This window comes from Leguminivora glycinivorella, unplaced genomic scaffold (assembly GCF_023078275.1).
Source record: "Leguminivora glycinivorella isolate SPB_JAAS2020 unplaced genomic scaffold, LegGlyc_1.1 Scaffold3, whole genome shotgun sequence".
Classification (NCBI taxonomy): Eukaryota; Metazoa; Arthropoda; class Insecta; order Lepidoptera; family Tortricidae; genus Leguminivora; species Leguminivora glycinivorella.
Window position 1 is genome coordinate 1,166,879 of NW_025952828.1, and position 124,129 is coordinate 1,291,007.

General features: G+C 37.5%; 1 protein-coding gene across 1 annotated transcript; it reads right to left on the minus strand.

Annotated features, from left to right (window-relative positions):
- Window positions 1-17,613: 17,613 nt before the first annotated feature.
- On the minus strand, window positions 17,614-104,911 carry LOC125242008 (centaurin-gamma-1A-like). The gene is made up of 2 exons (XM_048150707.1): window positions 104,469-104,911; window positions 17,614-17,684 (listed from the first exon to the last, which is right to left on the minus strand). The coding sequence occupies exons 1-2, from the start codon at window positions 104,662-104,664 to the stop codon at window positions 17,614-17,616; spliced, it is 267 nt and encodes an 88-aa protein (XP_048006664.1). The 5' UTR covers window positions 104,665-104,911.
- Window positions 104,912-124,129: the final 19,218 nt, after the last annotated feature.

The following is a 124,129-nucleotide window of genomic DNA, read 5'->3' on the forward strand; positions in this document are numbered from 1 at the left end:
AATAAGCGCGTTCTTAAACACACAGTCTAAGCTCGTGTAGGCGAACGCCTACCGTGCTTGTATGAGATAAGACACGTCGACTGGGGCCCATTGCTCAAAACTGAAGTTACAAGTGGAACTCTCTTTTCAACTTTTCATAATTATTAGACATTGACTACCACTTGTAAATTGTAACTTGTAGCTTCGAGAAATGGGACCCAGGGGCCCGTTTCTCGAAAAGTACAAGCCTTGTGTTACAAGTGTGTTTCCATGACAACCCATACGATTTGACAGTTCGCGCACTTGTCATACAAGGCTTATACCTTTCGAGAAACAGGCCCCTGGTCGCGTTCTCGACAGGCGGTAACTGTGAAGTAACCGAGAGCAGGTGGGCGGCACTTTCAACGGGAAGCAGAAAGTGGCCATACTGTACGATAGTACTCTTTATTATACTGGCTCTGATTTTTGAAGTTCGAATTTCAAATGTTGTGTGTTTAAATATGGAACGCTCGTTGAAAAGTTTGTCTTCGGTTCGGAAGTTTGGCGAGCATATTAAAAGTTACGAGGGCTGTTCAGTAAATATTGGGATTCAATTTGGGTTGGCCATTTGGAAATATCAGTTGAGAGTTGTTTATGTTTTCATGACATCAAATGAATATCAATTTGCATTCAGTTTGACAATTTTGTACTTTAGCAATCATTACTTAGGCACCTAAGAGAGCGTGCGACTTTTAATCCAGAGGTCGCGAGTTGGAACCCCGGCTCGTACCAACGAGTTTTTCGGAACTTATGTGCGAAATGACATTTGGTACTTGCCAGTCGCTTTTAGGTGAAGGAAAACATCGTGAAGAAACCGTACTAATTACCTTACAATAATAAGGCCTAGTTACCCTTCGGGTTAGAAGATCATATGGCAGTGGCTATCGTAAAATGACTACGTCAAATCTTGGGATTGGTTGTCAAAAACGGACCCCAGGCTCCCATGAACCGTGGCAAAATGCCGGGATAACGCAAGGAGGATGATAACTTAAAGCCTCCGCTACACATGCGCGTATTGAGAGCGTAGGTGGAGCGTCAGCGGAGCGTCAGTGGAGCGCATTGCACCCAGCGGACGCCGGCGGGAACTAACGAGCGCGGATTGCAAGCGGAATGCGCTCGGATTGCGAGCGGAACGCCAGCGTTCGTCCAGCGCACCGCTATCATTGCGCTCCGCTGACGCTCGGCTAACGCTACGCTATCAAAATGCTTTAAGCACTGGTCGCACCGCGAGCTAGTAAGCTATGAGCTATCGGCTATAAAAATGAACAAAAGATAATCACTCCCGTGCAAATAAAAGAGACACGGCGATGTTTATAGTTACTCGCCCAGCGGTGAGCTTTTAAAAATCCGTGTCTCTTTTATTTGCACGGGGTGCGTATATTTTATTCATTTTTATAGCCGATAGCTCATATCTTACTAGCTCGCGGTGGGACCAGTGCCTTATGTGTGGCGGAGGCTTTAGGTAGCTATGTAGTTATGTACTTCAGTCCTTCTGTGCTGTAACTTCTATCGTAAATTCAAATTTTGTTAAATTCTCCTTCAAGACTCAAGTTCCTTTAGTTATTTCCTACCTAAAGCCTCCGCCACACATAAAGCGTTTTGATAGCGTAGCGTTAGATAGCGGTGCGCCGGACGAATGCTGGCGTTCCGCTCGCAATCCGCGCGCATTCCACTCGCAATCCGCGCTCGTTCGTTCCTGCCGGCGTTCGCTGGGTGCAATGCAATCGTTCTTCCGGCCCACCGCTATCATTCCGTTCCGGACCGCTAACTTAACGCTCCTACGCTCTCAAAACGCGCATGTGTGGCCGAGCTTTAATACAATTTTCACAAACTTGTACCTAAATAAGATGTTAAAAAGCTAATTTGAACACCGTTATTCAACCTTCGCGAACTTCCATACAGCCTTGTTACAAGCGAGTAAAGTACACAATTTATGAGCATATTTCTGAAGTTGGCAGTGTCACGGTATTAAATATATATGCGGACAAAGTGCCAAAATTATGTATACACGACTTTAATTCTTACACGTTAAGGTTGTGGTTACATATTTTTGGCACTTTGTTCGCATCTATGTTTATGAAAACGAGACGAGCGGATGCATTTTTAATTTTCTCGTTATCAAGTTTGCCCCCGTCAGTGGCTGACGACAATATAACTTGGTTTAAGAATGTAGGGGAATGTAAGGCGAAATAAGTGTGTATTAAGATTTTTGTAGAAACTCAAACTATGTGTATAATATATGAACACGTGTAAAATACTCATGAGTCATGTGATTCAAGAATATTCTTTAAAGATGCCACGGATCGGATATCGGTAACTATCCGGTATCTGGCCTATCCACCCACTTTTTACGATCCGGCCGAACATATCCAGCCGGAGCCGAAGTTTTTTTTCAAATATTATGTTAAATAAAAAAAGACGTACTAGTATTTTGTTTATCCTACCGACTGTGCCAGTACACACAATGAATAACAATGACATCAATCGAACACGTCCCGTCCCTCAAAGATTGCGACTTCAAATGATACATGGTTTAATGATTATACAGCGTGTGTATTCCATACGGGCGAATATCTTAAAGAGGATTAGTATTAAACCTGAGGACCCTAACTACATGTTTTATTTTTAATAGATGAGATTTTTTTTTTCATACATAAAAATTCAGCATGCAATGTATTATTTCCACATCAATTAGCGTACCTACCTAAACGTCAGTACGACATGACATTTATGTTATGTCAAATTAATTGGATGATGTACATTGCTGCTGTGCCAGATTTCAAAAATTAATTATTCTGAATTAATAACACATTTTAACAAAATGATTATCCTATACGATTCGTATGATTTTATTTATTTTATTTTACACAAAGAAAATTACACAGTATGATAGTAAATAAAACTAAAGCACCGTGAATTTTAAATAAACATTACAACAAGTAACACAAAATAAAATATTAAACAGCAAAATTAAACATAACACACTCAATATACTAAATAACAGATGAAGGCCTAGCATCCAATCTCACACAAAACCTCAGACAAAATCTCACACAAAATCTCACACAATGATCAGATACCATAACTGGATAAATTATTCGGCCGTATGGAATCCACACGCTGTAGATATAAATTGTCAAATATTGAACGCACACAACATAATTATAATCTCATACGCTTCGCTGCAACAACACTTTGAGTGCGAACTTGTTTCACCATGAGACCAACATCGGGATATACATATAAGATAAATTTTATGTAAATATCGTGCGTTTCCCTAGCGCCACTACAACTACGAGCAAGCAGAGGGCAATCGTATACAGGGTGCCCGGTAATTAATGGACAACCTTTTAACCACCAAGAGGGCACCTTATACTGGTCCAGAAAATCGACTTTAAGGTCGAAGTTTAAGTTTAAGTCGCCTGGTTTTCGAGATTTACACTCTTTCTAAAATTTTAATACTACCTAAAATTTTAAGTGTGAAAATCTTGAAAACCATGCGACTTTTCCAAAACCTTAATGTCGATTTTCTGGACCAGTATATAAGGTGCCCTCTTGGTGGTTAAAAGGTTGTCCATTAATTACCGGGCACCCGGTATATCTTTTTTTTTATACTACGTCGGTGGCAAACAATCGTACGGCCCGCCTGATGGAAAGCGGTCACCGTAACCTATGGACGCCTGCAACTCAAAGAGTGTCATGCGCGTTGCCACCCCATTGGAAACTTGTACATTCATTTTTGCTGTGTTAAATACACAGTAAAAAAGAGTGTACAAGTTCCAAGGAGGGTTCGGGTTGCCGACGACTCAGTACAATAAACAGTACTAATTAGTTCCGTAGCGTAGGTCCTCCCGTCGTCAGCACACCGCACCCACGTTGAGCTCTCTTCGTATATCTCTTCGTCACGGGAGCGACGATCTTTTGTTCGTTCGATACCTCATACATTATTCTTTATTGGTGGGACCAGTTGCCTCAGATATGCTTATGCTTTTCTTATAACCCCATGTGTTAAAATTTAGCCACCTGGCATTGAAAAGTACGCTCTCAAATTATGCTTATCTCACACCAGCTCATAGCACAAGTGAAATATTCAATAGAGTGCTGCAACGTTGCCTGGCAACGAGCCAAGGCTTCTGAGCCGTGAAACTAGATATGGTAATAATTGTTTAGGAATTTATGACTTTAGTTTGTGTCTGATTGTGGTATTATTGTATTTATTGGTATTGTGTTTTTTTGTTTCTATGTAGAATAAGTCATCATGCTAGTTGCGTTATTTGCCCGGCATTTGCCACGGCTCATGCCGCTTTTGACAATTCATCCCAAGACTTGGCGTAGTCACTAGTTTTAAGCCTCCGCCACACATAAAGCGTTTTGATAGCGTAGCGTTAGCGGAACGTCAGCGGAGCGCAATTATAGCGGTGCGCCGGCGGAACGCTGGCGTTCCGCTCGCAATCCGCGCTAGTTAGCTCCCGCCGGCGTCCGCTGGGCGCACCGCCTGCGTTCGTCTGGCGTACCGCTATCGTTGCACTCCGCTGACGCTCCGCAACCGCTCCGCCTATGCTATCAAAACGCGCATGTATAGCCGAGCTTTTACGAAATACTGCCATCTGACCGTGCCTTCAATTCTAGGATAACATTTGTAATAGCCTGTCCCGTTAAACCGAAACATTTAGGAGACCTTTACATTTGCGGATGTACTAAACTAAATACCAGCCGCTGACCTTTCGGGTACGAATATAGCCTAATTATAAGAGGGGGTGTTATAGATCACCTGGGTCCTATTATTATGCGTGTAGACTTATTTAAAGACTAGTCTTTTCCCGCGTTTTGTTTCAGGTTCGTCGTATTCCTGTTTCGTCGTATTTCAGTTTCGTCGGATTCCTGATTCGTCGGATTCCTGATTCGTCGTATCGCTGTTTCGTTGACGACGGCTGCTTCTTTGTTTACCAAATTTGTAATTCTAAAAAACCGGCCAAGAGCGTGTTGGGCCACGCTCAGTGTAGGGTTCCGTAGTGTTACGTATTTTTTTCAAAAACTACCTACTGAACCTATCAAGATCAAAATAATTTTACTAGAAAGTCTTTATATAGTTCTACTTTTGTGATTTTTTTCATATTTTTTAAACATAATTATGGTTCAAAAGTTACAGGGGGTGGACACACATTTTTTTTCCTTTAGTAGCGATTATTTCCGAAAATATTAATATTATCAAAAAACTATTATAATAAACCCTTATTCATTTTTAAATACCTATCCAACAATATATAACACGTTGGGGTTGGAATGAAAAAAAAAAACAGTCCCCACTTTACATGTAGGGGGGTACCCTAACAAAACATTTTTTGCAATTTTTATTTTACCACTTTGTTGGCGTGATTGATATACATATTGGTATCAAATTTCAGCTTTCTAGTGCTAACGGTCACTGAGATTATCCGCGGACAGACGGACGGACGGGCAGACAGACATGGCGAAACTATAAGGGTTCCTAGTTGACTACGGAACCCTAAAAAACGAGGTATAAGATAATTCAAAATTACATAAAATCTTCAGAAATACTAGGAGATAAGTTGAATATAAAATGAGCGGTACAACAAGCCACTAATTACTGACTGACAGCTGTCACTGTCAAATGTGACAATAAGATACCATCAAGCTGTTACCTGACTTCCGGTGCGAACGCCATCTTAGCGCTTTCGTGTCGTGAATAATTTATTTTTCTTTTACTCATTAATATTGTTTAAAGTGTAATATCGATAGCTTATTATGCAGTAAACTAATGTTGTAGTGAGAAGTTGATGAAGAATTAATCTCGAAACGCGTTTAGCCACTTTTTTGCCGTCAACGGCTGGTAGTCCACGTGCTCTTGTAAAATCTAGCTATCAATTTTGTGCTAACTCACCGTACACTGTCGTACTTACCGTACAAAAATTGTTAATAAATAGCTCATATCACAATGGAATGAAGCCATTTAATTTAAAAAACTGAACTGAAGCTGTACCTTCGTACCTTCGTACTTCGAACCTTCAAACATTATTTTCGCTCTTAAACCATTACCCCCACCGAAATTCACAAACGGCCCTATTCCGAAGCGCAAACTAATAAAAACGATTTTAAACCCGTCCCAATAACGCCAGATAGCACCCAAGGCGTGTTTTAGTATCGTTTTAACCCCTTTATAGTTCTCATTTACAGTTTAAGTGTCGTTTGTATCGTAAACGCGTTTTTATATGTGCATTAAACGTGTCTGTGCACTTAGAAATAATAAAGGTTTGTTGACGTTACAAATCTGCTTTTTATGCTTGTACTCGTAATTATGGGATATATCTTTACTGTGGCGTTTTTTTTTTGCTAAGAAAAGGGTTATTGGCGCAGACCTATCATTTTGCTTACGCTTAAAGACCGCTGAAGTGTGCAAAAGAGAAGCTGTCACGGATATGATCATCTTATGAGTGCAAAAGAGGCAAACTACAAATGAAAAAAACGTGATCATTTTGACCGCTAGCGGCCTACAATTTAAGTTAAGACGATACAGGAGGGGTCAATTCTCCATAAAAACGCTCTCGACTATTTCCTCCCTTGTTTTTAATGATAGAGCAATGATTTTTTCAACACAGATTATTATTATTATTATCTGTACATACAGAAACGGTCGGATGACCGTTTTGATTTTTTTGACATTTTTATTTTTAAAGACACTAGAGACCATCAAAAGATTCCAAAAACGGCGTTATTGATTATGACGTAAAAAAAGGTGTGCTACCTATTCAAAATTGGTGACAATTAGCCAAAAAAAGTAAACGGTGTGACACAGATTATTTCATTGTTATTCTGATTCTCAAATTCAGTTACGATTGATTAAGTTTTGAAAGAGAAAACAGTCGAGAGCGGAACCTCGATTTTAAAGATATTTTCGCAATATCTTCTGAATATATGATTTCTGAATTTAATACTCATTACTCACACGTTTGATATTCAACAATTCGTCTTTGCCAACCTACTTCCATGGTTATTGGGGTGTAGAACTGTAGATTGGTGATTAGAGGAATAGTGACGTATTTTACTGATGATCGAGTGATGACATGTATGCTAGAGTTCCATGAAGTTGCTCGTTAAATTCGAAACCGAAACCGAAGGTTCAGTTTTCAGATTCGACTGTATATAATTAACCTGAAAACTCTACTATACATGAATAAACAGCTTACTTAGACAGATAGGTACATAAAGAAGAACGGCAATCTGTATAGGTACCCAAAACAAACAAAACAAGAGCAAAATAATCCTGAAGCGCTGGTAGCCTAGCGGTAAGTACGTGCGACGTTTGGTCCGGAGGTCGCGGGTTCGAACCCCGGCTCGCACCAATGAGTTTTTCGGAATTTATGTGCGAAATGACATTTGATATTTGCCAGTCGCATTTCGGTGAAGGAAAACATCGTGAGGAAACCGGACTAAGGTCTAGTTTACCCGTCGGGTTGGAAGGTCAGATGGCAGTCGCTTTCGAAAAAACTAGTGCCTACGCCAAATCTTGGGATTAGTTGTCAAAGGCGGACCCCAGGGCTCCCATGAACCGTGGCAAATGCCGGGATAACGCAAGGAGGATGATGAAGAGCAAAATAATCCTCAAAAACAATCTCGATCACCGATTAAATTTAAAATCCGAATTAATATCGTATTATCTGGTAAAAAGAAACTGTTTACAAAAAGAGCTTGGATGTTGGAACGTGGACATACCTGACCCCGGGGCAATTTGGAAATAAATAACGATGTCATTGAAAACACGTTTTCATTTTAAAGCGAGCAGCATTCAAGTTATATATATTTAATGGTGGAAAATTTCGCAGGCTATGGTTGAGGTCTTAGTGGCTCAGATGGCAGAGTGCTGGAGTATCGATCCGGACGCTGTGAGTTCGATTCCCACCGAAGGCATTCGTTTTCAAACGTGACTAGACCTTGGGACTAGTCTGGTTTCCTCATTGGTACGAGCCGGGGTTCGAACTCGTGACTTCCGGATTGAAAGTCGCACGCCTTACCGCTAGGCCACCAGCGCTTTTTTTTTGAACAAATCTATTTAATAATCATACCAGTAAAAATAGACGTTGAATTTCAATAATACTGCACGATATGTTAAATGCAAATCTGAAATAGACATGTGTTGCGTAATTAATTATTTCAATGTTTCGTGATTTCAAATATGTTTAGCTGAAAATCTCCCGTGACACGTCATATTTCATTCGGTTGGAAATGAAGGGAAATTGCACGTAGGACGTAATATCAAAATTACGTGGTAATATTAAATGAAACCAAGTAACAGCAATATTAATTTAGCGTACAAAAACCTTACGTAGCAGCTATCACGTGTATTTTAGACATATAAGTGGAACAGTTTCTACTTTATTTTTTAACTAGCTTTTCCCCGCGGCTTCGCTCGCGTTAAATTCGAAAATTGCGGAATGCTCCAAACAAACTTCCGACCCCCCTTTTACCGAAATGGTGGGTTAGATAGAGACAAGAACCACAAAATTAAAATTTTGAAAAACCCCCGACCGCTACACAGTGGACCGATTTTCATGAAACATGGCTAAGAACACTCCCGACTAACTTAGCTTTCAGACAAAAAAAAATCAAAATCGGTTCGTCCGTTCGAGAGCTACGATGCCACAGACAGACACACACAGACACACACACACACACACACACACACAGACAGAGGGACAGACAGACTAACAGACAGACTAACAGACAGACACGTCAAACTTATAACACCCCGTCGTTTTGCGTCAGGGGTTCAAAAGTAGCCTATGTCACTCTCCATCCCTTCAACTACCTCCATCACGTCCATTCGTCGCTCCGTTCCGCCGTGAAAGACGGGCAAACAAACAGACACACACTTTCCCATTTATAATTTATTAAAATTTCTTAAAATCCAATTTATAGCGTCACTATGACATAGTTCTACAGTGTAGGATTCCAATTGGTTGACGGTACGTCCCGTAGCTACTCGTAGTCTCACTCAACCTAGGTTCCATTAGTGCTAGATGTTTAATTTAGTGATAAAGAATGATGCATCGTTGGCACAGTGAAAAGCATTTTTACAGCGAAATTGCTAGTGAAGATTTTAATTTATTGGGTGCTTTGGTGCCAACCGGAATTGTTAAAATAATTTCCTTCATTTTGCAATATTGCACTTATAGGGTTTATCGAAATGACACACTGAGAGACGCGATCAAGGATCATAGCACTCGGTTAATTATTGGTTTAGGTCAGCAGTGATGGACAAAGTACTGCCAGCGGGGGATTCCCTTTATTTGGCATAAATTGAATTGTCCAAAACGATTTTCGCATAACAGACTTCGCATAATCGATTATCGACGATTGTTAATTTGGTAGAAAACTTATTTGTCATAATCTAAAATAATTCGAATATCACTTTGTCCGAAAATAATTTCGCATAATTCTGTTTGCACTGATTGTTTTTAAAATATTTTAATAAAATTGATTGGTATAATTGTATTTCTTAAAATCAGACTATCCACCCATACTAAATGCTGTCAAGAGAGTCGGTTTGGTTAGGTTAGAACTGTGACCTCAACAAATACAATTTTTTTTTAGTATTTCGGTTAGGTTACGTTAGAACTGCAACATTAATAAGGTAATATATTACCTATGATAAAAATTCTGAGTGGTAAATTTCGACTAAACCATGTTATGCTGAAATAATTTATGCAAAACAACCATTCGGCGAATAACCTTTATGCATGAAATATATTCGGAAAAACAAAAATATACCTAGACGAATTATGTGTAACTATACTTATATGCAATAACAGATTATGCGAAAGGTGGTTTATGCCAATAAAATTCTTGATTGTAAAATTATGCCTAAACAAGGGGAACCGCCAACTTCTTCTTCCTAGCGGTATCGCAACATTTTGCCACAGCTCTTGATTAGGAGCCCAGTGTCCGCTTTGGTTACTGATCAATGTTTTGATAATACAATACATTAGTAAATAGTTAAGTTTGATTGGGTTTAGTGTAATTAGTATTTTATTTACTAAATCATTTCTAGAAAACAAAACAAATATCAGAGAAAGTGAAGATTTAATACATAAAGCCGATTAAAGCTAAAGTACTTACTCAAATAAATTCATACAAATTAGTCAGAATACAGAAACGCTTCTCATTTAAAATGGAACTTTTTAAAGCTTTTCAGACTAAATAAAGCTTAAATACACTCGCAAGTGTCCGCTCCCGTCGTCCTTAAGCACGTGTGTGGGATTAGGCCACGGTTACACGGAGAATAAGAAATGTCAATATTGTTCTTTGAATTCCAGTAATTTGAGGAAAACCGAGTAAATACGGGTATTTTGAGTAAATACTGAGTAATTACTCGGTATTTGCTCACTACCGTCTTTAGCGCTGAAACCAAGCAGGAAAAGTGAGCCCCCCCCCCCCCCCCCCCCCCATACCCATCTAGCGTCAGGCCAACGGTATAGCAAAGCCTGTCGGCGCGACGTCTTTTTCCATACCGTTAGCCCGACTAAGTTACACCGACCGTTAGCCACGCTAGATGTGGGGGAGGGGGGAGCATAGTTGAGACTGTCTTCTTGTCACGTAGATTGTAACTTAAATTTTCATATTGTATAGGTTACGTATAATTTTAAGATATGAAGGTATTCATTGTAACGATTGTATTACAAGTGGAACTATCTTATAAAAAGAATGGGGTGGGAACTACCACTTGCAATATGAGTTGTAAATTGTTATGGAATCATGTTGTGACATTAATCGTTTATCTATAGAGTATATCATCAAATCCGTATATGAATACTTTGGTTTGCGAATTGTAATTTTCTGTTTCGACAGTGACTGTTTCTTGAATTTCTCATTTCAATGTTAATAAAATATTCTATTTTTTTTTACATTTTCTTTAACTTCCTAAAACTCAACAACTCAGTTTGTTAACAACGCAGTTACGGATACTTACTAAGAAAAACTTAATGCAATTTAATAGTACCCGCGCCCATTGCCCGTGTAGCCATAACCTTAAAGGCATGTAATGCTACCTTAAATTTAGAGCCGGCTTAATTAAATAACTCTGCTGCTAAGTTGCCGTCTTTGTTTCAAAGCCGATAGAGGGTTAACATATGCGTACACATATGTGTATATATTACGTGCATACAGGGTGAATTTAATCGTGAACCGAATCATGTTTTTCTTTCTCTTTCAACAATTGACGATTTAATGTCTCGGTTGACGGTCAGAAAAGTTTTTAACCGTTTTTTCTTGATTTGCTTTTTATCTTGCAGAAACGTCTGCGAGCGATATTACATATTTTTAAATTAAAGGAAAGGCGGTTGAGGAATGAGAGAAGGCAAGGACAAATTCGCACGCATCCAGCAGGTCTTGTGGCGCAGTTGGGAGCGGGATGGCCCCGGCAAGGGCAGAGGTCGCAGGTTCTGAGCTATCATGTCTTCTAGTATTTAACTATATGTCTGTATGTACAGACCGATTTGTGTTGTTAGGTTGGTACTATACTTCATTTCTTTACGAAGGTAATAAACGTAACTCAAAATATCCAGTAGGTAATATTTAAACGTAGGTATATAAAAAACCGGCCAAGAGCGTGTCGGGCCACGCTCAGTGTAGGGTTCCGTAGTTTTCCGTATTTTTCTCACATATTACTGAACCTATCAAGTTCAAAACAATTTTCCTAGAAAGTCTTTGTAACGTTCTACTTTTGTGATTTTTTTCATATTTTTTAAACATATGGTTATATAAGTTAGAGGGGGGGACACACTTTTTTTTCCTTTAGGAGCGATTATTTCCGAAACGATTTTAGTAAACCCTTATTCAATTTTAAATACCTATCCAACAATATATCACACGTTGGGGTTGGAATGAAAAAAAAATCAGTCCCCACTTTACATGTAGGGGGGGTACCCTAACAAAACATTTTTTCCACTTTTTATTTTACCACTTTATCGGCGTGATTCATATGCATATTGGTACCAAATTTCAGCTTTCTAGAGTCACGAGATTATCCGCGGACGCCGCGTCAGAGAACGGTCACTGAGATTATCCGCAGACGGACGGACGGACGGACAGACAGACATGGCGAAACTATAAGGGTTCCTAGTTGACTACGGAACCCTAAAAAGGAGTGTACAAGTTTCTAATGGGTCGGCAACGCGCATGAGACACCCGTTGAGTTGCAGGCGACCATAGGTTACGGTGACCATATTCCATCAGGCAGACGGGTATATATTCCAACAGGTATACGTCTGTTTGCCACCGACGTGGTATAAAATCCTGAAAAAAATGTGTATTATTGACACATTTATAAAAACATGTCAAAGCGTCCTTTTGGGCTATTTCACTACAGTGAGTGAGTGACACAGTTGTATTTGCATGCGTTTAGTTATGTTTTATTGCAAATAAATAATGATTGATTGATTGGTTGGTTGGTTGGTTGGTTGGTTGGTTGATTGATTGATTGATTGATTGATTGATTGTTTGATTTATTGATTGATTGACTGACAATTCTATGTAAAGTAACATTGTTACTCAGCCTTAATATTTCCTTGTCGAACAGACCCCGGAGCCGAATGGCATTTCTGCGACGCGAAACGAAGACGAAACGCTGCGAAAGGTAGTCTGGCTCTGTGACTCAAGAGCGATACAGATAGATAGCCATGAAAGAAATATTATCGTGAGTATTTCGTGAGCGTTGTGAATTCGGCTATGCACACAGGTAATAAACGGCCAAGTGTCACTGCCGTGTTGGGCAACAACTGTCACTATTGTGGAATCGGCCACTTATTGCAAGTGACAAAGTAGGACTTTTTGTTAAATAACCACCAAATTAAAATTTTGAAAAAACCCCCGACTGCGACATAGTAGACCGATTTTTATGAAACATGGCTAAGAACACTCCCGACTAACTCAGCTTTCAGACAAAAAAAAAACTAAATCTAAATCGGTTCATCCATTCGGGAGCTTCGATGCCACAGACAGACAAACACACAGACAGACAACAGACAGACAGACAGACATACAGACAGACAGACAGACAGACACGTCAAACTTATAACACCCCGTCGTTTTTGCGTCGGGGGTTAAAAACGACACATTTCCCCTTAAATTTTATTATTAAATAACTTATTTTTAAACCCAACAGACGTGTACTTTACTGGCTCCAGTCACTTGAACGCGAAACTAGAAGTAAGTAGTTACAAGTTTTGAAACAGTTATATGAACTGACTTATGTAAGTTGCGGCGGTACCATGGGAAGTATTAACTACGACAGTTCGGCAGCACTCGAACGAGCTTTGTGAACTTTACAACAGTTGTCCTATTTCGTAAAAAAAAGTGTAAGCTCATATTGGCGTGCATGTCAAACAATTGAAGCTCATGCAAGTGTCCTGAGTCGACGCTGCATAGGGTGGACGCACGCTCGCCCGCCCCGCTGCCCGCCCCGCTCCGAGCGTCCACTCAGGCCTCAATTAGTGTCTATTGTATGAAAACTTGTTAAGTGTTTAACTATTATTTACAAATACTTAACAAAATTAACATAAAATAAAAGTATGGAAACGGATTAAATCGCGTATAATGAATTTAAAATTAACATAATTGACAACCCTTACTATCTAAATATTTAAAAGAACAAACTGACTGACTGACTGACATATCAACGCACAGCCGAAACCGCTGGTTTTAGAGATTCCAAAGTTAGCACGTAGGTTCCTTATAAGGTGTAGCGGAGTACTAAGAAAGGATTTTTCAAAATTCACCCCCTAAGGGGATGAAATGGGGGTCCAAAGTTTGTATGGGAAAACAAGATTAGATTAGTACGCGGGCGAAGCCGCGGGAAGAAGCTACTCATATTATATTTCAATGATCCGAACCAATTTAAAATCACCTCTGGACATGTCAATGCATCTGAACCAATTGGCTTTCGACCTCTGCGAGGAATCCCGTCCACGGGCAAATTGGGGCAATCACTGCATGCGACAGGCCCATTCGAATCCGATATAAGAATCATATCAGTTGTTGCCCTAAAGCGCTGGTGGCCTAGCGGTAAGAGCGTGCGACTTTCGGTAGCTCGCGGGTTCGAACCCCGGCTCGTACCAATGAGTTTTCGGAACTTATGTGCGAAATGTCATTTGATATTTGCCAGTCGCTTTTCGGTGAAGGAAAAACATCGTGAGGAAACCGGACTAATTACAATAAGGCCTAGTTACCCTTCGGGTTGGAAGGTCAGATGGCAATCGCAAATCTTGGGATTAGTTGTCAAAGCGGACCCAGGCTCCCATGAGCCGTGGTAAATGCCGGGATAACGCAAGGAAGATGATGATGATCAGTTATTGCCCTTGGCCGGGTAAAGCAGCAGCTGTTGTGCTGAAAGGCAAGATGCATTTTTTGTCCCCAGCCAAGTAATATTTATTTAATTGACTAACAATTGAGCAAAATCGTCTCGCTCGAATCTAGAGCAGAGCCCAACTGGGGTAGTCTTCGCCTTACAGAAGACCGCAGCCAAATAGCACTAGACCCTACTCATAGTGTTGTGTTCCTACCGGTGAGTAAGGCTGCCAGAGCTCAACGAGGGTGCGGTGTGCTGATGACGGGAGGACTTACGGAACTAACTTGTTCTATCTATTGTCCTTTAAGTCGTCGGCAACCGGAACCCTCCTTAGAGCTTGTACACTCCTTTTTGCTGTGTACTTAACACAGCAAAAGGGAATGTACAAGTTTCTAATGGGATGGCAACGCGCATGTGACACTGTTTGAGTTACAGGCGTCCATAGGTTACGGTGACCGCTTTACATCAGGCGGACCGTATGCTTGTTTGTCACCGACGTAGTATAAAAAAAAATCAGATGTTTACGGCGAAGGGGTACATTGAATCCTGAACGGAGCGAAAATTCAAAAATAGAAACAGAGTCTAGTGACGGATTTAAATGCTCGCCCAAGGTGGAAATAATTAGGGAGGAAAAATGCTACTTTGCTCCTCCTAGCAGGGCAGATAAGGCCCTTTTACGAAATAATGATGTGAAAATTAAGCTACAATTTTCTTAGAATTTTAGTTATTCGTCTTGATACAGTCAGCAGCAGAAGTTCCGTAGCGGGCAAGGTGTTCAAGATGAACTTAACACGATCTTATTTTTAAGACAATTAGAGTTAGGATCATTGTGAACACCTTTCCCGTTACGGAACTTCTGCTGCTGACTGTACTGTTTTGTGTCAAAATTTGTGACATTGACACTTGAGTGACAATTCAGTGCCTATTTCTGGGTTAATAAGTAACATATTACTCAGCGTCAATATTTCCTTGTTGAACAGGCAATGAATGGCGAAGTGTCACTATCGGGCGACAATCGTCACTGTTGTGAAATAGGCCACTGAATAATCCGATACAATTCATAACCTAACCACAAAATTAAAATTTTGAAAAAACTCCCGACCGCGACATAGTGGACCGATTTTCATGAAACATGGCTAAGAACACTCCTGACTTACTCAGATTTCAGACAAAAAAAAACTAAATCCATATCGGTTCATCCGTTCGGGAGCTACGATGCCACAGACAGACACGCACACACAGACAGACAAACAGACAGACAGACACACACACACACACACACACACACACAGAGACAGATATGTCAAACTTATAGCACCCCGTCGTTTTTGGGTCGGGGGTTAAAAATGATGTCAAGCGCTCGTTCGAATTGGCTTATGAGTTATGCGTGACATGGCCGTAACATTGTTACTGTCCAAATCGAGTCCATGATGAAGTTAGCCCGATTCGAGTGTCAACAAAGTTGAATACTAGGCCATATTGGATTCAGGGTTAATACATACATACATACAATCACGCCTGTATCCCATAAAGGGGTAGGCAGAACACATGAAACTACTAAAGCTTCAGTGCCACTCTTGGCAAATAAGGGGTTGAAAGAAAACGAAACTGTGACATTGCAGGGTTAATACGAATGTAAAGTATGGCTACACCAAAATTGCTGGTGCAGCTTAAAGGTATCGTTCGGTTTTGAACAAATCTTGTTTTTCCCCATTTTCTGTATTTTGATTTTTTTAGGGAATTTTAGATCAATTCTACTCAGAATCACGAGTACTTTCAATCTCACTGGGAGACAAAAAGTGTCCCAGAATTTCCATACATTTTTGTTACTTTCCTCTTTTTTACCCCACACAACATGTATGTAAAATGGTAACAAAATAAGAAAAAATCGCATGGGACCATTTTTTTAACTACTAGGATTGAAGAAGGTAGTGATTCTGAGTAGAAATACCATAATTTTTTCAAAAATATCACATCTGGCGAAAAAAAAGAAATGTTCTTTTAGACTTCACTAATCACAAAATTTCAATGACTTCAGAAAACTTTTTTCTCACTTAATGGGGCCCATTTCTCAAATGATATTAGACTAATAATATTAGACCTGATTTAGACGGCGTGCGAGCTCGCATGCGATTTTCGTTACATTGCGGGCTGAAATTACATGTACAATCTTGCACAGCCATCAAATACTGCAATGTAATAAAACTCGTATGCGAGTTCTCGTACCGTCTAAATGGGGCCTTAGTCCACGAACTGTCATATCGTATGGGTTGCCATGACAACACACTAATATTATTAGACTAATAAATTTCAAGAAATGGGCCCTTGGTCTCACCGGGAGAGCAGCGCTGGAAGTCGCCATCATCAAATTTTTTTTGTATGTCTCTAAAATTGTTCATTGTTTGTGTGTTTACGAATAAATCATTATGAAATTCTATTCTATTCTATTGTATAAAACTACTGTTGAATAGCTGCTTTCAGAAAATCACGGTAATATTGCAGACATGAATGCAAGTGAGGAACATGCGCAGATGTGAAGAAGATATGAACTTATTGTTAACAGGTAGTTTGGAATTAAATAAAAAAAAAAATGAAGGAAAATGCATCCATCCTAAAGTAAAATCCATAATCCTACGGACCAAATTGACAAGTAAGTGTGAACGAATGTTACCACAGTTTGGCCAGTGTCGTTCTTATCGATATTAAAATTATTATTAAATCGTAGATTTAAGGTGCACCCAGACGGGACAATAAAATTGGCAATTGGATCGGCTAATCAATATACCAACTTTTTCTGTGATTTCGACAGATCAAAAGGTCTGTAGACCGCTAATTAGAGATATTTTTTTTATTTCGAAGCAGCAATAATATTATTCGAAAATTATATAGATATTTATGGTATACTTGCCATAGCGTGACAGATAATTTATTATCGTCGGACATGGTATTTAATTTTTTACCTACTGGCTCGGAAACCTTTTTATGTTTTAAAACTAGTGGGTAAAAATGCATGGTATCCATCTACTACCTCGAAGATACATAGAACAAACCAAAATGTGTACCTCTTATTTGAAACTCATATACTTATTCTTGATTTAAACTTGTCTGTTGTATGTACTTTACAACTTGTCGATATATTGTTATCGACATATACCCTTCCCTATTTTAATTTTGCTGTTCCTGGTATCATTTTACCTGTCAGTCATTTGTCAATTTAGTCCGTAGGATTATGAATTTTACTTTAAATATCGCTTTTGATTACCTTGGATAAATCGACGCCCACATCTCAATCGCAAGGAAATATTACCTGCGAAAGAAAACAAATCGTTAGTTCATGCCATTTTTACACTTTAACAGTTGGAATTCCTATAATTCCTATAAAAAATAAACATTATCCGCAACTAAAGTTAATTTGGATACATAGTTATTCGAACCTCTCGTTTTAGATACGCAAACATGAAATATAAAATAATGAAAATGAAAAAAAAATATTTATTTATAAATGAAATATTTATTTTTCAAGTAGGCATATGCCCATGAAACATTTCGTTAAGTTACAAAAATATCGTGTTTATATATTTTTTTTTATGAAATAGGCAGCAAACGAGCAGACGAGCCGCCTGATGGTAAGCAGTCATCGCCGCCCATGGACATAAGCAACATCAGGGGAGCCACTTATACGTTGCCGACCTTTGAGAACCCTAAATATATCCCGAGAAACGTTAAAATTGCACTTTGTACAGAATAAGAAACTTATTGTCGACTTAACTATTAACTTATCTAAAATTAAAAAAAAAAAAAAAAAACAGACTGTGATTTTATGTAACAAATTAATGAAACTCTAGGTCTATTATACTTTAACAATATTGTATAAGTACTGTTTGTAAACGACTGTATGTTTCTAAAATATAATAAATAAAAAAAAAAATTTCCATTTTTTCCTTTAATATAAAAATGTTTAGAATCGTTAGCAGACGTTTCTGCTTAATAAAAATTAATTTAGTATGGGTTAGCACATTGTTACTGGTGAATTCTCAATATAACTTGAGACTCCAGTGCCGTTACAAGATGTAATAGTCTGTCGGTAGATGGCGCTAGACGTCACCCCAAGACGTGTGTACAAAAAGGAAAGGCATGGAAAGATTTGCGAAGTCCGGCGTGGCTTCCGTAGCTCAATTGGTAAGAGCATTGCACGGATTGCAAAAATGGTGCGGGTTCAAGTCCCGCCGGAAGCGTAAATTTTTCCATTTTTTCCTTTAATATAAAAATGGTGAATTGAATTCGAGTTTTAACAGACAAATAGTAGGGCTACAGAAAAAGTTCTTAAAGCCCCCATAAATACTCCTTTCGAGTTTTTAAACTCGCGCGATATAATCTAACTTGTCGCTTTTAGCTACTTAGGACATGATAAATTACTGGATTTTTTAGGGTTCCGTAGTCAACTAGGAACCCTTATAGTTTCGCCATGTCTGTCTGTCCGTCCGTCCTTCCGTCCGTCCGTCCGTCCGTCCGTCCGTCCGTCCGTCCGCGGATAATCTCAGTAACCGTAAGCACTAGAAAGCTGAAATTTGGTACCAATACGTATATCAATCACGCCAACAAAGTGCAAAAATAAAAAATGGAAAAAAATGTTTTATTAGGGTACCCCCCCTACATGTAAAGTGGGGGCTGATATTTTTTTTCATTCCAACCCCAACGTGTGATATATTGTTGGATAGGTATTTAAAAATGAATAAGGGTTTACTAAGACCGTTTTTTGATAATATTAATATTTTCGGAAATAATCGCTCCTAAAGGAAAAAAAAGTGCGTCCCCCCCCCTCTAACTTTTGAACCATATGTTTAAAAAATATGAAAAAAATCAGAAAAGTAGAACTTTATAAATACTTTCTAGGAAAATTGTTTTGAACTTGATAGGTTCAGTAGTTTTTGAGAAAAATACGAAAAACTACGGAACCCTACACTGAGCGTGGCCCGACACGCTCTTGGCCGGTTTTTAATTAGTTGGTTCAGGGAGTAAAGACAATTATGGTCCTAACTTAAGTTTTATAAGTTTTTTACGAGCCCTTGGTGTCCCATCGCAAGGCTTAAGTAAGCCTTTTTATTCCTCGACCTGGCAAAACATATTTTTATTTTCTTTTACGGATATAATCCATTTTTTCTGGCTTTCTTTATAAAGGTATACATACATACATACAACACACATACAATCACGCCTGTTTCCCATAGGGATAGGCAGAGATCACGGATTTCCATTTACTACGATCCTATCAAATCACTTTCGCTTCACACATTTTCATAACGTTTCTCATACACGCTCGTCGGTTTCGAGTACTTCTGACCTGGCCTTTTTGCAATATTTCCCCGATTTGAACAAGAAGAGCTCGCCTAGGTCTTCCAATTCCAACTGACCCTTCCACTCTTTTTTATAAAGGTATATAGTACATTAATACAAGGAAGTATGAAACGAGTGGCGAAATTAACGACACGAGTTAAGAATTTCCTTTTCGCGCGTGTATCGAACGACGTTTTTCAGTACAGATGGCCCTCCGAATTTCGACCTGACAAGAAATAAACCACTTCTCTCACTAGTGCGTAAAAAATGTACCATCCGTTATGGTAATACAGGGTGTAACAAAAATGGTGGTGATCCGTTTAAGGGCGTATTCAGTATCGTATTCTCATCAGGAAAAAGTAGGAAAAAATTTTTTTTTCGCAAAAAAATTTTTTATCTTTGTATGGAGATTCGACCGATTCGCGCGGCCCGGCTCATACAAAAGTGAAAATTTTTTTAGCGAAAAAAAATTTTTCTTCTACTTTTTCCTGATAAGAATACGATACTGAGTACGCCCTTAAACGGATCACCACCATTTTTGTTACACTCTGTATAGTGTATATACAAAAAAAGGTGTCTTTAAACCATTATATTATCGAATTTTGTATCTATAATTAGATTACTGATACTATAATTAGATTATATATCATCTAGGTTTATCAGCATAGCAAAAACTTCGCCCCATAAAGTGTCAACCCAATGTTTTACCGAGTGAACGGACAATGTAAATGGACACAAGCTCCAATATCGACGAAGCATAAATTCCAATTTTATCCGCTAGCGCTACACCTGAACAAAGTGCCCTGAAAAACACGGTACACAAGCTGATTCAAAATTGTACTTACTGATATCTAACCAATGTTATAGGTCAACCAAAGACATATTTATGTAACTCCGTAGACGGATAAAGTATAAGAAAAAAAACGTACCTCAAAGCCATAGAGAAAAAGCTACCGTGATGGCCTAGACGGCATTACACCTTTGGGGAGAGCAGTTCCCGTCAACTTTGTACATAGCCACGTCAGCAAATTTTAATTGATCCTATTTTGTTACCAACATTTAGTAATATAAGTCGGCTTTCGTAAGATGTATACAGGATAATTGTTGTAATTAAGAAAATATAGATACAAGAGAACCTTAATGACGAAATAAAACTTATTAAAATCTGAATTCATCAAAAATATCTTGGTAACAAGATAGGACTAATAAAAACAAATTTAACTTTTTCCTTAACTTTTGTACAAACTTTTTGAGAACTGCTGTAATATTAATATTTGACATTTTAACACATATCAAGCTAAAAATATCGGCCAAATTGTCAAAACTGAGGTTCAAAAGTTATAAGCTTGTGTCGAAAGATGAATAGAATAGAATAGAATAGAATAGAATAGAATAGAATAGAATAGAATAGAATAGAATAGAATAGAATAGAATAGAATAGAATAGAATAGAATAGAATAGAATAGAATAGAATAGAATAGAATATAATATTTATTTGTATTAATTGTACATCGTCACATTCATCTTTCATACACTAGATGGCAGTCTATGCACTGTGATCTGTGATTACACATTTTACTTAGACAGTAACTAATATGCGGTAATATGTAATCTTGTCGTGTATTATGTGATCTTTAACTAAACTACTACTAAACTAAAAATAATTTTGTCATGCATTATCTTGAATACTTACAAAGAGGAGCCAGCATGGTTATGGAAATGTCATATTTAGTTATTGAATAAAAAAAAATATTTTTATTATATTTTATTTTATAACTCTTTATAATACTCGATCCTCTTTGAGGTCAACCAAATTTTGGCACTAAAAATGCCGTCAAATTCAAAATTCCTATGGGAATTAAACCTTCGCCCCTACATTTTCATTAAAATTTAAGAGTTATGGCTCGTCGATAATTCCACCAACGTCAAGGTTTAGAAGGGCACACGTTTTATGAAGACAATTGGCCGCTGAGCTACATTTTCAAATTTGACGGCTTTTGGTCCCAAAATTTGGTTAGCCGTAGGTATACGAGTATAATAATATGTAACATACATACATACATACGTATCCCATAAAGGGGTAGGCAGAACACATGAAACTACTAAAGCTTCAGTGCCACTCTTGGCAAATAAGGGGTTGAAAGAAAACGAAACTGTGACATTGCAGTGACAGGTTGCCAGCCTCTCGCCTACGTCACAATTTAACCCATATCCCATAGTCGCCTTCTACGACACCCACGGGACGAAAGGGGGTGGTGAAATTCTTAACCCGTCACCACACAGGCCCATATGCCATAGGCCCATATGTAACATGATATTGAAATTATATCAAATAGCTAGCCGCTAAGTGTTGATTTTGCTCTGATTTGTCCGCACAAGTATAATTAGTTAGCGCAAGATGCCCGGGTGAATGACAGCAAATTGATATTATTCCAAATATTATTATAATATTGACAACGTACGTGACAGAGTGGCGCTGATTGGCATAAAGACATGTTGTTATCTTATAAGCATGTCCAATATTAATAGTAGCGGTGGCCATTGGAACTAATTGTGTCACTTAACTTCAAACTTGATATCTCAAAATTTAAAATGGGAAAGCTCACTACATGAGGGCAGCACCGTCGTACACGTAGTGAATAGATTTAGTGTAAGTGCGTTTGCACATTAATCCGATCCGATATCGGATGTAGGGAGGGTTTCAAAATCAAAAGTCAAAGATGGCGGCTAAAATATATGGAATATCGGTCCGAAATTCGATATCGGGTCGGATAATGTGAAAACGCACTGTGTGTTCAAAACATGGTTAGATAGTGCACAAAAAGATCGTCCTACAGGAGTATAAAACAGAATTTTACAGTTAACGAACAATATCAATTGACACACGAGCATACGAGCAACGTACTCCAATATCGACGGAAACATAAATTCCAGTTTTATCCGCTGCACCTAAGCCCCTAGCATGACTGCCATTTTTTGAACGTTTTAGAATACTTTCGTCGATAGCGCAAACATTTCGAAAATTGCATTCATTGTATAAAGAACTAGCTTTTACCCGCGGCTTCGCCCGCGTAATAAAAGTATTCTTATTGAAACGTTTACAAAAAATAAGATTTTCATTTGGATCCGTAGGTTTCTTTGTAGGTACAGATGTCCGCGATTATTTCGATTAAGGTAAAGCGGGGCAATTCTCGACTGGAGGGCCATTGTAACTGATCTATTTGCTGTACGGTCCGGTTTTGGCTGACTGTACCTTACACATATTACTATTGCTTTGAAATAAATTCTTGCAATGATTGTAGAATTGTTACAAAGCGACCACAGCGTAGGTAGTAGGTACGAATATGTATGTATTTTACCTATTTAAATATTTATACTGGGGAAACTTCATACAACCCACATAGCTAGTATCTCGACGCTATGGTCGGTAGGGTAGAAAGTACTTCCTTGCAATATCGCTTACAATTTTTTCCATTTTGCTTATACTTATTGCAAACGTAAACATATAAAAGGCAAGCAAACAACGATCTTCTTACAGCACATTGAATGTAATAGTTATTACGGATGCAGGATACTCGCCGATGCCTACTTACTAATACCTTCCCACTGAGCCACCTGCATTTCATCCCCGTCCCCGTCCCCTATTTCTATCCCTATCCCTATCCCTAACCCTATCCCGTTCCGTCCCTGTCCCTGTCCCTGTCCCTGTCCCTGTCCCTGTCCCTGTCCCTGTCCCTGTCCCTGTCCCTGTCCCTGTCCCTGTCCCTGTCCCTGTCCCTGTCCCTGTCCCTGTCCCTGTCCCTGTCCCTGTCCCTGTCCCTGTACCTGTCCCTGTCCCTGTCCCTGTCCCTGTCCCTGTCCCTGTCCCTGTCCCTGTCCCTGTCCCTGTCCCTGTCCCTGTCCCTGTCCCTGTCCCTGTCCCTGTCCCTGTCCCTGTCCCTGTCCCTGTCCCTGTCCCTGTCCCTGTCCCTGTCCCTGTCCCTGTCCCTGTCCCTGTCCCTGTCCCTGTCCCTGTCCCTGTCCCTGTCCCTGTCCCTGTCCCTGTCCCTGTCCCTGTCCCTGTCCCTGTCCCTGTCCCTGTCCCTGTCCCTGTCCCTGTCCCTGTCCCTGTCCCTGTCCCTGTCCCTGTCCCTGTCCCTGTCCCTGTCCCTGTCCCTGTCCCTGTCCCTGTCCCTGTCCCTGTCCCTGTCCCTGTCCCTGTCCCTGTCCCTGTCCCTGTCCCTGTCCCTGTCCCTGTCCCTGTCCCTGTCCCTGTCCCTGTCCCTGTCCCTGTCCCTGTCCCTGTCCCTGTCCCTGTCCCTGTCCCTGTCCCTGTCCCTGTCCCTGTCCCTGTCCCTGTCCCTGTCCCTGTCCCTGTCCCTGTCCCTGTCCCTGTCCCTGTCCCTGTCCCTGTCCCTGTCCCTGTCCCTGTCCCTGTCCCTGTCCCTGTCCCTGTCCCTGTCCCTGTCCCTGTCCCTGTCCCTGTCCCTGTCCCTGTCCCTGTCCCTGTCCCTGTCCCTGTCCCTGTCCCTGTCCCTGTCCCTGTCCCTGTCGCTGTCGCTGTCGCTGTCCCTGTCCCTGTCCCTGTCCCTGTCCCTGTCCCTGTCCCTGTCCCTGTCCCTGTCTCTGTCCCTATCCCTATCCCTATCCCTAACCCTAACCCTATCCCGTTCCTGTCCCTGTCCTTGCCCCTGTCAAATTATCATGCTAGGAGGTGAACTATAAAAAATCCTTTCTTAGTGCTCCTCTAAGGAACTTCCGTGTTAATTTGAAATCTCTTGAACCAGAAGTAAAGATAAAAACTAAAGCTATACTTATGGCTATTTTGGATATTTTAACCTCATTGCACAACAACAGGGGAGAATATTTCTTTTCCACCTCATTAAATTTTAAAATCGTTGTATTTATCGTGATCAGCGACCCGATAAACCATAAAAACGATACCCATATTGTGCTTTTGACTTTACCCCTTTGCACCCCTTTAGGGGTCAAATTTCTTTAGAAATCCTCCTGTGAAGTTTCGAATAAAATAGTCAAACTAATCTTGTTTCCCCATACAAACTTTGAACCCCCATTTCACCCTTTTAAGAGGAGAATTTTGAAAAATCCTTTCTTAGTGCTCCTCTACGCCATATAAGGAACCTTTGTGCCAAATTTGAAATCTCTAGGACCAACAGTTTCGGCTGTGTGTTGATATGTCAATCAGTCAGTCAATATCTTCTTTTATATATTTAAACCCCATTGCACCACAACAGGGGAGAAGGTATTTCACTTCCGCCTCGTTAGATTTTAAAAACGTTGTGTTTATCGTGATCAGCGACCCGATAAACCATAAAAACGATACCCATATTGATTTTTTGACTTTATCACCCCCTTTTCACCCTTTTAGGGGTTAAATTTTCAAAAAACCTGAAACACGTAGTCAGCCATATATCTTAAGGAATCTTCCTGTGAAGTTTCGAATAAAATAGTCAAACTAATCTTGTTTCCCCATACAAACTTTGAACCCCCATTTGACCCCCTTAGGAAGTGAATTTTGGAAAATTCTTTCTTAGTGCTCCTCTACACTATATAAGGAACCTACTTGACAAATTTGACGTCTCTAGGACCAGCGGTTTCGGCTGTGCGTTGATATGTCGGTCAGTCAGTCAATATCCTCTTTTATATATTTTTTTGATATTTAAACCCCATTGCACCACTACAGGGGAGAAGGTATTTCACTTCCGCCTCGTTAGATTTTAAAAACGTTGTATTTATCGTGATCAGCGACCCGATAAACCATAAAAACGATACCCATATTGATTTTTTGACTTTATCACCCCCTTTTCACCCTTTTAGGGGTTAAATTTTCAAAAAACCTGAAACACGTATTCAGTCATATGTCTTAAGGAATCTTCCTGTGAAGTTTCGAATAAATTAGTCAAACTAATCTTGTTTCCCCATACAAACTTTGAACCCCCATTTCACCCTTTTAAGAGGAGAATTTTGAAAAATCCTTTCTTAGTGCTCCTCTACGCCATATAAGGAAGTTGTGTGCCAAATTTGAATTCTCTAGGACCAGCGGTTTCGGCTGTGTGTTGATATGTCAATCAGTCAGTCAATATCTTCTTTTATATATTCAAACCCCATTGCACCACAACAGGGGAGAAGGTATTTCACTTCCGCCTCGTTAGATTTTAAAAACGTTGTGTTTATCGTGATCAGCGACCCGATAAACCATAAAAACGATACCCATATTGATTTTTTGACTTTATCACCCCCTTTTCACCCTTTTAGGGGTTAAATTTTCAAAAAACCTGAAACACGTAGTCAGCCATATATCTTAAGGAATCTTCCTGTGAAGTTTCGAATAAAATAGTCAAACTAATCTTGTTTCCCCATACAAACTTTGAACCCCCATTTGACCCCCTTAGGAAGTGAATTTTGGAAAATTCTTTCTTAGTGCTCCTCTACACTATATAAGGAACCTACTTGACAAATTTGACGTCTCTAGGACCAGCGGTTTCGGCTGTGCGTTGATATGTCGGTCAGTCAGTCAATATCCTCTTTTATATATTTTTTTGATATTTAAACCCCATTGCACCACTACAGGGGAGAAGGTATTTCACTTCCGCCTCGTTAGATTTTAAAAACGTTGTATTTATCGTGATCAGCGACCCGATAAACCATAAAAACGATACCCATATTGATTTTTTGACTTTATCACCCCCTTTTCACCCTTTTAGGGGTTAAATTTTCAAAAAACCTGAAACACGTATTCAGTCATATGTCTTAAGGAATCTTCCTGTGAAGTTTCGAATAAATTAGTCAAACTAATCTTGTTTCCCCATACAAACTTTGAACCCCCATTTGACCCCCTTAGGAGGTGAATTTTGGAAAATCCTTTCTTAGTGCTCCTCTACACTATATAGGGAACCTACGTGCCAAATTTGAAATCTCTAGGACCAGCGGTTTCGGCTGTGCGTTGATATGTCAGTCAGTCAGTCAGTCAGTCAGTCAGTCAGTCAGTCAGTCAGTCAGTCAGTCAGCTTCTTCTTTTATATATTTAGAAGTGAACAGCGCCACACACGGTAACTTATTAAAGCCTCCGCCACACATAAAGCGTTTTGATAGCGTAGCGTTAGCAGAGCGCAATGATAGCGGTGCGCCGGCGTTCCGCTCGCAATCCGCGCTCGTTAGTTCCCGCCGGCGTTCGCTGGGCGCAACACCAGCGTTCGTCCGGCGCACCGCTATCGTTGCGCTTCGCTGACGCTCCGCTACTGCTTCGCCTACGCTATCAAAACGCGCATGTGTGGCCGAGATTTAAAAATTACATACTGATCACGATATAAGATCACGATAAGTACACATTATAGAATTCCTTGCCGGCGGCTATATTTCCGAGCTCATATAACCCGGCAACCTTCAAATCAAGAGTGAACAGGCATCTTCTGGGCGAGCTCACTCCATCGTAGGCCACGTCTTTGCCTTTGGCTAGTCTGTGGCCAAGAGTAAGCCCATTTGAGCATTTCTTTTTTATTGCCAATAATTTTTTTTTTTATTGTTTTAGGGAATTTTAGGTCAATTCTGGTCAATTGTACTCAGAATCACGAGTACTTTCAATCTCACTGGGAGACAAAAAGTGTCCCAGAATTTCCATACATTTTTGTTACTTTCCTCTTTTGTTACCCCATAAAAAATGTACGGAAAATGGTAACAAAATAAGAAAAAATCGTATGGGACAATTTTTTTAACTACTAGGATTGAAAAGGCTAGTAATTCTGAGTAGAAATAGCATTTTTTTTTAATATCACACTTCATAAAAGTGGCAAAAAAAAAGAAATGACCATTTATAAAAAATAAGCGCGTTACAAAACACGGAGAAACTAAAAAGCAAAAAATAATAAACCTTTGAATTCAGATTTCTTATCGTATTGCAATAATCTAAACATCCACATTATAAACAAATCAATTATTTTTGTAGTCGGTACCAGACCTGTTCGTCGCCTTGCTATTGCCTATTTGCCCCACCCAACCATACGCAGGCTGGTACCGACTCCAAAAATAATTGATTTGTTTATAATTTGGATGTTTAGATTATTGCAATACGATAAGAAATCTGAATTCAAAGGTTTATTATTTTTTGTTGCTTTTTAGTTTCTCCGTGTTTTGTAACGCGCTTATTTTTGAAGGCGGTTTTATTTTTTGTTAAAAAGTTTGTTTATTTGTTGATTTTTAGTGGTTCCTATTGATATTATATGCATCAGTCCGAATATATGCACACTAGTGAAAGAATTATCCTTTAACTCCTAACCATTGAGGAGTTGACCTTCCATCATCAGCTCAGCCACATAAAATTATTACCATCAGGCGTAAATACTGGTGTACCTTTGAAAAATACACTAAAAACATTACATGTGCCTATAACATTTGAAGAGTTCCCTCGATTTCTCCAGGATCCCATCATCAGACCCCGACTTGGTGCCAATGGGACCATCTCGGGGTTATACCCGTACGATCAAAAAAAAAATTTTGAAAATCGGTCCACAATTCTCGGAGATATCGAGTAACATACATACAAAAAAATAAAAAAAAAAACATTCAGTCGAATTGAGAACCTCCTCCTTTTTTGAAGTCGGTTAAAAAAAAAAGAATAAGTGTACACATTATGAATCTTGCCAAACCATATCTCTAGTACATTACTCTTCAGTCTTTGTCTCATGATTTTAATTTGTTTACATTAAATTATGTTTGAAACTAGGACTTTATCTCTTTGGGGGAGATACAGGATTCCTTTCCTAGTTCGGGTGCACGTAACACTACACGTAATATAAGTGTAAACGCATAAATGTAACATTAGCAATAATGTTGTTTTCAATAAATTATTTTATTCTATTCTATTACTTTTCAGTGAATCAAACTAATAAATACACAGACTTGAAATAACAACTATTTCTCCCTCTAGCCTCAAAATACCTTTGCAAATACTTGTCCCGTTTAGTCCAGTTTTCAATATCTCACAACTTGCCTGGCCGCAGCAAACTCATTATGGGCTCTCTGGCGACCGCAGATGAACTTGGCTAACCCTTTGAGTTTGCGGCCCTTTACAATGATAGGGCTTTCTAATACTAGTATATACATTTTCGGGACTCATATTAAGTAACATTAAATTATAGTTTACTTAACTAGCGACCCACTCCGAATTCGAATACAAATAAGAACCATTAAAACAAAGAGCACCAGAATCCGTTGCGTATTTTTTCAGGGTTCTTTTTTTTTCATTCCAACCCCAACCTGTGATATATTGTTGGATAGGTATTTAAAAATGAATACGGGTTTACTAAAATCGTTTTTTGATAATATTAATATTTTCGGAAATAATCGCCCCTAAAGGAAAAAAAGAGTATGCCCCCCCCTCTAACTTTTGAACCATATGTTTAAAAAATCACAAAATTGGAACTTAATAAAGACTTTCTAGGAAAATTGTTTTGAACTTGATAGGTTCAGTAGTTTTTCGAAAAAATACGGAACACTACGGAACCCTACACTGCGCGTGGCCCGACACGCTCTAAGCCTTTTTTTTAAATCTAAGCATACATACATAAGGACAGGATAAAGGGAAGCGATTTTGTCTTATACTGTGAGTGATGTAAACCAAAGTGATGACTACCTATAACCACACGTGTGTGAATGTAAAATGTGCTTATTTTCGCTTTAATATAATTATATACGTACCTATAAAAAATCCTGTTCTTTACATCCAAATATGTGGGTTTAAAACCTGGCTTTTAAGTAAATAAATAAATATTGGGACACCTTACACAGATCAACTTAGCCCCAAACTAAGCAAAGCTTGTACTATGAGTGTTAAGCGACGATATACTTAAATAGATAAATACATACTTAATTACTTATATACATACAAAACATAACCAAAACGGGACCCAAATAACGGGACCAGGGTTGGACAAAGAAGAAGAAGAAGAAGAAGATACAAAACATCCATGACTCAGGAACAAATATCTGTGCTCATTACACAAATAAATGCCCTTACCGGGATTCGAACCCAGGACCGCGGCTTAGCAGGCAGGGTCACTACCGACTGAGCCAGACCGGTCGTCTAATAAGCATGTAACACGATGGAATCACAACATGTCATTATTCGTGACATGCACGAGTAAAATTCTCGTGCTCGTTCGTTATTTTATCCAATGTTCTATTAACACAGTGACACATCATTTGCTCAAAAACAAAAGACGCCAACACCGAGTCGAAATTGCGAATTCCTCAACTCAACAAGCATTTCTCACTTCCCATTTTATTTCGCTGACATCATTGCCTGTTTAACCCTAAATTGCCACTTCAATTAAATGATAAGACAATTCTTCTACTTCAAAGCATGTCTTCAAATCATCCAAATTCCAGTCTTATTTCGGTAGAATTGCGTTGTATGTTCAATGATGTTTGATTGTAACAGAGTAGTGGCCTGAATTCCTAGACGATGAATATGTGTTGGATATTCCTGGCTCCTGTGTAACGGTTGTGTAATGGACATGTTTGTATGGAAGGGCCATTAGATCTAGACCCATGTTGCTTAGCAATGATATGAAGTTATCTTACCAATTCATTACCTTTATTGACTGAAAAAATCTTAGACTTTTTGGTTTAAGACATCCAAACACATAAAATTACGCGTAGCATGATGGATCAAGCTTCATAAAAACCCCGCTAGATAGCGTGCAACCCAGGAAACAATAAAAATCCGACGTAATTTAATGGAGAAGAGGTAATACACATTCGTTGCGTTCTGTTTTATGTCGGTGATTACTTGATTAGATCCGGGGCATCAAGCCCATATTGCTGCGTGCGTAGCCAAATGCACAAACGCTCACGATAATATCTCTTTATCGTGAGCGCTATATCTATCGCTCTTGCGTATTGGCGCGACATAGCCAGACTACCTTTCACGGCATTTCATTTTCGTTTCGCGTTTAGGCCTAATTGTATCAATGACATATGGACGGATAGTCTATCTCGCGGCGACATGCTCTCACGGCAATCCTGTGCTAACCCTGCTGGTCAGAAATGCTTCTATATGTTTTATTTTTGCCCAACAACCAAGCTGCTTCTTTGATATTGCTCTTATTATTGTAAAGACGTTGACAAGGCTCACAGTGAACCAATAGCCTAATAATGGGAATAAATCCAAAAACCAGAAAAAATCAGAAAACCGGTATCATAAAGTCCATAAACCGTGACTCATACCGTTATTTTAAACGTTATTTGGGGTCAACAACCCCAGATAATCATTATTAGTATAGGTATTAAGCCGCGCGGTGATAAGGACCGATTTATGCGTACAAACACAAACATCAGTGGGAGGTGAGGGTAAATACTGGGGACGCTATTGCTATGTCTTGTATGGGAACCCTGCATTTTATGATTAAGCACTGAGACTTGGCACAGTTGTTCATTGGGTGGCCCTGAGTAGATAAAGATCGGGAGGCATCGAGAGCCCCCCTTAATTTAGGAGGGAGGAGGGGGGGAAGGCTGGCGCCTCCGCGCTTCCTTTGAAACCATATTTCTCTAAAACTATACAAAATAGGGCATGCGATATATCATTTTCGGATAAATGAAGGACGAGGAATTCATTTTTGGAACAAAAAAAATGTATTTTAGAACAAACACACAAAAAAAAATGGGAAAATCTGAAAACGAGATTTTTTTTTATACATATTATTGCACATTTTATGAAAACTGTAATGGTTTTTTCTAAATAAAAAATATTATTTAATAGCTACATTTATCTAGTTTTATAAAATGTATAATTTGTTATAGAAATATATTATAGGACGAGTGATAAAAAATAATTTACATCGCCCGATGGGGTGATTTGAATGCTCATTTCAATAAGTTTTGTCAATGATTTCAGGTATAATCACTATTTTTAACACATGAAAGCCGTAATCATTGTATTTTATGGCTATTTTAGTGATTAATGTACTTAAAATAAAAAAAATACAAAAATTAAAAAAAAAATAAAAGTGATAACTTTTTTATAACATTATCCTATTTTGTTTTTTCTATACAATATATATCTAAAAGCAATAAATATTTATGAATGAAAATCCACATTTATATAGTTTATAAAAATATATAGTTTGTTATATAAATATATTACGAAACGCGAGATAAAAAATAATGAAAGTGATCTTGATGTACGGTACGGGTCAGCTTGTATGATTCGATGAGGTGAGGTAAAGGTACTCAAAGCTCTCAAAAAGTGTAGTTATTCAGAGTAATTCAAATTAAACAACATACTCCTATATAGTCTGAATTTAACTATTTATATTACATGAAATGATCGATTGATATGATAGGTCAGATATATACATCTGATCCTAATACATCTTGTGAAATTGTAGTTATCTATATGATTTGCATAATTTATGGATAATTCTTACTTGACATATTTATTATTCCAGATCTGTGTCCTGTACGTTGGTTAACGAGTGCCGAAAATAGTTATTAACCAAAAAAGACCGCCAAATTAACAGCATTTCACCGACAAAAGCTGCCTTGCACCATTTTTGTAAGGGTTATAGGTATATCAAGGTGTCCATTTATGGGGTCAACTAAACCCAATTCAAAATTTGCCATTATTTGCTACTTGTGGCTGGACGAAAGTCTATAACAATTGGGATTTGGGAGCCTACTTGCCCGCAACGTTGCCTGTTGCTGCAGAAACATGCCTCGAAATTGTCGGATGCAGGTGTAATAAAAAACAGTGGCGCGTAAGGTGCAACCGTAAAAAAAGACTTTTTAAATTAAATGTTCGGAGCTGATGTGCTTATGCAGTGGATGTTGTGATATATACATAATTAAATTCAGACTATTCAGGTTGTTTTATTTGAATAACTCAAAATAGCTACACTTTTTGAGAGCCTTGAGTAGGTACTAGCCCCGATACACATGGTTTCGTCTAGTCAGACCATTTTTTGAGGTTCTCCTTTGTACAAAAGCAATGTCTTAGTTCAAATATCATTAATGTTTAATGCTAATACGAATCTAGTTTATTTTTTATGGCACTATTGCGCAATAACTAACTATCATTGATACTGAAAGGAAGAATATGACGATTTTTATTTTATCTTTTATGGATTGGTAAAACCGATTTAAGGGGGCCCAAAGGAAGTAACTAAATTCTACTAGTAAACTAAAAAATCTTCAAGCCTATGCATGCAGAACTGCTGCTTTAGGAGAGGAGAACGTGATTAAGACATTTTTTTTGCAATATAAGTCACATGCAATTTTATTTTACAATCAAAATAAACTATATTATAGGACTTTTACAATTTTCTGTACTGGGTCGTGATATACCTACATGTGTAAACGTTATTAGAATAAGTATATTTCTGTATTACTAGACGAACTCCACTGCATAGCGGGTAGTACCTTTACCTCACCTCATCGAATAATGCAAGCTGACCCGTACATTAAAATTTTCATTTTCATTATTTTTTATCTCGCGTTTCGTAATATATTTATATAACAAACTATTTATATTTTTATAAACTGTATAAATGTGGCTTTTTATTGATATTTATTGATTTTAGATATGTATTGTGTAGAAAGAACAAAATAGGATAATGTTAAAAAAAATATCACATATTTAATATTTTTTAAAATTTTTGTATTTTTTTTTATTTTAAGTACATTAATCACTAAAATAGCCATAAACTACAATGGTTACGGCTTTCGTGTGTTAAACATAGTGATTATACCTGAAATCATTGACAAAACTTATTGAAATGAGCATTCAAATCACCCTATCGGGCGATGTAAATTATTTTTTATCACTCGTCCTATAACAAATATATTAATATATATTTCTATAACAAATTATACATTTTCTAAAACTAGATAAATGTAGCTATTAAATAATATTTTTTATTTAGAAAAAACCATTACAGTTTTCATAAAATGTGCAATAATATGTATAAAAAAAATCTTGTTTTCAGATTTTCCCATTTTATTTTGTATTTTTGTTCTAAAATACATTTTTTTTTGTTCCAAAAATGAATTCCTCGTCCTTCATTTATCCGAAAATGATATATCGCATGCCCTATTTTGTATAGTTTTAGAGAAATATGGTTTCAAAGGAAGCGCGGCGGCGCCAGCCTTCCCCCCCTCTTCCCTCCTAAATTAAGGGGGGCTCTCGATGCCTCCCGATCTTTATCTACTCAGGGCCACCCAAGGAACAACCTGTGCCAAGTCTCAGTGCTTAATCATAAAATGCAGGGTGTTGTGCAATAGCGTCCCCAGTAAAACATTTTGTAAGATGCTACTTTATGCTATAAATATCAATATAATTATATTGAAGCTACCTAGAAGTTCTGATTGTAAAGTTCATTTTAAAAACTAAAAAATTAGGCCGTAGGTGTTCAAGTAATTTAGTAGCTACGTCGTAATTATATCACACAATATAAAACACATAGTTTTTTTTAATCTTCATATTTCTACTTTTAAAAAATGTCTTAATAAACACCGTTATTTATATCTTCTATTTTTACAAAATGGTTGCCCCGTGTGGTGACGGGTTAAGAATTTCACCACCTCCTTTCTTCCCGTGGGCATCGTAGAAGTCGACTGTGGGATATGGGTTAAATTGTGGCGTAGGCGAGAGGCTGGCAACCTGTCACTGCAATGTCACAATTTGGATTTCTTTCAACCCCTTTTTGCCAAGAGTGGCACTGAAACTTAGTAGTTCATGTGATCTGCCTACCCCTTAATGGGATACAGGCGTGATTATATGTATGTATGTATGTAATGGTTAAATTAAACATATTAAGAGAAACGAATTTTTCGTTACATGGCTGAGGTAATGAAGTATTTAAGGCAAAATCTAGCTGAATGATTCCTCATTTAGTACACTATCCCTAGTGTACCATATATTTGAATCACCCTAAACTTCGGGGAAACTGACAATTCACCAAAAATAACATATATTTTCCGTCACGTGTTATCAAGCTACTTAAACAAACATCACAAACAAAACATCATAAACTCATGGTAACTGCTCTGAATACGTTCCATTCATACGCATGTTATGCTGATGAACATACTAAAAGCTCAACCATCATTGTTTGCGTGTTTCCGCGTCGCTGCCATTCAAACGGTTAACAAAAGTGAATTAACATCCCGCTATGCCTAAAAACGTTAATTGCTCGTCTACACAATGATACAGTTTGACCACACTTGATAATCTTAAAAAAATCGACTAGAGTGGCGAGTATGATGGCGTATGATGGCGTATTATGGCGAGTAAGCGATGAGCTATCGGTGATAAAAACGACTAAAAGCTCGGCCACACATGCGCGTTTTGATAGCGTAGGCGGAGCGGTAGCGGATCGTTAGCGGAGCGCAACGATAGCGGTGCGCCGGACGAACGCTGGCGTTGCGCCCAGCGGACACCGGCGGGAACTAACGAGCGCGGATTGCGAGCGGAATGCGCGCGGATTGCGAGCGGAACGCCATCGCTAGCGTTCCGCCGGCGCACCGCTATCATTGCGCTCCTCTGACGCTCCGCTAACGCTACGCTATCAAAACGCTTTATGTGTGGCGGAGGCTTAAAAAATAGTCGCTCTCGTGTAAATAAAACGATTTATAGTTCATCGCTCAGCGACGGTATCATCGTGCCTCTTAGGTATATTATTATTCTAGTCTAATTCCCTTATTCATAAACGTACACTAAAGTTATCAAGCCGATAAAGTTCCTTTGTCCCTTTCTATCACACCAATACGTCGGAAAGGGACAAACGAACTTTATCGGCTTGATAACTTTAAGTAACGTTTTTGAATAAGGGGGTTAAACTAAACTTTACCTTTATTGTGGATAAACTCTAATACTTAACAATATCCATTGAAGTGACTTCTCACGAACAATACAATTATCTCAAATGTAAATCATATTCCAGAAAGATAAGTCTAGGAATGAAAAGATAAAATAAGACGGTCAGTAAGACAAAGGTTTAGTAGGTAATGATATCAAGACGAATGATAAACAGTCTAATAAATCAATCAGTATGATTGATATTAGTATTAAATTACGCTAATGGTTCTGAAAAAATTATGAATGATCGAACAGGAAAACTGTTAGAAAGCTCCTATTCTGTTTTACGAAATTGGTATAGTTTTCATCTTATTTTGATACGACGTAGATAGTGAAAACTAATTAGCGATAGGCTAACTAGCGATGATACGATGGATAAGGCCTAAAAATGGTATTGTAATAAATACCCACTTAACTCAGGGTTAATGGGCTGTCATCTGTCAAATTCCATATAAAATGGTGGGTTCTCGCCGTTCTCGGGTTAACCCTCCATTTTCGTTGGTGCAAGTGGCCTTAAGAGTTTTGATGTAAAAGATTATTAATTTTTGTTGCTAACAAAATCAACCCAACTTTTTGAGTCTTGGTGATAGCCCCGTAGCGGAATGGTATTTCTACGACGCGAAACGAAAACGAAACACCGCGAAAGGTAGTCTGGCCCCGTCGCACCAATACGTAAGAGCGATAGAGATAGATATCTACGAGCGTTTCGTTTCGTGAGCGTTTGTACATTCGGCTACGCACGATGGCCAGATTATTGTCAGTCAAAAACATTTTTCACGGCAGAACGCGGCGACGAATTGAAGTGATTATTAAGTGGAGATAGTCGAAGGAATGGAGAGCGACTAGCTAGGGGCTAGTCTGAAAATCAGCGCTAGATAGCTTTAACTGTCTAACTAGCACATGCTGAGACTGGTACCTATTGCCTAGTTTTTTTTTAATGAATATATTTTTTCTGTAAATCAGCAGTTCTCAAAAAGTTTCTACAAAAGTTAAGGAAAAAGTTAAATTTGTTTTTATTATTCCTATTTTGTTACCAAGATATTTTTGATGAATTCAGAGTTTTATTTCGTCATTAAGGTTCTCTTGTATCTATATTTTCTTAATTACAACAATTATCCTGTATACATCTTACGAAAGTCGACTTATATTACTAAATGTTGGTAACAAAATAGGATCAATTAAAATTTGCTGACGTGGCTATGTACAAAGTTGACGGGAACTGCTCATATGTATACGTAGTATTGAGTTGTACAGTCTTCTTAGTTGTGGCAATAATTTTTATTTTTTATTTTAGAGGGACACAGGTTGCACTTTGTCTCTTTCTAACCCCCTCACTTCCCTAAAATGGGACGGCAAAGCCGCGGGCAAAAGCTAGTATCAAAATAAACTAAACCCGTATCAATTTGTAAATACAGAATCAGCTTCAACGTACTTGTAAATAAATGGATCGGTATTTGTCTTGGGACGAGACTGGAAGGAAGAAAAACGGACTAATAATGTCGCTTAAGACGATACGGTAGGGGTCAATTCTCCATACAAACGCTCTCGACTATTTCCTCCCTGGTTTTTGAAGATAGAGCAATGATTTTTTCAACACAGATTGTTATTATTTTTATCTGTGTCGGACCGTTTTGATTTTTTTGATATTCTGCTTTTTAAAGACTCTAGAGCCAATCAAAAATTTCCAAAAACGGCCTTTTTTATTGTGGCGCAAAAAAGGTGTGATACTCAAGATTGGTAACAATTAACCAAAAAAGCTAAACGGTCCGACATAGATTATTTCATTGTTATTCAGATTCTCAAATTTCGTTCCGATTGATAAAGTTTTGAAGGAGGAAAGAGTCGAGAGCGGAACCTCGATTTTAAAATTTATTTTGAAATATCTTTTGACTGAGTTGTTCTTAATGGACAATTTTTTTTCGATAAATCTAGTTAATAACACTTGTATATTTAACTGAAATTCCCAAGTTGAAAGGGGGGCTCCTTTCCATTTTAGCATTTTCGCTACCGTATCCTCTTAAGTAAGTGATTATTGGTGATTCCACCTTGTGTTGTCTTTGGGTTTATAAATGGACAGTGAAGAAATGTCTTTAATTTTATTAGTTACTTATTCATAAAAAGAACGAATTAGTTACTTATTCATAAAAAGAATTATTTATTTGACGGACGGCCTGGCCTAGCCTGCTAATGCTAAGCCGCGGTCCCGGGTTCGAATCCCGGTAAGGGCATTTATTTGAGTGATGAGCACAGATATTTGTTCCTGAGTCATGGATGTTTTCTATGTATATAAGTATTTGTATATACTATATATCGTTGCCTGAGTACCCACAACACAGGCCTTCTTGAGCTTACAGTGGGACACAGTCAATCTGTGGAAGAATGTCCTATAATATTTTTTTTTTGGTGTAAAATTTGAACTTAGCCATTTTAAACTAGTATGAACTTACACCAAAATGGATGCCACTCAGCATAAATGTCAAAATACCTAGAACTAGAGTAGAAACTCTTGGGCCGTGGGGGCCAAGTGCTAAAAATATATTCAAAGAAATATCTCAACGCCTGGTTGACGTATCCGGTGACCAGAGGGCTGGCAGCTACTTTGGCCAGCGAATAAGTTTGGCCATTCAAAAAAGCAACGCTGCCAGCCTATTGGGCACCATCACCTCCGAGGATGATCTGGGGAACATTTTTTTATTTGTAAATATATATTAAATTTGTTTTTTTTATCATGCAGAAACGTCTGCGAGCGATATTACATATTTTTAAATTAAAGGAAAAATGGAAAAATTCACACCTCCGGCAGGACTCGAACCTGTGACCTTTGGCCTTTGGCCCCGGTAAGGCCAAAGGTCGCAGGTTCGAGTCCTGTCAGAGGTGTGAATTTTTCCATTTTTCCTTTAATTTAAAAATATGTAATATATATTAATTTGTGTAGTTTTAAGTTGTACATATATTAACTTGTTTAGTTTAAGTTCTATATAAGTCATTGTTTTGTTTTTTGCTCATGTAACAACTAAATAGGTATTTTGTTTTGTTTACAATAAAGTTAGTTTAGAACTTATGATCCCTTCACACGATTAGAAGAAGAAGCATAATGTCGATGACTAAGATACTTAGTCCAGACTTTATGTTATGTAGTTCTAAAGAGACTTGATATTAAAACGCATGTTTCGAAATTCTCGACCGCCTCACCGTTTCGATTTATCCAATTGTGACCAGTATATTTAATAATCAAACGAACTTACCTGTGAAGTTTGATTACAATTATACGAGTATCCAAATCCGAGACAACAAATATTATTTACTATGCAGCACACGGAATCGTACCGTCCAAAGTCACACATTTCAGAGATATAAAATTTAAAAAACAAGTTCTCGCCATGCATACCTACTACCTTCAACATAGCCCAGCGCCCTGCGGCGTAAACCCATCATTATTTTAGTGTAGATCTTTTTGTGTCGTGAAACCATTTTATTGTTATTTTCGGGGTTGGGGGGCGGGACTTTGTTGTCTCGGATTTGGATACTCGTATAATTGTAATCAAACTTCACAGGTAAGTTCGTTTGATTATTAATTATACTTCCTATCCAAATCCGAGACAACAAATATTATTTACTATGCAGATGTTCAGAGCCTTGCATGTCAATACAAATACTGCATGCGAAAATAAAATAAAGTAAGAACATCAAAATATGATATAGTGTTAAGTTTCGTATGAGTACCTACTTAATGGTATTAAGTATCTGATGATGTGACGTCATGATGACGTCATTAAGCAAATTAAAAGTTATTCCTATTATTTAAAGTTAAGTTATTCCTATTATTTTATATATAACCTATTGAAAATGTTATAATTATATTAAGCTTTATGAATGTTTTTGATATTCCCTGGTTATGGTAACACTGATTAGTTTGCAACTTCTAAGGTCTTAGAACGGCGCTTTTTGGCTTTTAATGAAATGTTTTTAAATTAGTATTAATTACGTTTTAAAGTCAAGGTCATTATAGTTTCATCAGTTTTCATTTAAGGTTTTTCTGATGTACAAGAAATCTCATGTAAAATTATGCGTAGCAACAAATTCCCTTTTGTGCATTGGCAATGCAAGCAATAAGCATACGCAGTTACAATGTTTTATTTATATTCTAAGGTGAATTAAAAGTCAAATTCAGTTACTATGCAATTAAAAAGTAAGTCCATACAATGCCTTAGTATACTACTTTCTAAATATTGTTTTAAAACGTCATATCACTTTGTTCATATAACATAAGTAACCTGGTAAGTATTATATTAATTTATATAGATGCCAACAAAAAAGGCTCCTATACTTAAAAAGGAAGAAGTAAACTTAGCTAGTTACTAGTTTAATTATTATGTAATTATTGCCGATGTTTTGAGGACAAAATATACAACATTCAATTTTAACATCTGATTGTAAAGTTGTAAAGAAGGCAAATGAGCAGACAGATCGCTGTCACCCATGAACACCAAAAACCTGAAGCATTAGAACTTTTTTAAAGGTGTGTTTGTCCGGTAATCCTTCAGAAGACAGTTCTGCTTATTCCACACTTGCCACAGTTTCCTTTATTAATTAATTGAGGGAGTAACAAACAACAAACATACATACTAATAAAATAAAATAACGTTACAGTAAAGCTGTACTATGTATTGTGATACAAAACTACAATTAACAAGAAAGAAAATAGGTAGTTGGGTTATACAATCAACTATTATAACTATTTAAACTTTCTTGTTACTAAGCGAGACTGTATGTCAATCAGGGATTTCAAATTTAAATATTAATTTCATTGGAAACTTTATTTTCTAATTGGATTTATTAATCTAGCTGTTCACGGCTGCAATAACTCTGCATAACTGCACAACTATATTGTGTGTATTAGTTTCCATCGGCGATTTTACGCCCCGGGTATATAGGCCTAGATAATGTGCACCACCCACGAGTCAGCCCCTGTTTTCCGTACCACAATTCCCCTATAGTTTAGAGCTCTAAATATTGTATTAGATTTCTCTTTCAATCGAGGTATGTTAATTAAAGTGTAGGATGTAGGTAGTTAATGCGTATGTGGCAACGTACAGGTATAGTCGTTGCTCGCCTGGCCCCGTAGCCGAATGGCATTTCTCCGACGCCAAACGAAAGCGATACGCCGCTGGCTCTGTCGCGCCAATACGCAAGCGCGATAGAGATAGATATCTACTAGCGCTTCGTTTCGTGAGCGTTTCATGAGCGTTTGTGCCATTCGGCTAGCCACCCTGAAAGGGATTTATTGCGCCTTGATTATTTATTTTCATTATTATAACTATTATAACAGCGAGTAATTAATGATGACACGTACTAAGCATTGTAAAGTGATTTGTGTAGGTATAGGCTGTGGTATAGGTCATAGAGCTATGACTGAAGGGTTAATACGGCGTATATTTTATTATTTTAGTGTATGCATGATGCTCATATGGTGTAGCAACATTATATTGTATGTCTTGTCAGAGCAATAGTATTAGCAATTTTAAGGAAAATAAGATTTACATTTTTGTTTACTGTTCAATCATTGGTTCATTGGTTCAATCCTTAGACGAAAGTGTTCTTATATTCATTCTGTATAATGTGCGTTAAGTAGGTAGGTACCTACATAAGTTATATAACAACATTACATTACATTAAATCTGATTAACAAGTCTCGAGATAATGTAAATCTCATTAACATTAACACTTTTAAAGCGGAGTAATGTTACTATCTTTAATTTGTGAGAGACCAAGGAGCGGAGCGGCCGAAGAATAAACAGATTGAATACAGCGAGGAGAGAAGCAATCTAAGAACGTTGGAGTTGCGAGCGAAGAGCGAAGTGACCGATGAACGTAGCGACAGAAGCGTGAATCCACCGAAGCGTAAACCGATTGAAAAACACAGTGGACAATGCACTGTGAGACCGGAATTCTCAATGTAGTTTGAACGAAAGAAGAGCTCCTGAGACAATTTGTGGAGAAAATATAGTCATTTTAAGGTTGACTTGATGTGCATATAGCTAGAACGCTATAAATACAATGTTCTCTATAAAATGTATCTATAAAAGTGGAGCCATCGATACAGTTTTGAAGCAAAGATCACACTATTAATGTTTATTTTATTTATTTCCTAATAAAGTGGAGCCCACAAAGTTTCAACAGTCAGAGAGCGGAGATCTTGACTTCATTCGTGGAGAATTACATAGTAAGTTTAATTTAAAATGATAACATTTTGTTTTAATTTCTTGTGTTTTATATATATAATTATGGTTAGTATTTAAATTTATCATTATTTTTTGACTAAGTTGTTTAAGATTATTTTAATTCCTTATTTATTGTATTATTATTTTTGTATTTTTGACATGTTTTGTTTATGCCATTAAAGGTTTTGAATTGAGTTGAATGGATAGCCTATCACTGTTAAAATGTGCCACAAACAGCTACTACGCCTTAAGCGGAGCCTTCGATACAACTTGTGAACAAAGATAGCAACGTTACTGTTAAAGTAGGGCACATATAGCTACAACGCATTTAGCGGAGCCCTCGACACAATTCATGAAAAAAATAGCCACGACACTGTTAAAGTTGGGCACATATAGCTACAACGCATTTAGCGGAGCCCTCGACACAATTTGTGGAGAAAAATAGCCACGACACTGTTAAAGTGGGGCACATATAGCTACAACGCATTTAGCGGAGCACTCGACACAATTTGTGGAGAAAAATAGCCACGCCACTATTAAAGTGGGGCACATATGGCTACAACGCATTTAGCGGAGCCCTCGACACAATTCGTGGAGAAAAAATAGTCACGCTACTAATAAAGAAGGGCATTTTACTGTAGGTTCAGATATAATTTTGCATGCCATTTTTGGCTAAACATGTATTGCTAGTCAAAAATAGTAATGTACCAACTAATGTATACCATGTTTATCGCAATAAAGTAATTCATTCAATTCATTCACAAATGGCTACAACGCATTTAGCGGAGCCCGCGACACTATTTGTGGAGAAAAATACCACGCCACTATTAAAATTTGGTACATATAGTTACAACGCATTTAGCGGAGCTCTCTCGATTTTTTTTTTTTTTTTTTTTTTTTTTTTTTTTAGTGGGGTACCCAACATTGTAATCTCAATTTTCATCACTCATCAGGGTTTTATTTCTTTTCTACCCGATACTCAACCAATCATCCTTGACGCTATTATACTATCGGAATACTATTTCAAGACATGCTTACAATATTTATTATTGACACAAGTAAATCTTTATTTACAATAAGCTCTTATAATTATAATCTCTAATGTCTTAACAATGTCAAACAATATCTAATGTTCTAATGTCTTTATTTTTATTTCTTTATGATTTAATTGCTGGACATAGACACATGTCATCCAAATAGTAGGTAATTACTTACAAAAAGAGACTTGCTCACATAGGGTACTTGTCTTCACACAAAACTGATAGAAAAAATTTTGATGTGACCATGATGCCGAGCTAGAAACCCGTAATGTTCGCATAAATCCTTTCGTCGGCATCGAAGTACGGCCCGTACTATATACAACAGCAAGCAACAGGCAACACTGTCAACACATTTGTGATCCCTATTACCACGGCATAAAGTCTAACGATAGTCAGTTAAAGGTGTTGCTGTTTGTGCCATGGATTCGGTATTAGTTAAGGCGCCTTAGGTAAGATCGTGCAAGCGCATCCTGTTTAAATGCATCAGTTACTGGCAATGTGCAGTCGGTCATTATATTTATTAATACATTATTGAATGAATCAACAGAAAAAATATAGTTTAATTATTGGTTCCAGTATTTGTAAATATTGCTACAACTATTGCTCGTTTGACTTATAAATATTGTTGAATGTTGTTACAATTTACATAACGATGCGTTTTTCTTTTAAACTTTTTATAAAAGGCGCTTTATCACCAACCAGAAAAAATATGTTTATAGATCAGACATGTTGTTAACGTATAATATACTGTTCTATGCGCCTACGATATATACGAGTAAAATCATATTCGTAAATATTGAAGTCAGAGATCACATCGATTGTCAGTAGGTAGTTTAATAGTTACATATTACTGTAAGTAATCTGTGATTTACGTATTACTTAAACACATATACTAGTAATAAGGTAACACTACATCGTATTACTTTCCTACTGCAACTTAAGTATTCATACCGAAAGCCTTTTGTTTGAAAAAGAAGGTAGTCGTAGAAAATCCTATCGTATGACCAAATATGACCGCAAATAAATTTAGTATTTCGTTAACTTCTTAGTTCTAGTTATCAATAGGCAAGTGAGGCAAGCTACTTAAATGATAGTACAATTGTGTGTTAATGTGTAAAATCACATTAGCTCGTAGCTACGATCGAATGAAAAACAAAACTATTATACACTCGCCGATAACTAGACTAAACTCGCCGGTACTATACGGCGGTCGGCAGTTGTTCAAATATGGTTTGAATTCTATAATCACCATTTAGCGCACTATAGGTACATAAGAGTTGGAAATATCCGTGGACACAGTAAATAAAATACTAGATAGTTTTCCAATGTATATTTGTGCCGACCGCACAGGCAAACGAACTGAACCAAACTGACATGTTTACATAATGTGACATTGTCTAGAAGACGATTCTATTCAACCAGTAGAGTTTATAATGGTGCACATACGAACTTCATAGTTAAAACTTACGTAGGTTCTAACATTGGCCCTAGAACCAATATAAACTCATGTACATCACATACATTAAACACATAGTAATCTAAGCAAATACATTAGACACATCCGCTGTCTAAAAACAAAACATTACCTACAACACAAAAATAGGCATAGCAAAGGTATCAGTAAATTTCGTAAAGTATCCGTAACATATAAAACTACAAATAGTCAAAACATACATGAAACGGATCTAAAACAAACTATACCTTCACAAGTATATAGTATATTGCTTAGAGCCAAGTCACTTATTTAATGATACAAATAAATGACTAACAAACTTATCATGTTTTTCTTTTGCTAACGGTTTCGTTAAAACATCGGCCACCATTTCATCAGTTGATAGGTATTTTAAGATGACAGTACCTTCCTCAACGATTTCCCTGATGAAGTGATGCCGTACATCGATGTGCTTCGTTCTGGCGTGGTACATAGAATTAGCACACAATTTCAGTGCAGACTGATTGTCATTAAACAAAGTAATCCTATACTGTACCCCGTAAATTTCGAACAGAAACTTGCGTAGAAAGAGAGCCTCTTTACAAGCATCTGACAGACACATGTACTCACTCTCCGTGCTTGAAAGAGCGACTGTCTTTTGTTTCTTACTCTCCCATGAGATCGTAGAATTTCCGATTTTGAACACAAAACCGGTATAAGATCGGCGATCGACCTCATTTGACGCAAAATCAGCATCAGCATATGCGACGATGTCTAAACCAGATTTCTGAAAACTTAAACAATGATTAAGCGTACCTTTCAGATAGCGAAGAACGCGTTTCGCCGCTTTCCAGTGGTTCTCGTCGTACGCGTCGTTGAAGTGGCTGAGTGAGCTGACAGCATGCGCAATATCAGGTCGTGTACATACTGCTATGTACATTAGACATCCTATCAGGCCTCTGTAGTCGTGCGTACAATCTTTCTTTGTAGATTTCACGAGCTTCAGACCTGTTTCCATAGGTGTTCGCGCAGGTTTGCAATCCGACATATGAAATCGTTCTAGCACCTTCTTGATATAGCTTGACTGGTCTAGAGTAATCTCGTCATTCTGTCTGCAAAGCCTCATTCCAAGAATGTGATGAGCTGGCCCTAAGTCTTTGATTTCAAAGGCCTTCTTTAATTCTTCTTTGATTCCAGCCGTATCTCGGCAATCAGCTGAAGAAAACAACATTATGTCATCAACATAGAGCGCAATTATAATAATGGATTTCCCGCTCGACTTGACATAAACACAAGGTTCGGAAGATAAACGTTTGAACTTCATTTTGTTTGTCAAAACGCCATTTATTTTCTCATACCAAGACTTCGAAGCTTGCTTCAGTCCGTATATGGCCTTATTCAACTTGTAAACTTTATCTTCTTGGCCCTTAATCTTATAGCCTTCTGGCTGCTCCATAAAAACGGTTTCTTTTAAATCTCCATTCAAAAACGCCGTTTTTACATCAAGATGCTCGATATTCATGTTATGTTCCGTTGCTAAAGCTAGTAACGTACGTATAGTGGAATATCTTACTACAGGAGAAAACGTTTCCTCGTAATCAATACCGTATTTCTGGGTATAACCTTTTGCAACAAGGCGCGCTTTGTATCTCAGTATTTCCCCATCGAGGCCAAGCTTTCTTTTAAAGATCCACTTGCATTTGACAGGCCGTTGTTTCGCATCGCGGTCAGTCAGAGTCCAACACTTGTTATCGATGAAGGATTTATACTCTTCCGCCATCGCGGCTTTCCACTTACTCGCATCTGGGCCACTCAGCGCCTCGCGAACTGTTAGAGGGTCCCCGTTGTCACTGCATACAGTGTTTGCTATATTAGCAGACTCAAACTCACTCGTTCCATCCGTAGAGTTTTCAAAGTCTTCCAGTGTTGAATCTCCTGGGACATACGTCTCATCCGCAGGGTCATCTGGGGTCTCACTGCTGCTCTCAGAATCATCTGTTGTAATGACGCTGTTATCTTGAGCGTTTTCATCAGATATTTCTGCGGGCTCTTGGGGTAAAACGGGTAAAGCGGGTTGCACCTGAGTATTATCAGTGACAGTTACATTGTTCGTCAAACTAATCTGAGTGTAACGTGAACTGTCATACTCATCCGATGAAATGTCATTCCAAAAAGCATGTTCTAGAAAAATCACGTTTCTAGCTTTTATGACAGTCTTCGGGTTCTCCGGATCTATCAGTCTGTAACCTTTTGTGTCGTCACAGTATCCGGAAAAAATATACTTCTTACTTTTGGGATCCAGTTTGTCCCGTTTGTGCTGAAGGGCATAAGCTTGACAGCCAAAAATGCGCAGGTAGCTAAGATTCTCCTTTTTACCTGTCCACTTTTCTTCTGGTGTACTGCCCATCACAGCCTTAGTCGGAGAGCGATTCTTAAGGTAAACGGCGGTGTTGACCGCTTCTGCCCAGAATTCCTTCTTCAAGCCTGCTTCCTGAAGCATGCACCTGGCTTTCTCCGTAACGCTTCTTATCGCGCGCTCCGCGACTCCGTTCTGAGCTGATGACCTTGGAACCGTGGTCTGATGTCGAATTCCATGCGCCTTCAGGAACTTCTGAAATTTAGAATTGACATATTCACCACCATTGTCACTACGAAGAACTTTTATTTTCTTATTGGTTTGGTTTTCCACGAGAGCTTTGAATTCTTTAAACATCTCAAAAACCTCATCCTTCCGCCTAAGAAAATAAACAAATGTTTTTCTTGACAAGTCATCAATGAACAACAGGAAATATCTTTTCCCACCTATGGACGGACACGGTAGTGGTCCCATGACGTCACTGTGAACTAACCCAAGGATTTCCTTAGCCCTGGTCTCAGATTTCTTCGGAAATGGCAACTTAGTCTGTTTACCTAAAATACAGGAAACACACGACTCAAAATTATTGTTGTCATAAGAAATACCAGTGACCATACCTTTTCTCAGTAACTCCATACTGCGGGCGTTCAGATGAGATAGACGTCGATGCCAAACTTGTTGCGTTGACTGGCTTCCAGTAGCAGGGAACTGTGGCGCTTGCTTCACGCTCTCAGCAACAGAACGTGCCGGCACCGCTACGCTGTCACCTGTACCTAAAGACAAAGACATAGCCTGCGAAGATGGCTCGCTACACACAGCAGAAAGAGTTTCGATGGCATCGAGTTGATAAATACCATCTCTTAGGGTAGCTGTAGCTAAAACCTGCCCTTTGTCATAAACTTTACACACGCCAGAACGAAACACAATTTCGTAACCTTTCCTATCCATAGCACTAACAGATAATAAATTTGCAGACAATTTAGGTACTAAGTACACATTACTTATAGATCTCACACTATTGTCCTTTAACAAAGCTTGAGCAGTTCCTTTCCCAGCTGTCAATAAGGCTTCACCATTCGCGATGTATACCTTCTTTGGTTTATCAGTAGTAAAATCTGATAAAAAGCTGCGATCGTTGCAGAAATGCTGTGCCGCACCACTGTCGACGTACCAAACGTCACGGTTGGCTCCTGCGGCCAATGCAGTAAGCATCGTCTGGCTTTTCTTGCCACTCTTCTTGCCGTCAGAGTTTTCTGGACAATCCTTCTTGGTGTGTCCACTCTTTTTGCATCTGAAGCATTTAATTGGGTTGCGTGCTTTCCGAGTTGCAAAAGCCGTAGCATCTTCACTTTTCTCATTGCGTCTTGAATTTTCTAGAAGCAATTTGGCTTTGACATTTTCGCTTGACAGTGACGTGTTCGAATTTTCTAGAGCCATTATCAACGGGTCGTAATCGCTTGTCAAGCCACTGAGTAAAATCACGGCCACGAAGTCATCTTCCAATGCCTTCCCGATGTCGCTCAGCTGTTGCGATATATCCATGACCTTGTTGACGTAAACCTCCATGCTACCACATTCGCTCAGTTTGATGGCGAACAATGTGCGTAGCAGTCCGAGCCGTCGTGACAAGCCTCGGTCCTCGTATGCCTTTTGCAGGTTGCTCCACGCTTCGCGAGCCGTCTTGGCATTTCTAATTTGTGGAAACACACAAGGCTGTACGTTTAAGGCGATTTTCGCGAGCGCCTTCTCCTGCTTCTTCGCGTCTTCATTTTTATTTTCAGGCGTGCTTATACATTCCCAAAGATCATCGTGGATAAGCACCATCCGCATCATAAACTTCCAAGATGAATAATTCTGTATTCCAGACAGTTTTTCGATGAAACCATTCTGACTGGCAGATGCCATCTTTTGTTTTTGTTGCGAAAATTTTTGAAAAATAATTTGATGAAATTTCACGCGAACACTTCGGAAAATTATTACTATCGTAGAAAATTTACTGCATGATCTGCTACCAAGTTGGAAATATCCGTGGACACAGTAAATAAAATACTAGATAGTTTTCCAATGTATATTTGTGCCGACCGCACAGGCAAACGAACTGAACCAAACTGACATGTTTACATAATGTGACATTGTCTAGAAGACGATTCTATTCAACCAGTAGAGTTTATAATGGTGCACATACGAACTTCATAGTTAAAACTTACGTAGGTTCTAACAATAAGTAGGTATTAAATCACTTACCGAACTTCATAAATTCACAACATTTACACTTTTAGAGGAACACTTATTTTGACGAAATTACGTGTGACTCGGACGACACAAAAACATGTAATGATGGGTTTACGCCGCAGGGCGCTGGGCTATGTTGAAGGTAGTAGGTATGCATGGCGAGAACTTGTTTTTTAAATTTTATATCTCTGAAATGTGTGACTTTGGACGGTACGATTCCGTGTGCTGCATAGTAAATAATATTTGTTGTCTCGGATTTGGATAGGAAGTATAATTATAATCTCCATCGAAGAACCTTATGTTTTAGCAGGAAGGTCCAAGTAAATAATATATGTCAAAGATGGTTCTACTCCAATAACGTCCACCCACGACCGAACCCAACGACATACGGTAGCGTGTAGGAGCCAATCGCCTTATCAGTGTACGTAGAATGCACAAATGCTCACGAAACGCTTACGATAATATTGCTTTCGTAGCTATCCATCTCTATCGCTCTTGCGTATTGGCGGGACAGAGACTACATTTCTGCGGCGTTTCGGTGGCGTTTCTCGTCGCAGAAATGCCATTCGGCTACGGGGCCAGGGACATGACACATGACGTAATGCAATATGATGGTTCTACTTAATCGTCAATCCTATCTTGCATCTCTCTCATACTTACATAGTTTTCGGTAACAGCGATAATGAGAGACGATAAAAGTGTAACCACCAAAGAATACAGATTAGTTTAAGGTTAAATAGGATTTTAGAAGGTCATTTACTATCATTTCCATTAGGTTAAACTGTTTTATTCTAATATTTAGATAAACATTTGTTAGACATATAAAAGCCATCTGTGTTCAGTTTCCCATTATTGTTGCTTTTGATTAGTTTGCCTTTGTCTAAAATTAAGGGATCCAGGGTACGTGGCCAAATTCACAAACGCTCACTATAATATCTGTTTCGTAGATAATCTATCTCTATGGCTCTTGCGTATTAGCGGGACAGACCCAGACTGCATTTCTGTCGGCGTCTGGCGTCGAAAATTTCCATTTGACTACGCCGGCTGGAAACTATTAAAAATTGTTAATAATTTTGTATAATTTGTATTGTGTTGTTTCGTATAAAATAGTATATTACGACACAAGTGCGTAAAAAAGGAAGTTCGAAACGAGTGGCGATAAATTAAAACACGACCGAAGGGAGTGTTTTAAATCGACACGAGTAACGAATTTCCTTTTTGCACGTGTATCGTACGACGTTTTTCAGTACAGATGAGCCTCCGAAGTTTCGACCTGTTATATAATGAACCACTTCTCGAACTAGTGCGTAAAAAAACGACCATCTGTACTGAAAAGATATATTCCCCAAATTATGTAAATCGCTTTGACCAATTTGGACTTTTTTATTTTATAGATTATGCTTATGTCTCAACAGTTATGCATCGTAACTATGATGAAAATTATGAAGGAATTAAAGCTGATTTTTGCTAAGTTTCTTTCTGTCAAGAGTTTCGATATCTTGCACAGTTTTCGAGATTTCACTTTTTGCTTCCTTTCCTTGCAATGGATATTGATATTATAATATTAAACTAATGGCTTTGACAGTTAGGTTACCCTAGATTGCACTGCATCTATAAACATAAGCCCACATCATCATGAATACTCGACAGTTCTTACCACTGACTTAATTTCCAAGTTCCGACCTAATAAAAAGGGAAATATTCAATGATAACTAGACTGTTAGCACGCAAACGGATAATACTAGGAACCAACGTTTTGTAGACCATATTACCTTTACAATAAGATTCTGGACTTCGTATTTTGAATGTGATAAGTGCATAAATTGCAATTCTTAATGACTGCCTGTGCTGAGCTGTGGCGGCCTAGTAGTTTTGATATGACCTCGGAATAAACAGAGTTGGGCCATTTGTTTCAAAGTTGTCCACCCCACTTTTTTGGATTTGGAAATTTTTATGTGATTTCCTCTGAAAATCTCTAGCTCTTTCAATCCTAATAGGAGAAAAAAAAGTGTCCCAAGGTTTTTTCCCATACCGTTACCATTTTTTCATACATTTTGTATGGCGGTAACGGAATGGAAGGTCTGAAAAATGTATGGAAATCTTGGGACAATTTTTTTCTCTTATGAGGATCGAAAGACCTCGAAGATTCTGAGTGTGATTGCCGTAAAAAATACCCCTATTTATTACAAAAAACGTGGGGTGGACAGCTATAAAAAAATGGCCTACTTACAGGGAGCTAAAATCATCATCTCATTGCATTGGTCCGTTTTAGAAAGAAATGTCTAGTTAGAGAAAGTAAAATAGTTTAATGTTTATTTCTTTTCCTTCTAGAGTTTCCTCTGTGGTCTCTGGATTTTCCCAGAAGAAAATCTGGGTACGTAGCCGAATGGCACAAACGCTCACGAAACACTCGTAGATATCTATCTATCGCTTTTGCGGTATTGGCGCTACAGAGCCAGACTACCTTTTGCGGCGTTTCGTTTTCGTTTCGCGTCGCAGAAATGCCATTCGGCTACGGCACCAAGACATTTACAGGAAAACTAACCCTCGTTGCCTCATTTTCGAGCAGGAGACTGACATGCTTATTGCTGCTTGGACAAGGAAATTATCCGGAAAATGAAATAGATATCATATACGAAAGAAAAAACGACAAGGCCCACTAGTGGCCGAGCCGGGAATCGAACCCGGGTCTTCAGATTACGCGGCTAACGTCTTTACCACTAGCCCACCCGCCCGCCAAAAAATATATAATAAAATAATTTGATTTGTTCCCTTTCCCTAGTTGTAAAACGGTAGTTCTTGAAAAGTAGCTCAATAATTTGTATATGCGTTAAAATATACTAGCAACGAACTATTACCTCACAATAATAACAACAATTGTTTATGGAATACGTCAGGATTACGAGTATGCGCATGATCATTCAAATCTCGTTCCGGCCTGTTGCTCCATAATTCATATGCGTGCGAGTTGTTTCACCGTTGTGGTGGTTTCTATTATCATTGCAACTGCGAATCAAAGGGCTTTTGTGAAGCAAAATATGCTATCATTCTACGATAACGACAGATTACTCACATTAGACAATCACTGGACATAGTTGAAGGGATGGAGAATGACATATGCTACTTTTTGTCACTTTGTAACGCGAGCGAAGCCGCGGGCTAAAGCTAGTGGTAAATAAATCCAAATCCATAGGATTCCAAGCTGTTATATCAAAATTTCAAGCTGCCGACTATCGCACAAATCAGCATTGTGATACGGCGGAGAAATACCCTTGACCTTTGAGAAACTAGCTAAGTGGTTGGATCAAGAGTCAGATCTTGGACACAGTGCTTGTCAGGCGGTTCCTCTCTCTGCAACCCTAACCACCGGCAGCTTGGGCCCTGCCTTACTGCTGGCGGCACGCTAGGTTAGGATTTTTAAAATTGTAAATGGTTTTGTATTTTACTTTCATAACAGTATTATAAATAACCGAGCATATTTTTAATGAATAAAGAATAATAAATAATAAAAGGGTATATGAAGAAAGCGAATCGAAAGTAAAGACACGAGATGAAGATGAAAGCGCGGTGTAGTTACAAGTTACTTAAATCATGGAATGGTGGTTTATGTACCAAGTTTATTACAGTCATTATCTATTAGAAAGCAACAACATGTGTAGAGATAATTTTATGCTTTCTGTACGAGTACCTATCGATAGAAAATAAGATGAGTAAGGGACCATCCACACACAGGCGACGCATGTCCTGAGACGCGGAATGGACGTCAAATATCAAAATAAATATCAATGTATATAATATTTGTATAGGAAGGACGTAAGACGCGCCCCCAGGCGCGGCGCGCGCCTCAAGCGAAGGATTTTCTATAGATGAGCATTTCTCAAAAAGTTTATACATAGCGACGTCAGCAAATTTTAATTGATCCTGTTTTGTTACCAACTTTTAGTAATATAAGTCGACTTTTGTGAGATAGATACAGGATAATTGTTATAATTAAAAAAAATATAGATACTAGAGAACCTTAATGACGAAATAAAACTTCAAAATCAAAAAAAATCTTGGTAACAAAATAGGAATAATAAAAAAATAACTTTTTCCTTAATTTTTGTACAAACTTCACTCTGGTCAAATAGCCCACGGAATTACTGATACCACTGTACTGGCACCAGTTTTGGTGCCCATATGCCACGTCCTTACACAGTAATGTATAAGTCAATGGCTCTCGCTGCATTATAGTGCAAGATAATGCGCTTTCCTTTTTAAATGTGATCCTGGAGCATTCCACGTTAGTTAATGTTTACCGCTGGTTCCATACATTTTCTGAAGTTCAGTTTTTCAGTCATTAAATATAAAAAAATATGTTAGTACTGAACGGGAAAGGAAAGAAATTCTTTTGTTCATCAACAAACCCTGTAATCAAGCATCATCTCTTTAAAGCAAGAGTAAATAGGTATCTCATAGGTAAGCGTGCTCCACCGTAGACCGCATCATCACTTACCATCAGGTGTGATCGTGGTCAAACGTCTACCTATCTATACTAAAAAAAAAAAAAAAAATCATCGCCATCTACAGTTTTAAAAATTGGTGATTGGGTTATAAAACGGGTAAACGGGTTGTATAGGGGTTGCATGCCAGAAGTGCATAAGACCAGTTTAATTAAAAATACTTGTATTTAGCGAAAATTAACTATAACGTCGTATAATAGGTACATATTTAATTATATAAAACGCTTATAATTTGTAATTTCAGACCATTATTTTTAACAAACTTTTGAGTTTATCGTTTCATTTTAATTAATTACATAATAACCAGGTTTTTTTGAAATACAATACCTATTCAAATTACAAATGTTAGTTAGTATTGGATACAAAAGGCCAAATTGTCAAAACTGAGGTTCAAAAGTTCTAAGTTTGTGTCGAGAGATATCAGCAGGGAGCGTACTTTTCATGCTGATGACATTAATCTGACGTCACGCTCCGTATAGGCTGATCCCAAATAATTTTATTGTAAATTATTAAGCATTAGTCGTCATCATTTTAGTCGTATACAAATTACTTCAAATACAGTAGTCCATTTACATGTGGCATAAATAATACCTACTTGAAATGTGAAACGTGAATAAAATTATTTGATTTGTTTTTATAAATAAATTTAATTAAATAGTATTGTTAACAACACATTACAATAAATACGTAAAAAAGAGAATTTTTCTCTAACGTTAAGCACACCATCCTTCTTGCATTCATTACCATGCAAAGAAATTCATAACTTAAAATGATTGATGACTAATGATTAATAACAATTTGTGATCACCCTATATGGAGCGTGACGTCAAATTGATGTCATCGGCACGAAAAGTACGCTCCCTGGATATCAGTCTATGCACTGTTTATACATTTTACTTCGACAGTAACTTTACTCTCTATAATACTCGATCCTCTTTGGTCTATACGGAGTTACATATGTCTTTGCCGCTGAGTAGCAATGTAACTTAGACACAAAATTGTCAGTGTCAAGTGTCAATGTCACTGTGAAATAACCCTCTGGATATTCACCTTTATACAGAAAAGGCAACATTTCATTCAACCTTCAATAACTTTAAACCGATCTTTTTATGCACACCACCCACGTTACTTCAATCTACGCATTACTATTCTTACCGCAATTCCAAGAGGCGACTGTTGTTGTCTCCTTCACTCACACTAAGACCAACCACGGGTGAAAGAGATGGCACTATTATCATTATATGTCTGTAAAGTACAGGGGCAGGGAAGTTCTTTATAAGGCATATCACAGTAAACTTGACCACGTGGGTGTATGTCAATTTCAATTAGATTCACATCTGCCAACTGATAACCATCTTTGTGCTATGGACAGTAAGGATGAGCAGCGATTTAGATCACCGCAAATAAAATCTTTGTTTTTATTTACAGTTAGATTATAGAAATAAGTTGCAATAATATCTCTTAATGCTGAGACATAAAGGTTGTGAGGTTTTTTTGTGACTGCGTTATATGGTGGTTTTTAAGCCGGTTTGACACGTGGTGTAAAATTTGCTTTTTTTACACGCGTTTGTTTGGTTAGGTCTATATAGGACTACTGACCAACTTATAAGTTATTCGAATCAGCTTTTTTATAAGATATGGCCTTGCCACTGGCAATCTAGAACATTATCAAAGAGGATCGAGGATATAGAGAATTTCTGTCAATTTCTTAGACTATCGATCTATACGGAGTTCGTTATACATATGTCTTTGATATTATCAAGCTAACTACTAAGGAAAATCAGTATTTATAAGAGTTATAAGAGTAATGCTGGAATGTATTTGTTAGAGCGATTTGATTACTTCTTTCATTTTTTTTTCTATTGGATAGCAAACTGAGCGTACACCCATCTTAAAGGCCGTCAACGCACCTCCAACACTTCTGGTGCTTCGGGTGTCCACGGGCGGCAGTGATCACTTACCATCAGGCGACCTGATTGCTCGTTTGACTCCTAACCCATAAAAAAACTCCAAAAAAGACAAAGTTTCGTCAGTCTCTTAAAAAAAAAAATGCATGATACGATTTTTATGGCTATATTATTGAAATTATAAGTGCGAGAAGTATGTCATTACTTCACGAGTCCCGAGACATTTTGCTACGAGCGGCACGCGAGTGGCAAATCTCGGGACGAGTGAAGAATGACATTCTCGCACGTGTGACGAACGACGTTTTTTTAATACAGTTGCGAAAAAACACTACTACGAAATAAAACAATCCGAACCATCAATTTTCCCATGGACATTGACGAATGACGGATTATTTGACAATTCAAAGGCGTATTTTTGAAGCTTTTAAACTTGCGTGCACATTTTCGAGTTTGCTATTCATCTAACATAATTTATTTCATTGGGTGCCATAAAAACATAAACATTTACGATTTGGGACGATTCTTTAATGTACAACTACATTTTAATTTAATCGATCCATTTATGCCCCGACATATTGAAAATAACGTAAAATAATAATGACAAATCGCGTAACATATTGAAGTTTTTGAACGTGCATTAAGTTAAAACATGGTAGACGCCTCTACTTTGACAGTAGAAGACGCGTTTCGTTCCAATCATGTTCTGTTTACACGACTCATTATGACCTATTTTTCAAAGTATAAACTATTTTATAAATTATCTTTAGCATGATTAAAAGTAAACAATTACATATGAAAATTAACGTTTTAAATATTAGGAACTTAATAGTATGTTTATAGTTTTATTTTGTGTTAGTAAACTAGACTAATATGAAAACAGCTCGGTAAGTAGTCGTAAAATGGAACGTATACTTCTTTTTACGCACTAGTTCGTAAAATACAACTTCTCGCACGCTAAACAGCCAAAAAACGGGCACTTTTTGAGCAACTGTATTAAAAAAATACTGTAAAACTTCTACCTATGGTATTCATTCTTTATTATTATTTTTTCATATTGGTGTTTTCTTTGACTTGGCCAAAAAGGTAAATGCTCTCCCAAAACAGAGAAAACTCAAATCATAAAACTAATAGATACTTTGAACTTCCCCACTTACTTACACTTACAAAACCAATACGAATAAAACGAATAGATACGAGTGTTATTTACAGGAAACAATCTCTATCTCTTTCACGCATGTGTAACACATTATTTGTAAGAGAGGAACAACATATATGCATATTCAGGAAGTACGCTCATCGAACATCGAAGGCCTAACATAAAACAAAATGAACAACTGAAAGAAGTAATTTTAGCAAGGACCTATATCGCTTTGGCACTAACAAATGTATACTTTAATTAACTAAAAGAAGGTTGAATATGGACTATCAAGAATTTCGAAACACATGTTTATGATAATCTGGTTAGTATTAGCCGAATCAAGCACCTACAGAGAATTTTAGTGAAGTAGTGTAGTAGTATCTCATAAAGTGAAGCGCGAAGGTCGCTGGTTCGAACCCACCCCGACTCACACTAATGAGTTTTTCGGAATTTATGTGCGAAATGTCATTTGATATTTGCCAGTCGCTTTTCGGTGAAGGAAAATATCGTGAGGAAATCGGACTAATTCGAATAAGGTCTAGTTTACCCTTCGGGTTGGAAGGTAAGATGGCAGACGCTTTTGTAAAAACTAGTGTCATACTTTTTAGCGATGACATGGTATCGTACGGAATCCAAAGTCACATCAAAAACATGTACAAGAATTGTACTAAATTGTACGTTAATTAAAATAGTACATTACATCAGAGGCCGGGAAAATGAGGATTTCCGGCCAAGTAGGTATATACGAGGCATGTATTTGCATGTGCTTTTCTCAAACATACAATGAAATAAAAAAAAAATGCTCTAAAGGACAATATTTACAGTCCTCTCGAGTTGTTGCGCCCAAAAAGTGATACTTCCCAGCCCATTTTAAGGAACGTAAAGACAATATTTCATTGCATGTTTGAGAAAAAAAATGTACTACACGTATTTACAAGAAAACAATGATCAGTATATCACTGGCGGGCGCTATCTATTTCACTATGTAACAGTCCAGTTTTCAACTTTCTTGTGAATCAGAAAATACATACATATGTACGTAATATATTCTGTGACGAAGTGTTGATAATTTTAGGATCTAGTTTTGGTTAGGTCAAGGACCGGATAAGTGGTGCCATTATTAATTATAATAAAACTTGCGTGTATTGGCGTACTATAATTTGTTTGTAATTTAGCTGCGTGAGCAATAAATAATGATATAAATCATATTTTTGTTACAGATTATTATTTTTTTCATTATTGAGCAGAAAAATAACGCGCGTGCAAACTTAAGTTCGAAAAAATAGTCTATGCAAGAGAATTAAAGCGGAGCGCAGCGTTAGCGGAGTGCAATGATGGCGATGGCGGTGCGCCGGACGGAGCAGATCGCGAGCGTTTTCAAAGCGGATCGGCGGCGCCTATATTTTGCAACTGTAAACTTCTAATAAGTATTGAAAGACATAACATAAGAAATCAAAACAACATTTTAGAATAAAACAATTAGCTAAATGGTTAACATTTAATCCATATTCCGACATCCACTCTGAATGCGCTCGCATTCCGCTCCGCTAATGCTACGCTATCAAAACGCCCTAGTGTGGCCGAACCTTAAGTGACAGAATGGGTCAGAATGGTTAGATAAATCTTATGACGATTTTCTTTCCAAGTACACTCTACATAAAGAATAATCTCATTTTACCTAAGTATTGGTAATCTATACTAATATTATAAATGAAAAAGTGTGTGTGTCCGTTTGCTTGTCCGTCTTTCACGGCAAAAACGGAGGGACGAATTGACGTGATGTTTTAAGTGGAGATAGTTGAAAGGATGGAGAGTGACAAAGGCTACATTTTGTCTCTTTCTAACGCGAGCGAAGCCGCAGGCAAAAGCTAGTAATTATATAAAGCGGACATAGATAAAAATATGACATCAGCTATGTATGAGATTAACATTCTTATTGGCAGATAAGAAGACAAAAAATTAGACAATTAAATACCTAACAACTTGCTAAATTAAAAGCTTTGGATTATTCTTACGCAGGTACATCATACGAAATAGATAATATTTAATTTAGACACCAGTTGACCAAGAATGCTGAAAATGTAAAGTGTTCGCAAGTCGGGATGAAATTCATTGTACGCGGTATAATCATCCGTTTCCATAGTTTTATTTCATGAGTAACTATCGCGGTAACCGAAGACAATAATTATTATATAATTTAGATATACATCTCTTAGGTAATTAATTTGTACATATCTCAACCAGATACATTTGTTATAATTCATCACATATATTACTCGAACACCACTCTGAGAATAAGCAAAAAATATAAAATTGTACAATAACACGCTATATTATCCGTTTAAATCGCTCTACTTAACCCTTAAAAAACCACATCAACATCATGATCACCTTTTTATACCACAATTAAATGTAAATAAATCCATAATTATCTTCGAGTCCGCATCAAACTGACATATCAAACTCTAATAACAGTTTCCTTAGAGCGAAACGGATTAAAAACACTCAATTCTGAAAAGACTCAAGTCCCTAGGAATTCTTTATAAAATCCATCTTTTTCCTCGTTCATCAAAATGTCATAAGCGCCTTAAGAACGAGAATGTACATAAGCTCTTACAAAACCCTAAGACTCACTCACAATTCCTAACAATCTTTGTTTCATCTAATAAGGCCATAAGTTCCGTAGTTATAGGAATATACTTAAGCCATTTTAAAGTAGTCGTTGATATATATCTTACAGTTATTTGGTGGAAACGGTACTGCGATTTCACAGTCGGAGGATCACGTTCGAGCGAAAATATTGTGTGCAGTATGTTGACTACATAGTCACATTATGAAATTATAATAATATTATATCTATATCATTGTATATTATACAATGATATAGATGAGATTAAGAAATCTTTATTTTACACCACAGGCTCTTATGAGCCTGAGCCATGAGCTCATGGGAGAGCCTGTGGTCATCTTTGGCAACGAATCCCAAGATTTGAATAATACTTCCAATCCAAAGGGCAACTATAGATCTTATGGGGATTAGTCCGGTTTACTCACGATGTTTTCCTTCACCAAAAAGCAATTGGAAAAATATCAAATGACATTTCGCACATAAGTTCTGAAAAACAAATTGGTACGAGCTGGGGGTTGGAATTCGCTAGTGAATCATGTCATGTTACCAACAAATTCATGATTAAGGAATTCCTGGGTCTAAGAACACAAACATGAACTAAATATCAAAGATAAAAAATTGCTTAAGTACTTTGAACGCGATTTCTCTACGAACCTGTTTAAAATACCCAGTGTATTCTCCAAGTCCAAATTCAAAGCTTCATTCGATCTCTAGCGATCATTGAAATATCAACCCGAATGTCTGACGCTTTTGAGCGTACTATGGCATCAGTCAGCGTTAACAAGTGCAGTCAGTCGAATGAAGTCTAGTCAGGTTATAGTGAACGAATGGACAAAGGAAGTTCAGCTTTGAAAGTAGCAGATATCGCTTCGGTATTTACTCATTTTGTAACGTAAGATATTTTGACATACCTATCCTAAGAAAGACGGCGGGACTTGGACGGTCTCCCCAAATTTCTACCCAAAATGGTAGAAAACTCTGATGACAAACAAGATCAAGCGGAGATAGCTCAAATTTAAGTTTTAAGAACATACATTTTGAGTCTAAGCGCACGTAATCTATTCTAGAGGTATATTTTTGCATAATTTTTTTCAAAAAAAAAACGAGAAATAGAATAATCATAAGAATAGCGACAGAAATGGAAATGTCATTCCATTTGGATATTACATATTACTTCTCTTAAAACAGTCTTTATAATAGATTTTATACATATTTAATATTATACTTTATTGCGGAAGTTTTCTCCATTAAAATACTCATATAACTACATATATTAGTATCATAATTTTGAACGGCGGTATGTACACAATGTAGGCTGAACTTTACAAATAAAGGTTATATCAATTAACAAACGAATAAATAAATCGTTCAGCAATTGCATATCCAATCCCTTTAAAAAACACAATCAATGATATCGAGTTTCATATAATAAAATTGAACCAATCAAATGTTTTCGAGAGAGATCACGTTTTTACAATTCCGTATAAAACATTTTAAATTAAATAGACCTCAAAACTCAATACATGTAATCCGAAATATCCATTTAAAATTTATAAAATAAACTGCTTTATACGTTTTCTTTCCTTTAAAACACTGTTGCAAATATTATCTCACTTTTCAGAGAAAACAAAGTGCACATAGTCCATTACAAAAAGGTTTAGTTTATCTTTCATTGACACAGAAGCAATTGCAGCCATCTGACTTACGTTTCTAAGTTCATTTTCAAATAATGCATTAAGAGTAAAGACAGTCAAAGGAAATTCCCACAACCATATTAATTTAAAATCAACCTTGTATACTCAGAAGTAAAACTCAAAGCAATGGATGCCAAATAAGAGGTTGCTTAAGAAAGCAAATTCTCTAATGCACAGACAGAAAAGGACGTCAAAGTCACTTGTTTGGTTAGTCCTTTGTAAGACTAATTACAAGAGAAATGTCGGGGCAGGGCAAAGAGGTAATTAAAAGGTTTAATGAGATAAACCCGGATTACGGGGTAATGGAAATGCAGCTGGAGATGGCGAAATGTGGGATAATGAGGATGAAGACTAAACAGAATATACTGACAGATGAATTTGCTGACCAGAGAAAAAATATTTTATTGTATAGAAATAAATAAATCGTTGTCTTTTTTGTATTGCTGGTTTTCAGTTTCATAATACTGAGAACATTCAATAATTCATCTCTAGCCTAGCTAAGTGTCAAGTACGTATATGTACAACTACACAGGCACATACAATTTATGATTTTTTTTTGGGTGAAATGGCCTAATGATAATATTTTTTACTTTTTTATGAGAGTACAAACACTTTGCTCTTTCTATTTGGTAAATATAGTTTTCTCAAACATGCAATGAAATATTGTCTTTACGTTCCTTAAAATGGGCTGGGAAGAGAGGACTGTAAAGGGATTTCATATTATTTTTTAGGCCTAGGCCTGCAAAGTAACTTTTATTTATAACATATTGTCCTTTAGAGCATTTTTTTTTTAATTTCATTGTATGTTTGAGAAAAGCACTATACATGCCTCGGCGTGAAAACGGATTCCCGGCCTCTGATGTAATGTACTATATAACCACGGTAAAAATATTACGTAGTTATGTCTATTTAAAACAGAACCACTGAAGACTGAAATAAAATTCCCTTAGAAAAATGAGTGTCATTTTTAATGGAAATGAACAGCTTGGAGAATAAAATGTAAATTCGTGCTAGTGATACATCACCCTTAAAGGCTAACGGAGCTTGCGATACCTTTAAAATTACAATAAATAGCGTGCTATTAGTTATACTGGTACCCGCATTTGTGCACTTTCGACAGATAACTACACAATCAAACAAATAGAAAAATGAGAAAGTTAAATCATATGTAGCGAATATGGCAGTCGCATCGATAAACATGTCGATTTTCATCCGTACATCGATTAGCGGACACTACTCCAGTCCAGACGCAATAGAAAGAACAATGGGATTACGCCTACAGGCGTTTAGTATCCATCCAGGTGTTCGTTTTCTTTCTATCAACGAGTGTTGTGGTTAGCTAGGCTTCCAGTTCTTCGCTTCAGTACAAACCCTTTTTTTATCGCTTAGTAGTTTCTTGAGAGCAAGAAGAGCGAAACTTGAATTATTTCGTTCATCTTCATCTACTCCCGTCAGTTGGACGGTATTTATTTATTTATCGGGATTTCTCCAATCAAAGCAATAAAGTTTTTCTATTACTTTTCCTTTCACTATTACCTATCTCGTATCTAATTTTTCATTAGTTACACATTCATTCGTTAGACGAGTACATTCCTTCTGACATTCTAGTCACTATGAATCTATTCAACCCACATTTTTTTCTCACTGTTTCTACTTATATCACTAATTTAACAACAAATATACGACTCATTACCGCATTCACTTGACTTTGTGACTCTTCTGACCTACATTTAACCTTTTCAATAAAAATATCTTCCCACGTTTAAGTTGTTCACAAACACCTATATAAGCTTCTTGATTAACTAAACAGTGTGCAGACATTGTAATTTACATTTCATTGTCTTCAAATAAAGTGTTTCCCATGACTCTCGGTTTCTTCTTATAGGACGCGAAAATTTTCAAATTTTGTTACTACAAAAACACAGTATGAGCAGTATCTTTCTGGGTTCAAATTTAAAATGTAAGTGTTCGTTATGGAGGTTATTAAATTTTCCCTAGATTTGAATGCAAAGCATTTGATCTTTTTTAAACTGGTCAATGGTCGGGTTATGGGAAGATTTTGTGAATGAATAAAATAGAGGCCAAGGCCGAATTTCTTTTTGCTGAGAAAGTGAAATTAAACTAATGTGAATACAAAAACAATGCACTACATAGTTAAAAGGTGACAGATTAAAGTAGAGCGTGGTTTGGTTGATTAATTGATCTATTCATTGTGCGAGATTTTAATTGTTAACTGAGAATATTGGTGTCTAGAAAAGAGGTCTTGAACTGCAGGGTACTTCACAGGCTCAGCGACCCAAAAAGGATCTTGGCCTCCGACACAAGAGATCGCCGCTCTGCCCTATCCTGCATCGTTTCACGCCAGTTGGGTACACCGAGTGCGGACAGGTCTTTCAGGGCTTCCTCTCACCAGCGATATCTGGGACGCCCACCCGGGTGTCCCACATAATGCTCTTCTCACACTACAACCCTCTCCCATCCTTTCCATACGAAAACAAAAAGGAAGTAAAAGGTAAACGAAACTAAAACATCGGCTGATCAAAATAGTTCAAGGAAACACAGTACTGGTTTAAGTAATTATTATAGGTACTCTTGGACTAGATAATAAATGTAACTCATTTTATCACTGATGTATTTTTTAAAGCGAATGAGGGAATTAATAGGGTAATATTGTTTGTATCACTGTAGCGTAGCTCGTTATTCAACAATCAGATCTAGATGCGGCTTCCTAACGCATTTATTTTATATTTTTTGTTTCAATGTGATTTTTTAATTTCAATAATCTGAGAACTTAATTTCTTAGAACTTCTTCACAACTTCCTGTTAGTTTATTAAATTTCTGAAGGAGCGATACCTGAAATTTAATTTTCCTCCTTTAAACCATTGGGCCGGTAAACTGCTTAATTAAATCATCGATGCTTGTGTCAATTAACTTCTTGTTAATATTTTACTTCATTTAATGAGGTCACTGGATGTACTGTTATTGATATTGACATTATTGAAATGCGTAATGACAATGAAATCGCGAGCGTAGCGAGCGTGAAATTTTTTCTGTCAGGTTTATATTCCTATGAGGTCCATATATATTATGTACCTTTATTCATTGGAAGCATGATTTGTTGAGATAAAGACATTCTCTTTAGACCAATTTGGATAATAGTAGAACGCCTCTTATAGATCCAGTTAATTAACTGTCAACATAAAATTTGGATCCAAGAAGCAAAATGTGTCTTAATTAGATACATTTAAGGATCTATCACTGGATCTAATTAGAATGGTTGTTTGTTTTGATATTAGGAATGAGAAAACCGAAAAAGAATAACAAAACTGTAACTAAAGTACCGATAATGCTAACATTGCTAACCTAACATGTAATCTTACAAAATAAAGAGAAAAGGTGTCATAAATAATAAACCTTTTAATTTCATAGAAACGTTTTCACACTGTTTTTACAAAAAGCCAGCTTGTTTCCACTAATTGCTGGTTCTACAGGTATAGTCATTGAAACAAGTTACTGAGAACATACCCCAGTCAAGAAGAGGATGTTCGTACAAAACAGAAACTAAAATAAAACGGTTAAAACTTGAGATACAAGCTAATGTCGACCAAAACCAAATGTTTCCTCAAACTTCACCTAAAGCGGAATATTGTTTTCTGAAGTTGAAGTTTTATCATGAGCATGTGCGCTATTGTTTTAGTTTCGTATTCAAAATATAAGTTAAGGCATGGGGTCTCATCCGGAACATCGTATAATTAATGTCAAACCAAAATCATAGATGGCGCTACGTGCCACGATTAGCCATTATGACTTATTTATTCAATAAATTTAAAGGTCTCAAAGGTATTATTTTAGTCTCATGCATTAAGAATATCATTAATTTAATACACAAATCCACAAAAACACGAATTCAATGCAATATTTTTCAAAATTCGAATCTAAAATTTATTACACGACTGAATACAACATCAGCAAACTCGCATTGAACGTTATTGAGTCGTCTAAGTATTATTACCTCTCGTCGCTAGATGGAGTGACTGTGCATAACGTACGTGATATAATTAGAATAGCCACTTGAGTGCGGGCTAGTCATACGCTCAAAAAACCAGTGTAAGGGCGCTCTCCGGAACCATGATCTTCTTACGCGTCTGGACGGCACATTTTAGACTGGTTACGTAGCCGTATTCAACTCGTGTGCACTCCGTAACCACATGGTATCGTTAGTGAAACTTATGAATGAATGGCGTTGTTGGTAAAACGAAAAGCAATATGTGAAGCCTATTATGCAATAAAAACAAGGTGAGACAAAATTGGGGTTTTTAACACACTGTGCCGCACGGGTGCCGGCCGGCGCCGCGGCGGTGCGGACACGAGTACACCGGACGCGTCTGTGTGCGTTAGCAGGCGCACAAATAAAGTGGCTTTCTGCGGGCAGCCGAGCGGCACCGCCCCCGACTGCGCGATGGCAATAAACACAAAAATCACAAATTTGAATTCGTGCTTGCCTACCTTATCGTGTTAGTTCTTCATTATTAATAAATAATTTTAATTATTGAATGTTGATTAGAACTGTTATCTGGGACATTTTTATTTTTGTCAAAGTTGTACGTCCACCCGACTTTTTTTGAATTTGGAAATTTTTATGTGGTTTCCACTCAGAATCGTGAGCTCTTTCACTCCTAATAGGAGAAAAAGTCTCCCAAGTTTTTTCCCATTCCGTTACCATTTTTTTCAAGTAGGCATATTACAATGAAGTATGAACATATGAACGTCAAGTTTCAGTAAATAACTAATTTCGGTGTTTTTCTCAATTTCATGAGTAAAAATTACTCTAGAAAATGAAAAAAAAAACTATGGAAACGGATTAAATCGCGTATAATGAATTTAAAATACTATATTTACTACTATTTGTTTTTATTTCTATACTGTATTTTAAATTCATTATACGTGATTTAATCCGTTTCCATAATTTTATTTCATGAGTAACTATCGCGGTAACCGAAGACAATATTACTCTAGAAAATGTTTTGTCAAATACCTAGCTACATTACCTTTTATTTTTTATATTAAGTACATGTATTTGTTTACTTAGTAATATACATTTCCATATTTATAAATTGAAATAGATATCATACACGAAAGGAAAAACGACACCGACGACGGTTTTTTTCCCAAATTTCTAATTAACTACGCGCCTGCTTTCGAGTGCTTTAAATTTTAATAAACCAACGCATTCTTTGATTGGGGGCTCGGGCCTCTCAAGGTCAGTGCAAATGTGATGCGTAGAATAGGTACTAGTATAGGTAGGTAGGGGCGCGGGGCGCGGGGCCGCGACTAAATCTTGTTCATTCACATCCGCTTGCATGTGTCGCGGATAGAGCAAGTACGTAAGGGCCCGCGCACACGGGCAACTGTTGCTGGCGACTTTTTTGTCGCGACCATGGCTTAGTATGAAAGTGCGCACACGAGGCGACGCAACTTTTCATACAAATACGAAAGTCGCCGAGCAACTGTTGCCTCCGTGTGCGCGGGGCCTAAGCGGCGAGCACACATACAAGCCGCGCGGAGGCCGTTTGCCACCCTGATGTATACCTCTTTTAATTAAATCCGCAAAAAATATTTTTCATCATTTTCATACATAACAAATGAATTTATTAGTGTGAGAGACCCTTACGAATAACATTCAAGTTAGTGTCAAGTGATTTACTGCACATGTCAAAACAAAAAAACATTAGGAATTGGTCACACACATGTTCAGTAATTATCTTTGGTAAAGGCAGTCATACACATGTTCAGTAATTATCTTTATTTTTTTAATAACTCGATAACCGTAAGAGTTAAGTTTCTTAGAGACATTAAATTCATTTGATCTTCCCTTAAAGTTAACGGAATTCAATAAAAACAGTGTGTATAACAAATAACAATTTTATTTACATGATTTATTTTAACTTGCATTAATATGCTGTTCTCGAACTTATTGTATCGATAAACTACCTCTCTCTAGTCGATCTGTGTCGATACTAACCCAACGAAGTAACTTTTCTAAGACGTCACCAGGTCACCACGCGTCCTTTTCTTTAGGGTGCTATAGAAAAGGATACCTATAGTTTTCTTTGTTCTTATTTACTGACAGACTTGTTTTACAGATTATATCAATTTATAGAGCAATCAATTTGATTAGTGAAACTAAATAATTTGTTATTCATGTTACCTACATTTGTTGTTGTTGTTGTTTTTAACATTTGGTTTAACAAGACGTCCTTACGAGGTTATATAGAAACAACAATGTGCCACAGGACTCATAATAAAACGGCTTAACAAAATAATACCAATAATAATAGGTGCGTGTTATATTTTACTCAGCAGCCGGCGTAGCCGAATGGCAATTGTCGACACCATATGCCGACAGAAATGTAGTTTAGCTCTGTCGCGCAAGTACGCAAGAGCTATAATTAGAGGTAGATAGATACAACGAAACAAATATTATCGTGAGCACGTGTGCATTCGACTACGCACACTGATGAGCGGACCCAGCGCGTACGTACATTGCGCACCACCTGCACGCACACATACAAACCGCGCGGCATACAATCCACTGGTAGGCTATGTCTACAACGCCATCTAGTAATGTCTGACTTTAAACGTGCACATGACGTTGTATGTTTAGTGCGTGAAAGCTAAAACAGATGTCGCAAGATGTTGCAGTTTGATGACTATTTCGACGTAGGATACTGATAAGAGTTTTGTTGGCCACGCGTGGCTACTGGCGCCATCTAGCTCATTGAGTGTGGATTAAATTTAGTACACAGGTCTAGAATACTTAGGACGGCGCCCATTTTTAGTATGGGGTTAGGTATCTGTACTAGTATTATTTGATCTGTGGTTAAGGCACTTGGGCAAAGTTATAACATGTTAGTTTCGAGATTTCATTGCCGGATTCTGTGAAATAAAGGACTAATAGTGGGCTTCTTCTAAGCGAAACGCTGGTAGCCTAGCGGTAAGAGCGTACGACTTTCGATCCAGAGGTCGCGGGTTCGAACCCCGGCTCGTACCAAAGGGTTTTTCGGAACTTATGTGCGAAACGTCATTTGATATTTGCCAGTCGCTTTTCGGTGAAGGACAACATCGTGTGGAAACCGGATTAATTCCAATAGTTACCCTTCGGGTTGGAAGGTCAGATGGCAGTCGCTTTCGTGAAAGTAGTGCCTACGCCAAATCTTGGAATTAGTTGTCAAAGCGGACCCCATGCTCCCACGAGCCGTGGCAAAATGCCGGGATAGTGCAAGGATGATGAGTGGGCTTCTCCTACTTTTCAGCTTGATCGAGAATAAATTCGTATATTCGACAGTTATCAGACTAGATTTCAGTACGTATCTAAATGAAATAATAGAATTGAGTAGACCAAAATGCACGAACCAATGAATTTAATCATCATCATAATTAGTAGTCCATAGGTCTTCATGAGTTTTCGTAGGTGGTTGGGGTACAAAAACCGGACGTCGGTATTTATCAGCCATTTATTGCCCCATTATTCCGATCCTTCAATGCAGATGCATATGCTTCGATGTAGTGCACCTAAAGAGCCAATGGATGCCAGGTACTTCTTTCGTGTGAGAGTGGCCACCATTCCCTTAACATGATATTAAATTTTTGCATACAATGCCCACCATACGCAATTTACAATAAGAACACAAACAAAAATAAAGCAGAGCGCAGAACATTTACAAGAGAATGAAAGAATAATGTAAGAACAAATTAAATGTCCAACTTCGTTACTTAATATTTTTATCATAAAAATAATCTCTCTTGAAGATGCCTAAATTGCTTTTCGTAGAAAAAACGACGGTCAACATTGTGAAATTATATTCTATCTTGATGAATGTATTAAAATCTAGGACGCTTTATGAAAATATCGACTATGTTTGTGTCAAAGGTTAAATTTTGGTTGAAGAGACGTCACCTTTGATACTGATCGATACTACTGATAGGTCTGTAGGTATCATGTTGTACAATTAGTAGCATCAATACCTATCTTAAAAGAAGCTTAGCTAAATATTTTGGCTCAATGATCCAAAGTGAATCTCGGCCTCCGAAATGAGAGATTTTCATCTGTTCCAATCCTGCGTAGCCTCTTGCCAGTCACTGACTAGAAGCTGATAGTCGGGTAGCGATAACTTTTGAGGTTTCGATAATATTCATGTTGCTTACTTTTTGCATATGGTTTTCAGACTATTGATCAAATATAAAAATAATATTTTGGGTCGTCCTAGGTACTTGCTTAGCTCGAAATTTAGGTATTTCTATTTTTAAGCAGTGTTCAGTCAAAAAAATATTCGAGAAGAAATTATTTGTATCTATGTAAAAACAACGTGGTTGCCGATGTACATATGCATTTTGGGTCATTTTCATAGATGGGTTTAATTATATTTTAAAAATGTCTAATATTCGCCCTTAAACACCTAATAAAATATTAGAGTTGGTAAGTGAAGTCTTATACTATTCAGGACATTGTTATATATATATATTTTAAAAGTGTGTCACATTCATCCAATGCTTAGGTTAAAAAAAAAAATTTTTAATAAAAACCCTGTCAAAGCCTCAAAAAAATTTTCATGTTAAAAAGTTGACGTCTACATAATTATAATATGATATCAAGTCATCATTTTTAATTTGGGTCACTTTCATCCATGGGTTTTCAATATTTGGCAGAATAAAACGCAACGCAATAGTATTTTAAATTTTCGCGCTGTGTGGCGCGCAACCGATAGCCAATCAGGTTGGCGCATGCCGCTGGTGCGACGCCGCGCTGTGACACGAGGCGTAGGTACCTACTTCTCGTGCGCAGTCATACATAATTTAAGATTGCCAGAACTGCCAGAAGTTCGGGCTTTGGCGGGATTCTCCTGATTTTTTTTTTGCATGTCTTCCCAATTAAAACTTATACATTACTAACCTTAAGAACTGTATTACATTAGTAATGAAAACAGACCAATTATAAATCTCGAAAACACGTAAAGGTATCTAAAATAAACGAATTAAACTAGCTAAACTATAGTTAAGTTTTATTGTGGTGCATTAGGGTAATACCGAATGACAAAAATGCTGTGGTAATTCCGAAAAGGGAATCTTGATATGATGGAAATAATGGTGATTTTTATGTGACTTTCGTAATTAGACGACTTTCGGAATTACCCTAATGCACTATTATTTTATTTTACATTTCCCTCGAATTTCCGGAACCCTTTGTTCCGATATTGAAGTGCCTAATTCGATCCGGCACTCCTATTCATATACCGTGATTAATATTATTGTAACTATTGATTTCAGTCTTTAGTTACACAATACAGGGTGTAATTTTTATGACGGTAAATATTTATGGATGCAAATAAATACAAAACCCAAAAACAGTAAAATAAATTGTAACTTGAATATTATTTCCCATATTTTCCTTAATTTTCATTTATAATGGACACGAAGCGCACGGCGGTATAATATATCTCTACACCTTATAAAACAAAAGTCGCGTGTGTCTGTGTGCGCGCGTGTGTGTGCAAACACGGGTGGCGAGACTGCGGTAGCCATTATTGTTATTATTCTCATTATATGGCATAAGAATCCTTTTCACAGACTTTCGACATTATCCCAATTGGTTAAGAATTTAACCCTACCTTAAAAAAAAATGGTAATCAAAATAGGTATGTAATTTTTTTACTCACATTTATCTATCCATACCAATATTATAAATGTGAAAGTATTTCTGTTTGTTTGTCCGTCTTTCACGGCAAAACGGAGCGACGAATTGACGTGATTTTTTAAAGTGGAGATAGTTGAAGGAATGGAGAGTGACATAGGCTACTTTTTGTCTCTTTTTAACGCGAGCGAAGCCGCGTGCAAAAGCTATTATAATATAAAGCTGCAACACGACTGACATTTTTCCAAAAATAGCCAGAAGGAGGTTCCGCCGGTGGCAGTGTTTAGTGTGGCCGTATAGAGGTTTGTCCTGCGACCCTATAAAAATCCGACCGTCGGTCTACCTATTCCGGGTAAAAAAATATTGGACGGCCTGGCCAAACGGCGGGAGATAGCCGGGGGGTGTTCGACCAAATGTCATAGAGGATCTTGGGCTGTTTTTGACGCCGCCATTTTTTTTCTAAGTGGCCGACTATTTTTGACGATTTTTCAAGTTTGTCGTAGAGCACTCAAATTTTGGTCGTAGAATCTCCAAGCAGCCTTGATTGGAATGAAATAAATTTTTTTTGGAAAAACCGGCCAAGAGCGTGTCGGGCCACGCTCAGTGTAGAGTTCCGTAGTTTTCCGTATTTTTCTCAAAAACTACTGAACCAATCAAATTCAAAATAATTTTCATAGAAAGTCTTTATACAGTTCTACTTTTGTGATTTTTTAAATATTTTTTAAACATATTATGATTCATAAGTTAGAGGGGGGGGACACACTTTTTTTTCCTTTAGGATCGATTATTTCCGAAAATATTAATATTTCCAAAAAACGATTTTATTAAACCGTTATTCAAATACCTATCCAACAATATATCACACGTTGGGGTTGGAATAAAAAGAAAACCAGTCCCCGCTTTACGTTTTATTTTACCACTTTGTCGGCGTGATTGATATACATATTGGTACCAAATTTCAACTTTCTAGTGCTAACGGTTACTGAGATTATCCGCGGACGGACGGACGGACAGACAGACATGGCAAAACTATAAGGGTTCCTAGTTGACTACGGAATCCTAAAACTGCTGCAAATGTGAGAAAACTGGCCACTTTTGTTTTATATGGCAACTTTTAAATCGTAAGAGTTAGCCGGGGGTGCTCGACCAAATTAATGTCATACAAGTCTCGGAGTAGAAAAAAGTTGTACTTAAAAATAATTCAAAATGGCTACTAATAATACTACTAATACTTTTTTTTTATTTCAAAATGGTCCTAGCGCGCTGAGATTTGGCATACGAGTGGATGGCCACCTCAAAATTAGTATTCAAAAAGAATATTTTTGAAAAATTCAAAATGGCGGCCTTTGAGGGCCAATTGAAATTTGTGTGGAGGTTTTTTTTTAGTCGCCATGGTTCCATAATAATACAAATAAGTTAAAAGTGCTTGAACAAATGTTGTACAGTCATCTGAGATCCATCGAATGACATTTAAAAATAAAACAAAATAGCCGACTTTTTTTTATATTTCAAAATGGTCCGAGCGCGCTGAAATTCGGCACACGGGTGGACAGCCGCCTCAAGATACAAAGTGGCGGTCTTTGAAGGCAAATTGAAATTTGTATGGAAGTTTTTTTTAATAACCATATCTCCGTAACGGTTGGAAAAAGTTCAAAAAAGCTTGAACTACACTATTTCAAAATGGCCGACTTTGATTTTTTTTATCTTCGGTCCGAGCGCGGTAAAATTTGGCACGAGGTAAAACCGGAGGCCAAAAATAGGAATGAGAATTTTTTTTTTGGGAAAGTCAAAAATGGTGGCGTAACGGTGTAACGTTAATCGATCATTCATTGGGGTTGTTTCTTTTTTAAATATAAGAAATACATGATTAAAAATTGTCTTATTTAAAAGTCCTTTTGTAATCTATGTATTATTTCTCAATGTTCAGATTTGAGGAGTTTGGTTCTGACCATCATCAGCAGCTCCACTGCATCAAATGTCACTGTTCTGGACGAAAGTGCACGCTGTTCTTGTAAAAATACCAAAGTCACTATAAACGTGCCGTTCAGATTTGAGGAGTCCGGTTCTGACCATCATCAGCAGTTCCACTGCACCAAATGTCACTGTTCTGGATGTAAGTGCATGCTGTTCTTAGAAAAATACCAAAGTCACTATAAGCGTGCCGTTCAGATTTGAAGAGTTCCGTTCTGGCCATCATCAGCAGTTCCACTGCACCAAATGTCACTGTTCCGTACGTAAATGCATGCTGTTCCTTTAAAAACACAAAAATCACCATATGTACACCTTTCAGATTTGAGGAGTTCCCTCGATTTCTCCAGGATCGCATTATCAGAACTGGGTTCTGAGAAAAGTGGGACCAATCTGTATGCATATTCATTCAATAAAAAATTTTTTTTTTCAAAATCGGTCCAGTAACGACGGAGATATCGAGGAACAAACATAAAATAAAAAACATACAGACGACTTGAGAACCGTCCTTCTTGAAAGATTTGAGGCGACGGTTAAAAACACTACGTGACGTCACGCGAGGCAAGTCCATTGGGCGTTTTTTTTTACTATGATGCAGTTTTACTTAGTGTTTTGTATTCGGTAACAGTTATATGACTTCACCTCCTTAAATATTGCCGGTTATAAAAAGTACATCCTGTATTTTGCTTTATAATCCTGTATTTTATACAGATAAATTCCTCACCGTTTTATGATTTAATATTTTGAAGTACATGTGGGCATAGACGTACGAGTACCTACGTCGATGCCGACATGTACTTCAATATAAAATATAAATAATCGGCGGTGCGTGTGTTAGCTCATTGAATTATATATTATTTTATATTGGGTTGGCACAAAAGTAATGACACACTCTACAAAACTCTATACATTTCCTTTCTTAAGTTAATTGTTTTCGATAATATTCTAGTATGTTGTAGAACATTCTAGGTACTTCTAATGTGAGGGTATATAAAGCCGCCCTCGTGATTGGTTTAGTTAGATTGAAATAAAATGGACGAGCGACAAGTTCAAACACTTTACTTATACGAGTACTTGTTAGGCCACAGTGCGCGGGCTGCGGCTGACAATATCAACACTGCATTGGGCGCTGGAAGTACAAGCCATGCCACGCTGTCCAGATGGTTTGACCGTTTTAAATCAGGAGACAGGAGCCTTGAAAGTCAGTCACGCTCAGGGCGACCACGTGCATTCAATGATGACGATTTACGCCGCGAACTACAGTCGAATCCTGATGCTACTACTCGTGAATTAGCGGAAGCACTTAACTGCAGTCACCACGCTGTGGAATACCATCTGCATGAGCTTGGGTATCGAAAAGTTTTGGCTCGATGGGTACCACACATCCTTACCGACGCCAGTCGTGCAGTCCGTGTCGCCATCTGTCAATCACTTTTGCTGCGACCCCGACGTAAAGAGTTTTTGACTGATCTGGTTACGGGAGATGAATTATGGATTTATTATGAGAACGATACACGTCGTGCTTTTTGGCTGCCTCGAGAAGAAACGCCACCAACTCAACCGGTGCTGAGTCAAAAGAACCGCTTAAAAGTTTTGCTTTGTTGTTTCTGGGACTCGCAAGGCATGCTGTTTCATGAACTATTACACAATGAAACTGTAAACGCTAACAAATATTCAACACAGCTAACCGAACTATCTTCTGCTATCAAGAAAAAACGACGAAGACGAGCCACTGTAATTTTACTACATGATAACGCTCGACCTCATGTCGCATCTACCGTTCGCCAACAGCTGCAGAACTTGGGCTGGGAGACGATACCCCACCCACCTTATTCTCCAGACCTCGCACCATCAGACTTTCATTTGTTTAGAGCCCTGAAACGACATTTGCGGGGTAAACAATTCAATGATTTCATGATGTACAGGTGGAGTTGAACAACTTTTTCGAGGCACAGCCATCAGAGTTCTGGGCGAAAGGCATCCAAACTTTGCCGGATCGTTGGCAAGAAGTCATAAATGCTAATGGTGATTACATCATCGGCTAAGTTTTTTGTATTGTAATAATAATAAAAAATATAAAACGTAAACCAAGTGTCTCATTACTTTTGTGCCAACCCAATATATGTGGATTCATATTGAAAGATAAGCGCTCTTCAATATGCATAGTGACACGCTTAATATAAGTATAATTTTAAAGTACTTAGAAGATAAATCGACTAATTATTTGGCAGTAGTAGTAGTAGATTCCACGTTGCATACTAAATTTATTATTTAGAAATGAAATTATTTTATTGATGCATGTGGAAAATAGGTATATTTAATTAAAATTGCTACTCTAGTGGTCTTATCAAATACAACCTTTTCAGGCTTAGCATTAAATTGCGTGATTCGGGTGCACAGTTGAAATAAATTTGCGTTTTGTACGCAACGTGCGGTTTGTCGAATATCGAGAGAGGTCATTGCCCTTCCCTGCTCCCGCGCCACGGCCGCGCGGACGCGCCCGCTTGACTTGATCGAACGCAAATATTAATACCGTATTATTTTTCGAAGCATTCTATTAAACTGACCCAAATTCATGTATCTTATTTACCCTGTCTTTTTAGTTATTAAGATGTGAACTCTAGTAACTTTAATATTTTTTTGTAATGGTAAGAACCTATTTTAGCTAAATTATCGCAAATTTTATAAAGCATTGGAGCAGAAAAACACAATTTCAGTTTATTGATATATTTAAAGGAGGTAATGCGGCTTTACAAATTTTTTTTAACATGAATATTTTTTTGCGTCTGTTTCGCTAGGTATGACAAATTGTCATATAGCATTTGAGGAAATTAACACAAACTACGTATACACGCTAAAAATGTCATACTAAATGCATTACAGTTACATTTTTTCTCTCGAATATTTTTTTGACCACATTAGGTGAAATTAAAAATTATAACCACAAATTACCAAATTACTGAAAAAGCACCCTAGGAATGTGACCCAAAACGAAATATTAAATTTTATATGTTAGCAAAGTATTTATAAACGAAAACAAAATCAACTTTAATATTTTTTTAACTTAGGACCCAAAATATAGCCAGCGCCGCAGGACTATGACGCAGATCCGCCGCCACACTGTCCTCCCAGCGATACCCAGGTCGACCCGCCGGACGGCCATCAGCCGGTCGACCCAAGAATGCAGTCTTGACAGCCCGATCGTTTCCCAGTTTAAGTAAGAACGAATACGACAGCAAAACTACTTCTTTTACACACTATCAATTTCTACAAGCAAAATATCCAAACTTAAACTGCTTCAATTCACGAACCAGCCAAGAACAATTCTCAGAAATCTAAGACTTCTAAGAGTAACTTTAAAATCCTTATTGTCTTTGATCGTCGGAAACCCGAAACGACATGGAATATTTACGAACTACCCAAGTCAAAAACATGTATACATCTTTCGCCGTATTACAAAGGAATAAGATAAAGAACCGTCTAGATATTTTCATGTGGTACGACATGCGACACTAGACATTGGACTTGGTGTAAAAATAGCGACAACATCTGTTCAGTGAACGGGTTAAAGGAGAAAGGAGTCATTGTTTCTAAATATGGGATCATATTTGTAATGCAGATGGTAGGAAATCTTGCAGTAGACTATGTGTAAAATGATAAAACTTCGTTAAAAGTGGGTAAGTGTGAAATTGCATTTTCAGAGTTCCGTGCCTTAAAATGGAAATATCTGGGCGAATTTTATTACATCACGTCTTTAGATAAAAAAACTCTTATAAATAAATTAAAAAAAAACTTAATTTCTGGCCGGGCGGGATTCGAAACCCTGACACTTGCGATCTGTCTGCGAACATTAGACCGACCTCGTACGACTGAGCTATAAGGAGCCGCCGCGCGGGCGGTAAAATTAACGACCATATTTTATATTTACTAACGCGAAAGAAAAACGCATGAAAACTCGAAAACAAACGACAACCCCACATAACAAATTTCAGCGAAATCGTTAGAGCGGTTTCCGAGATCGTCGGTATATATAAATAAATAAATAAATACATACATATACAAGAATTGCTCTTTTAAAGGTATAAGATTCGTAACTCTTAAAGGTTGGCTCGTGCTGTCTGATCTACCTGTCCCACTGACATGGAAACTATACTATAAAATTTATTAGGACTAAGACAGAACATCTTATTTTAGACAACATTTTCTCCTTTTAATGTTTGTTATACATCCGATCTTCCAAATAAGGTCACAATTAATCAAACAAAAACGTGCGAATGAATACCTACCTTAAAATTACGACATTAACAAGCATCAAACTTTTAAGACTAAAATAGACTTAAATTATTAACATTTTACTTTGCAAGTGCTTAAAGAAATCGAAAGATAAATATTTACGTCAGTAGTAAGTCTCTTGAAACTTTAAATGGCAGGAAATTGGAGACAATCCAAGTTTACGTCGCGAGCTCTCGGTCTTACTGAATAGACCGAGAGCTGGCCGCGGAAAAAGTGTACATTTTATGAGAAAAACAAAAACGTTCTTTAGCATTCTTGTTTCTACAAATGGAGGTCATAAGCTGACGCACGGAGTGGGTCCAGAAAAATAGAGAGAGAGCGTGCGTTCACCCTATGCAGCGTCGACTCAGGACACTTGTATGAGCTTCAGTTGTTTCACATCCACCATGCCGCACGTCCCTCCCCGCTGCACGCCCAATATACTAACGGCTCAGCCACGACATCGGTCTAAGCGCGACAGCGGCGAGCGGCGGCCGTAAATTGAAGCGAGACACAGAGATGGGACTTTTCATTCGCACGTATGGCTGCCGCTCACCGCTGTCGCGCCTAGACCAATGTCGTGGCTGAGCCGTAAGAAGCGTAAGCGATCGAGACGGTGGCTATGTACCCAAAGTAACAAAGATAAGCTCGATGGAGACTAATAGCTGAACATGATATTATATTTCCTTGATATTTGTTTAGCTGCCATAATCGTCAGATTATCTCTAGAAATGAGACGCTAATTGTTATACCATTGGCAATTAGATCTCTCAGGCCGAGGCCGACCAATTATCTTGCGATTACTCTTAAACTGTCACTTGATACGCTGTGGCTTCAGCTTATAACTAATCGTAACGTGTTATCTACTGTGGTCTGTGGTAATAATATTTTATTTCTTGATTTATATTGCACTTTTGCCCGCGGCTTCGCTCGGGCTAAATTCGAAAATGGCGGAATGCTCCATACAAGCTTCCACCCCCCATTTTAGGGAAGTGGGAGGTTAGAAAGAGACAAAAAGTAGCCTATGTCATACTCCATCAATTCAACTATCCTTCGCTTAAAAAATCATGTCAATTCGTCGCTCCGTTTTGCCATGAGAGACGGCCAACAAACTGACACACATTATATATATAATATAGCTTTTACCCGCGGCTTCGCCCGCGTAATAAAAGTATTCTTATTGAAACGTTTACAAAAAATAAGATTTTCATTTGGATCCGTAGGTTTCTTTGTAGGTACAGATGTCCGCGATTATTTCGATTAAGGTAAAGCGGGGCAATTCTCGACTGGAGGGCCATTGTAACTGATCTATTTGCTGTACGGTCCGGTTTTGGCTGACTGTACCTTACACATATTACTATTGCTTTAAAATAAATTCTTGCAATGATTGTAGAATTGTTACAAAGCGACCACAGCGTAGGTAGTAGGTACGAATATGTATGTATTTTACCTATTTAAATATTTATACTGGGGAAACTTCATACAACCCACATAGCCAGTATCTCGACGCTATGGTCGGTAGGGTAGAAAGTACTTCCTTGCATTATCGCTTACAATTTTTTCCATTTTTCTTATACTTATTGCAAACGTAAACATATAAAAGGCAAGCAAACAACGATCTTCTTACAGCACATTGAATGTAATAGTTATTACGGATGCAGGATACTCGCCGATGCCTACTTACTAATACCTTCCCACTGAGCCACCTGCATTTTATCCCCGTCCCCGTCCCCTATTTCTATCCCTATCCCTATCCCTAACCCTATCCCGTCCCGTCCCTGTCCCTGTCCCTGTCCCTGTCCCTGTCCCTGTCCCTGTCCCTGTCCCTGTCCCTGTCCCTGTCCCTGTCCCTGTCCCTGTCCCTGTCCCTGTCCCTGTCCCTGTCCCTGTCCCTGTCCCTGTCCCTGTCCCTGTCCCTGTCCCTGTCCCTGTCCCTGTCCCTGTCCCTGTCCCTGTCCCTGTCCCTGTCCCTGTCCCTGTCCCTGTCCCTGTCCCTGTCCCTGTCCCTGTCCCTGTCCCTGTCCCTGTCCCTGTCCCTGTCCCTGTCCCTGTCCCTGTCCCTGTCCCTGTCCCTGTCCCCCTGTCCCTGTCCCTGTCCCTGTCCCTGTCCCTGTCCCTGTCCCTGTCCCTGTCCCTGTCCCTGTCCCTGTCCCTGTCCCTGTCCCTGTCCCTGTCCCTGTCCCTGTCCCTGTCCCTGTCCCTGTCCCTGTCCCTGTCCCTGTCCCTGTCCCTGTCCCTGTCCCTGTCCCTGTCCCTGTCCCTGTCCCTGTCCCTGTCCCTGTCCCTGTCCCTGTCCCTGTCCCTGTCCCTGTCCCTGTCCCTGTCCCTGTCCCTGTCCCTGTCCCTGTCCCTGTCCCTGTCCCTGTCCCTGTCCCTGTCCCTGTCCCTGTCCCTGTCCCTGTCCCTGTCCCTGTCCCTGTCCCTGTCCCTGTCCTTGCCCCTGTCAAATTATCATGCTAGGAGGTGAACTATAAAAAATCCTTTCTTAGTGCTCCTCTAAGGAACTTCCGTGTTAATTTGAAATCTCTTGAACCAGAAGTAAAGATAAAAACTAAAGCTATACTTATGGCTATTTTGGATATTTTAACCTCATTGCACAACAACAGGGGAGAATATTTCTTTTCCACCTCATTAAATTTTAAAATCGTTGTATTTATCGTGATCAGCGACCCGATAAACCATAAAAACGATACCCATATTGTGCTTTTGACTTTACCCCCTTTGCACCCCTTTAGGGGTCAAATTTCTTTAGAAATCCTCCTGTGAAGTTTCGAATAAAATAGTCAAACTAATCTTGTTTCCCCATACAAACTTTGAACCCCCATTTCACCCTTTTAAGAGGAGAATTTTGAAAAATCCTTTCTTAGTGCTCCTCTACGCCATATAAGGAACCTTTGTGCCAAATTTGAAATCTCTAGGACCAACAGTTTCGGCTGTGTGTTGATATGTCAATCAGTCAGTCAATATCTTCTTTTATATATTTAAACCCCATTGCACCACAACAGGGGAGAAGGTATTTCACTTCCGCCTCGTTAGATTTTAAAAACGTTGTGTTTATCGTGATCAGCGACCCGATAAACCATAAAAACGATACCCATATTGATTTTTTGACTTTATCACCCCCTTTTCACCCTTTTAGGGGTTAAATTTTCAAAAAACCTGAAACACGTAGTCAGCCATATGTCTTAAGGAATCTTCCTGTGAAGTTTCGAATAAAATAGTCAAACTAATCTTGTTTCCCCATACAAACTTTGAACCCCCATTTGACCCCCTTAGGAAGTGAATTTTGGAAAATTCTTTCTTAGTGCTCCTCTACACTATATAAGGAACCTACTTGACAAATTTGACGTCTCTAGGACCAGCGGTTTCGGCTGTGCGTTGATATGTCGGTCAGTCAGTCAATATCCTCTTTTATTTATATATTTTTTTGATATTTAAACCCCATTGCACCACTACAGGGGAGAAGGTATTTCACTTCCGCCTCGTTAGATTTTAAAAACGTTGTATTTATCGTGATCAGCGACCCGATAAACCATAAAAACGATACCCATATTGATTTTTTGACTTTATCACCCCCTTTTCACCCTTTTAGGGGTTAAATTTTCAAAAAACCTGAAACACGTATTCAGTCATATGTCTTAAGGAATCTTCCTGTGAAGTTTCGAATAAATTAGTCAAACTAATCTTGTTTCCCCATACAAACTTTGAACCCCCATTTGACCTCCTTAGGAGGTGAATTTTGGAAAATCCTTTCTTAGTGCTCCTCTACACTATATAGGGAACCTACGTGCCAAATTTGAAATCTCTAGGACCAGCGGTTTCGGCTGTGCGTTGATATGTCAGTCAGTCAGTCAGTCAGTCAGTCAGTCAGCTTCTTCTTTTATATATTTAGATTGTGGATTTTGTAACATTAATTGTTGATTGCCGAAACGAATTTTATAAGAGCGATTATTAGATCTTAATAATATAAACTAATCCTATTAGATTCCCGAAGGCACTAGGCATAATTTCAAAGTCTAAGCCAGCTGTCTATCCCAGTATTGTCTAATGTCTATTATAATCTAAACAAAGGCACTATGGAGACTAAGTTTATCTGATATACAAATTATACACTGGATTGTGCGCTTCAGACCGTATAATAATTGACAAATGTGTTTTGAAATTGAATTAGTTTAGATGAATTTGGGAAAGGCTTAGAGGTAAATGGCAGAGGGCCACTAATTACGTTCGATGTTTTGCCTCTCTGTCATACAAGGGTGCACGAATTTATCTTATTAATAATAATATTGTGGTTGATCTAAAAAAAAGTCTATGGTGCAAACATTAATTATGGAGCCATGCTGATAAAACCAGGAAATAAAAAAACTTTAAATAGGATAAATCGATCTGTTCTCCCCGGAACGAAATTTCCCAAACACCATGAACTGTCGCATAATGTGTAAAACAAAAATTAATAAATTAATATTATATGTCAAAGCGGACCCCAGGCTCCCATGAGCCGCCAAATGCCGGGATAACGCAAGGAGGATGATGAATAAATTAATATTATAAATTGGAAAGTATGTCAGTCTTTCACGGCAAAACGCAGCGACAAATTGACGTGATTTTTTAAGTTTAGATAGTTGAAGGGATGGAGAGTGACATCGGCTACTTTTTGTCTCTTTCTAACCCCCCAATTCCCTAAAATGGGAAGTGGAAGGTTGTATAGAGCATTCCAAAATTTTTGATTGTAATTCGAGCGAAGTTGCGGGCACAAGGTAGTGATTTTATATTATTTCACACGAAGGTTTTGAAAGTGATTGCTATTTCGGTTAAGAATATTATGATTCTTACAAAATACACGTGTCAAAATTAATGTCTTTGTAGCTTATCATAAGGAAGACATTTTCTTTGCGACTTTATACGAGAGTCCTTTCCTTATGGCAGTTACATCGTGAAAGAAGGTTTTTCCCTGAAAACGGTACCTATCGTGGATCGTGTAGCTATGTAACCTAAATCTTTTCAAAGGTATCAATACAAAAATACCAAAAATATTTGCACATTCGATACGTAACGAAAACGATCCGAAAATAAATAGGATACAGTCGACAGATGTTTTTCCTGGTGAGTAATTGGTTGTTTTTGCGTATGGACGCAGTTTTTGTAGCTTCGATGGATTGGATCGTAGTTTGATTTAGTTTCGCAAAATCTTTTAGGTTTCGTTGGTATTTTTCAAATACGGTTACATGGGTTATGCTACGGATGCTATTTACTATTTTCATACCATTCTCCCTATTGGATAATTTTGCTCCGAACCAAACACAATTATTTAAATATATTACGTTACACAAAAAAAAAAGTTATTTGTAAGCTTTTTGTACTTCATTATGCAACTCGCTCTACAAATTGTTTAGTTTTATAATATATTTATTAAGGTACTGGTGCGACGAAACTGCGTCCTGTAACACAGGGTTTCCTAGCTCAGGACACAGGGTCGCAATTTTCTGTAATTGTTAATTTATATAATAAACTTTTTTCATTTTTTTTCATTTATTTGTAGTAGGAGTAAATCTCCATATTTTAAACATTCCCGTTTACATTTCAAAACATCCGGAATTCATCCACATTTCCGGACACAATCCTTAAAGTGTCACGGCAGAAACAACCGTAATACAAGACTTATCCCTTAAACCCTTAGACAGCGCAGGTATGACATTCGTTTTCATATCTCATATTAAACTTGAGACAGGTTCTGACTACCCAAACTGTTATAACATAAATTCATTTTGATACGAGCAGTGTTCATAATTCAAATCATATAAATACGGAAAGAAGATGCAAGATTAGAAAAAAATCGTAGGTACCACATATTTTGATTTTCTAAAAAAAACACGTTTATTCTCAAAATAAACCCTTTTTGACAACATTAAATCTTCTGCCAAACTGCAAAATGTAACGGACTCCCTTACATAATCTAAGTGGGTAGAACTATCTAAGTAAAGTTTATGCTAGGTACAGTTTTGATGTATTGCTTACAGAAAGTTTTAACTTCAATTTATCTATGAAAAATAACTATTGTATGTTTGTCCTAGAAGACCTTTAATTTAGCGCCCCGTCTCTTTTATTACATTGTATAACCTCAAAAATTTGCAATTCCTTTTCTCATCCGAAATTAAATCTGAGTTAATACTTACCCAGAATAGTATTGTATTATTTACATTTACCGCAAATTACTTATCATAAAAAAACAATAGAATTTCAAAAGAAAAATCTAATTATCACTAATTTTGTCACTGAACTACTAACTTTAAAAAAAACGATATGAATCACAGTTTCAATTAGAGCATATTAAATTAAATCGAATCGGCCTTCGTCAAATCCGCGTTGATTCGGCGTGACAGAGCGTGGCAATTAGTACCGTGTGTCAAATAACAGAAGGGTTAGAGGCCTACCTGCTGACAGAGATTGATGATCCGGAATATTAAATCAAGTTTGTATTAAATTTGATGAATTAGACGAAATATATATTAAAAACGATGAGATAAGACAAACAGGATATCAAAAAATGACAATGGAGATATAAAAAGTCTACTGCTTGACTGAAGTAGAACAAAAAGGAATTGAGTGAAGACTTACTGACCATTTTAAATGGTATCATTTAAAATGGTCAGTAAGTCTTCACTCAATTCCTTTTTGTTCTACTTCAGTCAAGCAGTAGACTTTTTATATCTCCATAATATACTGCGTTAGTAGTTATAATCTTACAAAACGCAGTATATCATGATTTACTACAATAAAAAAAATAGTTTTTTTGGCAAATGACCGACAGAGCGTGGCAATTAGTACCGTGTGTCAAATATCAGAATGGCTAGAGGCCTACTTGCTGACAGATATTGATATTACCGGAATATAAGATCAAGTTGTAAGTACCTGAAACAAACAAAGACAAGGAATTAAGAACACTGTGGGATACAGACAAAATTACTGAATTGGATGCAAAACGTGTGGTTTAAGTAGAAGGAACCAAACAAGTGCAATGCAGAAAAAGTCATTTGAATGCAACAGTCACCCAGGTATTTTTCAATACCATATCAATTTCATAAAATGTGCCTACTTTGCTCCAGCAGGCTTTATTGAATTAGTGCGTCCCGACAAATAGTGCGAAAAGGACGGCCTGGCGTTATATCGTTTATCACGCGACCGTGCTTGCCTGCCTGGTTTGTTCTATAATTTGAAATTGATTTAAATTTAAACGATGTATTAAAGTTGTTGATAAATATGCCGATGAAAATGTATCAACATCTTTAGTAGGCAAATGGAAACGCATACCTATGAGCGGGAAGATAAAAAAAAACATGAAATAAAGTAGATTTTACACTCTACAATCGAATAGATAAGGTTGCATCTGCTGTCTGAAGTATATCGATACCTTTGGGTTCAATTGGCGTAAAGGACAAAATGCAGGTTTTCAGGAGAAGCAAAAAACAACAGGTTTTTTTTTTTAGAAAAATGTTTATATCTTTTTTGTTTTTTGACCTATATTTGTGACGTATATAGAAAAATATGTAGATTTTTAGTATCCTTCACCTAGTGTAGCAACCGTAGTGATAAACTAAACGGTTTAGAAGTTAGATGGTTGTAAAGGACACGTCAAAATGCTATGGACGTCCTTTACACCCACGATTTTTTTGAACAATTAGAGTCGATAGGGTCGTAAATGACGGTCTTAGATGATTTTTATACAAATTCGGGGCGTAAATGTAACCAGAATGGTACAAATGGCAACTGTTTTTAGCTTAGTTTACAATTGAGAAACTTGAAAAATGTATCAAAACGTAATTAATATGGCGTAGAATAGCCACATTAGTGTTACAGTGTATATTTATCTAAATATTTAGCAAAGACAAAGAACAAGACTATTTTATATCCAGTTATGCAATAAAGAAACAACATTTGCTTAAAAACTAAGTATCTCATATTTTGGAAAGTTATTATTTTAGTACTCGCCGCTGTCTCAATAAGTTACGCATTCAGTATTTAATTCTAGCAGGGAAACGCTTTCGTAGTTTAAGTAAATATAAAAACACTAATGGTAATCACGTAAATCTTTAATCAGCAACTGTGAATATATTAATACGACAGTAATTTTAAGTCTAAAGTAGAAAGAAGTTCTAAGAATAACTAAGAGTTAAGTACTTATTTATAAACGCAAGTTAGGACGCGTATACAAACTGTAGTCAAAACTACCTACTATGTTGATTCATATTTTTGATAATTTAAAACAGAAGATTGTTATTTAGTCTTAAACCTGTTAAATAAGAATAATCTTAATTATGAGTTCAATCCTAGAAATATTACAGTCAATGCTTTAAGTACCTGAGTACATAGCCAAGTCACCAAACGCTAACGCTCATTCGCTAGCGAAACGCACCTGTTATTGTCGCACTAAATGTTAGTATAGTCTACTGTTAAAGTTTACTGCCGGCGTAGCTGAATGGCAATCGTCGACGCCAGACGCCGACAAAAATGCAGTCTGGTGCAATACGCAAGAGCGATAAAGACAAGCGCTCACGATAATATCTATTTCGTAGCTAAGTATATATACTTAGCTACGAAATAGATATTATCGTGAGCGTTTGTGCATTTGGGCACGTACCCTGATAACCATAATGTTTTTTTTAATTACCTACATCTCGCCGCAGTATAATAATACTACGAAAGCGTTTCCCTGCTAGAATTAAAGACTGAATGCGTAACCTACTAACTATTCAGACAGCGGCGAATACTAAAAAAATAACTTTGAATTTGTTGCCAAAGTATTAGATAGTTTTTAAGCAAATATTGTTTCTTTGTTACAAAACTGGATATAAAATAGTCTTGTTCTTTTTTGTTGCTAAGATAGCATAGATAAATAATACACTGCATTATACTAATGTAGCTATTCTATGCCATATTAAGTACGTTTTGATACATTTTTCCAGTTTTTAATTGTAAACTTAGCACAACATTTGTACCATTTCGGTTACAATTACGCCCCGACTTTGTATAAAAATCATCTAAGACCGTCATTTACGACCCTATCAAATCATGGGTGTAAAGGACGTTATAACATTTGGACGTGTCCTTTACAACCATCTATCTTCTAAATCGTTTAGTTTATCACTACGGTTGCTACACTAGGTTAAAGATACTCGTAATCTGCATATTTTTCTTATACACGTCACAAATACAGGTCAAAAAAACAAAAAAAGTGGTTTATCTTTGTCTTGGAAACCTGCATTATATGTCCTTTACGACAATTGAACCCAAAGATATCGATTACAGTTGCGGATAAAATATTTTTAGTGCTGGGCGTAAAGGACGAAGAAAAAAACTTGTCCTTTACGCCCAACTTTATCACACTACTATAGAAAGTGATCCTTAGAAAGTAAGGGCTTAAAGGGCAACAATATATATAAAGGTGACTTACGACTATATTTTTATTTGTAGATTTCCTTTACGACACAAATAATAATTTATAATTAATGACTTGATATTTACGCCCCTTCAGAAAAGCTATTTTTGCAAGTCCATAGTAGAAAATCTTGGTCGTAAAGGCAACTTTTTAAGAGATATCGAAATTTTAACTACACAGATCGATAGCGCTTGAAATTCTGAACAAAACTGTATATATAACTCATTTTGGCCAAAATGTCCTTTACGCCAATTGAACCCAGAGGTATCGATATACAAAGTTATTATTCTTATAAACTTACAAAGCGGTTTTAATGTTCGTATGAAAATGATTGCTTTGCTTTATTACATGCATAAATATATCGCACACGAAATGCACTTATGAAAGAACTTTAAAGCACTAATTGTTAAAAAGAACAAGGCTCTTGACAGACAGACAGAGAGAGACGGGCAGAGTGATTATAATTATTTCCTTTTTTAGGGCTCATTTAGACGGTACGAGAACTCGCATACGAGTTTTATTACATTGCGGTATTTGATGCCTGTTCAAAATTGTATGTAACCTCAACAGCCCGCAACGTAACTAAAATCGCATACGAGTTCGTACGCCGTCTAAATCAGGCCTTAGAGCTTAGGTACGAAATCCAAAATAAACTCATATTACTAGAATATCTAAGCTCATAGAACCTAAATATTCTAAATAATGTAAATCTGTGTATCACTCACGGATGTGCTTGTCAGCAGTACTAGTTCAACAAATGAACTACTCTATTTTATAGAGCCCAGTTTGTAATACAATGTTGCGAACAACGTCCTACACAAAATCTACATAGTAGGGGCCTTTTTGTTAGAGTTAATGATTCAGCAAAGACCAGTCAACGAAGTTCGAGCTAACTATAGTAATATTGACAAACGCCGATCATTCTTACCCGTACCGTACATAAATTTATGGCGTATTTTTAACACTTCCCTAGCCTGAGTTAAATAACAATATGTTGTCTTCATCTGTCATATTGACTTTATATAATGATGTATTTGGGTGAATCAACCTTTTCTTGTCTGTCTCCTGAGTTACGCTGGTTTTATGAAAAAATATGCTACTTAAACTATGCAAACATCCATGTTTTTGGTGTTAACAAGCCCTTTCCTTAATTTGCCACCTACAAACATGAACTACATGCATGCTTGCATAATTTCAGTAGCATAATTTTTGCATAAAACCAGCGTGACTCAGGGGACCGTAACCATGGCAATAACAGTCAAGAAAAAGTTTATTCACCCATTTATGAGAATGAGAATAGTACATTTCGTTATAAGTGCGAGAAGTTACGTGAGTGGCAAAACTCGAGACGAGTGAAGAATGACATTCTCGCACGTGTGACGAACGACGTTTTTTAATACAGTTGCGAAAAAACACTACTACAACGAAATAAAACGATAAACAATCCGAACTCCCAATTTTCGTATTGACATTGACGTACCTATCTTTGAAGCTTTTAAACTTGCGTTCATATTTTCGATTTTGCTATCCATCCAACACAATTTATTTATTTCATTGTGTGCCATAAAAACATAAACATTTACGATTTGGGACGATTGTTTAATATATACCTACATTTTAATTCAATCGACCATTTAATGCATCGAAGTATTGCAAATAACATAAAATAATTATGACAAATCGCGTAACATATTAAGGTTTTTGAACGTGCTTGCATTAAGTTGGTAACATTGGTAAAACGCCACTACTTTAAAATCTTTAAATGACAGACGACGCGTTTCGTTCCATTTCACGTTCTGTTTACACGACTCATTATGAGCCACTTTTTCAAAGTATAAACCATTTTATAAATTATGTTTAGTATGACTAAAAATAAACAATTACATATGAAATATCAATGTTTTAAACACTAATCACTTAATAGTATGTTTATAGTTTTATTCTGTCTTAGTAAAAAATATACTAATATTAAAACAGCTCTGTATGTAGTCGTAAAATGGAACGCATACTTTTTACGCACTAGTGCGTAAAAAACAACTTCTCGCACGCTAAACAGCCAAGAAACGGGCACTTTTTGAGTAACTGTATTAAAAAGGTATTTTTTAAGCGGCAGCACGCTAAATATTAAAATTATACGTGAATAATGGGCATACTGCGGTATTATGTGCCCGAAAATTAGTGGTATAAAAACAATATGTAAGATAGGTAAGTTGTATCCAAACAAGTCATTTACCATCAAGAACACGTTATTTTTTTTTTGCTTCATTCTTGTAATATTCAAATGAAATGACTTGTCCATTATTAAGTCTGTTTCATAAAAGACTTAGTTTGAAGTCTTAACTTACGCACTTAACGAGAAAATTGCTTCGCCGTCGCCGTTACGGCGTCTCACCGCGTCAAAGAGTGGCCTAGTTCTTCTAGATGGTAAAATCTACATCTTTTTTCTGTTTCAATGCAAAGTGATGTAAGATATACGTTTAAATGTACAACAATACATAACGGTATTCTTTGTCATTTCTCTTAGTTATAATCAGGGTACGTAGCCGAATGACACAAACGCTCACGAAACGCTCACGATCTCTATTGCTCTTGCGTATTGCGCGACATAGCCAGACTACCTTTGGCAGCGTTATCACTTAAGCGTCGCATGTCTCGGGGCGCGCAACGGACGTCTCCGCCACGCCGCCTGAATGTAATTCAAAAAACGTCTCCTCAGTACATTTTGTATAGGAAGGACGTAAGACGCACCCCCAGGCGGCGCCACGTTACGTCCTTCCTATACAAAATGTACTGAGAAGACGTTTTTTGAATTACATTCAGGCGGCGTGGCGGAGACGTCCGTTGCGCGCCCCGAGACACGCGACGCTTAAGTGGGAACGCTGCCTTTCGCGGCGTTTCGTTTTCGTTTCGCGTCTCAGAATTGCCATTCGGCTAAGGCACCTGAAATAGAAATCATACACCAAATTTTCAAATTCTATTATTATTATTAGGTACTGTAAATCTGTAGGTGGTAAAGCTTCGTTTTCTATGTATTTTATTTTAGATAAAATAACGGTCATACAAAATAAAACCTTTTTAGGTTTTGAATAAAATATTAGGGCCAAGTACAAACAGTCATCGATATAAACAAAAACTTTTACCAAAACACACTTCGCTCATTGGACTACCATTACATTGTGTTACGGCGGTTACGTACGAGTATACGACAAAAAACGACCATGATCTTGTACTAAATTCCAATTTCAAAACGTCATAACCGCTACTATTTACCATATTGGCCTCTAATCGTCACCGATAATCACACGCGTTTGACTTACACTGCGGCTTTTGGTTCATTAATTGAATTCTTTACTGCGCCATAGCCAGCAATGGTGATCCACCGTGTTGTTTTGTTACCTCCCAATCCTCAACTTACCACAAGAAGCGTAGTTATAGTTCTCGTATTTGTGGGCCTAGTTAGACGAATAAAAGAAAATTCCCACAATTTACACCCCCCTTACAGAAGACCACAGCCAAATAGCACTAGACCCTACTCCTAGTGTTGTGTTCCTGCCGGTGAGTAAGGCTGCCAGAGCTCAACGAGAGTGCGGTGTGTTGGTGACGGAAGGACTTACGGAACTAATTTGTTCCATCTATTGTACTTAACAGTCTTAACACAGCAAAAAGGAGTGTACCAGTTTCTAATGGGTTGACAACGCGCACGTGACCTTATGTTGCAGTCGTCCATAGGTGACGGTGACCGCTTTCCATCAGGCGGACTGTACGCTTGTTTGCAAACTTCGGGTTCCGCGGAATGTAGGTAGACCAAAGCTAGAACTATCTTGTATTTAACAAGTTAACAAACACCGTTAGCACCTTGTCGTGTTAACACAGTTGAAGAGTTGCCACAAGAAATTATCAAAGGAGTTACAGTGACAAGGTATTACTAAGTGTGCGCTAACTGTCAGTAAACTGTGTTTAGGTTACATAACGTAAGATGTCTTTGTTATGTCAAGTATGATTCAATGTTACCATGTTATTCTTTGGTTTACAATAATATTGACATTGTAGTAAAACCACACCTCGGACACTGGCGATCAAATATATGAAAGAGGCGCGTTCCTAGCACACAGTCTAAGCTCGTGTAGGTGAACGCGTACCATGCTTGTATGAGTGACATATGACAGGTCGACTGTTCGCGTTTTTGACAGGCGGTAACTGTGAGGTAACCGAGAGGGGGTGGGAGGCACTTTCAGCGGGGAGCAGGAGTGGCCATACTGTATGATAATACTCTTTATTATACTGTGGTTTAGGTTACATAACGTAAGATGTCTTTGTTATGTCAAGTATGATTCAATGTTACCATGTTATTCTTTGGTTTACAATAATATTGACATTGTAGTAAAACCACACCTCGGACACTGGCGATCAAATATATATGAAAGAGGCGCGTTCCTAGCACACAGCTAGTCTAAGCTCGTGTAGGTGAAAGCGTACCATGCTTGTATGAGTGACATATGACAGGTCGACTGTTCGCGTTTTTGACAGGCGGTAACTGTGAGGTAACCGAGAGGGGGTGGGAGGCACTTTCAGCGGGGAGCAGGAGTGGCCATACTGTACGATAGTACTCTTTATTATACTGTGGTAAAACCCTGTTACATTCGAATATGGGTTTGTAAACTACTTTTTCTATACTAGTACATAGTCCTCCATTACACCTGTATGTATGTATGTTATGTATGTATGTATTTAAGCTTTATTGTACACTAGCTTTTGCCCGCGGCTTCGCTCGCGTTAGAAAGAGACAAAAAGTAGCCTATGTCACTCTCCATCCCTTCAACTATCTCCACTTAAAAAATCATGTCAATTCGTCGCTCCGTTTTCCCGTGAAAGACGGACAAACAAACAGACACACACACTTTCCCATTTATAATATTAGTATGGATAAAGGAAACAAAAGAGACACTGTTAAACAGTCAGTCATATACAATGTAGGCGGACTTATCCCTTAATGGGATCTCTTCCAATCAACCTTTGAGGAAATGACACCTGTCTGTTTGTTCGAGATCTCAAAAAATAATGAACGGATTTTCATGCAGTTTTCGCGTACCAATAGAGTGATTCTTGAGGAAGGTATAATTCCTTGTAAATGTATAATTACTTTAGGATAGTGTGTCACAAGATAGTAATTAAAACGGTTTGTGTACTATCAGCTGCAAAAGTGCATGGAAAAATGATGAATTAATTCATTGATAAATTCGCCATCCACTTTTGCAGCTGATAGTGCATCAATAATACCTACATAGCAGCAATTCCCAAATAGTTTGTACATTTGGATCACGTCTCCGATTTTGATAAAAATTGGTAGGCTGATAGAGTCCATGATGCTGAGCAAGATCCACTAGGTTTCCCAAAATGTCCTAGGTTGTTTGTATGAAACTTTCCTTTTTTGTTACCGAAAATGTATAGAAATCTGGTAACAAAAAGGAAGGTTTCATACAAACAACCTAGGACATTTTGGGAAACCTAGTGGATCTTGCTCAGCATCATGGACTCTATCGGCCTACCAATTTTTATCAAAATCGGAGACGTGATCCAAATGTACAAACTATAATACAGTGAACAAATACAGTGCTACATTTAGTTTCAACCTTGCCTCTGCAAAGATTTATACGTATACGTCTCCATATCATCTAAAATTGGCATTAGTCCTGCAACAGTCATGGACATGATATATTAATTGGCATCTGACCAACATTATGAATCACATGGTTTAAATCTTAATCACTATGTTTCTAACCAAGTAAGACGGTCAACCAAATCTAGGCACTAAAAAAATGTATAAATAACAGGGATTGCTTACACCCTCAAGGCCGATCCCTAATGAGTAAATCCAATTACAATAGTGCCCTCATTAGTACGTCATGTTAATTGTTAATTAATCAGTCTGCGTGAGTGAGATACATCAATACAACCATGAATCAGCTCGATAAATAGTTATTTTCACCTCTTGATTCTTCGAAAATTTTCAAATCTAGGGTGAACAGGCATCTTCTGGGCGAGCTCACTTCATCGTAGGCCGTCTTTGCCTTTGGCTAGTCTGTGGCCAAGAGTAAGTCCATTTAAAAAAAAACACTTTGGCTAGCTGGTAGAATTTACCAATACATGATCATTTTGAATCATAAATATTGAATAGATTGATGGAATTGATTTGGTTTGATGTAGTAACTGTAAAATTACTAATTTTGTTCCAGTTGCGGTGGTGAAAAATTGTGTGTTTCACTCGGTGGCAAAACTGGCAGTTTGGCAGCAACCTTCGAGCCTTGAAACCCTCGCAACGCTCAAGATTCCACATTCTGAGTCAGTATTAATCATCAATATTGGGCTCGTGCAGTTAAACAACAACTTTGCCCCCTTGTAAAACAAATAGGTAACTATTGTTTTAAATAAACCCGATCTAAATGGATATCTACCTACTCTAAATAAGGTGCATTAGGGTAATTTCGAATCACAGAAATGCTCGGGTAATTTCGAAAGGGGAATCTTGATATGATGGAAATAAAGGTGGTTTTTATACGACTTTCGCAAGTAGACGACTTTCGAAATTACCCTAATGCACTTACCAACATCTTGCCAGATATTTTTGTACCTTCATTCATACAGAAAATATATCTGAGTAGCTGTCGAACGTCCTGCCTAGATAAACCAAATCAGAGCAAAAACCCCATAAGAAATAACAATAGCTTTTTGTAAACGTCTCGTTGGCTCTGACCTTGACACCGAGGATGATTGATGAGAGGAAAACATACTTATCCTAGCATAGCAGTAGCACTCACATTGAAGATCAAACAATACTGTGAGTTAATACGTTGTAATAAAGTTTACTATTCCAAAATGTTTCCGAGATCGACTTACTGCTTTTGCTTACAAATCGTACAATATTGCCTTATCACAAATTATGTTAGATTTTTTTACTGTACCTCTATTGTTACATCGTAATAAAATTTGGCAGGTTCGAATAACTTATTCTTGAAGGAATTAATACTTATTGTCTACAATTATTTTGCCAACTTTTATTGCATTTGATTCTCTACTACTTATCGATCTCGTCACCAAGTTTGATAAAAATATATAAATTAATTCAACGAAATTATGAAACTAACTCCTTAGGTGTGTAGTCACACTAGTCACTCATTTTACAATTATAATATATATTTTTAATAGAAAACACTTCAAGAGGCGCAAAGAAATAACGAAGCAGGCAAAGAAAAAAAAATGATTATGATAATACATACCTTTACACGTTCCGAATGATTAATTCAATTATAAGGTACTTAAGTGACGTATTTAATTAATAGAAACCAAGTTAGAAAGTCGTTTACGACTTGAAAATCATTAAATCCTATAAGATATGATTTATGTACCTTGTCGCTTTAACGTCGTGTATAAAATGTCATATGAAATTGTCAAACGATTAAAAGCGACAAGGTGCAACAATCATCACTTATTTATGCCGTTGACGGTATCTACGTAGGTTCATTACATTCAAATACCCACCTGCGATTCATGAGTTTCTGACGGTTTAGGGTCTCCCCAGACGTATCGACGCGGACGTCGTATCGATAAGTTTGGGGAAACCCTCATAATACCTGACCTATTTACTCTATATCGTTCATCCATATAAAGTTTTTAATAACCTGCGGGGAAAATATGCCACGCACCCTCTGCCCTCAATTATTTTTAGATCCTTATATCTTTTTACACTCACATGACGCAGGGTTTGTGTCGTTATTTCAACGTAGGCGTCGTTTATTAAAATTGTGTCATATATGATACATTAAGAGTATGTCAGATATTGATAAAACATGTTCACTCTCTGTTACCATGAGTTTTAATACATAGTCGATAGCGTACACGCCATGGGGAATTAAAGCTAGGCCACGCATGCGCGTTTTGATAGCGGTAGGCGGAGCGGTAGCGGAGCGTCAGCAGAGCGCAAAGATAGCGGTGCGCCGGATGAACGCTGGCGTTGCGCCGCGCACCGCTATCATTGCGCTCCGCTAACGCTACGCTATCAAAACGCTTTATGTGTGGCGGAGGTTTTAATGTAATTTTTTATTTTAGTAAGACCGGCAACAGTCTTAAAATTCATAATCTGAAAATCATAATCTTATGAAAATCAGACCGAGTGCACGGATTTCCATACAATTTCGCAACTTTTAATTTTTAAGATTACTTATGAATTTTTTCTACTCCCGAACTGTTATTCGTCATTTACAGGGTCGTGCATACATCTTTAAAACCCTACATAAAAGTCTATTCCCAAAGCCAGCGTCCGACGGCTTTCAGCGCATGCGCGCAGTAACGAAAAACCTGAAAACGCATTGTTTGGCTCTGTAACCATGGCAACGCATTGTTATAACGATACTGCGCGCGTGCGCGGGAAGGCTTTGGGCAGCTGAGCTGACAGTGCAAACCTTTGCGTCAAAATACAGGAAACAGTGTGAATTTCACGAAAATTATTCAAAAAAACAATGAAAAACTAAGTGCATGGTCGTAGAAAATAGTACATTTCGTTATAAGTGCGAGAAGTATGTCATTACTTCACGAGTCCCGAGACATTTTGCCACGAGCGGCACGCGAGTGGCAAATCTCGGGACGAGTGAAGAATGACATTCTCGCACGTGTGACGAACGACGTTTTTTAATACAGTTGCGAAAAAATACTACTACTTACTTACAACGAAATAAAACAATCCGAACTATCAATTTTCCCATGGACATTGACGGATTATTTGACAATTCAAAGGCGTATTTTTGAAGCTTTTAAACTTGCGTGCATATTTTCGAGTTTGCTATTCATCTAACATAATTTATTTCATTGGGTGCCATAAAAACATAAACATTTACGATTTGGGACGATTGTTTAATGTACAACTACATTTTAATTTAATCGATCCATTTATGCCCCGACGTATTGCAAATAACGTAAAATAATTATGACAAATCGCGTAACATATTGAGGTTTTCTTGAACGTGCATTAAGTTAAAACATGGTAGACGCCTCTACTTTGACAGGTAGAAGACGCGTTTCGTTCCAATCATGTTCTATTTACACGACTCATTATGACCGATTTTTCAAAGTATAAACCATTTTATAAATTATGTTTAGTATGACTAAAAGTAAACAATTACATATGAAATATTAACGTTTTAAATATTAATCACTTAATAGTATGTTCATAGTTTTATTCTGTCTTAGTAAACTAGACTAATATGAAAACAGCTCGGTAAGGAGTCGTAAAATGGAACGTATATACTTTTTACGCACTAGTTCGTAAAATACAACTTCTCGCACGCTAAACAGCCAAAAAACGGGCACTTTTTGAGCAACTGTATTAAAAAGTATTGTATGCAACGGTGTTTAACTGAGTCAAAAAATACTCGTAGCGTTTTAATAACAATTTTCGGCTTCGCCTCAAATTGTTACCCACGCCACTCGTCTTTTTTGACCTCCTTTAAACGGCTATTGCATAAAATACTATTCTATTTGGTCTGACACATCGTATATTTTTTTTTTAGATTATGAATTTTAAGACCATCTGTTGCCGGCCTAAGACTGTTAGGAATCCATGTAATGAATAACATTTTCTTTGATGATTATACTATGCAATAAGGATTTCTGCAAACCTATCGATACCTGCTTGCAAGGAACTTCTGTGTGCATTACAGCGGATAAAACCATTATTTATTTTAGAAAAATTTTTGAAAAGAAAACCATAAGATTATGACGCCATGGGCCCATATTTCTCAAAGCTGAAAGTTACAAGTTACAAGCGGAAATCTCTATCCAACTTGTCATATTAGACATTGACTACCACTTGTAAATTGTAACTTGTAGCTTCGAGAAATGGGCCCCATGAAGTAAAAAAATGTTTTGATCCAAAGCATAAATAAATGTCCCATAAGTTCATACCAATTGCAATAATTACTAATTCCATTTAACTAAGAGTTATACTATACTATAGCTGAAATGGCTAAATGGGAATCAATGAACATTGGTATCAAATGGAATCAGTAATTCAGTAGGTATAAATTACATTGAATCAATCTGGCGATAGAATAGACATCATTGTTCTCCTGAATACAATCGGCAATTGTCAATATCCACATTCACTTCACCCTTACCACGGGTAATGGACTATTTGGATGATGTAAACGTCTCTGTGCAAATTTGAGAACTTTTTTCATATTCTGCTTGGAATCATTGTGGTCTTTCTCTCCAGCTCCAATAAAAAAGGTTCCCTAAATACTAGACAACCATTGTGATTTTCTTGGCATGACTTTCAACACCATCGACTTTGTGGACTCGCTCAGTTAAGAACATATCACTTTGACCAATAATAACAGAGCGAGGAGCAATACGAAAGAGTGGCCGCAAGTACGTCCTGTTTGGAGCGATGTCTACAATTCCATACATAACTTAACCTTAAATTTTGAAAAAAACCCCGACCGCGACATAGTAGACCGATTTTCATGAACCATGTCTAAGAACACTCCCAACTAACTCGGCTTTCAGACAAAAAAACTAAATCTAAATCCGTTCATCCGTTCGGGAGCTACGATGCCACAGATATACACACACACAGACAGAGAGACAAATAGACAGACACGTCAAACTTATAGCACCCCGTCGTTTTTGCGTCGGGGGTTAAAAATGACGCTTATCAAAACCTTTATCCACGTCACATTTTCGAAAGAAAAGCGACTTTTAGACGTAATGACAGAAACACTCGCGCATTAGAGTAGGTACAATTCATCCAATTATGAGAGATTATATTATGTGTATAACCTTGACAAAGATTTATTCAAATTTGAATTTTGACATGCTGTTAATAGAGTCAAAATGCATGATGCATATATACATCACTATGCATATAAGGGTTAATGAGAAGTTACACGTTGTACACTAAACCAATTGGAACCCTAGGCCGATCTACTCGTACATCTACAACTATGTTAAAATTACAAGCAGTAAGAGATTTCTTACAATCAATTTATAACGTCACTATGACAGTTCTACAGTGGCCTACGGCTCCAATTGGTTGACTGTACATGTGGTACGGGTATCATGCGATTATCAGAAATGCCAATGTCAGGCGTATAGAAACAGATATGAGTTGGATGTGCGTTTCCCGTTTCAGGAATTGTATGCTGTTCATAATTGATGGACACATTCTACGTAAAACCTTTGAGAGAGTATGGAGAGCGTGATACATTGATATTGAAGTCAAATCCGTGTAAAGCTGGGTCCACACTTGTGACATGGAGACAGACCGGACTACGTGGCATCGAACAGAACATGTTACGCTAAATGTGGACGATCTAAGGGATCATCCCTACACAAGAGACGCATGTCCTGAGGCGCGGAACGCGCCGCGCCGCCTGGAGCGCGCCAAGAGACGTCTCTTGCGCGTCCTTCCTATACAAAATGTACTGAGGAGGCGTTTTTTAAATTACATTCAGGCGGTGTGGCGCGGACGTCTGTTCCTCGCCTCCGGACATGCGTCTCTTGAGTGGGGATGATCCCTAAGTCGTGCTGACACGGTCACAATCCATGAGTACGTCGAAATGTTACAAGTGTAGACGCATGGTAGTGAACTAGACTGCTGCGTGGCGTGGCACGCGCGTTTATTATTCTTCTATTTCTGATAACCGAGTTTCAAAATCTAGTAGCTTAAATTGAAGTCTATCAAACTGACAAAGAGTCAAAACTTAATTGGGGCCTAATGTACTAAATAATTCATATTATAGGATATTCTTACACAGATTGACTGAGTCTCACCGTAAGTCAAAACTTAACCGCGGTCTATGTACAATTTGTACATACTGTGTGTCCAAAGCGAGGGAACAGGAGGGTATTAAAAATGATATGATATGAGCGAGTAAATGATCATACCGCGTACAACACAAAATCCTCATCTCCATCATTGACAGTCAATAAGATTTTATTATAAAGAGATAACAACTACCAATTAATTATGTACTGTACATATAAAGTAATCGACATCATTATCATGTGTTGTGCTCTGTGAATCCCGCTCATGTAAATATGTTCGTATTTGGTTTTATTTGCACAATATTCATTAATTTATGCGAGCATTGCGATATCGAAGGTATTTGGTTATACTTCTCGGAATTAATGCATAGTGCATATTTAATCTATTTAGTTTATAGGTACGATTAAACCTACTATTCATTCACATTTACTAAAATAAATTTAAGGTAATACGATTCACATCAGACACAAGTCCCAAACACATCTTAAGGTCCCTAATATCCCCATACGTTCATAAAGGTCAATTTCCAAAATGATTTCCCCTTAGACCTGAAACGACCCACTAACGGCGACGATAATGAGTTTTGTAGGTCAAACCATATATTATGAGCAGCCGGTACCTTGAGTTTAAGACGTTTTAGAATACTTAAAGACATATATTATTCGGTATATTTAAGACAAAGTCTAAGAAACAATGTACCTCGGAAACACCAAGAAAAAAATATGCTAGTTTGGATCGCGTCACACCTATGTTTGAGGCTCGGCTAGATGGCGCTAGTATTAATATTAATACCTAATATTATTACTACACCTTATAAAACAAAGTCACCCGCCGCGTCTGTCTGTGCCTGTGTGTGTTCGAGATAATCTCAAAAAGTACTGAACGGATTTTCATGCAGTTGTCGCGTTCGAACAGAATGATAATTGAGCGACTAAATTTGTTGAAATATTCCGATATCTGTTGATCAAGACGGTAAAAATGGTGGTTATCAAAAGCTTTAATTGAAGTAATTGAATACGCTGCCTATACCGATTCAGAAACAAAACAATATATGGGGTCATTGTACCTCTTATATAGGTCTACTAAAAAGTCTACGATGGCCTTTGACCTTTTATACGGTTAACTTACTACTACCATTTTTATTTAATTCCCATGCGTAGTTGGGGCAGGCCGCTAATAATGGTGCTCCCAAACTGGCTGTTATATCATATAATGGTGTGACAGGAACAGCGCGATGTCCCTCACGTCGAAAACCCTTGGTAGTGGCTGTCCTGTTAACGACTTCGGTAAGGTATTACCCCAAGCATTTTGGCTGAGGATATTATAAAGAAGATGTATGGCTTTTGTATAATGTGTTCTTGCGGCTTTACCCGTGTTTTGCAAACTTCGCAGACTTCCGAACCTCAGGATATAGCTGTCTCAAGTTTGCCTAAAACAAAAACAATGCAAATCCTATTCGTGTAAGAAGTAATGTTAAATAAGTTTTGATCTTGGCCAAAAATTGACTACCCAAAGATTATAATACCGAGTATGTAGGGTTACTGATGGCGTTATATTCCACCACAGAATGGGATCCAATCCAATCGAGTCAAAGCAACAGAGAAGAAAATTTATAAGTATTACATACTTTTTCCTTCAGTTTCAAGAACACCATTATGGCCATCATTATCCATATCTGAATAACAGAAATCTACATATTTCAGATTTATGGTTTAATCGCAGGAACATTTTCAGTGTATCTTTTTTTCGGAAATATTTAAAAGAATCGATGATCCTTTCTAATCCTTTTACATAATATATGGTCACCATAACTTTCCTTTTGGTCTTGAATCATGAATCATAACCTTGGGTGTTTTAAAAATCATTAACGAGATTTCGCAATCGAGAAATAGATGAAACATCTTTAGCCTTCCACTTTCAATTGTTTTAGTAGCTGTAGATAAATCGTCGAAAATCACTTACCCTCTTATTCATAAACGTTCACTAAAGTTATCAAGCCGATAAAGTTCGTTTGTCCCTTTCTGAGGTATCGGTGTGATAGAAAGGGACAAACGAACTTTATCGGCTTCATAACTTTAATTAACGTTTATGAATAAGGGGGTTAGACCATTATACAATTATACATACATACCATACATTATCCTTTAGATTAGTCTACCATTATCCACCTAGCTTAATCTAGATATACCTACGTCATTCAACAAACGTGAGCTATGTGTAATCTGTATGCAAATGCTGATCGACTTGGTACTTAAAGCGAGAAACAAATAAACAAACTCTCTCTTGCATTTGTAAGATGCATTAGTGAGTCTAATAAACTTCGTTCTCTTTGACAAAGACTGGGTACTTGTAGGCAAATATTTATTACTACTTAGAATGGGAGAGGATCGGGCTGCTAAGAGAGCGTATCTGGGAAGACCAACTGATAGCCGCCTAAGCCGCCCGGCGGGTCGGCCCAGATACCGCTGGGAAGACAGTGTGATGGCGGATCTGTGTCAGCTACAAGCCGATGATTGGCAGGAAGCTGCGCAGGATCGGGATAGGTGGCGTGCTCTCGTTTTGGAGGCCAAGACTCTCTTTGGATCACAGAGCCATATTAGTTAGTTAGTTTTTTTTTCAAGCGGCTTCGCTTGCGTTAAATTCGAAACTTGCGGAATGCTCTATACAAACTTCCATTCCCCATTTTGGGGAAGTAGGGAGTCAGAGAGCGACAAAAGATGGCCTTTTTCATTCTCCATCCGTTCACTATCTCACATAATTATTTTTAAATCGGGACTTAATCGCGTATGACTACATATTAAACTGACCTCCAACGTTTCAGGGACGGTGTTGTCCCCGTGGTCCCGATTTAAAATAATTATGTGTAATAATCGTGAAAGTTTAAATCAGTGTTTTAAACTATCACGTCAATACATCGCTCCGTTTTGCCGTGAAAGAAGGACAAACAAACAGACACACTTCCCCATTTATAATATTAGTATGGATTGAGGACCTGATTTGTTTTGGCAAAAGTTTATAATTTGTTATTAGCTGTTGTGTCGTCATACATTAAATGAATTCTGTATTGTGGTATCATAAGGGATATCGCAATTTTGTTTAACCCCTTAATTGCTAAGCGAACTAAGCAGTCTTATGTGTTCTGCCTATCCGTTCTGTATATTGACATTAGGGTTTCTGATTTCTCGACCTATTTGAAGTCTCGAGTTTCGAGAAATCTCGAGCCCAAAGTCTCGAGTCTTCTCGAGTCTCGAGTATTTTTTCATAAACTGTAAAATTTCGACAAAATAGTAAACAACAATATGACTAGTATTTTTATCGCACCGCGCTATGATAAAATATGTGTAGGAACAATAAATTTTTTCTTTTAAATAAACATAAATCAGATTTTAACAAGAAAACTACAATTATAGTCCTGATAATAATACCTATAATCCTTGGCAACGACTTTAACTGCCCCGCCTGTGCAGGAGTGAGGTACATTAAAATGTCATGCATTAACTCATAATGTCACTGAAATTAAACGTTTATAATAACTTCTTCCTTGTTTCCTCAATGCCGAGGATCGTGACCACAAGTAGCGTGCAACCATTGAACGCGGTCATAAGCCATGTGACTGACTGGACGCGGTGCATGGTATACGCTGCCGCCACTCGATTTCTTCATACAGTCAGACCATCTCTAACGAGCCCCACACAAATTCGCCAATTTATGCAATTCGTGATCTCATAATATGTCCGGATAATCTATGGGTCACTCACTCCTGGCATATTTTTGGAAGCCGTGTGGTGATATTCACTTTTTGCAAAATATAGATGTCAGTTCTTCTGGCTTTCCAAGTTAGCAGTCTTCGCCAGCACCAAATCTCAAGAGCTTCAATGTTAGCCACGTCAAAGCTTTTCAAGGTCCAAGTTTTGGCACCATACACAAATTTAATTCAAACCAATCCCACGTTAGTTTTACGCGTGATTCCTCTGTTCTTTCAAATCTTATCGAGGTTAGGTTATACGCCGTAAAGCCGGTATGGCTGAAACTGCTATGAGTTTCAGCCATACCGGCTTTACGGCGTATGCCGTCAGTGCCACCACCGTCGCAGCTTATTAACGATCGACGAACGAAGGTTACATGAACGCGCTTTTTCGACTTTTTCGTACTGCGCTTTCGCTTTTAAATAATACGAGGCTGTCAAAACTAGCCAAAATCTCTGCCAGCTTACGTTGGAACGAGAGGTTAGATCGCTTTTATCTCGTCCAAATTTATGGCCGCCGTTCGGCGCCGTCCCCACCGCCTCGCAGACCGGGCAGAAGGTAGAAGGTTGCATTTCCCTTCAGTTCGTACTTTACATTCGGAAATCGAGACTCTCGAGTACCTGTCATTTTTTTCTCGTCTCGAATGAAGCCGAAATTCTCGAGAATTCTCGAATTCGAGACTCTCGAGCAGAAACCCTAATTGACATAGATAGATTTTACTGTTAACATGTATTACCCGTAAATATATTCCAAAAATAATTAGGTACTTTTTATCCCATCGGTCGTCCTCATGAGTATCTGAATTAAAAAAAATACACAAAATGTGTTACTTTCCAATGGTAATCAATTTACCTTTTCTGATATGTTTGTTTAAATGTTAAATGTTTTCATTTTTAAGGTTTTCTTAGTGTCTGAAAATCTCCCATCGGTTTTAGTCAACCTCCCGCCGTCTCCTTTTGTATCTGCCTGTCGGATATTTTTTTTTATTTATCAGATAAATATTATTTATTGATATTTATTTTTGTGTTTTTGTACAATAAAAAGTTACTACTACTACTACTACTACTACTACTATAAATAGTTTTATCAGTTCTAGTTTAAGAACCATGTATAATATGTTTTGATGCAATCATGTATTGATCATGTTTAATTTAATTTAATTTAAAAAAAAAACATATAAATACACCTTTCTTCTTCTCCCTTTTTTGCTCCAACTAATCAAATATAACCGGCAGCCATCGGATCTTTTGTTCAACACAAATATCATTGTTGTTTCACTACATTGCCTTGTGGGTTTCCAATGTTTGCATAGGTCGAAGGGTTTTCTTGTTAGACAACGCTACCTTTTGAACACGGTACAGTCGGCACAAAAATAACCATGATATAAAATGATCCGGATTATTCAGACAACTACTTCTCGCCTTTAATACCACGTTGAAAAGAAATATATACCAATATTTCTTTGACCGAGCTTGAAAAGTGTAGCTGTTCTTTCAACGTTTTATTTTATACGTAGTACGTTTTGTGGTCCGTATAATTATAATCTTCTTATAGAAGAAGGCCAGAATTTAGATGCCAGTATCCAACTTTTCAGATTTTGCCTGGACGTAATAAAAATTTAGACTCAGCTCGAAAAAAGTTGAATTTCAATTGTTCTAACTATCCCTTGGAAATTCTAACCAAGGTGATAATCGTACACAGCAAATGCTTAATAAAGGAATAAATATCTCTAACAGATACCTACTAACAAAATCTCTTGTGACAATTTCCATTCATTAGTTCGGGAAGCGTTTTCTTTTCTACCAACAATTTTCACACTGACCAAAACTGAAAGTTACAAGCAGAAGTCTCTTTCTAACCTGTCATATTAGACATTGACAACCACTTGTAAATTGTAACTTGTAGCTCCGAGAAATGGGCCCCTAGTTTCGTTATTTTAGTTTGCAGATCTATAGCTGAGTTTAGACGTGCAACATGTTATTGCTACAAGTTTTGAGACCGAATTATATGCAAGAAAGAGATGCAGATATTTGCCACTCACTCGTACCTATAGTTGCGTCTCAAAATTTGCAGCAATAACTTGCTAGACCAGTAAGTTATTGCTGCAAATTTTGATGAATGAGAGAAACTCAGCTTATGACCATTCACTGGTTCCATTTATTTTAGCTGTTATAGTTTCTTCTGCTGACTATACCGTTCCGGCCTACACAGACAGCGTGTAACCTTCCTGATTGATATAGTACGCAGGTAGCTCCCGAGTGACTCAGAACTTTAAATGGGTAAGTATGGGGGGGGGGGGGTGTACACGAGTCTTAAGAAAACTGGTTAAGGTTGAATTTAGCTAGTAGTCATGGTATTAAATAAAGAAGCGGGCAAAGCGCCAAAAATATATAGCTACAACCTTAACGTGTAAGCGTTAAAGTTGTGTATACATACTTTTGGAACTTTGTTCGCATTAATAACTTGCCTGTACAATTGTACATGTGGTGTGGGGGAGTACAGTAAAGTTTTGCACACATAAATCTAAAGTTAAGGAAATAAGGTTGAATTTAGAGATGTCGTTGAGTACATCATTATTTCTACTGTGTTTTCCTTAATCACTGGTAGGCAACTGTCTTATTAAGTACTTGTTACGTCTTGTGAGATAATGGGTTTAAGTAAACAATATGGTTGTTCGTATTGTTTTATTAACAAGGTAAAACTAACTACTTGCAAACTAGAGCATATAATAGCTGTTGATTGTAAAGCGAGAGCAATATAGGTTATCTAAGCGTCCTTAGAGACAGCGTAACTACGTAAACAATAGCCAAAATCATGATAAACAGCTTACCTTCTATAGCCACGACGTGGTCACGAATCTGCTGAGCCAGTAGGGGATCTGGCACCAACTCCACAAGGTCATACAGAGCGTATATAGAAGGATGCACGCTCTCAAACCTCTGTATCTCCTGTCTTATAGACAGGGACGTGTTCAAACACGCCTGCGAGTGCTGCCGGTTACACATAGCGCCTCTCGAACTGAACATTTGATTTTGATACACCACAAAATTCACACCGGGCGATGCATTCTCATTTCAACGCAACGCGAACGATACCGCACATCGCGACGAAACTTTCGACACTTTATAATCTCCAATTCCTTTGCAACACTGAACTTTATTCGTTTAGACACTTGCCACTGTGATGATAATGATTAGAACTGTGATGTAAATAAAGTAAACAAGCTATGAACGAGCGACTCGCTGCGAGCACGAGGAGCGAACCACCCTAGCAGCGGCCATTAGCGGTACTGGCGTTTGGTGCGTCCGCACGCGAGCTGTCAAAACAGACCCTTTTTTTTATTTTAGCGCCATCTACCGGCGGCGTCATTCGCTCGCTAGTGCTAACTTGAACGCTACTTCACGTAGTGTCGACGCTTATTCATAGATGGCGCGCTAATCAATGTGTGTTGTAAAAATAGAAATGAATAGATTTCACGGTTGAATGGAGGCTTGCTCAACTGTGTAAACGAATGTCCATTGATAAACGTGTTTATATAGATAGTGCTTGTGTGTGTATGCTTGTATGTCACATGGGAATAGTTGGGTAAATATTGTTCTGATAAATACCTATTCTTTTTGTATCCTTCCTTTAAAGCGAAGTAGGTACCTATATCGTATGATGTATCTTTCTGAGTAGGTACAGTCAAGTTCTAAATATATTTCCAAGCAACATAATTCCCGATATAATTATGCAAAACACATTCTTTCGTCATTGTCTTAGAGAAATGTAAATAATAATTATATTTGTCACATGTCTGCTTGTAAAGATGTTTGTAAATTCGAGCGTACATCTATCTATAAAATAGTCACAAATTAAATAGCAAAATATACAAAAAAGAAGTAAGTACAGTCAGCAGCAGAAGTGCCGTAGCGGGCAAGGTGTTCACAATTATCCTAACACGCTCTTATTGTCTTAAAAATAAGATCGTGTCAAGTTCATTTTGAACACCTTGCCCGCTACGGCACTTCTGCTGCTGACTGTCTGTACTATGTTTTTAAATTGCATAGTTCTTTTGCCGCCACATAGATAGTGGCGCCGGGATAGACCTATCATATGGAACTAATAACCCTCGACGCAGAAACGACGGGGTGTTATAAGTTTGACGTGCCTGTCTGTCTGTGTGTCTGTCTGTGGCATAGCTTTCTAACGGATGAACCGAGTCAGATTTCGTTTTTATTTTGGTTTGAAAGCTGAATTATTCGGGAGTGTTCTTTGGACATGTTTGATGAGACTCGGTCCACTGAGTCGGAGGTTTTTCAAAATTTTAATCTTGTATCGTAGTTATGCACTTTAATATAGTTTCAAAATATAAGGTCGTTAGTTTTTAATGTATACATTGTTAAGTATTGTATCATTCAGGTCAAATCATTTGCGGAGTAATGGAATCTACGCTCTATTTGGTAAACACGTAATGTAAATACGTGATTATATTATAGTTCAATTATGTATAAAATTACGTAATTGTTGTACTTTTACTAACATGGGTGGAGAACAGTTTTTTCATCATTTGCAGCTTACAGCCCTTGAGCAAAATTAGATAACAGGCCTAGAGATGGGCCGAATATGGACTTTGCCGAATACGAATATTCGGCCGAACATTCGGTTCAGCTCTTACCGAACCGAACATTCGGCCGAATATTCGGTTACGCCATATTTTTAAAGCGAATGTTAATTTTAATCTTTAAAACTATGAAATGATTGATCATGGTTATACATACTACAACTTACATAATTATTATGTTCTTATGATTTAGTGGATAACTAAAACTTAGTTAAAAAACAACTCTGAACTCTTCTTAACTCTTAAACTACGGTTTTTTAACTTCTTTGAAAACAATTGTGTTTATATTTTGACGCATTTTTAGTAGTTCCTTAGAAAGCTACTAAAATAGGAGCTTATTATCCAATGGAATACGTAAGATCTTCATTAGTTATTTACTTTGTTAATTCGGTAAATATTCGGCAATGCAACGGAATTATATGCCGAATACCGAATATTTACCGAATATTCGGCCCATCTCTAGATAACACTAATATCGTAATATCATATGAAAGGTAAACCATGGAAAATGTGTGACATTCTCTGGGAAAAGGGACCTTATTGACGATGGCGCTCACGGCGTTATGAGCGATGTTCGTGTACAAATACGATGCCGCGGGACATAAGCGCCATCTAGAATACGGTCCCTTTACCCAGATAACGGCTCATATATTTTGACGACCGGTCTGGCGTAGTCAGTAGTGACCCTGCCTGCTGCGCCGCGGTCCCGGGTTCAAATCCCGGTAAGGGCATTTATTTGTGTGATGAGCACTGATATTTGTTCCTGAGTCATGGATGTTTTCTATGTATATAAGTATTTATTATATATTATATATATCGTTGTCTGAGTACCCACATCACAAGCCTTCTTGAGCTTACCGTGGGCCTCAGTCAATCTGTGTAAGAATGTCCTATAATATTTATTTATTTATTTTTTATTTATTTTGATATTATTTCATGTTATGCCGCAGTCAGTATCGTTAGTAACTTATTATTAATATGTGGCATGGCTTCCATAGACAGTGAGCTGCAAAAGTGCATTGCGAATTTATCAATGAATTCATTTATAATTTCTCCAAGCAATTTCGCAGCTCAATGTACCTCATGTTTTTATCATTAAATATTTAATAATTTACTTAGGGAAGCGGGGGGGGGGGGGGGTTAGAAAGAAACAAAAAGTAGCCTATTTCACTTTCCATCCCTTCAACTATCTCCATTTAAACAAATATGTCAATTCATCGCTCCGTCTTGCCGTGAAAGATGGACAGACAAACAGACAGACACACTTTCCCATTTGTAATACTACTAGCTTTTGTCCGCGGCTTCGCACGCGTCAGAAAGAGACAAAAAGTAGCCTATGTCACTCTCCATCCCTTCAACTATTTCCACTTAAAAAATCACGTCAATTCGTGGCTCCGTTTAGCTGTGAAAGACGGACAAACAAACAGACACACACTTTCCCATTTATAATATTATAGTATGGAATAGTATGAATATATTTAAGTATGGATGTACTATCAGCTGCAAAAGTGCATGGCGAATTTATCAATGAATTCATTCATAATTTCTTTATGCACTTTTGCAGGTGACAGTACGAGTAAGCTTGTTACAGACAGGAACAAAACACTATCCTATTCGATTCGGTTCTAGAACTTCAGGTACTTACAATACTTACAAAGGGATATTTGTAACCATCATGTACTATGTTCCCTGTGTGGTGACGGGTTAAGCATTTCACCACCCCCTTTCTTCCCGTGGGTGTCGTAGAAGTCGATTGTGGGATGTGGGGTTAAATTGTGGCGTAGGTGAGAGGCTGGCAACCTGTCACTGCAATGTCACAATTTGGATTTTTTTCAGCCCCTTTTTGCCAAGAGTGGCACTGAGACTTAGTAGTTCATGTGCTCTGCCTACCAATTTTTGGGATACAGGCGTGATTATATGAATGAATATGGAATGAATGATGAATGTTTACTATGCAAAGGATCCTCCTTTAGGGCCCTGACCCGCCTTGTTGGCGCGGTGTCAGAATCGCAATCAGACTGTCAATGAAATTGGGTACAAAAACAAATGCTAATTAAGTACGTACCTACTAAGGAGTCACAAGAAGCCGATATTATTATATATACGTACAATATAAGTTAAGTCTTACAGTGTTAAAACGGCATATAAACTGATTTTCTTCATTAAGTTGGCCTTGACTATTATATAATTGTATAGACTTAGATGCCCGATGATGGTGAAATATGTGTTACCTATTTATAATATTGTCTGAACAACTTTTGTACCATATTTCAAGCAAAATAAAAATATTTCATTTCAAAAATAAAAATATTTCATTTCATTTCATTTCAATAAATAAATAAATAAATATACAAGAATTGCTCGTTTAAAAGTATAAGATTCGATTTTTATAATATTAGGTAAAAGACATGGAGACAGTCCATTTTTGGCTTCACTTTTTAACGTGTTAATTTTATAGAGCCAGGTTTCTGGGCTCTCTGGTGATTCGGTGTTTTTAAACACATCTTTAAAATAAAAGTTTTACCTTATGTCAAAAAAGTATTTTATTTGAATAAAGGTATTTTGAAAATACCTATTTTGCATTTTGTATTTTAAATACCTTTTTGTAAAACTATTTTGTATTTTTATTTGAAATAGGTAAAAAACCAAAGTATTTGCATTTTGTATTTAAATACATTGCACTACCTATTTTTTAACATCTCTTGTAATAGACGAATTATTATTTCTATTTGGAAATAGTGTGACCACATACAGCTCGCATGCATAAAGACAAAAGAAGGCAAGGCACGACATGAAACCCTGTTATAGTAAATAGACTTATGTATGTATAGAAAATAGACTTATGAGTAGTGGAAACCAATCGAAAGAAATTTGGAAAATTGTAAATGAAGAAGTAGGTACAAAATCGAGATCTGAATGCATTTCTTTACGTGACCCGACATCAAACCAAATAATAGAAGGAAAGAACTTAACAAACACATTTAATTCTCATTTTCTTACTGTAGCCTCTAAGTACGTAATACGAAGTGATATGTCAAAGTCCACAGATTATGTACGTATGTATTTAGGAACGTCTGACGTGCCTGAATTTACTCTGCCAGTAGTCACTCGCGAGACCTTGGACAAGGCTTTTCAGCCAATGCTAAGAAAGCGTAATACTGCAGATGCCTTCGATATTTCCCCAAATGTCCTTTACTGGATATGGCCTGTAGTTGGCGACGTGCTTGTCGTCCTCATAAACCAGATGTTCGAAACTGGTACATATCCTGATGTTTTGAAAAGCACTAGGGTATGTCCGGTTTTTAAAGGCAAGGGCGACAGGTGTGATGTCAATAACTATAGGCCTATTACAATAGTACCGACATTATCAAAAATAGTTGAATCTGTCTTGTCGTCCCATCTAATGAGTCACGTGGAATCGAACAACCTGCTTACGAACAACCAATTTGCGTACAGGCAGAAAATGTCAACCACCTCCGCGGCGTACAGGATGTTCGATTGCATCGTGACTGGGATGGACGATAGGAATAAAATGGCTGGAATATTGTGTGATCTGTCGAAGGCATTTGACGTAATAGATCACAAGTTGTTATTGAATAAGTTAACCTTTTATGGCGTCCAAAACCAAGCACACTCACTGTTTTCGTCCTTTTTGTCAGGCCGCAAACAAGTAGTCAAAATACTTGCGGAAGGAAAGCAGTTGCAATCTGACGTGGGGGATATAAATATTGGTATTCCGCAGGGCTCAGCCCTCGGAAACACATTATTTCTGTTATTTATAAATGACCTGCCGTCGAACATTGCAACTGGTTTGTCTGTATTGTTTGCGGATGACACCACCGTGTTGGTAAGTGCAGACTCTTACGACCAGCTGAGCATAAAGATCAGCGATGCGTGTACCGAGTTACAAACTTGGTTTTCAGCAAATGGGCTCTTACTTAACTGCACCAAATCAAATGTAATGCTGTTCTCTGGTCGGAGGGTCCCACTGCCACCGTGTATGGCTAGCTGTCCGATGCCACTATGCAACGAGAGTAAGTTCCTTGGCTTTATGATCGACTCTAATCTGAATTGGAAGTGCCACGTCGACAGTGTTTGTAGTAGGTTGGGTAGTGCTGTCTTTGCGTTGCGAAAACTAAAACCACTTATTTCGAGTGAAGCTCTAAAACAGGTGTACTTTGCTCATTTTCACTCCATCATGTCTTACGGTACGCTTATCTGGGGCAACTCTACAGACGCTAACAGGGTCCTCCTAATACAAAAAGAGGCATTAAGGACACTTGTTGGAGTGAAATGCCGATACCCCTGCAGAGAACTTTTTGTTTCGCAGCGTATATTGACTCACTACTCACAACACATGTTCGAAGTACTCATGTTCGTGCGCAACAACATAAGTCAATTTAAACGAGTACACTGTCCGGGGAAACTGCTACGATCAACAGGACGCCTAAAAAGTGTCCCTCGTCGCATGGCACTTTCAACAAGGAACCCTCGTGTCATCGGACCGACTTATTTCGAGCACCTACCCGCCGAACTAAGAAATGAGCCAAGTGACGAAACATTCAGGCGTCAATTGAGAAACCTTTTGGTGAAAAATCCTCTATACTCAATAAAAGAGTATATGGAATTGAAATTTTGATGATTTGTTGTTGTTATTATTATTAATTGCTATTGTTTTATTTTTGATATTTTTTACGTAAATGACGATCCTTATTGGGAGATTTAATTTTATTTAAGATTGTTATTTTTATACTTATTTTTGTTGACGATTCTTATTGGGAGATATTATTTTTAAATTGAAATTTAATAATGACATTATATTTTCATCTTTTATCTTTGTGTGTGACATTCCTTTAATAATCGATTTGTATTTTGATTTGTAAGTATTTACATACTTATGTTAATTAATTTTTAATTTTAATTTTTATTAATTTGTTTTTATTGTTAAATTTTGGAAAATGACGATCCTTATTGGGGGACACAATATGATGATTTATTATTAATATTATTCCTGTTATCTTTAAGTTTTTAATTTTATGACGATCATGATGGGAATTCTTATATTTTTGTACAGAAACACAAACTTATATTGTAATTTTTTTCGTGAAATAAATCATCTATCTATCTATCTATCTATAGGGTATTGCAAAACGGTACACTCAGTTCAGCCTTACTTGTCCAATCATGTAAACAAACACTGCTGGAAAACATTATCTCAGTTTTCTCTGGAATTACACATTAACCATCACTTAAAATGTTATTATACACTTAAATAAACTCACAAAGTATTGAAATCAATCAACAAACCACTGGATAATATCATTTCTAAAACGATTTTCATTAATAATTGTAATTACGAACGGATGACATCAAAAACACCTCACATTACGAAGTCTAGATTGTCTTTGAGTAGTAATGTTGGGATAACAACTTATCGTTATGAACGATCGATATAACGTTTGAGTTTGTATAGCTTGGAAAAAAATGCGTTGATATTAACTACAATAATTTATCAGATTTTTAACCGACTTCTTCACGTAGAAGGAGGAGGTTCTGTATTCAGTTTCGTATTTATGTTTTATGTACTTATGTTCACCGATGACTCCGAGAGCCATGATCCGATTTTAATAATGTTTCTAAAGAAAGCGAAAGTGAGGCAAGCCTTTTTCACAGGGTTATTGCAAATGTGACGAAAAAAAATTAAACTTTGGTTTTAACATAGATATTGTGTGACGTCAAATTGAAAATCCTCTGATGACGTCAGCAGCGAAATTATCGTTAATACATCATTTTATCGACACTTCCAATCACTAGTAATTGTCTTTGACCATATTTTACGTTTCGTTTGTTTACTATATTAGACAAGTAAGGTTGAACTAACTTTACTATTATATATTCTGTTCTATAACTAAAAACAATTGTCAATTAAATTTATTTCAAATTAGTAACAGATTTTTTTTTCCAAGCGGTTTCTTACTAAAACTAAAAGTTACATACTTTTTCCGTGATGTTTACACTATACACATAATATACATACATAGTAACGCCTAAAACTCACATGAGTGTCTTATTTCGCCATAGTATGGTTTTCAAACGCTTAGTTGTGCCAAAGATGTTTAATTTGCTCAGCCTCATTTGTAGTGCTAATGAGTGGCAGCACGCATGCGCGAATGTCATTGTCGTGGGAAATAGGTGGACTTAATATAGGCACGCAAACCGACTAGTCCGTCCGCGAGAAATGTCGTGGAATGTATGGGGCTCTATACAATCTTTGGCTCTTCTCTTTCCGAACAGACTGACAGTAGAATTTGAACGTACAATGAAGCTATGGTGGTGACGGATTAAATAATTCCATTACCCCTTTTCTACCCATGGGTGTCGTAGAAATCGACTGTGGGATATGGGTTCAATTGTGACGTAGTTAGGCGGAAAGATGGCAACCTGTCACTGCAATGTCAGTTTCGTTTTTCTCAACTTTTTGATTGCCAAGAGTGGCGCTGAAGCTTGAGTACTTTCATGTGCTCTGCCTACCCCTTATGAGCCCTTTATGAGATACAGGCGTGATTGTACGTATGCAACTTGCAATTTCACCCTCGAGTCCATAAGAGAACGTAAGTTGTGCTCAACTGTCTGCCACTTTAGTGCGTTTTCACATTATCCGATCCGATATCGGATGTCGGACCGATATCCCATACATTACAGGCGCCATCTTGGATTTTTCCATTGAAATCCTTCCGACATCCGATATCGGATCGGATAATGTGAAAACGGACTTACAGTGGAAAATTTTAATGATGTAGATCGCCAAACATTAAAAATGTACCTAGAATATTTCAAAACCATTGATATCAAAACTGACTATAGCTATAAGATTTAAACTCTTTATTTACATGAACATATTTACATAATTATATAAGAAACTAAGACTAAACTTAAAAGCTAGCTAATGTCTAAAATAGGCCCTTGAGGCATTGTACCAAGGATGCTGGCGACATTTCCTCGCTGTATCGCAATGCTGATACGTTGAGCGAGGAAGTCGCCAGCTCTTCGGTCACCAGTTACCTCAACCAGACGCTTCGCGATTTCTGTGAACAACTTGTTCGCGCTGGGGCCCCATGGACCTAGAGTTTCTACACCAAAGGGTACAAAAAGGTATTCTTTGTCAAGACTTTTGTATTTATTACGTTTCAAAATTTAAGCTATAAGTAATTAACGAGAATAGGTCAGTTCGTTACAGATTTACTAGAAAATGTGGACTTCCCTCACAATCGCCTTAAAGCCCTTAACGGGACGTGGATAAACAAGAAAATGAAATTGGTTTCCGCAGAACAAGCTGGCCTAGAATTCACGAAGAGATTCAGCACTTTCAGCAGCGGACCGTTGATAAACCAGCTATATTCTGACCCAGTGGTGGGCAAAGTTTTTTCATTGGGGCCAAAATTTTAGAGGCTGGCCAGATTTATACTAAAAATGCATTTGAGGACCGGTGGACCGGTGGCGGGCCGATATATGGCCCGATATGGGCCGACAGATATGGCCCGTCTATACTTTGCTCACCACTATTCTGACCCATTCTAAAGGCCCATATGGTTGATACATTCGCTGTTGAGTAAGGTTTTGATAGCTTCTTTGGATGAGCATGGCCCAGTGATGCAGTTTGACGAGTTCAAGACTTCCCCAAGTGGATTCTTCCACTTTTCTATTTATTCTAAGCAATGGTAATATCCTGCCCTTTGGTGACGTTAGATGGTCAAGGTTAAATTGAACACCGGTGGATTTCTTGTTAGGTACTTATACCTACCAGTAAATATGTTGTTTCTTTAGTCGCCTACAGTAATTAACATGGTGAATATAAAGGTCATTACTGCCCATTGGATCGTTTTAGGTTAGTACTTATATATTATTGAAGATTTTAAAGCTAATTGTAAGCATAACATAAAACAGAAAGTAGACAACACAGCAATACAGCAATAGGTACACATTACAGCAATAAAACACTCACCTAGTGGCGGTCATGAGTCATGACACACTCAAAATGCCGCGCTATAGGTGAGTCATATCGGCTGGCTTATAGTAGCCAGGATGGGGTTGGTACTGGCCCGCACTCTACAAAGCAACGAGGCAGTTCTTTTGCGTATTATGTCATAGTAGTCATCCGTGCGAGCTTGTGCGAACATACCTAATGCGCTGCAGAAACGAGACAGCCCAACAATATCCTGAAACCATTATTGCACAGCACGCGCAGGGAACTGATGGTCTTTTACTACAAGCTCAACTCCAAAATCACAAAATGATCAGACAGTTGAAATATACCTCTATTATATCAAACAGTACTTTTTTCATTGATTAAAATCCTTTCGTTTAAAAAAATCTCTAGCCTTAGTCTGTTACGACATGTTTTGCGAATAGACAAGCGCTTTACAGCGAGATGGAAAGACAATAGAGTTTAATTAGCAACATAAACTTTGTTAGCTATTCCATTATGTCCCTGTAACCGACTACTAAAAGGGATGCGTTTGAAATCTATCCGCTTGTGTTATTGAGATTAAATTATTATCATAGTTACAATACAATACAATACAAATCCACTTTATTGCACAACCTCAGAAATGTACATAGGAACACACACATTACAATAAATTTTATTACAGAGGTAAACAACAGGCGGCCTTATCGCTAAAGAGCGATCTCTTCCAGGCAACCTTTGGGTAGTGGAAAAATGGTATTCATAACTTTAACTAATTAGGAGGTGCAAAAAAAAAACTAAATTAATAGTTCTTTGTTATACAAGGGGGCAAAGTTGTATTTTAACGCCGAGTGTGGAATTGAAAAACGAGCAAGTGAATGGATTCTATAGTTGAACCACGAGCGAAGCGAGTGGTTCGAGAATAGAATCCTGAACTTGCGAGTTTTTAACACACGAGAAGTAAAATACATTTGCACCCGAGTGTAACACAAAACTTTTCCCCTCACAATAGCGAGGAAACTACAACCAGGGGCGGCTCACTCCGCGATTGTATCGCCGCGCTACAAGTACATGCTGGCGGCCGCGAGTTCGCGGCCAAATCAGGGGTGGCGCGCGTTCTCGCGGAACGCACGTTCGCACTTTCTATTGTTACTTTACGTCGCTAATTTTTTTAAGTTTTATACGCGATGACCGCATGCGAATAGCTAATGGTGCTTAGAAAAACAGACATCATGAATAAAATAGGACATCTTACACAGATCTACTATTGATTAAGTCCCACGGAATAGTTCAATAATGCTTGGGACTTAAACAAAAATATATAAATACTGTACAGTGTACATATACCTAGAAACTACCCAAGGCTGGAATATAATGGCATAACATTTCATCTGAGTATTAATTCGTTTTAATCCATAGCCAACCCTATCGTCCGACGCTGCACACGTGCGGCTCGTTTCTTTGTTAGAATTTTGTAGGCATTTAAAAGGCGGCATTTCGTGAACATCAAAGCAGTGGGCCTTCTGTACTTGTACTATTATATATTCTGTGCTACAACGCAAAAAATGCGTTTATCAGTGCTGCCAGTAGTTCCACTGGTGGTAAATCATCTTTATTACTAGATTCACCTACTTTTATCAATTTTAAAGCAGTTAATTTGACTTTATTCAAGGTCAAATTACTTTACCCACTAGTGGATAAAATGCGTTTTTACCAGCTGGTATTAAAGGACAAAACACGTGTTTCCGAGCTAGTGAGGGGAAAAAGTATTTAATTGTAGCTAAAAAGCATATACCTACATAATACATATAATACCTACACATACATACTGCTTACATATTATATACCTACATACATATATTATAATACATACAATAATGAAGGGACAAATAATAGTCTTTCAGATGGGATTTAAAAGTAGCAAGGTATAGTTATTGGTAGTGAGATTGTTTAAACACTAAATTTTGAATTATTACTAATTACTAACTAAATGCATATTGTATCATTCATTTGTATGCATCATTTTGCTTCTAGAATGTCTAATGTTATCCATACTAATATTATAAATGGGAAAGTGTGTGTGTCTGTTTGTTTGTCCGTCTTTCAAGGCAAAACGGAGCGACGAATTGACGTGATTTTTAACCGACTTCAAAAAAGGAGGAGGTTCTCAATTCGACTGAATTTTTTTTTTTTTTTTGTATGTATGTTACTCGATATCTCCGAGAATCGTGGACCGATTTTCAAAATTTTTTTTTTGATCGAACGTGTATAACCCCGAGATGGTCCCATTGGCACCAAGTCGGGGTCTGATGATGGGATCTTGGAGAAATCGAGGGAACTCTTCAAATGTTATAGGCACATGTAATGTTTTTAGTGTATTTTTCAAAGGTACACCAGTATTTACGCCTGATGGTAATAATTTTATGTGGCTGAGCTGATGATGGAAGGTCAACTCCTCAATGGTTAGGAGTTAAAGGATAATTCTTTCACTACTGTGCATATATTCGGACTGATACATATAATATCACTAGGAACCACTAAAAATCAACAAATAAATTAACTTTTTAACAAAAAATAAAACCGCCTTCAAAAAAAGCGTGTTACAAAACACGGAGAAACTAAAAAGCCAAAAATAATAAACCTTCGAATTCAGATTTCTTATCGGATTGCAATAATCTAAACATCCAAATTATAAACAAATCAATTATTTTTGGAGTCGGGGCCAGCCTGCGTATGGTTGGGTGGGGCAAACAGGTAATAGCAAGGCGACGAACAGGTCTGGTACCGACTACAAAAATAATTGATTTGTTTATAATTTGGATGTTTAGATTATTGCAATCCGATAAGAAATCTGAATTCGAAGGTTTATTATTTTTGGCTTTTTAGTTTCTCCGTGTTTTGTAACACGCTTTTTTTGAAGGCGGTTTTATTTTTTGTTAAAAAGTTAATTTATTTTAACCGACTTCAAAAAAGGAGGAGGTTCTCAATTCGACTGAATGTTTTTTTTTTTTTATGTTTTTGTATGTATGTTCCTCGATATCTCCGAGAATTGTGGACCGATTTTCAAAATTTTTATTTTGATCGAACGAGTATAACCCCGAGATGGTCCCATTGGCACCAAGTCAAGGTCTAATGATGGGATCCTGGAGAAATCGAGGGAACTCTTCAAATGTTATAGGCACATGTAATGTTTTTAGTGTATTTTTCAAAGGTAAACCAGTATTTACGCCTGATGGTAATAATTTTATGTGGCTGAGATGATGATGGAAGGTCAACTCCTCAATGGTTAGGAGTTAAAGGATAATTCTTTCACTAGTGTACATGTATTCGGACTGATACGTATAATATCAATAGGAACCACTAAAAATCAACAAATAAATAAACTTTTTAACAAAAAATAAAACCGCCTTCAAAAATAAGCGCGTTACAAAACACGGAGAAACTAAAAAGCAAAAAATAATAAACCTTTGAATTCAGATTTCTTATCGTATTGCAATAATCTAATCATCCAAATTATAAACAAATCAATTATTTTTGGAGTCGGTGCCAGCCTGCGTATGGTTGGGTGGGGCAAACAGGCAACAAGGCGACGAACAGGTCTGGTACCGACTGCAAAAATAATTGATTTGTTTATAATTTGGATGATTAGATTATTGCAATACGATAAGAAATCTGAATTCAAAGGTTTATTATTTTTTGCTTTTTAAGTGGAGATAGTTGAAGGGATGGAGAGTGACATAGGTTACTTTTGTCTCTTCGTAACGCGAACAAAGCCGCGGGCAAAAGCTAGTTTACAATAAAATACACGTACACACCGGCAAAATGCACTCTGCCCTCCTTTACTGCCCGATCCTCCCTCACCCATCCTTATGAAATGGTCAAGTGTCAAGCTAGCGGAGATGATGTGCATTTGTGCCTTGGTCTCACTTCTCATATTCTGTTCGTCTATTAAATAATAGTTATTTGTTATACAAGGGGGCAAAGTTGTATTTTAACGCCGAGTGTGGAATTGAAAAACGAGCAAGTGAAAGGATTCTATAGTTGAACCACGAGCGGAGCGAGTGGTTCGAGAATAGAATCCTGAACTTGCGAGTTTTTTAACACACGAGAAGTAAAATACATTTGCACCCGAGTGTAACAAAAAACTTTTCCCCTCACTATAGCGAGGAAACTACAACGCAAAAAATGCGTTTATCACTGCTTCCAGTAGTTCCACAGGTGGTAAATCATCTTTATTACTAGATTCACCTACTTTTATCAATTTTAAAGCATTTAATTTGACTTTATTCAAGGTCAAATTACTTTACCCACTAGTGGATAAAATGCGTTTTTATCCGCTGGTATTAAAGGACAAAACACGTGTTTCCGAGCTAGTGAGGGGAAAACAAATATAATTACTCTAATTACTTTGTCAGTCTTCTTTTTTTATTCGCCAATAGTACCTTCACTATCTGTGTCGCTTAACTTCAAACCTGGGTAAAACTATTCTGCTTTAAGGTTGAATACATAAAAAATACAATATGATCTGAAAGATAATCAACCTTATAGCAGAATGGATTTACCCAGTTTTCAAGTTAAGCGACACGTTTAAGAACCTCCTATACATCAATTACCTATACCACCACTTTTAGGTTCAGAAATAGATTCTGTAGGTCATTCAGAATCCTAACCTTGGTCAGATTACGGATCTGAAAATTCAAGTGCTTCCTTTTCTTTATTGGCACCGTTTATTTAAATTAAACGCCCACTGTGCAACTAGAACGAGGAAGGTAATGTTACATTACTGCGAGTGGTATGTCAGGATTTCAATTGACATGGCAGGATTTTTTGGTATTTCGTCAGGATTTCGCGATTTATTTACTAGAGCTATGCTAATATTACCGTCATAATTGCGATCTTTCTTCAACCAAAAACGTCACTACGATAATACACCCTGTTTTTATTGAATTCCGTTAACTTTAAGGGATGGTTATTTAGATCAACTGCAATGCCACAGTTTCGTTTTCTTTTAACCCCTTATTTGCCAAGAGTGGCCCTGAAGCTTTAGTAGTTTCATGTGCTCTGCCTACCCCTTTATGGGATACAGGCGTGATTGTATGTATGTATGTATTTAGATCAAATACAATTAATTTCTCTAAGAAACTAGCGTCTTAACTCTTACGGTTATCGAGTAATTAAAAAAATAAAAATAATTACTGAACACGTGTGTGACAACCTTTACCACTTCCCAATGTTATTTGTTTTGACATGTGCCGTCAGTCACTTGACACTAACTTGAATATTATTCTTAAGGGTCTCTCACACTAATTAATTCATTTATTTTGTATGAAAACGATGAAAAAATTATTTGCGAATTTAACTAAAAGTGTTTTATACAGGCTGGTTCCTGATAATGAACCTAATGACGTGTCGAATTTAACGGAAAACAAAAAAAACACGGTGTATAATATAACACGCACATATACTTACCTAGTTAAAACACTTTAAGTTCTCGCGTTTTGTACACATTTTTTAAAAACACACACGGGTTGACCGCGATAAATAACATTTGCCTTTTATCCAACGTTTCAACCAGGTTGCACTAGCCGTGGTCGCGGAAGAGGTAAAAATGTTATTTTTCCCCTCACTAGCTCGGAAACACGTGTTTTGTCCTTTAATACCAGCGGATAAAAACGCATTTTATTCACTAGTGGGTAAAGTAATTTGACCTTGAAAAAAGTCAAATTAACTGCTTTAAAAATGATAAAAGTAGGTGAATCTAGTAATAAAGATAATTTACCACCTGTGGAACTACTGGGAAGCAGTGATAAACGCATTTTTTGCGCTGTAGTTTCCTCGCTATAGTGAGGGGAAAAGTTTTGTGTTACACTCGGGTGCAAATGTATTTTACTTCTCTGTGTTAAAAAACTCGCAAGTTCAGAATCCTTTTACTTGCTCGTTTTTCAATTCCACACTCGGCGTTAAAATACAACTTTGCCCCCTTGTATAACAAATAACTATTATCGTGTTCAACCCTTGTGTGTCTTTAAAAAATATATTTACCTAGAAGTGGATCCCAGGCTCCTATGAGCCGTGGCAAAACGCCGGGATAACGCAAGGAGGATGGTGACGACGCACATATAATTAATAATTCGGAGTCTAATTCTCCTGTCCAAACAAACTTTCCCTTTCTGTTTTCAGAACCCGAGCCAAAAGGCCCTTACGGATACACTTAAACCAATCATGATCGTTATGCAATTACCCCCTATGATCCTAAAATCCATCAGCTATTCGGGAGCTTCTCAGCCATTTCCATGAATCTCTCTGAAGTCTTTTGGTTCCAGGTAACCTGCTGCAAAGTTCTTCATTCTCTGTCTGGCGAGGGCGTAACATTCATACATTAGATGTCTGACGGTCTCTTCCTCTTCAACACACATACCGAAAATGAGTATAGTCAGTGTCAAATCTTGGCCAACATTCCTTTGATGAATACCCTAAATATTATGTATGGAGATGGCAATGTTTAATTTGTGAACATCGAGTGTGAATGCGACCAGTGGTAACGCTGAAAGTGAACGCAGCCGACGCGCGCGAAAGAGGGTAGATCGCGCGCTGTCTACGCAACTTTGACATCCACCCGCCTTCCTAGTTTTTCGTGATCATGATGCATGCAACTGCGTCGAAATATTGAAGGAGCCCGACAAGAATCAAAAAAGTAATCACGGTCTATGTCCCGGTCAATATAAGTCTAATGAAAATAACCGTGAATCATTCAAAACTCTTAACATCGAAAAAGCCCGTAAATTAAGTATATTTGGCAAACAGAATAATATACGCGCCACCACACAGCGCAGCTAATCCTCGCGACTGCGCATACGACGCAATTAGGGCATTAACTTGTTTGTTTCTGGCTCTGAGTAACCTGCATTTCGTCACTACTTTTAAAAAATCTCGTATCTCACGCTGTTCCTCAAAGTTAAAACGCAGTAAGTCTATATGCATTCCATACATACTTACTACAATTTTCTTTTCATTGACAGACGAAGATACAAGTTTTTTTAAAAGTAGTGACGATTTGTTTCGTGCGTTGACCTTTTGTTTTTGTCAACGGCTACGGATTTATCTTATACTTAAAACCTTATGGTAGGTTAGGGTTACGAAACTAAGCTGCTTATTTATAAGTATAAGTACCTAAACCTTATAAATTGAAATAGATATCATACACGAAAGAAAAAACGGCAAAAAAGGAGCGAACACTTGCCGTCTACTCCGTCTAGCCGCCACGGACTACGGAGCTACGAACGTGTTCAGTGTAGGTACTATATTGGTGATTTAAGTATAACGTATCTAATCAGATGTCATATAATGCACAGACGTATTAAGTATAATGTGGTCTGCACATTAAACTTAATACGATTAGTCTAAATGTTGTATTGATGGTTTGGATTAATAAATAAATGTATAAAAGTTGTCTTGGTGTTTATTTCACATAATACAAAAGTATCACTTCCTATTGTAAAACTATAATAACATATTATGTTTATGTATCCCAATCTCTATTTTTATCACCTATTATTTCGTCGTAAATCGATTTCGCTTTCTATCTTGATTGTTGTAATATTTCTGTCAGATAATACACTGAAAAGCAATCAAAACGAGTCACTTTCTACGGAAGCTTACATATACAGCGACCCTTTTTTGTTGCACTGATGTGTATTGAACATTAAATAAGTACTTGAAGTATTTTATTGCCGTGGGCAATCTTTGTGACATTTGAAATGCGATCAGAACAAACAGTGGTTTTCAATAATGATTCATCCTTTTGATATTGTTCAAAATAATCATCATATCTGGGGTCAATTCGCGGCAGGAGTAACATGAGTCACGATTTTATGGCATGTTCGGTTTATTCACGTTGCAAGTTCAAGTGATATGACTTGACTTTCCCGATATATGCATAGATCCTTTCATTTGCAGCTTTAGTTCAAATAAACAATTAATGAAGTCGTGACTCACGTTACTTTTACGTGGATTCACTCTCAGTCATATTTCCTCGTAACGCCGTGGCTTGCGTGGGCGACGGTCGCGCGATGGTCGCGCGACGGCGATGCGACGCATACGAAATCAAACCTTATCGATATGGAAGTATGAGACGCGCGACCGTCGCCGTCGCGTCTCATCGCATCGTCTATTTCCATATCGATAAGGTTTGATTTCGTATGCGTCGCATCGCCGTCGCGCGACCATCGCGCGACCGTCGCCCACGCAAGCCACGGCGTAATTCCAGTTGTGTAAGGTCTGATTGGACGCTTGGAGCGGAGCATTGAGCGTGGCGTTCAGCGCGGCGGACGAGCGTGCATGCGACCACCCTATACAATCTCGACTCAGCACCACCAAGGAAAAAATATGCTCGTTTAGACGGAGCCTTCCTACATCCTTTGGTTGATACTAGGTTATATTATAGTGACATTGTGAACAATGTAAACAAACCTTATCCTAACTCATCAGATACTGGCTGAAAATCCATGTGTTATTTAATCAAATCATCTTACAATATGATCCTCAACCTTTAAAGTAATAAAATTGTTCTAAAATATTGATATTTATATAATAGTTTGTTTACATTATTGACCGCGATTTTAAACTGAAATAGATACCATACACTAAAGAAAAAGCGACCAAGCCCGGGTTCGGTTCCCGGCTTCGCCACCAGGCGACTTGATCACTTTTTTCTTTAGTGTATGGTATAAGTAGTGTTAATACTTAAAAAAAAAAACAAATCAAAAAATATTTTATAAAATAATTTGATTTTTTCCTAACATCGACATTTATTATATTTAATAGTTAGCAAGAATCAGTTAAAGTCCATACAGGGATAAACCTAAGTCATAAAATACTTATTTTAATGACTCAATGGTCAAAACTGAGCTTCAAAAAGAAAATACAACCAGTTTTCATGTTCGTTCAACAAGTTTTTTGGTTAAAATAGCGCCTACGTGCTCTTTGGTTCACAAGCTACTTGTCATTTGAATCAGCAATATATTTGAATCAACAAGTCGATTTTATAAAAACAACCTAACACATATTGTTTTAAACATACGTTTGGCTGATTCAAACGGATAAACCGCAACAAGTCGAACTTGTTAAATTCACAATGCAAATTTCTCTCAGTGTACACTGTACACCAATTGTATGAATATATTTATAATATAAAAATCTTACTACGTACTTCCGCAAGATGACTTTAGCAACACCGAGTGACCGCATTAATCAATCGTCCTTTTTCTACGGTCCCGTATCACATGGCAGGCAATTGTCGACTTATCATCACCAGAGTATATCGAGTAATCTATCTTTAAACTAAATATTGATCGAAAGTGCGCACGATGTCCTGTTTCTAGGTTTCTACGAACCCGTAACAGATGCTAGACAATACAATTGTCGACCTATCATCACCACAAAGTAAAGATAAATCCATCTAAAATAGTCTCGAAGGTGTTCACAGTATAGTGACAATTCAGTGCAATTCATACCGAATACATCTTTTTACCTGTGACTTGGGTTTTCAAACATATGCACTTATTTAAATAGTGACCTTACAGTCATAAACAATAAGATAGCTAGGTAATAATTGCGCACGTACAGACGCCCCATTAGGGTCTCGCCAGTCTCGCAACACATGAAAGAATATGTATATTTTCACTGTTACTTTTTACATGATAGATTCATAATTTTAACATTTTATTATTTAAAATCTGTACAAATTTGTCTCATCTGCATAAAATAATAACGAAACGAAAAAGAATATATGTTAACGTATTACAACACAGTTTAAATTTATCATTCATAATAATAAATCTGGGCGACCGAGCTTCGCTCGATTCTATTTTAATATATCACGTCTTTAGATAAAAAAAAAACTCTTTTAAATACAAAAACAAAA

Bases quoted from the DNA above. Each gene is read 5' to 3' on its own strand.
- LOC125242008 (XM_048150707.1), bottom strand. From the start codon at position 104,664: ATGTTCAGTTCGAGAGGCGCTATGTGTAACCGGCAGCACTCGCAGGCG. The intron at 17,685-104,468 runs GTAAGCTGTTTA...TTTCTTTCGCAG, and splicing joins CCACGTCGTGGCTATAGAAG to GTAATATTTCCTTGCGATTG.